Here is a 144,179-nt window from a genome sequence, read left to right on the forward strand (position 1 = left end):
CACTGTCTCCTGTTCTTCTGTCCAGCATCTCCATGGGGATCCTGGCACTTCCTGCTCAGTAACCTCCTCATAGGTGTGGAAAGGAACTGTTTGGTCTCCTCTAAATCCTCTCCTGCAGGGTGAACAAGCCCAACTTCTTCACAGGACTAGTGCTCCAGCCCCCAAACATTGTGGTTCTCCAATTGTCTTGCTCTGATTTGGGGAGACAATATTCCATTATTGTTATTATTATTTCAGATGACATTTTGAAAAACTAATGAATTAAGTGTGTTTTAAGAATTTAAAGAAGGTAAAAAATTACTTAGAAATAAAAAGTTTGAAGCTGGATTTTATATAGATATATTTCTTTTTGAAGATTAGATATAAAGCTTGTCAGATTCGTTCATTTCTTTCACTGAAAATAAAGATATGTCTTTTCTACTGCAATGTAAGGCTGCTAAGACTTACATGTTATTGCTGAGATTCTGGTCTTAGGAAAGATCATGACTTTCACATAGCAATGAGTTGCCCAGATATAAGAATATGGAGAAATTTCTTCTAAAGTAAACCTTAGTGTTGCTCATTTTGAGATGATGAAGTTAGAATACTTACAGATCAAATCTTAGGAAGCCAAATAAAGAATGGAAAGATTCAATTACAATTACTTTATATCGCAAAAGCAGCAGTGCTTTGGCTTTAATACAGCTGAAATGTAGAAGGTAAGATCTTTTACAGTCAGTGAAAACTCTGTGGAGCCAACACATAAAAATTAAAAATTTTCTATTAACTGAAATTTAGTTCTAGAAAATAATATGATTTCTGAACAGTGTGTAATGAATCATCTCAGCACTATTCAAATGCATTAATTTGGCTGCTTAGAGTTTTGACTGATCTGCGTAAAATACACCTATTCTTAGCTATCCCCATTGCTAAAGCTGTTGCCCAGACTGTCATCATCTGATATTTCAATCATTGCCACATCATCCACTTGGGCCTTGACTGAAGCATTCTTTCTATGACTGTTAATTGAACATGCTCAGATAATTCTCCCAGTTCCTGCCTGTGACAAAGCTGGCCTCAGAGTGAGTGCAGTGTTCACTAGAGCTGCAGTACACAAGGTGCCATTGACCTACACTCAATCCTCTCTGGTAACTGGCGTGAAGCTGCAGAGGCAGAGGTCTACCATGTCCTACAGAACTCATCCCAGCACTCTTCCTTCCTCTGATTTTTAATCTCTTGGAGCCCCTGACTTTTTTCCCCTCTGACTGTGAAAGTGTTCTGGGCTCTGCAGACTCTGGTTTGGCTTCCAGGCCACTGACACCACACTTTGACAGACATCAGTCACCTTCAGTGCCAGCAGGACACCTGTCATAAAGTCCTTTCATGCTTTTATTTCAGACTCTTCCAGAAGTGGAGCTGTGTTAGTGAGGAGATCCTGATATCACTGTTTGCAAAAAGGACTCCAAAACTCTAGAAAGCTGTTGTAGAGTCAAAGACACATAATTACGGGTTTGTAGACATGAAACAGTAAAGGAGATTAGTTCCTGGAGTCCTCACAAAAGTGTAGTTAACACATATGTTTGGTTTCCCCCTCTTGTACTTTGAAATCTCTCTCCTTGGCATTAAAACTTGGGAGATCTCTTGGGTGCTGGTACAATTCTTATTTCTGCATCAGAAAATTGCAAGCACATACTCTAAAGATAGTACTAGAACAAAAAGGCTCACTTTTAGCTGTCTAGGGTACACAACATGTCACATGAAACACGAGTGGATACAGGGACATCTTGGAGAGCTCCAGTTGACACTGAACACACTTGACTGAAATAAATTATGACATCAGTTGTGAAAGGTTTTACAGAAAAGTTTCTTTGTGTAAGTAGATTGGGGAAAATAAAGACCATAAACCACATATACACATGCCTTTTTTTGGCATTCTTTTCCTTAGCATCCACTCCAAACCTGCTTGGATACCACTGACACTGAGCTAGACTGACCTTCACTGACAGTTCTTAGATCTGTGTTAATTAGTTGACAGGTCACATCTTTGTAATTCTTACACTATGACAACACTGAAAGATGCTGGTGTTCTGCATAGCACAATGGAATCTCACACACTGTAACCCCATCATGACATTATAATAAATAAATATTTTGCATCAGAAAATACTCATATCATAGAATGAAAAAATAGCTTGGATTGGAAGGGACCTTAAAGAACATTTAGTTCCAACCTTTCTGCCATGAGCAAGGACACTAGACCAGGTTGCTCAGAGTTCCATCCAACCTTGAGCATTTCCAGGGATGGGGCAGCCACAGTTTCTCTGGGCAATCTGTGTCAGTATCTCACCACCCTCATAGTAAAAAATTTCTTCCTAATAACTAATATAGAACTACTATCTTTCAGTTTGAAGACATCCCTCCTTGTGTCACTATAGCCCCTTGTAAAAATTCTCTCTTTTCTTGTAGGCTCCCTTCAGGTATTGGAAGGCTGCAATTAGGTCACCCCAAAGCCTTCTCTCTTCTAGACTGAATAATTCCAATTCTCTTGGGGTTTCCTGAAAAAGTGCTCCATCCCTCTAATCATCTTGGTGGCCTCCTCTGGACTCACTCCAACAGGTCCATGTCTTTCCTGTGCTGGGGACCCCACAGCATTCCAGGTGGTTCTCCTGAGAGCAGAGCAGAGGGATAAAATTGCCTCTGTTGCCCTGCTGCCCATGCTGCTTTTGATGCAGCCCAGGACATGTTTCTGGGCTACAAGTGCACATTGCTGTTGGATGTCCAGCCTCTCATCTGCCAGCACCCCCAAGCCCTTCTTGGCAGGACTGCTCTCATATTGGTACTGCCAATCCAGGAGGCACATTGCACTTGGTCTTGTTAAATCCCACGAGATTCCCATGTGCCCGCTTATTGAGCTTGTTCAAGTCCCTTTGGATGGATCCCATCCTTTAGGTGTGTCAGCTGCATCACTCAGCTTGGTATCTTCCGCAAAATTGCTGAGGATTAACTCAATTCCCACTGGAATGTGATTTTAAAAAATCTTTGTAATTTATACTAGTGATTAAACTAATGTAGTGCTACTATTCTACACTAGAAAAATATAAAAAGTGTAGCACAGGGATTACAGAAATATCTGAGAACTTGGGAAATTCAGGACACAGTGTCATATGACCCTTTTGATTTCAGGCAAGTCATTTATCCCCTTTGTAAGCCAGTCTTCAGTATGGAAACTGATGATACTGATCCTTCTCTGCTCCAGAGGAATATTATACAATAAATGCAGTAAAAAATTCTGAGGTCTCAGGATGGTATGGCAAACACCGTATAGTCAGACTTCACTTGTCTATGCTTAGACAGTTCAGGCCATGGATGAAAAAACCAGCTTGGATCTAACACGGCATATTAGCTCAGGCACAGTGCCACATGAATGCAGCTCTGCTCTTCCTAAGGCCAGCTCTGCTGTGGAAAGAGTACATCTGCTTTTGTGAGAACCTAGCTGGCTCCATCCCGAGGCAGCTCAGGTATTTCAGCACCAGAACTATCGGCGTGGGGTTTGGGGGGAGGGGACAAGAAGGAGGAGCAGAAACACCCAGCACAGACCCAGCCTCGATCCTGGATCTAGCTAGGTTTATTAGACCTGGCTTTGCACCAGCCGTACCAGATCCACGCTGCCTCCCAGCTTTTGCACCTGCTCCACAGAGCCCCAGGTCCTACGGGGCTCATTAGGTCAGGCACAACGGGATGGGAACCACGAGCAAAGAGTCACGGTCTGTCCACACCTGGCTGGGGAACCGGCTGTGAGTGAGGAGCAGAGAAATAAATGGTACAGTGTAGTGGATGTTATGAGGAATTAACAGATCTTCTTGTATCAAAACTAAATTAACTTGGAAAATCTTGGTTTCCCTCATTTCAGCCTTCCTTATCTGTACTATTGGGATTCCCATTTTACTAACTTTACAATACCTTTGCCTAGTAGAGATTTGGCTAGAAACAAGTACAAATCACTTACTGAAGTCATACTTTAGGACTTCCAGAGCTGTCTTGGCAAGACAATGAAAGTGGTGTTTCAAGGAAGAGACTTCGAAATGTGTGAGATCAGACTTAACGAAGTCAGAAACAAGGAGGGGTGGGCAGAATAAATCAATCAAGGTCTTAAATCCGGGTTTGAAACACATAGTTAGCAAGAAGTAAAGAAAAGGGAAAGGAAAAATAAAAAAAAAGAGAGAAAGAGCAGTGCGAGAAGTGAGGAGGACTAGGTTTCCCCAGGCTGTGAGCAGGGCAGAGAAAGAGAAAGGACGAGGAGGCTTTGCGGGCAGAGGAGAAGCCCGCCGAGGAAGAGCCTGCAGGCGAAAGCATCAGCGGCTCTGGGGCCGGCCGGCGTTAGGGCCCGGCGGAGGCGGGGGCGCGGGCCGGGCGGCGCCAGGGCCGTGCGGCGGGAGGGCCGGGCCGGCACCACCCACGTACCGGGCCCCGCGCCGCCGCCGCGCATCCCCGCGGAGCCCGCACGGCCCCGCCGCGCCGCATAAAGGGAGCGGGCGGCGGGGGGGGGCCCGGCGCGGACACCGCCTGCATGTGCCCGGGAGCCCCCGCCGCCCGCCCCGCCGAGCCCGCCCGGGGCTGCCCCGCGGCGCGGAGCCGCGCTCGGGAGCCGGCGGCGGGACGGGGCGGCCGCGGGAGGCAGGGGGGGACGGCTTCGCCCCGCCGTGCCGCGACCCGAGCGCGTGTGGGCGGGGAGCGCCCCGCGCCGGGATAAATAGCGCTGTGCCCCGGCTGACAGCCCGTCCCGGGGAGCGCGGGGCCGACGGCAGCGCTCGCCCTCCGCCGTGGGACGGGCTTGGGGCTCTCGGTGACTCCGCTCCGCGGTCCCGCTCCTGCCCCGACGCTGGCTGTGATTTTTCTCTGTCTGTCTGTTTGTTTTTGGGGCGAGCCAGAGCAGTGGAGGACCAAGAGAGCCCGGGTCCAGGCTTTTCACCTCTCTCTCCCCGCAGCACAGGGGAGATGCTGGAAGCGGTGGTGAGTTCGCAGCGCCCGAGAAGGGCGGCGAGAAGCGTGTAAACTCCTGCGGTCCCCAGCGGCAGCCGCTGCCCCGCGACCCTCCGCCGGCCCCTCCTCGCCCCGCACGCCGCCGGCCTCGCCGCCCCTCGCTGCCGCCGGAGGAGGCTGCCCACCCAGCGGCCCAGGATGCAGTTTCGCCTCTTCTCCTTTGCCTTGGTCATCCTGAACTGCATGGATTACGGCCACTGCCAGCCCGGCCGCTGGAGACGCAGCAAAAGAGGTGAGCGAGTGGCGCCGGCGGCTCAGCCGGGACGCCGGCCGGGGCAGCCGCGGGGCAGGGCCGCTCCCCGGCAGGTGAGCCGCGCTCCGGCTCCGCGGCTCCGGGCGGGCACGTGGGGCGGTGGCGGGGCCGAGCCGGGGCGCGGGGCCGCGCCCGCCCGGCCACCGCTCCGCGGGGCTGCTCGCCGCCGTCCTGTGCGGAGGGCGAGCCGGGAGCGGGAGGAGCGGCGTGGACGCGAGCTCCGATGGGAGGGACCGGCCGGAGCCCGGGGCAGCCGGGGACGGGAGTGCCGAGCGGTAGGCGCGCTGCCCCCGGCCCCCGCGGCGTGTCCTCCCCCGGGGCCGGTGGAGCCGGGGTCTCGCTGGGAGCTGCCCGAGGCGGGCAGGGCACATCGCTCATGTCGCCGTCGCTCCTGGTCCAGCGGCTCGCGGCTGCCGGGGATCGCTGTTAGCCCGCGCAGTTAGAGTGGCGTGTCCACGGGACGGACTTGGAAGCTGCTTTCCGTGGACGTTTCCGAGGCAGAGAGGCGGCTTCTCCCCTCCATCCTCCGGTACCGCCGTGCCCTTCCCGCGGGGCTTGGGGAGCGCTGCGCCGTGCCCAGCGCCCGGGGCAGTGCTGTGCCGCCAGCTCTGCTGAAAACGTGCGGATCCCTTTGAGGAAAAGACATAAACGGTGCGTTGGGGCTCCATCGGTTTCCCTAAACGCTGATGTCGGGATGCCGGAGCTCCGAGCCGGAGCGGTGCAATATGCCAGTACAGCTCCCGTGTGGACGGAGAGGTTACTGCAGCGCCTTCCGGCTGGCAGCCTGGCCGAGGGGCTTCGGCTGTTGCTTTTTTACTTTTTTTTTTTTTTTTTTTTTTTTTTTTTTTTTTTTTTTTTTGAGTGGTGGGGAGGTTCACCTTTTATAAAATGTTTCATTATCCACATATTATGAATTAATATTTTCTGTCCCTTTTGCTGTTATTTTCTTGGCCATGCATCCTCTTCACATTTCTAAAGTTCGCTGAAAATCAGGTAGCTCAAGCTGCTGAGAAATTTCTGAAAGAATTGCACTTTTAGTGGTATTATTTGGAAGGGGAGGGACTTAACATCTCCAGTGTTAAGCTGCTACAAATTGTAATAAAACTGTGTGAAGAAAATAGTTTGCGCTTTTGTGTGTATGTCTCTTTCAGAGTAGGTGCAAATAAAATTGTAAGGCATTTTGGTTTTGATGATTTCCAGAGTTTAATTTATGTGTGTGTGTGGCTAAAACGATAGCAGTCCTTTAAAGTGACCAGACTATCTGTGCTAACAAAGGGTATACTGTGTCTTTAATTAAATGTGGAACTACTTAGAGTGCTGGCTAGACAGCGGAGGGTGATAGTGGTATTTCTGCTTTACAACAGAGCTTAAGGGCTGCATTGTGGGAGTACTGAAATGAATAGACATCTAACTCAAGTTGTGTGAATTGTCTTCTTACAAAAACTTAAGCTGGTTTTAATTGATCTCATGTTCACTGATTGATCCTAGACCAATTGTTGTGCTTGTTGAACAGTTGGCTTTTTCAAAGGAGATTGATTTAAATTAGTTTTTAGTTTAATTATTGGATAAATACGATCAGTATTGACAGTTGACTTACTGGCTCTATTTTGTGCCATCACCTATGGGTTTTGTTTTGGGCTTTGAAGAATGCAGTCTTTTTCAGTTAATAAGTATAAAGAAGTAAGCATAGCTAGTTCTAAGCACTGAAAGCACAATCTAAGAATGTATTCAAATTATAATAGGTATTTGTCATGACACATCCAGTCTGAAGTAATGCTTTCGTACATGACTCAAAATTCCAATAATTTCACAATTTTTCCGTATCCCATCTGCAAATAATCAGGCAGTCACTGTGGGGTACTGGCAGTTAAAAGTTCTCTGGCATTCTGTTTTGTCTGTTACATGATCTCAGATGCTCCATAATATCGTTTTCTTAATGAAATACAATTTTTGGCATAGATTAAGTCTTGTGTGTGGTAGGAATCAATTACATTCCGTCTGGAATTATGGGCAAATATCATGTGTAGCTGATTTTTTTAAAGCAGCTAAATGTACAATAAAGTTTAAGTGTATCTGCCTGTATTGGCGTTTGCTTGGATTTGTTGCTGGTGTAGAATACTCTAGTAAAGAAGACTTAAGTAAAATTGGGGAGATGTTCCCAGAATTCCTCATTTTCCATCTGCAACCCTTTCCCAAATCAAGGCTTGCAACATTGCAGTAGAAGCAGAACGATAAAATAAGGTTTAGAAAGTGGTTCCTACCTTGCACTGATTTGCGTTTTGCTAGTTAATGTCACTTCACTAATTTTTTTCTGATAAATACGTAATAATCAACATTCTTTACTTATTCCACTGCTGCTCTTAGTTACTTTTTCAGCTCATTAGAATATTGCTTTGCATAGTTGGTCAGAACAGAACCTTACTTTCCTTAAAACACCTCACCAAATTCTCCCTCTGGAAGTTGCTGCCCTGAGCAGAATTGAGGCCTTTTTGCCTTTCCTGCAGGAGATATTTGAAAAGCCATTTAAGAGTTGCCTAGCTGAAAGCTGGGTGGTGTAATATCACAGCTGGTTTAGCCTAATCTTTCCTTTTCTTCTTGAATTGTATAACTTGGCTTTTTGTTTCTCTTGTAAGCCTTCTTCAATGAAAATTTATATTTATTTTTCAGATTTCTCTTTAGCAATCATTATAAGATGGGCAGCTTCATGTCTTAGCATTTCACTGAATATCACAGGGTACATGAAAGACCAGTGTGTTTTCCCCTTTGAGATGTAATGAAAACAACTTTTCCAAAGAGTACCACAGGGTAAAATGGGGGTGCATGGGAATGGAGACTCTCAGGGAGGCATGATGGTATTCTGCAAAAGTTTCGACAGAAGAGAATATAGGGATCATTATAAACAGCCGCCAAGCACCAGATCCTAACAAAATTCCCCAGGGGGAAAAAAGTCAATATGATAGTAGTCAGTGCCTGCATTGATGGGGAAACTCAGGAGTCCACAGAGAGGCTCTCTACAGTTCATAAGACCAATGTTGGAGTAATAAAAAATGCGAATGGGACACATTCACACAGTTAAACCAGAAGTTGTTTATATCCAAGTACTCAAAACCCGTGGCTGTAAAACCACAGTATCCAAGTACTCAAAACCTGTGTCTTTCCCTTCAGGTCCTATTCATGGAGTGTCATGAGGGCTAAGGTGAATACTTATCTCCTACGTGCTTACACTCTGTGTTAGAGGTACATAAAAGAGGTACACCTGTGGCCATGAGTAACTAAGGAGTGACAGTGATGATGGCAAAATATACACAGGTGGAAACAGGATGAGTGCCTGGGGCAGGAAATTTCCTAAGTGTTTCTCAGACCTCAATACAGCTTTGTGCACAGCATTTATTGAAGAATATGAATATATGGAGGGGCACATTCACTGGGTTGAAAATATGTCAATTAAATTTTTATCATCTTAATAGAAGATGGGAATCCTGACTACAAACCTGTTATTATTATAGGAAATTGTTACATGGATTTTCAACTAGAAGAAAAACCTGCTTGGATATTGGGGATTGTGATTTAGCTTTCCTATCAAGGTATTTACCTGGGATAATCTTGGAACCTGTCTCAGCTGGATTGTATGGTCAAGCTTTGGGAAAGATAGATGATTTAAGCATTAGAGAAAAAGAAAACTCTGTTGGATAAACTTGACTGAAATAAATACCATATCTACTTTTACAAGCACTGTACTAGCTCCTAAAGAGAAATTTATCTCAAAAATGTCATACTACATGACTTTTAGTGTCTAGCATTATCCAGATATCCTAGCTGTTATTAGCTATCTCCTCTCTTTGAGGTTGAAACATGTTTTATGTTTGAAGGACAGTTAATGTTTTTATCTCCAGGTTAAGACTTAAAATTCTATGTGGAAGCAGTACTTTGAGATACTTTTTTTCCTCAGGTGTGACATTAAGCAGTTGTAACAGAACCTGTGAAAGAACTGAGTTGTGCTAACACAAGTGGTAATTTACCAGGCTCTCATGGTCTGGAGAAATGCTTTGGAACATAGCTTCTGTTCCTCAGGCCTGTACTTAGGATAGTTACTGATCATTCTTTATACATACATTGTTACTACAGCAATAGAATATCCAAACCCTGTAACCATTGAAAAGTTACAACTTTCAAACCTTTGGCTATTTACACTTATTACTGTCTTAAACTGACGGAAATCAAAATTTCTGTGTGAATGACTGAATACTAAACTAGCTAATGATGCAGTCAGTGTTACTGAGGATAAGCAATGCTCAAACAGATTGTGAAGATTTGCAGGAGAATGCTCAAAGCACCAAGAGCAGGATTCACTGTCAAAATAGACATCTAAGGTTAGGGTGTTTGATTCAGCTTCCCAAAGTTGGTTTTTAGTGCTGCTTATAATATTTAAAACATCTCCTTCTGGGCTTGGTATGTACGTGACTCTCTTTAGCCAGCAGAGGCTGGGCAGAATATCTTGGGGCAGGTCCTGTGCATTTGGCACCTTTAGGTGTCCCAAGACCTGTTACTGGGGGAGCTAGAATTGGGGAACATGTTCTGGCACAGTGTTGGGCTGTGTGTGCTTTTCCTTGCCTGCATCCACCCCTTTAGGTCCCATTATGGGTCACTTGGGTTTAGGATGCTGGGCTAGATGGGTGTGCCTGATCAGACCTTGAGGTCTGTGTCCATGCTTTTGTGCTAAAACCTGCTGTAAGATTTACACTATGATAAAGAACTTAGATTTGTATGCTTGATAAACTTGTCTTAACTGTATATTTTCCCCTTTTAGGGGATGGAGGGGATTTTATAAGGCTTGGATGAAAACTCTCACTAAAGCAGCTCAAAATGCATGACAGATACTGAAAGGGAGTTTTTACACTAATATGGGGACATTATGATGATAAAAGCAAGAATGCAGTTTCTCAATTCAATGTGTCATTTACAATATACAGGCCAGCATAATTACTATGTTAAAGTATGTTAGCATTGTGTTGTTTACATAAGCTGCCTTTAAAATATGGAAGATATGAAATTATTTAAAAGGTAGAAAGTGGAAGAGGTGTTTGTGATTAAAATTCAAAGAATAAAGATATAAAGGGCTGTTTTCTTTGTTGGGTTTTGTCTTTCTCTTGCTCTTTCTGCCAAGACTCTGACTACCCCATGGAGGCCTGCATTTAATTTCTGATAATCTAGCTGTTTTTTAATACCAAAACCTTAAGCTAACTAGAGGGACTCTCTAGTCAAACCTGCAAATCATCACAGGCTGAAAACATTGCCCAACTTACCATATCTCCAACTTGAAAGCTTATAACTTACCATAACATCCTTTCCAAAAATGCATCCTTGATTTTGAATTCTGGGGAGGGATTCGTGTGACTACAGGTAACTATCTGGAACATGAAGGTCTATGTGTTCTTTTATGATTGATCTACTTGGTGCAGTCCATCAAACCATTGGTACAATTTAACTTATCCCATGGTAGATGCCTGCCTTTGATCAGATAAAGCATACCCCTAACTAAATAAATATAAAGTTACCTAATTACCTTTATCTGTAATTGAAGTGTGGTTCAGCTGTATATGTCTTTAGTGTTAGCCCCTGTACTAAATTGAAATCAGCCTTTAATGAGAAAGGATCCACTACCTATATTAAAATTAAATGTTGGTGCAGCTCTTAACTTTAACAGATACAGTCCCTGAAAGTTCTTGTCTCTCCTGTGTTAGAGATTGATTTAGTTTCAGGTATTTTTTAATAAATTCAGTTCCTCAAGCATGCCTTTTCTTTTCACCTCAAAGTTTTGTTCAGGCACAGTTGGAGAACCTTCTGTATTTGTCTAGGCTCCAAGTGTTTGCTAATCCTTTTCTTAGTGAAGAGCATGACTTCGTAAGTATTGGCTGTTGGTAAGGCACAAATGTAACAGCTTGATCCTTTCATCATGGACTGCTTTAGAAACTGAAATTAGGTGCTGCCATGGTTTGTATACTCGTTGTATTTGTAGTAATGCAGATGTAATGCTTTGGTGTCAGTGTGGTGCTGCAAAGCAATTTTGTGCAAGAGGAGTAAATCTATCACTTTTTGGGACAGCAGTGGTGGGTTTAAACCTGTTCCCAAGTTATTTTTGGCGTAGAAGATGGAATAGACTTGGTATCACATTTTGATACTTGGATTCTAACAAATACATCTTAGGAAGGGAGGTGTTGAAGTGTCACTTGGATCCTGCTGCTGGTGAGCACCACAGGGCAGATGCAGAGCTCTCTTTCCTGCCTACTCGATGGCTTTGTCCAGGCAGCTCCACCCATGATGACCACTTACTGGTCAGACTTCAGTGTTACACTTGTTGAGTTTTGCATATCTGTGGGCAGTGAGGTCCCTTGTAAGTATGACTTGAATTCCAGCTGTGCCACTTTACTCTCTCTGTGTGGGGTTCCTGTCAATTTCTGCTAATACTTTTCGAAACTCTGAGGAGAAATGAAGTTGAAATGGATCAGGGTGGTGGTCTCTGCTCTGTTTGCCCCAAAAAGGCAGATGGTGATACAGCACAGTGTAAAGCACAGGAAAGGCAAGAGTGAAAGCATAAGTTTGCCAATTCTCTAATGTCACTTTTCTGATGAAGTTGCTGCAGTGGAGGGGGTGGGTGGGAGGGAGGAATTAAAATAAATTGGTATGTATACATAATACTATTTCAAAATATCTAATTGGTGTGAAACCTCTGCTCTGAACATGGAATGGAGATGACAAGTGTAACTCCTGTGAAATGATGGAATATGATATTTCCCTCTGTAGATTTTCCTCTGAGCCTAAAAGGATTTGAGACTTTAGTTGTATGTCCTTACTTTGGGATTTCTATGCCTTAGCACTTTGATTTCAAAGAGCTGCACACATCTCTGACCTTTGTCTGTCAAATTGTGGTCCATGGAGAAGCTGCTAGCATCTTCTCGATGTGTAGAGATGACACTGTCTCATCCTTGTGTTTCCACCTAAATACCCTTGAATGAAACACTCCAGTGAACTTGTATAGCTCTGCTTTAATCTTATCCTATCTTGATGCAAGTGCTTGTTACTTAAATTCGAATTTAAGCTGAAAGTTTTTTTTAGTGGACAGCATATGAAAGATTGGCAGTTAAATTTTCTGAAATTTCCTCTTGTTTGTGGACTTGAATGTGCAAAAGGATATAAAAGAAGGAATGGAACTATAGTGTGGGGAAGAGATTAATTTTTATGGGAAAGCAGAGAAGCAATTAGTATTTAAGGTACCTTGATTATCTGATCAATGGGTGGTTTTTAAGATCTGGTGAGAAGTACAAAAACCCTTCATGCTCTTTGTTTCAGTAATTAATCTGTTATGTATTTCTTTTTGAAATACAGATTTCAGTAGAGCCAAGTACTTGATGTATCTCTAAGATTTTGTCCTTCTTTGAGGAAATGTTGTCTCCATTCCTTCCTTTTTTGTTGATATTATGGGATGGCTATAAGACTGTAACTAGGGAAATGTAAGGAATTGCAAGTTACAGAATATTTAGAAGAGTTGTGCAGTTCTGTAATTTTGTTTCAAACACCACCCTCCCCGCCCCTCACACTTTCAGGGGAGTTGTGTGTGATTTGATAAGGATAATGGCAAATCTCATGTACAATTAGCATATATCCAAAAATGAAAGTACTTTTACTGTGATTTTCTGCTTGTAAAAATATTTTTTCTCTGTGGGATTTACATCTAAAAAGAATCAAAAGCACATGGTTTAAGGACTGAGTATGAAATTTACCTTGCAAAAAATTTTATCTATTTTTTTTTGTGAGTATGGTCAAGATTTTCTCCATTGTGATGAAAACTGAACCCAAACATGGATGTAATGAGGTGGAGGAAGGGATTTGAAGATAAATAATGTTTGTGATGTTGGCTTTTAAGGTTTTTTTTTTGATCACTGGACAGTTGCATGAGCACTAACTGCAAAGCAGACCATGTGCAGCAATGAAGACAGTGTTTGTGCCTTTTTATCTTGGAAGACTTGCACTGCTTTTACACTGCAAAGGGACAAATGTATTTGCGCAGTGCTGCCATAAAATAAAAACTTCCTGATCCAAGCACATTATTTTCTTTTTTGAGTTGAAATGCTGGCTGAAATATGTTGCACCCAAACATACGCTCTGCAGTAATGTATGGTCTTCTCAGCGTATGGTTGCCACCTTTGGAATACCAAAAAAACCCCAAACTGGCCACATCAGACAAATGGCTGTTGTGCATGCACAGATTCATCTGCACGTGTATAGCAGCACTGACAACACCCATCACATCCATACCAAAACATTATGGGCAAGATGGAAACAACTGAAACAGCAGCTGTGCTTATTAAAGATAGATGTTACTGATTTGCCCTTCTTTCTGGAATTACTCAAAAATTTTGGTAGATACCATATGTTTTTATTATAAACCTTCCAACTTAGACAGTGTTTCCACTGCCAAGCATGTGGCTGTGACTCTTTTGAATGGGCACTGAAGTTCCATCATCTTTTGCTTTATCTATATTGAGGTGGTACTTGATCATCCCAGCTGAGCTGAGGCCCTGCAGTGCTGACATGACAGACTCTGAACTAAGGTCACCAGAGCAGAAATCAGAAATCTGCCTGGATTCCCTTCCCATAGCAGGCATGTTCTTGGTCCCTTCATGTGAGCTAGTTCAGACTTGGTTCACATCTCATTTTACACAATGCACACTAATAATGTGATGGGCACGGGTTCAGTTTTGACTCAGCAAGAGTAACTGTAAGCTGGCACAATCACTTTGCACATGAGGTTCTGTTCACAGCACAACACCGCAGCTGCTGGTTTCAGTTTTAATAAAGCTTTTAGCAATTATTGTACAGTACTTACAACCAGCCTCTGATCTGAGATGTTTCAGTCTTGCAAGAAACCTAAACCTAAAGAGCGTTTCAGAGAGCATTTGCTTATTTATTAGTTAGCATCAGGTTATGTGTTTTATTTTCACTGGGGACATTCTCAGGAGGGGATTCTACCTCTAAATTTGCTCTCCTATCTCCTCCAAAATGGTCAGCGTTCTCTCCCCTACTTTGTTGAGTGCAGGGAAAGCTGACTCTCTGAGGGACATCTGAGGGAAGGCACCTTTTGGAGTAGGGTAGCTGTGTGCCTTTGCTGTTGTGATGTACTCCTGTGGCAGCAGGACAGTTCTTCAGCTTAAGTTTCTTTCCTGGGCCATGCAAAATATGCCTGGCCTGCATGCATCTGTCTTGGTCTTTTTTAAGTTGTTCAGCAAATAATGATTGTACGTGCATACAGTCATTATTATACATTATATGTTTGGTTTTACCTGACATGGTTCAGTGTTGGGAATTCTGCCTCCCTGCTAAGAGGGTACCTTGAGAATGTCAGAATCAACTCTATCTGTTTTGTTTGTCTTCCTACCTGTAAAGCTTGTGGCTCATATGTTCATATGTATGTTCATATGCATACTCATCATATATATATACATCCATGAAAATGGTAACAGAAGATAAATTCTTCCTTTCTGTAAATGCTAAGCAGCTTTCCAGTGTGAAATCTTATGGCAGTAGGGATGTAAATAATGTCAGTATCTAATTGAAGTGGTGCTTCTAGACAGGTGCTTTAGTTTCCAGCTCTATTTCTTACAGAACTATTGCAATATGCTGGAATGCAGCATCTTTGCTGATGCTGAGCTGACGCTGGGTCATGATTTCTCTTTTTAGCTATAATGGAACTGCAGAATTCCAAGTAGTTATCATAATTCTTTTATTAGTTGCAGAGTTTGCTGAATTTTGTCTGTGGCCTTCAAAGTTGTTTTGGAATTTAGTTTTAGGAAATGCTTATGGCTGTAGTTAGGAATTAAAATGAGAGGGATCTCCAATATTTTTTGTAGTGTTTAAAGTTACTTTTTTTGGTTTTCTGTAAAGCTTACTTTGATTCCACTTTACTCTGTTTTTTTTTTTTTTTTTTTTTTTTTTGTTGGTTTGGGTTTTTTAATGGAGATTCTTATAGAAGTAGCAACTATGATTTTCTTTGATGCAAAATGTGTGGTGTGAAACTGAGAAGAAAATCTGCAAAATCTTATGTTTAGGTGAACAGAACTTGTAGACCACCTAGTCTAGTGTTGTACAGATGTGAAGTAGTAAAAATATATATACTCCTTTTGAAGGATTCAGGTAAATAAAACTGACACATGGAGAAGAAGAAGAGGCATACAATAACCTTTTTTATTAGTGGACAAAGCTGGGCATCTGATCTGTAGTTTTGATTCTCAGATTCATCCATATCCCCTGGATTATTTAGCCCCTCTGTGCTGAGGGCATGTACTTGCACAAAAAATAAGTATTTTCTCTATTTCAGATTAGTGTTCATCCTCATCCATATCTCTTTGAGCAAGAAAGACCATTTTTTCTGTTATTGTTCTGCATTTGTGCTGTGTATGCTCTATCCATCTCTTGCAACCCAAGACAAAGACTTGTGTATTATATCAGAGGGAATCTAGTTTTGCTCAGCTTTGAGTACAAGAAGAGGATTATACTGTCTGTTCTTCTGCTAAAAATGTCTTGTTAATTGCATCTTGTGCCAGCAGTATTCTGGAAAATACCCCCAGCCCAGGGGATATCAACAAGCTGGAGAAATCAAAAGAAACCTCCCGAAGTTCTACAAGACATTCAAAGCCCTGCACCTGGGAAAGAGCAGCCCCAGACATGACTGGAGGCTGGGGGGCAATCGGCAGGAAGGGCTCTGGGGGACATGGTGGGTGCTGTGCTGAGCGTGAGCCAGCAATGTTCCCCTGCTGCAAGGAAGGCTCCTGGAGTTCTGGATTGCCAGCAGGGCATCATTCCCCCTTAGTCAGCTATGGTGACTATTTTGTAACCCCAGGACTCCATTTCCACACCTATGAGACGCCCATCACTTCAAAGGGAAAACACTCTGAGCACTCTAAAACACTATCACAAAACAGAAGAACACATGATTTTCGAAGTCAGCCCTTCTCTGGGCTCCTCAGCACTAGAGAGAGTTCAACAAAAGAACACGAAGATGATCATTGGACTGGAGCATCTCTCCTGTGAAGAAAGGTTGAGAGAGCTGGGACTGTTCAAAGGGGTTCTGGTTCTCATCAATGTAGCTGAATGGGAGGGTGCAATTAGGTCTGGGCCAGGCTCTTGCCTGGTGCTCAGTGACAGAACAAGAAACAATGAGCACAAACTGAAACACAGAAGGTACCCTCTGAACATCAGGAAAGACTTTTTTACAGTGAGGGTCACTGAGGACTGATATGTGTTGTCCAGAGAGGTTGTGGAGTCTCTGTCCTTGGAGATACTCAAAAGTCATCCACATGTGGTCCTGGGCAGCTGCATTGGTCTGGCCCTACTTGAATAGGACAATTGGACCAAATGGTTCTTTTCACCTCCAGAAGTTCCTTCCAACGTCAGCCATTCTGTGAAAGATAGTTTGGAAATATATTGGGTACCTGGCTTGAGCCTGCTTTTTTCTTTTTAGTAATAGCCAGCTGTGGAGAGGAAACAGACAATTCATTCCTTTTAGAAATCCTTAGGATAAGTGACAGAATCATACACAGTTGCAATCCCCTTAATGTTGTTGGAATACTAAAATCAACCCAAAGAAGATTCTTAGTATTTAGCAGTAGCACTGGTTGTCATAAAAATGGGATTCTATGTCCTGGTGGTTTTCTATCCCATCAGTTCCTTGCTCCCCCATTTTTCTTCTCTGTTATCTGTAATATTTACAGATAACAAAGAGTGTATTGTGAATGTAATAATTAAGATACTAGACCTAACTCTGGTCTCCCTCATTTTGTTGTAAATCTGGGGATGATGTCAATCTCTCTCAGGCACAGTGGCTATTCCTGAAATGGTGTTTGCTCTGGGATATTGTTGTCAATTTGCTGATGCTATATTTGAGAACTCTTTAATTTAGCTCTTTCATCAGACTCCTGGAAAAAGTGTTGCTGCTTTCAACTTTTATTTCAGTTATTGTAATTAGCAGTGGCATCAATATGTAGGAGTTTATTTCAGCTTTGGAAGAGGCTTTTCTCTAACTGCTTTCCAAGCAGTAACTAAGTGAAACTGCTGCATATTGAGCCTTATGTAACATGAGGCTCATTGGGTAAAATAACATTAGTCTGTGCTACTTAAACACACTCTGGAAGGCTTAAGGAGGAGAGGAAGGAAAATATTTGAAGAGATCAACTGGATGTGGTTGAATACATGTAATGTCACCTGAGAAGGATTAGAATTTGCCAAAGCTTGACCTGAACGAAGACCTCCATTTAGGGCTTGTGTTCCTACCAGATCAACTACAGTGGTTTTTCTATGCACAGTTCTCTACCAGCAGAGTAGAGCGAAAGAGTCCAGTGATTTACTTGGCTTCTGTGTCTCAGATGTAGTAAGTTAAAAAAAAAAATTAAAAGGTCTCAGTTTAACATTCCTTCTCCTTATTAGCTGCAGCTGGCTTTTTCTAATTACTAAAGTCAACATTTTTTTCATCTGCATTCTGTTGCTTTTATCTTTGCTGGGAGCTCAGTGTATGCACTCTGGCTGATAAGCAGCTACATGTGTAGTTCATATCCATAGATGTGGACAGCTTCAAAAAATACATGCACTGACACTTCCAATTCCAAGAGAAGACCCAGTGGAGTAGTTGGTAGCAATGGTACCTCATCCACCACGGTATTTGCTTTCTGATTATGTGGTGTTAGCAAACCCAATGACCTTATTCTTAATAACATGATTACTGTGATTGTGTTTTTGAAAAATCATGTGTTCTTCTGTTTTGTGATAGTGTTTTAGAGTGCTCAGAGTGCTTTCCCATGCACCTCTTTGAAGTGATGGGTGTCTCATAGGTGTGGAAATGGAGTCCTGGGGTTACAATATGAAATAAATGAGAATGACAACTGGAGATGCTTAGTAACTCTGAAAAAACAAGTCACAAGTGATATTCTTGTTTTATTCAAGTCTGCTACAGAATTGAGATAGGGGTTGAAAAAATTAAATGACTGTTGTGCCAACATTATGCAGCTAGACAGATGTTCACCACAGCAGGCCCCTACAGCCATTCCTGCTAAATCTGAAGTCTGACTATTGAAAGGTAAAGTAGGTAATACTTCTACATAGCAGTAAAAAATTACAAATTTTAAAATTAAGATTATAGGGTTTTTAGAGGAATTACTTAATCTCATGCTTCTAGATATAGACTTGAGCATCACAGATTGGGAATACTCTTAGTTGGGCGATAAATTTGCCTTTACCAACAGGAGGTTTCTGATACCTTCCTCTAAAGCACTGACTGCTGCTGGAGTGAGCAATGCTTTTGGTCAGTATAAAGATTTCCATGTAAAATTTTTGTTGAAAAGTTTCTTTTTCTATACAAAATGTTAATTGAGTTTATATTTTTGGGGTTCAGCATAGCATGGGCTTGATCTTAAAAATACTTTGAGTCACAGTTGAGTTTGGTCGATATGTACTGAGAAAAAGCACACAATGAAATGCAGTGCTGTGGAGGAATAGCATGTCTCTCAAGAGACTTAGATTGCAATGATTAAATGTCAGAACTATTTAGAGTTAACCTTCTTTTGCATTTGCATCTCATACCACTAAAATATGAAATTGTAACTAAGATTTGACCATTTTGTTTAGCCACAAACAAGGTTATCACTGCTTTTTATATATTTGTTTCCTTTTTTTCATTCATTCTTCATTTGTAACAGAAACACTGTCCTTGTAGTAATCATGTAGAGATCCCCATCATACTCTACTGTGTGGAATAATTTTTCTTTTGTTTATGTATTTTTAGCTAAGATGAAATCTGATTAGTTGAATGCTCTTGATAATATTCAAGTACATCCTAGAGCTTTGTATTTGCTGTTTGATGTTCCATTTTACAGCTTTACTTAAATGCTCTGCAGGGATTGTGGTTTAGTGGTGAGAGCATGAAATTTGAATCCAAGGTGCCTGGTTCTCTTACCAACAGAGCTGGTCAGTGTGTTTAAAACCAGATTCTTCTACCCCACCACCCCATAACAGATTTGCATGTGTGGGTAGAAGTTTTTTTCCTCTCTCTGTTTTTTTTTTTTAAATAAATGTTGATCAGCTCAAGCAGGCGCTGCAGGTCTGTCTTTCCCTTCAGTGCCTCAGTACCTCTGGTGTAGAGGGTAGTGTTTTATCACAATGCAGTTTAAATTATATCAGTGATATGCATGGCTAACAGGTCCTAGAGTGTTAATCTCTAGGCATTTATATGGTTATTATGAAGGATAATAAGCACATAAATAAGTTTCCTGCCTCCAAGTTTATTGACTGAACACACTCCAGCATGTAGAACATTGCATTCATGGCAATGATTTGGGCGCTTTAGAAAGTGCTTGCTCTATCTGATATGAAGTCTTTTGTGCTGTCATGTCTATCAGAACTGAGATAGCAAAACCTGTTTGACTCTGCATCAGCGCTCTGCAGGGTGCAGAAACTACTACTGCCTCTCTTCATTACTAGGTAAGTGTCTGAAAGTATTTAATGGGGTTTTATCCTGACATTTAAACTTTCAGATACAAAGGATGGAGCTCTTCAATTGAAGGCAGGTATTTCCAGCAGTCTGATTTAATTGCTATATGAAGAATCTATGCATTCTCAAAAAATCCCCCAAATTATATTTTATTTCCTTCCAAACTGAGGTAACTATGTTATCAGATACCTCAGAACTGGGCTGTGAAATGAAGATATCTCAAAGAGGTCCACAGTTAGAGTTACTATGCTGAACACTTAAATTTACCTTATCTTAAAGTGGAAACATAGCTTTAAAAATTTAAGGTACTCCCAAAATTAAGAAATGTATATTTCTTGTATTAAGAATATAAGGAGATACCATTTTTGTCTTTGCCTCCTCAGGGCTTCCACTCTCTTTTCTTTAATTCTCCAGTCTCTCATTATTCACTTTGCAAATGTAAGCTGTGTAATGTCAGCCAAGTAACTTTTAGTTTTTTAGAAACATACGACATGTCTGGTTTTAAGACAGTATTTGCATTTCCATGGAATCATGGGGAAAAAAAATCAATAGGCCCTTGCCAAATACTAATTCGAATTTCTGCTTGAAATGTACTGAATGGTAAACACTTGGAGTACATAGGTAAATATAATACATTTTTATCTTCTTTATGAGGGAATTCTCATTTCAATTTTAAAAAGCCCAGTAGTCATTAAGTGCCATTTTTCAGGATGACACCCAGCCTGCTGTGATTTAAGTGGATCTGAAATACAGCAGCTAGTACATTTAATTTCATTTTTAATAGTATTCCTGCAAGATGTGGAGATAGCAATATGAATATATCTGAAAAGCAAATATGCTCCATCTGTTCTAGTTCAAGATTTCTAAGTCTGGTCCATCATCTTTGAAGTTTCAGACTCTGGTGCCTGGGGTTGACAACAGGGAGGATGACAGAAGGTTTGGTGGATGTTTTGAATGTGGAGAGTACAAGCAGGGTATAAAGCTCAGGGATGTTGGATTGAATTAAAGTGATGTCCTGCAGCTAAGTGTAGGTTTGTGAGTGTGGAAACATTCAGTTTGAGTTGTATTTTTCATATATCTTTTTCTAAATCAGATACGTTCATATTTTCAGAGTTCTAATTTTTCAATCTAGTGTTTCTCTCCTATGTTTAAAGACACCTATTCTGCTCTTCTACCTTCCCCTTTCTAGTTAAATTGTTTTCTGCTCCTCTTCTCAGCCATGTGTGGCTATGGCAGCATAAATAACATTTATTCTTCCTTCTCTGTTTGTCCAAGTGTCTATGAACTCTTTTGTTTGCCTGCAAATCCAGAATTTTCTCAGAGCATATCACTAAAATTTCCATATTTGTTTGAAATATCACCTTCTTCTCTCCCAACATCTAAAAAGCCTGTCCTTTTTGAGAGTGGTTGCATTGGTTCATTTTTGTCTTGGAATATAACTTCGTAGGAATTTTTGAAGTTTTTAAACTAATAATTTGAGTTTTTTAAGGAGTTCTATGAATTATGGTTTTGCAATGATTGTTTGGTTTTGCTAAATATTCAGAGCAGGATGACTGCAGTGATAAGGAACTCTCTCAGGTGCACAGAAAGTATATTTTAATTTCCTGATTCTCAGCATATGTGACCTTGGTGAAGTTGTTCAGAAAATGTCCTGTATCCACATTTCTTTTTCTGTAAAATGGGACATTTACTCCTTGCATAGTCTTGCAGCAGCTCTACAGTGGTGAAGACTCTGCACATCTGAGAAATAAATTAAATTCTGTTGTCTAGTATTTTGGTTTTGCTTGTATTCTGCTACATGCTTTTTTTTGTTCGCATATTTATGACTTGGAAGATCTTTTCCTCAGCACTCCGTGTTTTCTTCTTTTAGTGCTTTTGTCTGGCATGTTCTTTGGAAGCTTTCTTCCTAGAAGCACCACAATGGTCAGAATCTCACGCTCAGACTTTAGTGCATAGTATTTCAATTTGCTTAAATTAAACAAAGTAAGTTTCTTAGGGCAAAGATATAGGGAGAATTCCGGCCCTGTGAGATGAATTGCTCGTCTTATGCTGACCTGGGTGGAATGAGAATATCACCATTGGTTTACAAGTGTCGGATGAAATGTTACAACCATTGGATGTGTTTGCTTATCCAGTGCTTTTCCTGGGTTCTGGTAGGACTGTTCTCCTTTGCTAATTTGCCCAGTAGTTTTCACATTTTTCATAGATTATAGATTACCTTAGGCTTAGGTGCCTTAGGTGTAGCTGAAGTGAGCTGGAAAACAGGCTATTTCCAGTGCAGAGGCAAGCTTGTTACTAATGCTCAATAAAAATAAGAGAATGGGATTTCCTTCAAGTTTCTGAATTTTATTTATTCAGTTTAGACTTAGCATGTAAAATCTTATGGGCATGAATGAGATTAGGTAACACACGCTCTAGTTAGCATTGTTTCAGACTTGGCAATAAACAAACTTTGCTCTTTTCAGCCTTTCAGTAGATAAATGCTTCATATTTTATTAGACCAATTTGGCTCCTGACATGAACTGTAAGCCTGTTAAGCCTGTAATATAGTGATTAAAACTGGAAAAATACAGGATGCAAATATGTTCTTCATTATGCACTTTAATGCCAACCAGATATGTAGTGTGCAGCCTAGAACATGATATTTGGAGTGTACTAAGCAACTAGCAAATTGTTGACAAGGCTCATCTGCTGTTGGTTTGTGTTGGGGTTAAGAGCAAAAGACCTTAAGAAATTTCAACTGTTTGATGTTAGATGTTGATGCCTGTTGCATCTGGCTGGATGCAGCTTAAGCAGGCAAGGCCAGTACCTTTATTAACTTCAGCTCAGTGTTCTTCATTGAAGCAAGTAACAGGGCAAACTAAAGAATATGAGAAGAATTATTCAATAAATCTTACAGAAAAAGAAGACTCCTCGGTTGTGAGAATGGCTACTTTTTGTACATTGGGAGTAATAATAAAAAGTAATTCTAGTCTATGAAGCAGTAAGTCCAAGCTGCTCTATTTTGCCATGATCTTTTAATATGGGATTGATTTTCCTTCCCAAATTTAATCTGGGAGTTGCTCAGATCACTTAAAAAGTGAGAAAGAATGAATTCTTAATGATACCATAGCATCTGCCATGAGGATTTTGGAAGTGATGGTAGTGGTCTCAGTTGCCAATGAATGAGCTGCTCAGCAGGGAAAATCAGCCTCCAAACCCTGGTCTCCACAGTGGAATGTATCTTATCTGTGGGGAGCATGCACGTGGAAAGCAAGATTGGAAGTCTTTGAATACAGTTTTAATTTTCCCATGCACTGTTTTCCTCTTGGATTGTCAAGATATTAGACTTCTGCTTGAAATTTGTGAAAGAGAGAATATTGATCAAGAGTCCTCATTATATAATGGAGTCATAAAGTCATTCACCTTGGGAAAGACCTCTAAGATCAGTGAGTCAAGCTGTTAATCCAACACTGCCGTGTCCACCAATAAACCACACCCCTAAACACACCATATGCATGTTTTCTAAATACCTGCAAGGATGGGGACTCAGATGCTTCCTTGGGCAGCCAGTACCAATTCTTCCTTACCATGGCTATGAGAAATATACAAGTTTTCACTGGTCTTGATGATTCTTCCATTCCTGTTGCTAAACTCAGCAATACATTTCTGCACTTGCTTGGATTTTCCTGCCATTGTCCAGAAGCTCCCCAGCCTTTTTCCATCTCATCTGGCACAGCCTCACCATGGGGAGCTTGGAAACACGGCCAACATGGATCAACCCTTAACAAACATTTCACTGGGTGCCAAGGACAGCTTAGACCCCTTTTTAGATCCTCTTTTCCAGATTAAATCAATTCAAGCTCCCACATGGTGCACAAAATGTGTGGGCTGGACTCACAGCTCACTGCTGCTTTCAGGAGATGTTCACTCCTCCAGAAATCCCACTCTGTTAACCTGGACTTGCCCCAGGAGACAACAACCTGTCCCTCAGCACTTGCTCCTGGACAGGCCCTTCCTCTGGCACAGGCCAGGATGCAGAGAGGGCTCAGCTCAGCCACTGTCCCACTACAACCCTGCAGAAACCTGGAGCTCCTTGCTGGGCCCCACCAGGGTCTCTGCACCAGGTGCCCCAGGACCAGACCCCCTGCTCACGCAACTGCTTACAGTGGTGATTTGTGGTGTTTCAAAAGTTTTTGAAGTCCATAAATGGACCTGTTGTCCTGAAATAAGTTTTTTCACCCAGAGTACATCAAGCCCATTGTGTGCTGTAGAGGTTTGTATTGTTTATACTGAAAGTCATCATGGTTTTTTTATAAAGTTTCCCTTTCTAGTCCATGGAGTTTGTCCTGAAGATATTTCTGTGTGTTGGCTTCCAAGCCAGACATACTTTTAATACATTTGCATAAGTGAAAGAACAGTCCTTTTATAAATGGAGGAGACATTCTTTTGAAATCACCAAATTAATGAGAAATTAATTATTGATTTAATAATGCAGCAAAATTAGTGTATTGCATTAGTGTGCTGCCATATGATTTTCTTTTAAGAGACAGCATAGCAGAAATTTCACTTCTTCATGGCTTTTGTAAGAATCAGACAAGCTCCATAGCACTGTCAATTGAGCAGTAAGAGATACAGTGAATCTGTATTTCTTAATTTGTGCCTTTCTTAATCCTCAGACCTCTCTCTTTTAGGACCAAGAACACTATGCTTCCACAGGACAGAATGTGGAAAAAGAGTGAAGGAACCAGCGTACTTGGTGAAGAAAAACAAAAAGGTGCTTTCTATTGGAGGTCGAGGTTTGGCAAAGAAATAGGGGAAAAAAAAAAGCAAACCTCTTTCATGAAAAGCAGACAACTATCATAGAAAGTATCATTCAGTGAAAAGAAAAATAATTGCCAAACAAGATGTCACTCTAGAAACTTACAAGCAGCCCCAGAAAACAGTACCCAATTCACTGGTGTGGGATTTTGGGGGGCAGTTTTTATTGCATCTTGACAAAGTGTGCTGTGATCTCTTTGGAATGAGACTTCATAGAACCATATTAACAGCCTGCACACAGATTCAGAAAACATTCCTCTATTTGAAGTGGTTTAGCAAAATTCATTTATCCATTAAATCAAGAACTGTGTTTAGGCTGCAGGACCTGATGGTCCACATAATGTGCGCTGGGCTCCTACCAGTCATATGTAAACTGTCTAATTTCTCTCAGCTGTGTTGTAACAAATAATTGGAAACCGAATATCCACCAGCAGCCCTACCTGTAGCTGTGACAGTAGCAGATTCCTCTTACAGTTCCTTAAAAAAAAAGACGAGAACCCTCAGAAAAACGTTTAGGGTTCTTTTTTTTTTCCCTGCTACTTTTAAAAGCTGCTGTTGCAGCATGACTTGCCTGCCTATTGTCTGTGTTGCATTGCTTTCCTTGAACAAAAGCCAGTTGCCTTTTTAGCAAGTACTCTTGCCAAATGCACCATTTGAACAACTGTCAGTGGGGAGAGATACATTTCTGTGCTGATACAATGATGATTTTAACAGCTTGCTGATGCAGTGGAGGACACTTCAGAAAGTTTCCTGGGTATGGAGATCTTGGCTATGAATCCCAGGCTGCTGTATGGTGGCCAGCTCTGTCCTGTCCACCAGGTAGACTTTCATGTCTAAAAGACCAGTAAACAGACATGGTAGCATCTGATGTTATTCCTTGATTGATTTATGTGTGTGGGATGCAAAAGCAATGAAAAATGTCATACCAAATAATCTGTAGAAGGGTTTTTTCTGTTTTTGTAATGTTACCTGATCTATTGGAATTTTCCAGATATTGAACTGGGGAACCCAAAGCTGCTCAAATGTATTACAAGTCCTGGGAGAGTACCCTGGAGGTAGGGTTATGGCACTACTTAATAGAGCTGTGAAGTCCTCTCAAAAACATAAAGGACATACTTGGGTCAAAAATTGAGAATAGCTGAAACAAAGTTGTAATGAGATCTCTTGAAAGCTATCATTACATACACTTTCATTTAACTCAAGTATGAAATGAGAAATCTTTTCTTTCCTTCGTGGCTGTGTCTGAGCAGATGTAACTATTTTGGTGTTCTATAGTTAGCCCAGTAATTAGCTGATGATTGCTCAGCAAAGAAACCAACAAATCAAGAATGTAGAGAGTACAATGACTCATCTGAGAATATTTGCTCTGTGTTATGTTTGATTGTTAATTCTTGGTTATATGATTGCTGTATGAAGTATCCCATGTTTCATAACTGGAGAAAGGAGATAAAGTGTAAGAACTGGTTTTCAAAGGAAAGTATTCTCTTGGATTCATTCTCATGGGTGGAGAGAATCTTTCTCCTTCATATTCAGGATAAGCCAATGAGGCCAAACAGGAATGAAAAAGCTGCAAAAGTGTCACTATGAAGTTGCAGTTGATAGTATGATTTAAACACTTAATTTGGAGCCTTACATTCATCTAAGTTTAGCTGTGTTTGTAATGTTTATTGCTGATGTGTATTAACCACCAACATCTTCTGGGATATGATCACCTGCTCTTGGTCTCCTCCTGATGTGAACTGAGCAGATGATGGGCTCAGTGGGACGTGGATCTGCCCAGTAAAGACCCTTGCACGTCCTCACCTTTGTGGCCTTGGAACACTTCACAGGCTGCAGGCTGGCATGTGAGGAAAAGAGTCAGTCTTGAATCATAGAAAGGCTTGGGTTGGAAGGACCTCAAAGATCATCTAGTTTAACCCTCCTGCCATGGGCAGGGACACCTTTCAGAAGGTGCTCAGATCTCTCACCCTGGCCTTGAACACTTTTAGGGATGGTCCATCTGTAACTTCTCTGGGCAGCCTCTCTGTTCCAGTGCCAGGAATGTGTGGTCTTCTCTTCTCTCCCATTTTCTTCGATCTATCTGCCAGCATCTGTGTGAGATTATTTTTATTTGGGGACTTTCAGATTCTCTTGGAGCTGCTAGCAAAAGCTCAAAGTTCTTGGTATTCAATGTATGTTAAGTTGAATTTGGTGGTTGTATGGACTTGAAAATTTGTAGTTGTCTGTAACAGAGTTAGTTCCTTTACTTCCATTTATAACTTTGAAAAGATTCTTTCTTAACTGCTTGAGCAATTTACTAAATCTTAGCATTTTAACTACATTTCATAGCAGTAAAAGGATGAATAAAATTAAGGAAGTTTTCCTGTGCTTATCTCTTTTAGTTACCCTCTGCTGTAATTTTGGTTGACATACATTTTGATTGATACAGATAGTCCATATCTATATATATGTATGCATACAGATGCAGTGCAGCTATATTTTTCTAAATATTTCTTAAGCTTTACTTCCATGCTGTTCCTTGTTGGGGTAGGATGCTTTACGAGAGCAGAGTCCCTTGAGTCTTGAGCATGCCCTTTCTTCCCTGCCTCTTGGGTTTGTTTATTATAACCCTTATCTTGAAGTAAGATATAGTGGAAGGTATTTTGTAGGTCTGTGATGAACTCCACTGAATTCAGGAACCACATGTAAGATCAAGGCCTAAATACTTGAATCAGGACCCTAAAGAGTATAAATAAGGAAATGAAGGTGGTAAAAGATAATGCTAAAGTAAGGGAGGAGAATGTGGCAGCAAGTGGAAGGAACAGTGAAGAAGGGAGTTTTTATTGTGGAAGGGAAATCAGTTGAGTTGATTAGTTTCATATGTGAGATTCTTTTTTTTTTAAATATTTGTTTAAGAGCTAAATGGAAATTCTTTACTTGGGAATATTGTGGTTGAGAATGATTATGCGTGTGTGACAGAGGATAACAATGTATGCACTTGAAAAAAAAAACAAACCTAAAACTACTCAAAATATCAGGGGATTTACAGGAGAAGCACCTATTCATTGAATTTAACAGCAACAAAATTGTGTGTCTCGGACTTAATCAGTGTCAAAGTTACTTGGCTCTCATCATGTTAACCTTCTATTTGTAACAGTTAACTGAAATGCAGTTTAAATTTTAGGTGCTGATAGACAAAGTTTGTGCATCTTATAAATTGCATGCACTGTGTAGAACTCTTATTAATTGGTGGTGGAAGTTACAATCCATATTTTAAATAAGTAGTATAATACAGCCATTCAGAATTACACCACAAAAAAGAGAGGGGTTTAATGGACTCCATATGTCTGCTTTTAGAACTGGTTAAGTAAAACTTTGTTATACCACATAATGGTAAACCATCAGTGCTATAATGTCCTTAGGGTCTTTTAAGAACCTCCTTTATAGACACTCTTCTGACAAAGATTAATTCATTAATGGATTCAAACTAACAGGAATATAGTTTATATTGCTACAATGAACAGGCATCAGTGTTGGATGCATTGTCCCATTAAATTCCTGGAAACTGAAATGCAATATCCTTGCTCAGGAGGAAGAGCTAATTTTGAACAAGCAGCAGCTTTTCAAGTACGTCACTTGCATCTTAAAACAATAGCTTCAATGCATACCTTAGTTTATGCTCTTTCATAATAAAGATTAGAATAGTAGATGCATCCAGGAACACAGGAACATAGAATGCAATCTTCCTGTATCAGTGATAATTTGTGTTATGGAAATATTAATGACTGTTTCTTAAAAGTTGTTTCATGTTTAAGCATTTTAATAAAACAGCTCTGTTTATAACTTCTAAGTTATAAATAGCTAATACTAATGGGTAGCTAGCCCAGGGCCACATTATTTAAATGGTTTGATGGCCTGCATCTCCTTCCCCCAACTGTTTCCCCTCCCTCTCCCCTTGCACCAAAATTGGACTTCTGCTTGGGTATTTCCAAATACTGTACATGTGTGCTGCCTGGCCTAGCCTATGGTCTTCTTGCATATTGAAAATCAGATCACTGGACTCTTGATCAAAATTGACAATGGGAGCATGTTAAAAAGCGCAGCAGTTTGCCCTCCTTCATTTGCACTCCTGGGCACAGGCTGGTGAGAAATGTGCACACCCAGATCACACCAGGATATTCTGCTTCTCCATTCACACCTGACTGGGTCTGCTGCTCTGTGGATCAAAACTGCCCAGTGGCACCAGCACATCTTCTAGGGGGCAGGCAGAAACCATTGATGGAAGTTGATTGCAGGAATTCTGGTTGTTCACATAGGTGAACACTAATGAGACAAGCGTGTTTTGGTAGAAAAAAAGAGGCCATGGCTCTATTATAAGGGCCTAGACAGGAAGCTAATAATCTGTTTTTGAGTTAAAATGATTTGTGCTTTTCAGAATAGTGTATGTAAATGTGTAAGTTTGTAAGTATGTGACCACATATAAGGGAGTTGCTGCATACTTTTGAAGTTCTTACTATGTTCTGTTGAGCTGTCAAAATTAAAAATTTTAGAAAACAATCACGTAAAAATTGTCTTTTCCAAGATTCTTTTAAAAAACTAACAAATATCAATCTTTTTGTTATTTTCATTCAAAATCTCTTTAATATTGAATTATTAATTCCATGAAATGCTAAGCTTTTTTTTTTTTTAAAAAAAAAAAGGTAGACTGACTTTGAAAGGAACTGTTTTACTACACGTAGTTGACCCTCTCAAAGTCATAGTCAGAGCATTTAGTTCTTCTTTTCAAAGCAACTGCCCCATGTTGAGATGCATCTCCCACTTCCACAGTCCACGTGGGTATTCACACTGCATCCCAGGATGGCTGCGTGTGTCTGAGCACCGTGCGCTGACCTTGGCTGGAGGTCAGATGCCTGCCCAGCCGCTCTCTGCTCCTCGTCAGCGAAACAGCGTGGGGGAAATGGGATGATAAAGCTCACAGGCAGAGATCAAGACAGGGAGATCACTTACCAAACTAAATGTTCTTGTGCTACATGGGAGTAGCAGCAGCGGGGGTCTATTTTTAAATCCTGGAGAGACAGAGATCCTGCCACTTCTTGAGAGATGTCACAGTGTTGCCTTGTGATAATTAAGTAAAACAGTTTCCTCAAAACTTACTGGAATTGATGATATTTTTATAAAGCAAGGGAAATAAAGCAAAATATTCAAAAAGTTCTTGCTCTGTGAAGTCGCCCATGCATTTCAAGGCTGTTATACAAACTTAGACCTTGCTTCATCTATTTTTCCTTCATAGTTTTTTGTTTTTTTTAAAGAAAGAAATGCTGTTGCTGCTTTTTTTATTTATCACTGGAACACAGGACCTGTATATTTAGGGTCCCATTCTCCCATATCTTAAGTGTTGGCAATACCTTTGGAGGTTCTGCATTTTACCAAAAAACCAGTTTGATGCTGGAAGGGAACGATATAGCTATCAGAGAAGGACAGGAGAGATCTCCTCTCATGAAAGCTTATTTATAAGTCATCATTTCTCCTTTCAAAAAGGGCTGAGTATTAATTAGTTTAGTTATTTGTAAATTCACTTTTTTCATCAAGCAGTAGTTACTGTAGTATCAAACATAATACATTAGTTATTTCAGATGTTGGGATTGAATACATGCTCACAATTACCTTCTGCACATATGTAATACATTCTAGCTTTTTATAAGGCTGTTGGTTACAAATGGCTTTGAAATAACTACCATGCCTTCCAGCTATAAAATCCCATTATAATTATTCATTATATCATCATCATTTTTATTATGTTAAAAGGGATTCTTCCACACCCCCTCCCACAGCAGAATGTTGTAGAAGAGATTTCTTTTGCCCACATTAATTCAGGATTGTTCAGCACTGCAATACAGCCGTATCATCTTTGTTTCAGGGAAAACTGAATGGAGTGAGACAGCTGCTCCATGAAACTTCAGTAATTGGATTCATGTTTAAATAACTTGGGCAAAAAAGCCCTTCAGCTTCCTAGCTTAATTCTTTTTATTATCTGCATGTAATCTGAGTAGGTTCTAACTAGAAGTTCTCTAACAACTAGGCTAGCTGGCTTTATAGCTATAATTTAGGCATAGTTGAACATACCTCTGACAATTCCCACTTCCTGTTACATATTCAGAACATAAAAGACAAGGATGTTGAAATGGTAATTTGTCTCTGAAAATGAAGTCTGATTATTTTAACCCCTCTTCCTTAAATTTTAAAGTGATTTCTGGAGCTTAAGGTCATTTATTTGTTTTTAGTTTTGTTTTCTTCTCTTTTATATTTAAGACTACAGAAAAAATCTGATTTTAACTTAATTTTAATGTGGTATATGCTGTTATAACATGCAAGCATATTTTAGGCTATAAAATACATTCATTTAAACTGTTTTGCTTCCAGAGCATCTGATTTAGATACTTGTGCATTCACTTCTTAAATAAAGTGAAAGCATATTGTGTCATACAAGATTATTTTTTTCTTCATTATCTGATCCTTATGCATTTGAACTTGGGCTTCTGTGACAAAGGCACAGTTGTTTGTCTGCTGATTGAATTTAACAAGAAGCTGGTGTTCTCTAAGTACAAGTCCCTCATTTCCTATAGCATAACAGTACAGCAATGCTAAGGGCACATATGTACAAAAAAGCATTAAACTCCAGAAAATCCCCTTAAATCTCAAAGCTGGAAATTCAACCACTGAAAGGTAATTGTACTGAAATTTAAGCCCAAAGTAATTTTCTTACATGGTTAAGGAGTTTTAAATGTGATTAATAAACTGCAATAAAAGGGGTATTTAGAGGTAACTTCAGGGAGATGTCATGAACTCATGTGCTGATCAGTGGTCATAGTTCCCAGCCAAATGTACAGAAAAAAGATATTTTAAAACCTCTAGGGATATAATAATAGTAATAATCCACATTTTACTGCAGATTCTCAATTTCTTCAGTTAGATATTTATGTAGATGAGGTATTTTTGGAGCTGCTGCCTAATCTGCACCTACCCCTGAAGTGTAGCCCCCTTTGTACAGCAAGGTACAACACTGGCTTAGATTGAAATTTAGAGAGGAGCACATTTCATTTAACTGTAGCCATCTGAAGGTTAGGCTCTGTCTGATGTAGCCACTAGTCAGTGGAGCAAAGCTCGTCAGGGATGCTCATCTCCTTTAGCTTTTAGGTTCCTCTCCAGTCAGTGGAATGCGATGAGTGTCTCCAAGTGTAGTTTGGTTTATTCCAAAGGGCCAACCTAAGAAGGAATCCTTGAGGTTTTAGCTGCTTAAGTTAGGTGAAGCGGAATTTCATCCCCAGCTCACTAAATATTGTTACTAGGGTGTACTTGTTTATGACTTGAAAATGACCCAGGATGTCTGTGCTGGAAATTAAATCACCTTACAAACTTTAGTAAAGCAGAATATTGTTTTAATATCATAGAGCAATAAAAAATTTAGAATTGTGAATTTCTGAAAAGAAATACCTTTGTCAAGGCTTGGGATCCCAATGGATGGGCTCTTGTCTGGGAAGTTTTGATAGAGTCTAAAGACTGAAATTTCAGTGATTTTCTTTTCTTGAAGTATCATTCCATTATGATAAAGGGCTATGGTAGAAAACCACTTTTAAGATGAAACCTAAGCATGTATTTTTACATCGTACAACATGCATAGGTCTTGTCCTGTTCTTCATTCCTCTATTTTCTAAACCTGACCTTCACAAAAGTTGCAATCAATATATCCTGCAAGCCTTCAAGTGCACAAAGCTAACACACTTCTGTGAGTGGCATCCTTTTTCTCACAACTATCAATGAGCTGACAAAAATACCTAAACAAATGAAGAAAACTGCTTGTCTCCAATTCTGTCAAAGCAACTTGAAAGTTTCAAATTATTCAGCAGTATTGTTTGTGGAGCATCTTGTCATAGTATGTTAAATTTCTGGATTGCTTAGAAAGATCTTCTGCTAAGCTTCTCATCTTAGTATGTTCACTTGCACAGCAGTATTAACCTCTCCACAGTATTATGTATGTGTAAATATGTTATTGTTTTTCTCTGATTCCTGTCTGGCTCTATATAGTTACCACCCTGGGGTTTTTTTGGTAGATGGGTGGGGCAATGGATTGGCTCTTAAATTATTTTGCTTTTGGGACTGGTGCCTGATAGGCTTCTGCCTTCTGTTAAACTCATATTTTTTTATTTTGATTGTAGTCACCGCTCTTTATCTATAGTACTTACATTGTGATGTGTTTGTTTTAGAGTTTCCACAGTGTGTGATAATTTGTTCTTTGCATAGTCCCATATGTTCACCTACTGACTTGGACAGCAAAGAGGAAAAAGGAAAAAAATAAAAAGGAAAGAGCATATGTACTTTTTTCCAGCATTTGTAGTCAACACAAAATACACTATGGAAAACACAGTTATTTCAACAGACTCAAAGCTGAGGCCTGGGTAAAGTTTATAGTTGCAATGAGACTCAAGGGAACATGTATTTTTCTGCCAACTCTAAAAAGACTTGAAAATGTGTTGAAATCTTATATGTGTTGTATTTGTTTTGTCTGTGGAGGCAAGTGCTTCTGTGTGGCCCCTGTATTTCTTGATGTTCCCTACAGCTGACCTTGTAGGTGGGTTTTATGTCTCCAGTGTTGATCAAAGGGAGTTTGTAAAGTGCTTTTTAAAAGTTCTTTGACAGTTGGTGTGACTTGTGTTTCATGGGTTTGAAGGATTTATTGAAAATATATTCAGCAAATAATTTTTATTTCTATGAGGATTCTTAATTTAGTTTCTCGAGGGTTAGGATTTTTCCCCCCTCTACTACAAAAAATAGGGATTTTCAATGGTGTTTGAGTGGAAAACTGAGAATTTCCATTTTATGATCTGATTCCATATAATTGAGTGTGTAATTTTGCTCATGACAAAGTTACTGGTCACATGCAGGTGAACATATTAGACTTGTATGCACCTGTACGTTAAGGTAAGATTTTTAGAGTTGGCATGTGTTGTAACTTTTTACACATCCTTAAAATAATTAGTTCTCTTTCAAACACCTACGATTCCTGTTAGCAATTGTTAATAAATATTACTCAGTGCAGCTAGGGAAGGGTTGGGGTGTTCTGCTGTGCCACTTCAATTGTTGAGGAGGGAACAGGTACCTGCTGTTTGAGGTCAAATGAAAGAACAGATCTCTGGGACGTGGCTTAATTGATTGATTTATTGTCCCAAGCATGCTTGTTAGGTACCATCTATTGCCTAAACTCTGCTATAACTTTGAAAGCTACTTTCCATACTCATGTTTCCAAACAAATTCTAATGTGTACAGACATAACTGATTTTAAATACCCAGTCAAACAAGGCTGGTTTCAAGACCACTGGAAGTAAGGAATGTTGGTACACTTTCCATTTTGGCCATGTTGGAACTGTTTTCATGAAATTGCTTGGTTAGGTGGATTAAGTTGGTAGTGAATTCCTCCAACTACCATTGGAGCTGAGCAGAATTTAGCCGTGACTCTCCATCATGGTGCTTTCTTCAGAAAATTGCTGTTCTTAATGTGTGGAAAAGCTCTGCACAATAAGTATGTAAAGATGGGAGCTCTCACAGGAACATATTCGAAACTGCACCACATATGTAAGCAGATGTTATTTTGTGGTTTAGAAACATTAAGTTCTTTTTTTTTTTTTTCTCCAGCTGTATGCCAGGATCTTCCATTTGTGCACTTTCTGGATACAGTCAGAAGTTTATGTATCAGTTTATCAAAAACAAGTCTGTTCTCTCTTGAATTTGTGCCTGATATTTCTGAAGACACTTAGATACATTTGGATGTGCTTTTTCACTTTTGGATGCATTTTTATTTGTTTATGTTGATACATGATATTTTGAGATTGCTGCTCTGCAAAAGCAGCGGCCAAAAGGAGATGAGACTAATCCTTTGTTTAAACAGTTCAAAGACTAAACTGATACAGTAATTGCTTTTAGACTCTCCAAACTACTTTGTAACAAAAATAATACATTTAAATCTGTCCCTGTTTTACTAAATACAGTTTTATTTAATTATCTTCTCTATTTGAGAATGAAGTGATTTGGGGTATTGCAGTAGGGACCCATGTCAGTCTGGGTTTTTGTCTGCCCTTTTTTCCTCCTTAGTCCCACTGAGTCGTGGTCTCCCCTTTTCTTAGAAGAGCGGGTCTCTGCTGCCAATAGTGGACCTGCTCAGCCACAGAGATTGAGTGTGTGTGTGTATAGCTTTCCTTTCTGGGCATTGTTTTCTGAAATTTGTATTAATTTCCGTTTCCAAGGTGAGGTACTTTTCATTGCATTATCTTGTATTGCAGTGTTGAAACATACCTACTGCCAGCAGGTGGAGATTGGTTAAAAAAAGGAATCAGTTGATTGATCAATCCTCTTTATCAAAAGTGACATTTTCAGACGTGTTCAGGATATCTAACTTCTTTTTTCCTGTTAAAAATCCCACTTCACCATAACCTGTTAATTTCTGCTGGTGAAACAGTTTAAGCCCAAAGGGTATTTGGAGGGAGATCTGAGCTGCAGAGGCCTTTGAATGCAGAGGCTGATGAATGGGCAGAAATATTGCAGCTGCCTGGGAGGACTCCAGTAAAACTTTCTGTGCCTCAGAGAACACTGGCATCTCCCTGCCTTTCCAGCTGAGTGTCACTGTGAGACTCCTCTCCAAAGGGATGAAAAACATTCAAGATATCTCTAAGCTGTGTGAAGTGCCATCTATCCATTTGCTACTGTAACACGATAGGGAAGGCTTGAGGATTTGCATTAGGAGTTAATTTCAGCCTTTTTGGTCTGATTTCAATAAGCTTTTTTCTTGATCTTCCATTTTGAGGACTTCACAGGTAACATACTACCACAGATCTCATGGTCAAGTTTCTTTTTAGCCTAAGATGGTCTGGTCTTAACCACTGGGCATATGAAATAGGTTTCAGTTCCTTCTTGGGAGACAGCAGCATCAGAAGCTCAGGGCAACCCTGAGCTATGTTGGAGGCCAAGCTCTGCTGCTTCTCTCCTCATTGCCCCTCTGATAAACAGCAGCTTGTAGCTCTGCTGACTCCCTTCCTATACTTAGAAAACAGCAGTGCTCAGGTTTCTCCCAGGCTGTGATGTTGTGGGGTGGCAGATGCTCCCAGCCCAGCTGTGCGAGAGGCAGCTGGCTGGTTTGCCTCCTCCGGGGAAAAGGCACTGAGCCAGATTCAGCTTGTTAACTTCCAGCTGGATCCTACTAGCTAGTCTGCCCCAACATCATGCACAAATGGCAGCTGACATTTGGGAAGTAAGCACAGAACTACAGACTGTCAGAGAACATACTTTGACAAAATTTGAAGCATCTCTAAAAGCATTGAGGGCTTTTGTAGTAGAAGAATTCATCCAATAATCCAATTGTCAGTTGTGAATCTGAGCTGGGATAAGTCAGACCTGGACTCAACAAGCGCTGTGAAACAGACTGTTAACAAATTCCTTTACTGGCTTTGCCTTAGCATTTATTTTATCTCCCTTTTTGCATGGGAATTTTGGTCTACATCCACTCCTCTGCACACCACTTTCTTCAAGAACCTTTCCTTGAAGCCTGAGGAAGTGGTTTAGCATTGGATACAGACGCAGGCACACAGACACACACAAGCACAAAATCCCACTGATAGAAAAGGAGTGTGACTTCCTGTACACAGCGGGATTGATGGGGGTGGGAATGGCACAGTTTCTAAAATGCAAGCAGTGGAAAGGCAATCCCCAAAGTATATAAAATTCCTATGATTTAAATGACTAAATCAGCTGAATGCTGGTAAATGCTCTACTGGTTCAGTACAGAGTTTTAACACGTAACCCACAGCCTCTCCATCAAACAAACTTGGACTGTGGAGCCAAGCCAAGACCATGGGGGTGGGTTATAAAAGAAGGTAGTAGGAATGGTTTTTGCTACACATTTTATTGTCAAGTAGAACTAAAGGAAAATATCTGCAGCATACAAAAATTCTTTGCTAAACTGTAACCTCGCCTTCCCTGTTACTGAATTTCTGCTTCTCATTTGTTAATATGCATCTCATACAGTAAAGAACTGAAGTAAAGATCTCAAGTCAAATGCATCCTGGCCTGGAGTAAGATTGCTTGCGATATGTTCAAGGTGGAATAGCAGGAAAATGGTGGATGTGATGGAGTAATTTTTATTTTTGAAATTTTTGTCTATTTCCCCCATATGTGTTCTCCTCCGGTAAAATTGTTGCACATCCATCTCCCTACAAACTTGTTGAAACTCCTTCTGAATGCCCTTGATGTTTCCATGAGCCCTCAGAGCAGCCAAGCTTATGGCCCAGTGGGGTAAAAAGTTGAAGTGACCTACTTCTCTGCTACAGAACCCATTTATCTGGGCACTTGGAAATGTAAATGCCTGAGTGTCTTGCTTCCTAACTTACATATTCCTAATTCTCTGGGCACCTAATTAGAGAATGCAGGCTGTTCCACAGACATCCATACTTTGCTAGGTGGTTGTACAGGGGCTGCAGGAGGACCTGGTAAGGCAGCATTTGTCTGGGACTTTCCTTTATGAGGAAAAGAGAAGTATAAGCGGATGCTGATACAACAAAGAGGTTTGTGATTGACCAGTTGAAGGCTTTAGGGGTGCTTGTGTCTGCAGCAGACTCTAGCAGTACCTGTGCCATCAGGAGGAACAAAGCTATGAGGAAGATCATACTCATTTTTAAGTAGAAATGAAAAGCAATCAGAATAAAGTCAGAAAAACTCTTCAGCTTGCACATTACCAGCCAAGGCTTTTCTTGCTTTTTAACCATCTATTGTGGGGAAGAAATCCATTCTTGAAGAGAAGTGATGTTGAAGAGATCATCTCTTTAGCTGAGACTCCTTCTAAGACTCGTGGTGGTACAGATTTCTAAGGGCACAGCTTGGACTGAGAGTGTCATGACAAGCTTTTCTTTCTCTCCTAATCACCAGATTCTTCAAAAAGACTGTCCCAGTATCACTTATTGTTCTCTATTCCTTTTTTCTCGTGTTTTTGGATATGATAAACTAAGTTTCACCCTTAGATAACCTTGTGTCCCTACAAAATTTTATTTAGATGTCTACATTCCTAAAAATAATACATGAATTATGCGTTCCAAGCAGCAAACCACAGCTTCCTGAGGTATCAGTGGCTGTAATGCAGCTTCTAGTTCAAGGATTTTGTTTTATAAGTGATATGACATTGCAGAGTCTACATCCATTATTGCTTTCCTGTATGCTGTTTGTGGTTTCTTTTAACCATTTTTGGGTGCAAAGCATATGTCATTTAGTTGATTAACATAAACAGAAGACTGCTAAGGTATGTTTTCTGTGATATGTGTGCCCACTCCTCTACTTAACAAGGTTTTTAACTATATAATGCTTCTAGGCTGCAATCAAAACACTGCCCACAAGTTTTAGTCATATATTTTATCACATATTAATGAAAATCCATTTACTTTTGCAGAGGATTTCAGTATATTACTCTGATTCTTGGTATAAATTGTTTTCCTGGTGTCTAAAGCCATGTTTGCTCAAGCAAACTCTTGTGGAAGGGAATCTGACTGGGATTCAGTAGCCAAATGTTTTTTGAAAAAGCATCATAAATGGTAAATTATGATTTCAAGTTGATTTGTCTGGGACAAAGCCAAGCACGATAGGTATTATGTTCCAAAATTAGTTCAGCGACATAGAGTGGGGAGAGTTGAAGGGGAGGGGGAAATGATAATTTGGCAATAGCAAAGCTCTTAATTTTCTTGACAAAGTTCTTGTATTTTTACACAATTCCATAGTTTGGAGACTAACCATACACTTTTTAATTACTGGCACTAAAACTATAGATTTAAGAGCTAAGAGTGTTACAGTTGGAGGAAGCTATAAGTAAGGCTCTGTTTTCTTAAGAAAAACAGAGAGTTCAGGCAACTTTTCAAAGAAGATGGTAGTTATATGTGAACATCTGTGTAGACTATGTATTGATAAATACATGTTCTCTAGTCTTACTCCAATAAGTTCAGCAGTAAAGCATATCCTGAGTAACTTCTTAATTTGTGTCTCCCAATGTGCTTTTTCAGGTCTAAGGTGATTTATCCAGTAATAATTTCCTCCGATTGTAAGTCAGAATTCCTTAATTCTATATCTTTTATTGTGGACTGAGAAAGAGAGGTGTAGAATGAAGTGAAATTTAATGGATATGGTTAAGAAGTAAGGTTCTAAATATGCACTATGTTTGTATTTGCACTCTATTGCAGCCTGTCTTCTTCCAGAGAGTCAGGGAGACACAGCTACTAATGAGCACAATGGCTGGAAGACTGTCAGTCGACAAATAAATGTGGGTGTGCTTAAGTATTGTCAGTCAGCAGGTCATTACATTCAACTCAGTCTAGACCATCTTGGAATCACTGCAGAAACCACTGCCATATAAATCCCTCCTAGTCTGATGGGCTTCCCTGGGGCAGTATTTTTTAGTCGGGAAAGATGCTGTGGAGGCCGGAGCTTGGAGTGGTGATTGCGGCAGCTCCTGTGCGCTGCCGCTCTCGCTTTACCACAGCGTTCCACGGCTGTCAGGATTTTGGCTGCCCTTTCCACTGGCTTCCCAGGCACTGTGGGGAGAGCAGACTGGTGTGTCCTGGTGCTGAGCCATGTGGGCTTTCCCTTAGCCTTAAATATATGCTGGAAGGGCATGAGTACCTGGGAAGCGCTGTGATACCAGTTCCCAAGTGCCTGCGTTCCTGCTCTTGGTGCAATGAAATACTCTTGTCAGATGGGCAGCACCAGAACTTGGCTTATCTTTGAATATTTATTCCTATGTTATTCTACACTGGAATGAAGACTGATTTTGAAACAGGAAGATCTGTAAAGTGGAATAATATTTTCTGAACATTCCTGCAAGTGAGAATGACTGTTTTTGTATCACAGGATTTTGAAGTATTAGGTAGATTCAGGTAAAAAGTTATGTAGTTAGGGAACAGAATACCTTAGATAACTTTGTTTAGAAAGTCACCACACTAGTGGTGTAGAAGGATAGCGTGACATAAAAAATTCTCTTCTACTTTATAATTTTTTTCCAATCAATTCTCCATTTAACAATCATTGTTGAATTGGCAGATTAGTTGTTGCTTTCAGAGTCAAGCATTTCTGGTGATTTTATTTGAATTTTAGTGGGGCAGAGTTCATGTCTCTAGCAATAAGGTTTATTTTATGAGTGAGTTAGAGTAACCAGACATTTTGTGTGATTTTGTGTAAACAGATAACTTTGCATGTGAGATAGTTTGGTTTTGAGGCAAATTCTTCTGACTCTAGTTAGAGCTGTCTATAGATAAACCGCAGCACTGCTGTGAAGAGGATGTGTGGTCCACAAATTAATGTCCTGATAGACAGTGGTGGCAAGTGGTGACCCTCAGGGGCCCACACTGGGCCCAGTACTGTTCAATATCTTCAATATTGACACAGTGATGGGGTCAAGTACAGTTTCAACAAGTTTGTGGAAGACACCACCACACACTGAGTGGTGTGGATGATGTGCCTGAGGGAAGGGGTGCCTTCCATACGGACCTGGACAAGCTTGAGACATGGACCCATGGGGACCTCATGAAGCTCAGTAAGGCCAAGTGCTGGTGCTGCACCTGGTTTCGGGCCACCCCAAGCATCAATCCAGGCTGAGGGATGAGCAGATTGAGAGCAGGCCTGCCCAATAGGACTTGGGGGTACTGGTGAACGAGAGTCTGGACATGGCCCAGCAATGAGCACTTGCAGCCAGAAAGACAAACAAATCCTGGGCTGCATCAAAAGCAGCATGAGCAGCAAGGAAGGGATTTCTGCTCCTCTGCTCTGCTGAGATCCCAGCTGGAGTGTTACATGCAGCTCTGGGGCCACCGACATAAGAATAGTGTTTGTAATAGGACAAGGGATAATGGTTTTAAACTAAAAGAGGGTAGATTCAGGCTAGATATAAGGAAGAAGTTTTTTACAATGAGGGTGGTGAAATACTAGAACCTGTTGCCCAGAGAAGTTGTGGATGCCCCATCCCATCCCTGGAAACACTCAGATCTAAGAGGCTCTGAGGAACCTGCTCTAGTTGAAGATGTCCCCCCTTATTGCAGGGGGTTGGAATTACAAGGCCTTTGAACGTCTCTTCCAACTCAAATTGTTCTGTGAAATTGTTCATGTACCCTTCTTTTTCATATATGAATAATTTTGAAAACCTAAAGTAAAATGAATATGTTTTACAGTGCTTGCAGCAAAGCAGAGCTAAGCATAGCACCATGTTTTTGTGCAGGTAAATGCTGCAATTATGTTTTTCTCTCCTGCTTTGGAGAGGAAGGAGGCAGCTGTTCAATGAGGACCATAGTGGAGAGTGAGGGAAAACTGTTCTTTTGGCACCTGGGATTCTTTTTCAGTTTCTAATTTTTACATTTAACCAACCCTGAAAACGCACACAAAATGTTGAAACACAAAGTGTTAAGAATGATTTTCTAGGTCACAGGTTATGTTTTAAAGCAGACTCATGTTTTTATGGCTCCTGATAATATTTTTGGAATTAGAAACCTGTCAGTGTTTCCATTTGGAGATAGGGAGCTATAACTGGCTATAAAAATACGTTCCCAGCCAAGGCATGCCATATGAGGTTGTTGCTGAAAAGCAATTAAAGTCTGGCAGCTTTGAAATAAGAGGCACATCAACAAGATTGGGAAATCTGCTGTTTTGTGTTGGTGCTGCATTTCTAGAAGTCAGGAAATGTGTGATGATAGGTGTGACTGTTCGGGGTCTGCTTTTATGGGCCACTGTGCAGAATCAGGTCTGGGCGGATGATTTTGGTTTGTCTTAATGTTAGGTTTTCTTGTGCTCTGGATGTCATTTCACAAATTAAGTTCTTGATAGATATTTTAACACCTTCTATCCATTTCCTAAATCTTTTGTGAAATTGGTCCTTTTCCTTTGGTTCACCACAACTTAAAGTAGCTCCAGCACATTCTTCCAATTTACAATGTGTCCCTGACTCGCCAGCTGGACTCCACACATAGCCTTGGTGCTCCAGGAAGGAAGACTTGGCATCAAGTGAGTCTGGGGTTAATGAAAGCCTGGAGTGGGAAGTTATAAAAATCAGATGGTTATAGTAATTTTAAGGGGCTGTACTGAGTTTTATAGCTCCATGGGGAATGCTGTATATATGAGGAGTGGAGAAGGAGAAAATGGGCATAGCAAGGTGCCATTATTTATATATATTAATGTGTGTATACATAAATCCCTCATCCCTCTCCCCTTTCATTCCCTCTTTTCAGGGGATTTGATATGTTTTGGCCAGAATCCTAGTCTGACCTGACTGCACTGCATCATCAAACAATCCCTACAGAAAGCTTGCAGAGAGGGGAAGCTGTTTTCAGTTTTCTCCTTTGGTTGCAATGAAATATTTGACTCTGATAATCACACATGAGTATCTCCCCTGCATTTGCCATGGTAATTCTAAATCATCTACTTTATCTTTTATTGTGATCAGATTAAACTTATCTGTTTCATTTTTTGTTCAGGCAAATGTAAGATAAGTCTCTTCAAAAGGAAAACAGCCCCAAAGTTAACTTGGATCTTGGTTTGCCCCAAATTCAGGGTCAGAATCACATGGGCCAATGCTCCTGCTGAGGTGGAAGGAGATAGCAGCTGGAGGCAGGTGAAGGGTTGGCTGTAATCACAAACTTCCCATGGCTGCCTGTAATGCCCAGTGTGGAGGCAGAGGGGCAGGCTCGGGAGCTCACAGCTCCGAGCGGAGGCACCGGGAGCTGCTGTTTGCACAGGGCTTGGTGCTCCATCCTTGTCCCTTTGTGGAGCAGATGCCAGGTGCTTGATCTCAGTGAGCTGGACCATTGAGTCTTGTCCCATGACCCAGAGATAGTGATGTTACTTATTAAGCATAAGAGGACATGAAAATTAGGTGTTGCCCCATGTTTAATTAGGGTTATGCTAGGGATTGCAATCATTGTATCTTAATGATTGCAATCTGCAGAAAATGTTTAGGTAACAGTGAAGAGTACTATGTTGAGGCATGATGATTTCAAAATAAAAAATAGATAATATAACCTTGTAAATGTCAAAAAATCTTTTATAGGATAAGATATTCTGTGGGATTGTCTTGCATTCATTCTCTGTCATTCTAATTCCACAGTGTTAAAAGGTGATTGTTTGTCTTGTTAGCTTTGCAAAACCAGCGTTGTGACAAAAAATTCTTGTATATTCAAGAACAATGAAATAAAATTGCAACATATATTCTGCTTTTACTTACATCTTTTAATTATGAAGGCCACGTTTTTTAATGTAGTTTGAAAGAAGGCATAGGGAGTACAAAACCTTTGAGGGAAATACAAGCCCCTTTTATGACATTGTTTAATTAGTTGTTTTGTAGGGATGGTTTTGGCAGGGAGTGTAAATGCATCTGTATATGTGGGCATGTACATAGATGCACACACATGCTCATAACTTGAGCAAATTATTCTGGCAAGTGCTTGAGACTCAGCTGTGGAACACCACTTTGTTGGTTTAGCAGTCATGTTTTGGAGAGGAACTGTACTTTGAAGAATATTCTCACAGCACCATTTATTCCATTTTTAAAAAATATAGTTGAGGATAGGATAGCTTGTTTTCTGTATGCTTCGCAATGTCAGAAAAATAATAAAAGCAAGCAAACAAAACCCCAATACTATAGAGATTATGTATCTTGAGGTTTCATTTTAAGTAAAGTGTTCAAATAGACATTTGAATACAAATGTGTTTTATGATGTTTTTGCAGAGGGAAGAAATGTGTTGACTTCATAAAAATATACCTCTGGTGGTAGAAATGAAAATGTTCTTATGATTCTCAGCTGCAGCTTTATATATTACAAATACCCTCTAAAAATCTTAGAAACTAAAAACTCAACTAAGTCTGAGCTAAAAAGTGAGAAATGAATTTAAATATACTGCTTTCTTCCTATGAAATAACTCTGAAGAAAACAGGTTTATTAGGAGTCATTTGAATGCACTCTCCTTCCCAGGACACGAGCTTTCATTCCACATGCAATGAAGTAAATTTGTTGTCAGTCATTTTGACTTCTCATTTTAGAGCCCAGACTTACACACACTAAGGCTTTTTTTATTACACATAGCTTTGTGAATGAAGAACATTAATTTTTTTTTTTTGTTTTAGGTCTTAATGTGTGACTTTGGATAAATAAATAGGAGAGCATGTTTATTGCTATTAATTTTTAGGTTTCTTTTGTTCAGTAACAGTAGGGCCAGGATTTTCTTTTCAGGTGTTGTTACTTGGGCTCTCCACAGGCTTTCTTGAGAGAGAGTTTTTGCCTGTCTTTACAGAAAACTCTGCTCATCTTCTTTCACTGGAAAGAGAATTTTTCTTTCTTCCAGTTAATTACTTTGAGTCAAAATATCTCAGAATGGAGTTGTACTCATGAGCAGGTTGAGTTAAAGACCATAGCTGCACCAAGGCTGTACTGCACCATCCTTTATTTCTGGAAAACTACCAGCAAACAGTTGTCATTCAGAAAACTGCGCCAGGGACTTCTTACAGCTGGAGCATTTCTGACTGCTGCTGTCTTGGTTGAAATGATTGAAGTCTGTTCACGTACAGCAATCATGAAGAAACTGTTGGAATATCTATTTAGCTACCAAGTTTTCAGTGCCTCTTTGGAAAATTTTTCTGCATTTTTCAATAGCTGTTTATTTCAGTGGCTTATGTAATTTTTATATCTGGTGGTCTCTACAATGAAATATTTTGAGAACTCATAGGAGAACTTTGGCAGATTAGTTTCTCTTTTATCAAGTGCTCCAGAAATTATATTGTTCCATTTTTAATAGATTGAACTCTTCTCTCTCTCTCCTTTTAAAAGAAAATACAAGCCAATGTATCTTCTTACTTTAAGTTACTGACCTTCTTTCCATCCAGAGATAGTGAAGTTCTATTATCTCTCTTTTAAGAAAGAGGGAAGAGTAAGAAAGGCTAAAGTTCTTCACCCAAGTCATAAAACAGCTATGCCCAAATTATTACTTGAACTTAGGTGTGTCCTATCTTAAACTGAGGGCTCACTGAGCTAGTTCAGTCTTCCTTTCACAGGTACAGCCTTTTTAATAAAACGGAATAAAAAATAAAGTTATTTATTTAGCATATTTTGTTTTGTTACAACCAGGAAGAACTGTTTCTAAAATACAGTGACAAGTATTATTACCTTTTACTCAGATGTATGCAGACTAAAGATTCAAACTGACATAAAGCACTTCAATTCTAAGGTTACATAAATATGTGTCACAGACTACAACAGTGACCAAGCAGCCAAAAACCACTTCTGGTCCTTGGAAATGTGAGAATTAACTAAAATGAAAATTGCCCAGATAGTCCCAGCTCGTAAACCATGCCACATGCTGCAAGTCTGAGATGATTTGATGGAAGAAAATTCCTTTCTGTATGTAATCTGTATGTAATCTGATAACTAGTTTGACTCTGAGTATGTTGGAGATATATATGAATTAGACACAAGTTTTGATCTAGCACATTATTTCCCCTTCATTATGGTCAGTCTCTGATCATTCAGAGGAAGAAAAATAATTTTCCTTTGTTCTTGGGAAGCTGAATCTTCTGGTTGCATGTTAAAGTTGGTAACCTTTCAACGTTATTGGCTGAGCCCTGAAGTATGAGACTATGTGTAATTTATAAACTAATTTGTCTCTGTTGTTTTCAAGAGTTATCTCTGTGGGGAATTGTTAGCAGGTTATTGGCCAGTACTGGATATTGTCTTGTTCTTTCCTGAATTTTATGTCACTTGAACTGAGCTGCATTGCTCCCTATAGGTCTTTTGCTCTGGTAAGCAATTTTTGTCTCTTAAGACTCACTTTGTGTGGGAAAGGGTACCTCCAGCTGTGAAGATACCATTTTTGTTACCTTATTTGCAGTTACAAGACATTTCTAAAATGCTTTGTTTCTATTTCATTCACTGATACTTGTTGCCTCCCTCCATGGGAACCCCTGTGTAAAGGAAAATACCTGGACATCCAGAAAACTTTGCATATCCTCATGTGCTTTGTTATCTTTTCCTCTTCCATCATGTAGCTCAAGCAGCCTCCTTCTTCAGGCAAGAAGGGAAATCTGATACTTCACATGCAGTTTGTAGGATGACAGGGTGAGTCCTGTGGAACTGACTTCTCTGGCAGGATTTTGGATTTCCTTCAGCAATTTCCTGCTCTAAGCAGGGTCAGGTGTGATGGCAGACCATGTTAATTGAGATTTATCTGTTTGGGGCTTGAAATGGCTGTGCCTTTGTTAAACTGCTGTGACACCACTTGGAGTCCTGGACTTACTCAAACTGAGTAACTCTTGGAGTAACCACAGCATCCATGTTACTTTGAATTTCCTACCTGGGCAAGGATAAGACAGTATTTCCTCTCTGCCTAGTGCTTCAGGTAAATTTTGACAAAAATTCAACTTTAATTGTAATGGATTCAGCCCAAGAAGACAACATGGAACCTTAAGCGCTCTCAGTTTTCTAGTGCAAACGTAATCATTATCTACTCTCTGCCAGCTGCCATACTGAGGAAATGCAGTGCTCATCTACACAGTACCCAGCTCAGTTTCTCTTCAGACAAATCTACCAGGAAACGACCAGCTTAGTCCTCCACAATATTCTGAGGAGCAATTTCCTTCTGTGTGGTCAGAGCATCATTCTCAACCTATGATGCCTAGCCTGGAACCCTGGTGCCCCCCATCAGACTTGGACATCTGTCAAATCTGCTTGTACAGGCCCTCACTGAAGCCTAGGTCAGAGCTCTGCTCAATGTAAAGAGCTGTGCAACATTCCTTCTGCAAAACTTCTGATACTGTGAATATAACCTTGCATAAAGTTTCCTACTTAGCTACTTATATCTGAGGACATTGAATCTTCCAGACTATTCACAGCTATCTAGACCTTGATTTTCTTCATTCCTAGAGTGCTCACTGCTGTATAATCTGCAGAACTAAGGCGAGTTCTTCACTGTTACATATTTACAGTTGCAATCAAGCTTTTTTTTTTTTTGTTTCCTTTGTGTGCCAGTTCTGTTGAACAACGGTATCAATAGTTAAGGTGTGATCATTAGTTTACTGGTACCTAATATAACTGCAAATAACTACTTAGTTTTTGCTTCTGTTTATTTCTGCTGGAATTTCTGTATGAGTCCAGATTTGGTATCTATGACTTTTAAAATATGTTTCATTTCATCTTCTGGGAAGTGAAAAGAAAGACTTTGTTTAAACTCCTTCTCTAACTGCATTTTTTTTCTGTTCATCAGTCTTTTTTACCTTTTTAGGAATTTTTTTGGTAGAAGTATGAAAAAGAAAAGTGAAATATCACCCATCATGCATAAAGTCTTGTATGTCGTTTTACTTTGTGTCTTAAACAGAGTGTTCTGGATCTTCACATCTATAGCTTCAGTGCTGCCAATAATGTTTTGTCTTCTGTGGTTTGGGTGGATCTGGATTTGGAACTGTGTTTTTGTTGGAATGCCTCTATGTTGGATCCCTGCAGTTTTCAGTGCTTGCAAAAGTTATAACTTACAATGGAAGACAAAGTAAACCCACCATCAAAGGAGAAAAATTAAATCTCTGTTTATTCACCTGCATGCTAAGATGAATCTTATTGACAGCAGCTAGCTGAAATATTCTAGATATTAAAAGACTTGGAAAAAAGTGAATTTTTAAAAATGCCTGGGACTTTGTTTCAATAGGATTTGTGTCCCAGATGTTGATTTGCACCAGCAATATGCTGGATGATAGTTGTGTTGTATGTGCTATCAGATAGTGGCACAAAATATGTACATGGGAAAAATGCATTTCTGTGCAATTTTGTAATCACGGAATAGACTGTGACAGCCTCTGCATTTCTGAGTGACTATAGCATGGGAATCTGAAATGAAAAATCTGAGAATGGTGTCCAAGTGACTTTTAACCATCTGAGAGGTGAAAAAACACTGCTTTGTGGACTCCATTGGCCAGGCCTCTCCACTGGCGTGGTGTTATGAGGAAAGAGTAAAGGAGGGTTTGTTGGTTTAAGTTTTGTTTCCCTTTGCAGCTTTCACAGCAGCACTATCTACAAAGAGTTGGTCCAAGGTATAGTAACTCTAGCTTCTAGACTTCTTCTAGCTTCCAGAAGAAGCATGACTATTTTTCTGTATTAGAAATGTAACTATCAGCCTTGTTTTGAGCATCTGCTCATGCTTCCCAATGAAATTTATTACCAATGGAAGGCAAATAAAACACCCACTTGAAATAAGCTGGAGAACATAGTGGTTTTCATTTACTGTCTTCCCTGCATATCTCTTCCCACACACAAAGCCTAGGAGTTCCTGTACCTCATATATGAGTAAGACATAGTAGATTAGATGTAAGTGAAGAAGAGATAAAGCCTCAGCTGAGGAATGTGATTTTTCCAAAACCTGTTTGGGAGAACCCAGCAATTGGTTTGGAAACCCCACAACTTCTGCTGTAGATGGTTTAAGGTCAGCTCTGTGCAGGCTCCCTGTCTGAGCAGGCTCTTCAGCAGACATGCTGGTGGCCTGATGGAAGGCAGCTCTAGCTGTCCCTTCACTCAAACCAGCCTGCTGGCCCACTGCCCTGAGAGAAGAGGAGATTTCCTCAACCCTTGGTATTTAATTTGTCTGGCAGTGTTCCAGGAAAGCTGAGACCCTTGTGCCCAGCCAGTTTGTCAGTATCCCATTTCAGGGACCCTTCACTGAGCACTCCTGGGTCAGAGGATGGTTTGACTGGCTGAGGCAGGGACACCCACCAACAGCATAAAGGAGACCCCTCAGTGGATCTTCCCACTCTGTGTTACCTGCTGCCAGTGACTGCTTGTGCCTGTGAACGATTCAACACTAACAGTTTACAGAATAACACTCTTTATTAGTATAAAATTGCCACAGATTAAGGTTCAAGAATTGCCAGGGATAGTATCTGACTGCAAAAATGTATTGAAATACAATATTGCTAATCCCCAATAAAAGTATTCAGTGTGCATTGAGTATGGTTCTTACCCCTGTGGGGAAGGGAAAACAGGTTCAGCCCATTGGCTGCTCCCAGCAGTTACAATGGAGTCTTCCCTAGCATTTCCCCATTCTTGCTTACTTACTCTTTCTTTCTGTTTAGGTGGAGCTTGAGTGGCTCTAGTCATATGTACTTTTGTTACTGAGTGGCGTAAAATTATCTTGCTTTGCTCTTAAAAATATTGTCAAAAATGTAGAGCACATGTGTCAAAATATAGAGCGATGGATGATCATGTCTTGGAGTCAGGAAACTTTGGATGGAGATTAACATTATAATTAAGTTACAATGAACTGAGTTCGTCTGAGGAGAGCAATTTTACCACACTTGCTGACTCAGCAGCTGGACACCTTCTCCTATCTGCCCTGGCTGACAGGTGCTGTGTAGCTTATCAGCTGCAAAGTACCATTGAGTTCCCCTCCCTCCAAGGATTTCTACAGAGCCTGGCTGTGCTGTCTCCATCCTCTCCACCATCCATTCCATCCCTCTTGGTTGCAGATCGTGCATAAGTAGAGCCATTGTGGAGCATTCCAGCCAGGGAGCAGCAGCTGTATTTTACCCTGTAATTTCCACAGCGTTACAATTTATGTTAGGGTATGAATGTAACTTCCAGTTTCCACTTATTTTACCCCTAACCCTTTTTCTACTAAGACAGTACAGCCCTGTCATTGCTTGAAGTGCATTTCAGAGAGAGGTAAACATTGGGGTAGATCTGAGGGGTAGAGCAGACTGGCTGTCTGCCTCTGTCGCATCACTTGATTTGTGCACTCTTCATCAGATATGAATAATCTGTGCTGTGGCCAAAGTCAATGATTGTGGTGCTCTTCCTCCCTGTCTGAATTGCTGGGGTTTGAGGAAGAACAGCAGCTTCTCTTTAAGGAGCTGTTTTGGGGGATTTCTACATTTTACTCTACAGACATGGAAAAAGGAGGAAGTGTAATTAATGCAAAATCTAAATAAGAGCATTTGAGAGACAAGTTATCTTTCAAAAGTACTGCATGTTAAAAGTCCTCTTGAGTTTTGTGACTGGAATTTCTTAAGGTTACTATACGTGAAACCACTGACATTTGATCACATTATCTGGGGCTTATAAAGTATCCTAAAACCCAATGGAAGTTTATGCAAAGCTTATATCATGAATATTTTTACAGAGACTGAAGATGCCGTAAAAGAAAATGTCTTTTGAGATTTGGAGTAGACAAAACTGCCCAGAGCTGTGCAAATAGTATGCAACTGGCAGATATTGTCTGTGCTTCAGTACTGTTAGACTTAGAGGGTTTCTAAAAAAGCATCAATCTATCAACTCATAAGGAGATGAAACAGAAGTCATCTTGGAAAGACTCTTCTCACTGTGATGAAAACTGAAGCAGCCACTTTACAAATCAGCAACTTCGGTTGATTAAAAGAAGTGGCTAGTTCATCTGTTGGAGTAATGTAATTTCTTACTGTATGTGAAATGGATTGGCCTATAAACTAAAACTCAGAAATGGGATTGGCAACATACACATGAATGTGCGTCATGTAAAACTTTTGAGTACCAAAATGAGTACTTGGTGGGGAATGGGTGGGAAACTAGGCTTTGAAAGAAATGACCTGTGAGTGGTGTTTGTGAATCAGTTGGTTGGTAAGGCTTGGTTGTTGTGTCGCTCTTTTTTTTCTGGACAGGCACTTTAGCTGTCCTGTTTGCACAAACACAATGGAGCAGGGCTTTTTTACTTTATCTTTTTTTTTTTTTTTTTTTTTTTTTTGTCTCTGAGTATACTCTGTGATTGTGATACTTGGACCTTTTATCACCAGTGTTTCCAGTGTGTATGTTGAATTACTCTCAGTTGTAACAGGAAGACCTAGAATAAAACTGGTGAATCTGTGAACAGAAAATATCAGTAAAAGCTAGCATTTCCTAGGACATTGCAACAGGGAGTATGCCACTTTCCTCTCTCTGTCTATTTCTGTACTTGTTTTTAGGAAGGCAGACGATGGGGTGGTGTTTGTGACCTGCAACAGATGTTCTGTATTTTTTTTTTCCATCCTGTAGACAGAATGAACTTTCCATGGATAAAATGTAAATTGGTGACAGCTCCAGATTTCCATACTGGAAAGACAACTACTATTAGTGAAACACTGGGGAAATGCAAGAGGCCTGATCAACCAGACGGTTCCATTTTCAGGGCAAGAGGAAATGTCTAGGAACTAAGCAGAGAAATTGTGGAGGAAAATTCACATGCCAAGTAGAAGAAGGAAGCAGTATTCAGTAGAGCTAAGGCAAGTGAGGATTGGTAGGCTGAACAGTGAACAGAGGAGGACAAGAAGAGTTAAATGTTTCCAGATGACAATAGGTATCCAGAAAGTGAACTATGAGAGATACCTTTAAAAGCTCCAGATGTTCAAATGAAGAAAAACGGCTGAGATACCTCTGTTAGTAGCAGTTTATCCCAGCTGGAAAGAAAATTAGTAATGTTCTCAAAACATCTTAGTAACCAACCATCCTGAAACCAACATACATGTAGTTTTATTGGAAGACTTCTGAACTTGGTAGTCAGTATGCAATGAGTCACTAAATATTGCAAAATACCTCAATATGTTGGTAATTTCTTGCGACTTGCCAGGGTACTGCAGGAGAATAATATCAAACTGATCCTCATGTCATGGTGGTGGGGAAAACCATACAGAAAATCCTCTAAGTATTCAGCTGGATAGATGTGTAGCAACAGTAAAATGTTTTGATTTGGAAGTGGAATAAAATGGCACTGTCTTTTGAGTATGGATGGAATTAAGACAAGTCTCTTGGAAGCTTACACTAGAATAATCAGAAAGATATTATATCAAAAATGGGATAATGAAATGAGCTGATAAGTGAGAGTAGTTTAAGCATAAAATTGTGATATTGAAAATATAATGAAGATCTCCAAAGGAAGTGAAGGAATAAAAACCAGGTAAAATTGCTCACTTACAAGCAACATTTGATGAGATTTATACCAATCTCATTGAAGTGAAGTTCTTCTCTACAGTTAATCTGTCTTCAAGGGAAGAGTGGGGAATGTGCATTTTCTCAGCTGTGAAAAACTTTAGAGAAGATAATCCTGAGACGTGAAGGCCTGGTGGCCTGAGAAGGAACACTGGGTGATCTCCTGTATAACAAAAAAAATGGCTGTATCCTACCCAGAGCAACATGGTACTTGGGAAATGCTATCTTCTTAGTAAAAAAAAAAATACATAACACATGAATGTTTCAGGAGAGTAAAATCTAGGAAAAGTTGAGAAGTTATATCACTTCTTTAATTGTCATTGGTACGGTTGCTTTTCCAATGCTGAACTTTTTTTGAGTATCCATAAGCCTGCTGATAAAATTGTAAGAGATTGATCAAAGGACTGGATACTTTGCCTTGTGGTGAGACATTCTAGAATCTTGCTCTGTTTATCTTACCCATGATGAAGATTGGACTTGACCTGATCAGAGGATCTGCATTTGGAAAAAAATAATTGAAAAACTGTTAACAAACTGGCAGGCAAAGATATAAAAAGGTCCAGTGGTTGGTCCTTGAAGTTCAAAATTCCACTGCACATTTTCAACAGTGTGAGTAATTAGCCCCTATGCTATCTTAACAAAGGTTGTGGTGGTTTCCTTACCACTAACAATTTAAAAATTAAGATTGAATGGTTTCTTAAATGATATGTTTCAGTAAAGCAAAAGTTCTCTGGCTTCTTTGTACAGGGCATTGGCCTAATTGTTCATAAAAATCCTCTCTGACCTTGAATTTTTAAATTCTCTTAAAGATAATTACTAGAAACAAATTAGTATTTTTTTAAGCTGAAGTTTTCTGCCTACAACTTACTTTTGTTTTTACAAAGTTCTAATGAAAAATAGGTATTTTTCATGGCCAGCTTCTGTTCATACCCAGTCAGATGTTTTTCAGCTGTAGTGGACTTGCAGTGTTACAGTCTCAGTGTCTTGATATACTATGTAGTATTGGTTTATCTGTAAGGCTGTATTTTTTGTTCAGTTCCTTGGCACTTCTGAAGACATAAGCCAAGCACAAATGTACTTTACTGAGATATGTATGGGATGTCTTCAAAGCATTAATTGAATTCAGGATTATGAAATCTACTATTTTGCAATAAATGCAGCTTTCAGTGGTCTTTTAGTTCCTCATCTCCTCTGAGTCCCATCTGCACATCTTGTGTTTACGGTGATAAGTGTCTTGGAGACATTTCTGCTAGATCTGTACTAAAATCCAGTGACCAGCATTCCTGTGGCTGCAGTCCCAGTAAGAGTGAGAGTGTCATTAAGCTGGCCATTGTATCAGCAAGCTCAGTTTCTGACTTCAGAGAGCTCAAAGAACCAAAGATTGCCAAAGAGAGACACAGTGACCAGATACAGAGTGATATTAGGGACACAGGGAGCATTTTAGTCTGGCTCTCTAAAGAAATGTTTAGGGAATGACTTTAGTGCTTGTTTCTCTGCCAGGATCTCCTCTTTCTCCAACTGGTTTTGGATTCATTTGTCCATTTCAGCCTGGTTTTTCAGAAGCATAAAAATACCAGATCCTTGTGGTGAGCTGAAACACCAGGTTCAAAAGAGCTTTGTGACACCCAACAAATGGGTATACAAGAAAGACACAAATTAGAAGCAGTTGTAGTATGGGCTGCAGGACAGTAAGTTCACAGAAATCAAATACTCTTAAGTTCTCTTGCTTACAGAACAACTTGTATTCTTGTGGGGAACAGGCTAGACTCATTTTGATTCTCTTGTGATTTCAAATAGTCATAACAACTCACTTAAAACTGCTTCAGCAATGTGGCTTAAATACATTTGATCTAGACAAGAGTTAAAGTAATTAGCTGATATTTGATTTTACTTGATATGGATCCAAACCATGAAACTTTGAACACCCTTAGGGTTCAGAAGTGTTTCATTCAGTGTGCTTGGGTATTAGTCTGTGTTCTCAAGTAACCTTTTGAAACTTGGCAAATTTAATACCAGATTTAAAATAAAGGCACTACATGGGGAATCAAGTCTGTAAATGTTTTTTCTTTAATTATGGAGGTGCTCTGGACTATAGTTGTAGAAGCAGAAGGAATAGAAAATGCATAACCTTGCATTAAGGTGTGTGCTTGTGTTTATATGCAGTGTTCACACCTGTGTACACACTTACGTGCTTGTACAAAACATTACTCCTGCTGCAGGGAGCTTACAGTCTTAACAGAGAATGAGGCAATCATGTGCTTTGAGAGCCAGAGGATGGTGCTAACTTACAGCATGTGTGCATTTCCAGATTTGTGATGTGATGACAGCAGCACTCTGACACTGGTTAACATTTGTGGGCCGTGTGGAAGGAGCAGGTTTCCATGAGGGATGTGGCTGGAGGAGACCTGCCTGCCTGGCACACACAGATGAGGAGGGTGCTCCTGGCAGGGTTGAAATAAGGATGAGTAGCATGAAGTTTTGCATTGCATGTGATGCAGTCAGTAATCTGGGATGTGATAGACCATGTTTTATGAACTTTTTATTTTTTTATTGAAGACAAATATAGAGGGGGGAAAAACGAAGTTATGAAGAAATTAAAAAGGAAGTGTATAGATGTTTCTGTTAAAGGCAGAGGCGTTCACTTCCTCCTCAAAGAACAATTATATGTGAACTGGAGAAGCTATATGTGATAACAATACATCCAATCTTCTGTGTTAAGAAACCGAGATGGGAAGGGAAGAATTTGAGGCAAGGAGGACTTAATAGGATTTAATTATGACCTATGTATATGGGGCCAAAAGAGGCACAGTTAAGTGAGTATCTTCAAGATAGCATCCATACATGACCCTAAAACCAGTGCTATGATATTTGGTTTGTGAATGTGTATTGTGAATGTGTATGTTCATTGTCAAAGTAATTTGTTGGTAGATCATGTCACAGTTTTCCCTGGCTCTGGGAGAAATCGAAATAATGAAAAGGTTGCAGAATTCTGACCTTCTTATGAAACTCTGAAAAGAAAACAAGCAACAATAATGTGGAAGAAGATCAATTCAGTGGTACACACTTTAGAGTAATTTACTATATGCAAATTACACAGAAATTATTCAGTCTAATGCCTAAGAAGCCCAGTGGGAAGTTTTCAGATTCCTTCACAAAATTTGCTCTTTGTAATGCAACATACAAATCATATTATCTTCCCTTTACCATTATAATTCTTCAGTGATTTTTAATGTCTTAATGTGCTAAAGAAAGAAAAAAGCTAGGAGACCTACAGGAAAATTCATCAATATGTGACCATTAATTAAGTGATGATTTTGAACACTGTCCAAATTCAATGTGTGAATTAAATAATTGTTCATTTAAGTAACTATAAATACAATATATCTGAGGATTTCAGAGCAGTTTACAAGTTTTGAATATCAGCCCATTTCTATAAGAAGTTAAAAACATTTGGCTATAGAAATTAAAAAAATAAATTTTTAAGTCTGCTTAGCAGATGAAGAAGGAGGAAGGTCCAGATTTCATGGTTTGAGAAACATATACAATTTACAGAATTAATATATTGCTGAAGTCTTTAATATATTTTGAATTGACCTTAAGCTGTGAAAGATGTGCCATGCATTTCCTGAACAAATATTAGCATAGGATAATGGAAGATCATTTTATACTGTTAGCTCCTTTTCTATGGAGGTGAAGCCAAAAGGAGTCAGCATAGTTAAATTTGCCTGAAGAAAGAAAGGATTATCAATAAAGACATCTTACCACAAGCACAGAAAGGGTGCTTGGGAAGAGTAACATGTGGCAGTAATAAAGGAAAGTTGGACAGTAGAGTCAAACTCAGACATATTTTGTGGCAAAGAAGTCAGAATTTTCATGGAGATCCATGAGAGAAGATGGCAAACAAACCTACATGGAGCCCTGATATGTGTCTGCTCCAGAGCTTAATTCTTGCTCCACAAGATCATAGAATTGTTTAAGTTGGAAAAGACCTTTAAGATCATTGACTGCAGCCATTAACCCAGCACTGCCAAGTCTACCACTAAACCATGTCCCTAATCACCACATCTACACATTTTTTTAATAACTCCAGGGATGGTGATTCAACTACTTCCCTGGGGAGCCCTTTCCAAGGCTTGATAAGCCTTTCCATGGAAAAATATTTTCCTAATATCCAATCTAAACCTCCCTGGCACAACTTGAGGCCATTTTCCCTCATCCTATTGCTTCTTACTTGGGAGAAAAGACTGAACTCCACCTTGCTAGACCTTTATTTCAGGTATTTGTAGAGAATTTTGTGCTCCCTGACCCTCCTTTTCTCCAGGCTAAACAACACCAGCTCCCTCAGCAGCTCCTCATAGAACTTGTGCTCCAGATCCTTCCCCAGCAACACAGCCCTTCTGTGGACATGGTCCAGCTCCTCAGTGTCTTTCTTGAAATAAGGGGCCAAAAACCCAGCACAGGTTTTGAGGTGTGGCCTCACCAGTGCTCACTACTGAGGTACAATCACTGTCCTGGTCCTGCTGGTCACACTATTTGTGACACAGGCCACGATGCCATTGGCCTTCTTGGCCACCTGGGCGCATGCTGGCTCCTGTTCAGCCACTGGGCAGCTTTCCAGCCACTCTTCCCCCATTGCATGGGGTTGTACTTGTGGCCCAAGTGCAGGACTCAGCACCTGACCTCACTGAAATTTATACTCAGCCTTGGTCCATAAGTCCCTCTGCAGAGCCCTCCTGCTCTCCAGCAGATCAACGCTCCTGCCCAGCTTATGTCATCTCCAAGCTGACAGAGGGCACCCTTCATCCCCTGGTCCAGATCATTGATAAAGACATTAGACAGGACTGGCCCCAGTGCTCAGCCCTGGGGAGCACCACTGGTGACCAGTTGCCAGCTCTGCTGACACCACTCTCTAAGCCTGGTTATCCAGCCTGGCTTTTTCTTGAATGAAGACTACAGCCATCCCAGCCATGAGCAGCCAGGTTTCCCAGGACAGTGCTGTGGGAAACGGTGTCTATGGCTTTACTAAAGTCCATTTAGAAATATCCACAGCCTTTCCTTCATCTATAACGTTGTTCATCTTGTCCCAGAGGAAGGTGAGGTCAGTCAGGCAGGACCTGCCTTTCCTATCATGCTGGCTGGATCTGATAACATTCTTGTCTTGTGTGTGCTGCATGATGGCACTTAAGATGATTTGCTCCATGACCTTCCCCAGCACTGAGGTCAGACTGATGGGCCTGTAGTTACCTCATCCGTTTTCTGACTCATCTTCTACACGGTGTCACCCAACTTCCAGTCTGCTGGGACCTCCCTGGCTGACTAGTAAATGATCCTCCACCAGCTCCCCCAGTGTCCTTGTGTGGATTTCATCCACATAAATTTGGATGGGTCTAAGTGGTATTGCTGACCATTCCCCATGGATTATGAAGGCTTTATTCTGCTCTCTGTCCCTGTCATTCAGCTCAGGGGTATGGATACCAGAAAAAGACTGGTCTTATTACTGTTATAGACTGAAGAAAGAAGACATTATGTAGCTCAGCCTTTTCCTTATCCTTTGTCACTTTATTCGCCTCCATGTTCAATAAGAATGGAGATTCTCCTTAGCTCTACTGCTGTTGCTAATGTATTTATAGAAATGTTACTCTTTATGGAAGTGGCAGATGCAGTTCTTATTGGACTTTGGCCCTTGTAATTTTTTCCCTGCATAACCTCATGATATCCATGGAGTCCTCCTGAATTGTCTGCCTCTTCTTCCAAAGGTTCTAAACTCTGCTTTTTTTCCTGAGTTCCTGCCAAAACTCTCTGTTCAGCTAGTCTTCTTTCCCCTGGATCCTCTTTCGGCATGTGGCACCTGCCTGCTCCTGTGTCTGTAGGATTTCCTTCTTGAAGGCCTTCTTGGACTCTGTTGCCCCAAGGTAGAGGTTTTGGTGACCCTCTTCCTTACTTCACCAATAATCAATAACTTAGCATTTGGTGATCACTACGCCCAGGATGGGCACAGTGACCTCCAGCCATCACATCCTCCACAAGTCTTTCTCCATTCCCAAAAAATAGGTCCAGCAGTTACCTTTCCTAGTTTGCTCCCTCACCAGCCTTGTCAGGAAGTTATGTGCCCCCATGTTCCAGAAATGTCCTAGGCTCTTTCCTCTTGGCTGTGCTATGTTTCAAACAGACATCTGGTAAGTTGAAGCTCCCCATGAAAACAAGGGTGAGTGATTGTTAGAGTTCTCCCAGATACTTAGAGAGTATTTTATCTGCCTCTTTCTCCTGGTTTGGAGTCTGTTGCAAACTTCTACTGTGATACCTGCCTTGCTGGCCTTCCCCCAATTCTTACTCAAAACCATTCAACCCTATCCTCACCATCACTAAGCTCTAGAGAGCCAAAACACCCCTACCTCCACTGAGACAGCAGACTGACAGACCCTGCTAGTACCCTGTCTCTCAGGCACTGGCACACTGCTCTCAGACTTCAGTGAGCCTTGTTTTATCCCTTTCTCCCTTCAAATCTCTTTAAAGCTCTTTCAGTGATCCCTGCTAACTCCTGTGGAAAGATCTTTTTCTCCCTTTGAGACACTTGCACTGTCTGTTGCCAGCAGGCCTGCTGTTTTGTTCCCTTTAGCTATATCCATATGTATAACATTTATTTGTATGTGTGTATATGTATATGTATATGTATATGTATATGTATATGTATATGTATATGTATATGTATATGTATATGTATATGTATATGTATATGTATGGTAGCCTTTATCTATATTGATGCTGTTCAGGAATTGGCCTGGCCCTAAGTCAAAAATCATATACATTATATCAGCTATTCTGAACTCCAAAAAACACTCTGAGTAGTGAGTAAGTTCAGGCATCTTGCATCCTTGTTTTTGCTTTATTCCTTTTAACTCTTTTGTTATAATACAGGTTTCTCTGGGGAACCTTGAATAAGCTGGAGGTAAAGATTTACTGGGAGTGACATCCAAGGAGACTAAAAGAGAAGTCACAAGTCTACAGGATTGCCCACTATGTGTTGAGCAACAATTGCTTTTGTGTACATGGTCACATATTATTTGATGTGGTTACAGTAAGGCAATCCCTGCCCACAGCGAGAGGGGGGATGCAGCCATGCCTAATTCATAATATGTTTGTCTTGCATGGCTTTGAAGAAGTTGGTTGGGAATGAAAATAGTTACAAGATGAAGTGTAGGAAAAGTTATATCTCAAGTCTTTTAGGCAACAGGAGGTGGGAACTGTTTTAGGAGTGTAGGACAGTTGGTCTGTTGGGGTGTCTCATTACAGAAGGGTTAACAGAGTGCTGAAGAATCATACATATCCCATGATGGGAAGGGTTCTTTTCCCTTCAAGAGGATCTCACCTGGTGAGACTGGTACCAGGGGATTCCAACACTCACAAAGTGTCCCACTGACTGAGCTGTTTCACACCAGATTGCTTCACTTCTTGTCCTGCCTGCCACCCACTAGGATTATTTGTCCAAGATCGGAGTTGAATGCTGTCATGCTGAACTTAGTGAGTCCTGTGTGGGGGATGGGAGCAGAGAGGGAATTGGAATGTGGTGTGCAGATGTGTGAAGGTGAGAGTAAAGCTTATCAGCTACTGATTCCAGAGGGTGGTGGGCTTTTCCTTGGTTTTTTTTCCTGACTCTGCTGGTGAATTCATCAGTTGAACAACCTCAAATATCCAGCCACACGAGGTAAAAGTACCAGATTACTACATAAGGGTGTGAATAATTTTAAATATTTAAAAATATGACAATTAAACATAGGCCTTTTTTGTGAGCTGCTGTCTGGGTGGCCTCTATTAAAAACCTCTTGAGACCCCAAAGACACTTTCCTTTGTTGCATAATATTTTTCTTTTGTTTTTGGTAAAACAGGTTTGAACTGACAAATTTCTGTGAAGTCCTGTAGGCAATTTATTATTTAAAACAGACCTGTGAAGCTGTGCTGGTTTCAGGAATGTCTTGAGTAATCCTCCCTCTGCTGACCTACTGTGCTGACCCAGCACCTGAGAAGGACTTGACAGCCCATGGGGACAAAGGAGTGTTCTGCAACTCTGCAGAAAGGCAGGATAATAAAAGCTCATAAGAACAAAGAGTGATGTGACCGAAGTTCGTGTTGCAGTTATCAGCCAAGCAATTTAAAAGAAAAAAAGAAAATAATCCAACAAAATCAGACCATAGACTTGAATGCACAGCAGCTGGTGACCTAAAATGGTAACCTGCACTAATTGTGTTCCTTTGGTAATGGCATATGGTGTTCAGCCCAGAGAAGAAGGCTCCTAAAACTGCTTCTCTTTTTTTGAAAAATTTGTCTTGATACTCAGGTGAAGAAGAGCCTGTAAGAAGACAGCTGTTCTAGGACCCTGAGAGTGAGGGGCAGCACACATTGCTAGTGCTGTACCTGCTCTGCAGAGTCTTCTGTACTCTGAATATTGCTTCCTTCACAAATCAGAAATTGCATTAGTGGTGTTGATCAGTTTCCATGGGCATATCATTCCATATGCATATGTCAGGGTGCTGAAGTTCTTATATTTTATTGCTGTTGTGTGCTGTGTCCCCAGCTTGACAGAATGCAGCATTGCATTTTTAGCCAACTTTATACTGTGAGCTTTATAGGGCTTGGTCTCTGCTTGCCTCTGCCTGTATTTTAAATCTGTGTAAAATCCTTAAACTTCCCTACATACAATTGAAAATGTAGAGATTGCAGTTCTTTTTATTCGGTGCCCGTGCAGATGTCTGAAAGTGAGTGCACTCTCAGAACCTTCCTTTCAAAACTGTTTGTAGTCATGCAAAAGATGAGTAACGCTTTAGAGGATAGAGGACCTCCAGCCAAAAAACTTTCCAAATGACCGTAATTTATCTTATTTTGCAGCTAACTATGGACCAAATCCAATTTGCAAAGGTTGCTTATCTTGTTCAAAGGATAATGGGTGCATCAGATGCCAGCACAAGTTATTCTTCTTCCTGCGAAGAGAAGGGATGAGGCAGTACGGGGAATGCCTGCACTCCTGCCCGTCAGGGTACTACGGACTGAGAACGCCAGACATGAACAGATGCTCAAGTGAGTTATTTCTTCAACCCTTAAACTCACTTTTGTTGAGTGTAACAATAATAATTCATGGTCAGTTTTTAAGATGGTATGTTGTGAAACACATTTGTATTTTCACTGATATCTTAAGATCATCTTAAACTTCTTTGCTAAAGAAGGTCCCAGCTCATTTTGAGATATTTAACATTCAGCAGATTAACTAGTTGATGAATTGACCTACTTTTTATTGTTATTATTATTAGTTTAATTAGAGAGGTAATTTAGGGGAAAAATATACGATTCACACAGATACTCCTAGTTTTAAGAAACAGATTCGCACTATATGAAAATATAAAGGATTCAGAATAAATTTAACATGTAGGTACAGGTCAGCATAAACACTAATATATGGGTGGGCTTTTTTGTCATATTTTTTGTTCCCACATGAATTTCAGGTGACCAGACACCTCACACCAGACATGCTTTAATATGTAAGTGTTGCTAATTTAATAAAACAGATGTACTATTAAAAACAAACAAACAACCTTTCACTTTTAGTGAAACATTTTATTTGGAAATTTACAACCTGCTAATGTGCAACAAGATTCCCTGTTTGCATGTTTGTGCCTAGAAGCACAACTGTTAATATCCACGAGTGCTCTGGTATCTCACATTATTTCACCTCTGTCTGGCAGTTGTGCTGATTTGTATCGATTTTTCCATATGCTCATGTGGGGAGTATTACCCATATGGATTATTAATCACTGCTGTTACCTCTTATTCCTATTTAGGGGGAGAACGTTTTTGTCATAGTCTAACCAGAATCAGGTCGCCTGACATAAGAACCTGAAGTGAGAAGTAGCTTTTCTGGTTTTCCTGCAGTAATCAAGTGTGTGTTAAACGTGTGGCACCTTTCCCCCGGTGCTGTGCTGTGTCACTGGGAGCACAGAGCTGTGGGAAAGCGTGTGCTGGTTTTCACATCACACATCATCTCGAGACTCACATGAGGTCACTCAGTGGCAGTCTGGCTGGATGAGGAGCACTTATGGCCATGCTTGGACCTGTCCCAAGCTATCCCACCTCTTTCTCCCCATTCCCTGCGTGGACTCCATGGATATAGTGTTCCCAGCTGCTGTGTAGTATTGCAGAGTGCTGCCTAATCTGTACCAGGTGGTTAGGTTTTGATCAAAAATTAAATGAGACAGTATATGGTTTATGCATTCATTCTGTAAAGTAATTTAGAATCTTGGCCTTAGTTTTCCTAACACATTTTTGAATTCAACTTCTGCACTTGAAATCTTTCAAAACTTGGCTGTAAATACTTCCCCATGTAAAAAATGTTTTTGAATATATTTGTAGGTTTAGGAAATAGATTGATTTATTTCTATTAGCCTGTACTGTGCTTGTAGGCAAAGTAGTCTTATTGGCAGTATTCTTTAGTTTCTTGAAAAGAAAAAAATAAAGAAGTTAATTGCAGAAGGTTGAGGGCGAATTCAAAATAATATTTATTTTGGTTTTACCACTTATGGAACGTGGCTTTTCCCCCTGAATTACAGGACTGATTTTGAATAGCATAAATGCAAGTTCTGTCTAACCCATACTGGCATGTGTTGAGCACTTGATGTTTATCTCATCCTCATGCCTTTCACAGTCTCCCCCTGTGAGAATAATGATGCACTTGCATTTATGGCCCAGTCCTGGTTCCCCTCTGATGATTTTTGTATTGCATATTTTTATGTTAGTGTAACTGCTAACTATTTACACATCACTTCTCTTTTTTTCCTTGGTTTGGTGATCTTGGTTTGCACATATGAAGCATTGTGGACATACAGGCATTTTGTTGATTGAAGTTGAGTTGAAATAAACATCCTTAAAAATTGAATAGGTTTCCTCCTACTTGCTCTTCTTAGGTATGCTTACAGATTCCATTGCTCAGATAGCATTGTCTCAGCTAAAAATAAAATCCTTATGGGAGTTACAGGGCTTGAATTACATAAGCTGAAATAATTTCTGCCCTAATAATGTCTTCATAGACACAAAAGCTTTTAAGCATTTTTTTACTGGAACACTCCCATTTTTGTTAGAGAAGCTATAGAAAATATTTTTTATGGAAAATGTTGTCTTGATTTTAAAAGCCAAACATTGTCAGTGCCAAATGTAACACAATAAATACAACAGCCAAGTGTAGCAGCTCGAAAATGATGGAAATTTTGGATTTCAAGACAAATTTTCTTTTCTACATGTAAGCAGTGTGTTCCTAGAATTTGCTAAATGGTTCTAGGCAATTTTTCTAGTAACAATGAATCATGAAATTTGAGACTGCTTGTCTCTAGAAATCAATGTAGTTTCCTGCTGGATATGATTTCCACCTTGAACACTGCAGTGTGACAATGCAGTCCTTTTGGACATGAACTTGGAAAGTGTTGAATCTCTCCTGTAGAAGAATGCCCAAGAGATGAGTAACACTTTGTTAATTTTCCAGTAATTTTTTAATAATTAATGACTTTGAACTGAACTGCTCTAACAAGACATAACCTCATGAGAAAAAAACAACTGAATTTAAAGAGTAAGATGAAACCTGTCAGTTTGGTGGTTGCACTGATTAATGGATCAAGCCTGTCTTGAACCTTTCAACTTAGTCCATGCCATAGTAACCTATATAATTTTAGGAGGAGAAACCACTCAGAGATTAGAAATTACAGCTCCCTTCAGTTTTGGTTGACTGTTTGTTTAGGTTCTCCCTCTTTCTCCTAGGTGGACCCAACATTGTAATTTTCCCTTCCATTCACCTTCAATAAAAACAAGATAAACTTTTAAACAAATTGAGAATCTATTAAACACATGTAGTTAATTCAATGCATTAAGAAAGGTAATGAATTTTTTAACAGTGTTACAAAATAACAGGACTTCATGAATATGCTGTTACTTGAACTATACTTATGTAGTATAGTAGAGCATATGACCCTTTGAGACTGTTGTAATTGCAACTGTAGCAGTCAGGGGGTTCAATTACCAGAAAAAATAGCACAGAAGATGTTGCTGGTCAATGACAGATCAGTGCAGTGCCAGTGGACACTTCAGGATGGCGGTGTGAAATTGGATCTGTGGCACCAAAGCTGCTCTAGTGAGCAGCAGAGGGATGGGAGCTGGAGTTGAAAGGAGTGAGTGTGAGAATGGAGATGGGGACAGTCTGGGCATTGGTGAAATTGTAAAGAGTCAGGTTGTTGTCACTCCTAGTTTGTCTTCAGCTACAGTTAAATTATCATTATGATTAGCACTCATTAACCCTAAGAATTATGATGAATATCACTCTGATGAATTAATATATTTATTTCATATTTATTACAGTATTCCTAATACTCTTTCAGTATTTTCCCCTAAATTGCATCTGATACAGATTAAATAATATGTCTTTCATGTTTGGAGTAGTTTATTTTCACAGAAAAAAAAGAAAATAAACTGTCTAAACTGTCTTGGTGGAAATGTCCACCCAACCTTCATCCATCCTTCATTCCTCCCAACATTCACCTGCTAAAGCTTCTGAAAGATAGTTATCTCAAGGACTCTGCTGTGACACAAAAGGAAACTGGCATTGAAGGTAAAGCAGAAAATACAAACAAGATGGGAGTTTTGAAGTATGATCAAAACTGAAAGAGGATTTATTCATTCATTGAATGAATGATAATTTTATGGAGGGAATCCCCAGTGCAAAGTGAGTCTGGCTTCCACCCGGCAAGCGTGTCTGTATCATGTCAAATATTAACTTCTGTTGAAAGTTTTTCCTTTAGTCCCTCTTGACACACACAGAGGAAATTTCAGTATGTTACTCCCAACATGTTTTTTGAAAGCAATGGTTAAAAAGTTGTTTAAAAATTGTTGTGTCAATTGGATGTGAGGGAGGGTTGCAAGATGCTGATTTTTCTTTCAGTGTTCTGGTCTGCATCTTATATTGGGACTACACAATTTGTAAAAACCCTGTTTCTTTTCAAGTGTCTCAGGTGAGTGGGCAAGAGGCAAATGTTTTTTCTGAAGACTTAAATACACAGGATGTTTGACTCAAGCATTACATTTAATAAAATACTTGCAGTATATCTTGAGTGTAACAAACCAGATTAGCAATTAAGCATTGTGGTACATCTCCAGAGCAGATCACCTGGTTGGTTTTGCCTTGCAATTCATTAATCTGGGAAAGTGATTTTGCAGAATCACTGTGTAGACATTGACCATGATCCTGTTCTTTAGGGATTGGTTCAACCCTTGTGAAAAGAAATTATGATTCTAAGGAATTTCCTATGACCCTAAGTGTGGACAAGAAGCCCAAGTTGTTCTGCTTATATGAACTCGAGTTCTAAAACCCCTTTGGATAATGCTAGATGTAGGAGTTGGTACATTCAGGTTATGTGTGGTTGTGTCTAAATACAGCCAGCAGAGCTTATCTTTGTCAGGGCAAGGCTTCAAACTGATGCTCACATTCCTTTTAACACCCCTAGAAATATAAATTTTTCTTTTCATTCAGTCTGCCTAATTTTTTGCCCAGTGCCACAAGAAATCTGATTTAAAAGCCTCATATTTCCCTAATTGCTAACAAAGGATTTTACATAACCACACTCACACACACACTATTTAAGTATTGTGGGATGCCCTGTTTTAGTCTGCTGAAGTTCAAGAATAAATATTAAAATCTGTTTCATAAATATTGGCTAAATTTGAAGTGTTGATTGGCAATATTTACTAATTGCTATTTCAGAGGAGTGACCTTATGGTTTGTACTTTTTTTTCCATTATAAAAGAATGAAGAATAAATGAGTGACAGAATTACCAAAATTATTATTATATTGTTGCATAACATGAATAAAAAATGCTTCTTGCTGTGGCTTCAGATAGCTGAAGAGAGGATACAGCTATTGTAGCTTATTTAATTTTGTTAGCTGAAGGATTAGGTTTTTAAGAAATTAATTATAAAATGATAATTACTGCTCCAAATATAATGGCTTATCCTTCTTAATCTTTGGAATATTTTTCCCTGGTGTTTTTTGTAGGTATGTATGGTATACATATGATCATTAATAACTAGCTAATTTCCAAGTTGACATGTTTTAAATATGGAATAGGATATTTCTAAAAAGCCTACACCTGAGTCTGTCATCTATTGCAGGTCATATTCCTCTTAAATTTTCTGAGAAATACAATATTTCATAAAGATAATAGTTGTTTGGTTTGGTTTGTTTGGTTTGGTTTTTTTTAATTTTTAATCTATGCATTATGGTGTATGTCTCCTAGTCATTTGAGAATGGTTATTTTTTGTGGAATAAGTGTCTCAATAATAGAGAGGAATTAAATCTAGCAAAATTGAGGCTTCTTGCACATACATATATGTAGACACAGACATCAGATACACTACATGAAAGCACCCGCTCAGCTATTCATAGGGTCACCTCATAGAAAGAAAAAGTATCCTGCTTTCAGTGATAAATTATAAACTGAAGACAATACATATAAAACGTGCATATTTCCCAAAATAATTTGTTGCATCTCAGTTTCATCGAAATTACTTACACGTGAAAATAATTTATACTGAACATTTTTCCTCCTAAGAGGTATCATTAACTCAAATATAATTAAACTAGGGGTTTTATCTACAGTTTGATTTAGAAAAATAGGATTAGAAGGGCATAGAGGAAAATGTGGGAAACACAGTTACCTCTAATTTTGTCTATATTCCAGGTGGATTTCAGGATAACAGTATTACAGCATTTCTGGCTTTGCTATTTTATTGCTTTTTAAGTCCCTTCATTTTCAGTCTTACCCTAACTTTGCTGTCTCATTGTTCCTTATGATCCTTTTGATTTAGGATGCAGAATAGAAAACTGTGACTCCTGCTTTAGCAGAGACTTTTGTACCAAATGCAAAAGTGGCTTTTACTCGCACAGAGGCCGCTGCTTTCGAGGATGTCCGGCTGGATTTGCAGCCTTGGAAGAGCTTATGGAATGTGTGGGTGAGTCAAGTGGCTCTTTGGCCAGGTGGCCATATTTAAATATGGCACTACTTTATGATGATGCTTAGTATTTCTTATCAGGAAATATTCAGTAAGGAGTTATTATTGATTTCTTTACTGGTAATACTAGTAAATTTTTCCAAACTTTAAAATACGCTTCACTGGGAATGTCACTCTCTCTCCTGTGCATTACAAAGTTCTGTCCTCTTGACTGTAAAATCACCTTTATGAAGATTTTCTGCTCAGAATTTGTAAGATTTTAGGACTTGTGTCAGAACAAACTCTTTCTTTCAAGTGTATTTCTTGCATTTCATGATGGAGAGGACTTGAAAATGTGAACTTCTGAAGTTTTCAAACCCAGGTGACAACCAAATAGGATCTATGTATTAGATAGAAAAAAAAGTCAATCTCATTAGCTTAGGAGAGTTTTTGAATATTTGGGACTGTCATATCAAACATACAGCTTTATATTCTGGGTTTTTTTTGGTTGCGTTGGTGCTGGCTAAAAAGATTCAGATTCTGTAAGAGATGTTAATTTTGTTTCTAGCTTTTTACCCGCTAATGGCAAAACTGTCAGGTGTTGCTTTCTACCAATATACATTGTATTCTAATAAAAAAAAAAAGAAAAAAGGAAAACGAAAAAAAAAACAACCCAGAAGGATTGCTCACTTGAGTTTTCTTTTGCTTTATCAGAAGGCTGTGAAGTGGGTCAATGGAGTGAGTGGGGAACTTGCAGCAGAAATAACAAAACATGTGGATTTAAGTGGGGCCTGGAAACGAGAACAAGACAAATTGTGAAGAAGCCAGCAAAAGACACAATACCATGTCCAACCATTGCAGAATCCAGACGGTGTAAAATGGCCATGAGGCATTGTCCAGGAGGTAAGTGGAAATGCCAGAAAAATATTTATGAGCTGAAGGCCAAATTCTGTCCCTGTTCTGTCAGCCAAGGCTGAAAAGCAGCGATAGTACATCAGTCCTAGTCTGTATAGAGAGCCACCAGGGAAACACTCAGCAAGGGAGCAATCAGTCCTTCAGCAGACTGTGAAACTGTTTTTTCTGGTGTAGTCCTGAGGGTTTTTCAGAGAAGTGCCTCATGGAAGAATGGTTGCAGTTTTGAGCTTCAGCATGGAAATGATGCTGATGGTGGAAGAACTACTTACTCTGCATGTGGCAGGAAAGATTATTATAAACCACTCTGCAGGTGGCACACACAGTGTTGGTATGCTGGGTATTTAAATTAAAAGAAGTTAGTTACACATGGCATTGCTAGCTGGAACATATTATTTGTTTTGAATATTCTGGAGCAAGGCCAAACTCTGATAGATGTGATACAAGCAGAACAGTGATAGATATCAAGATTTTCAGCTTGAGACCAGCCTATGGCAACTGCCCCAAGTAAATAAAATCCAATTTCTTTATCATGGTGTTGCAAGACTTAAGTAGTGATGCTGATGTAAGAAAGGAAATCAAGTTTCAAATCTGGGCTTGGTTTTTGTAAAACCCAAACTGAAGACACATCACTGCTGGAGAGATTTTGTTATCTTTTAAGTTGAAAAGTTTAACTTCCCAGGTATGAATTCTGACAACTTAAAGAAGTTTCAAAATTTGTAGGAGTGGTGGGTGATCAGCAGGTGATAAAGATGCCATTCCTTTCAAAGTCACAGGGTTAAATAAAGAATGGACTTCAAGAGATCAAGAGATCTCAAGTCAAACTGCTGGTAGCTGGGTCAACTGTGAAATCAGACAAATAGAAAGGGAAATCAAGGGTTGAAGAATCCTGAGGAAAGACATAACATGATTAATAAGATAAACCTGAAACAGTCTTAGAAAATGTACATAAATGAGTTGCTTTGTATTCTGGGATTGTTGGAGGTGTCTATCTTGGCTTGAACATTCTGCCTACCACTGTGTATGTATGTTATACATAGAGTTTTATCTTATGGATTCAGATTAAATATCTGTAAGCTTCATTTTTTGTCTCTAGGACTGCAAGTCAGTCTGGAAGGGTACATAAAGCTGATTCTCTGTTATCCAGGTTGACAGACTGTGATGTACTTTCCTTCCCTATCCCACTCCCTGCATTCATACACACATGGGCACAAGTTGGGCATAGTCACAGTGTACAGCACAGTTAATCGATGATCTAAATAGAATTCTCAAAGGTACTGAAAAATGAACCTACAAAATTGACACCTCTGTAGGAAAGAAGAAGAAAAGGTAAAAATGAAGGCTGATTTGGGCTGCCATGGTATGTATGTCATGGTATCTTTGAATATTAGCCAGCTGCCTCTGCATCAAGGTAGAGGCACTTACCAGTGCTTGCAGCCTGCTGAGGGATCCAGTTCCTTGTAACAGACTCTCGATCCCAAATTGGGTTAGTAATCAGATCAGCTGAGGAAATATTTTACTGCTGAAATGAAAGGAAATAAAAAGGGCCCATAACAAGTTCTACTAAATCTCCAATCAGTGTTTTCTTTCTTCTCATTTGCCTTCAAATGCAGGCAGTTTAGCTTGCAGTGGAAAATTTGAGAAAATTGCAGAATTTTTTCAATTCAACAGCATGTGGTACAGATTTAGTCATTTATGTACTCAGTGTGTACAAAGGCAGGTATTTTATGGATGAAGCATCCAACTTTGATAAAAACTCCTAGCAAGTAGAAATATGGATTTAGTCTTGATAATTTAGTTAGGATACAAATGATTCAAATTGTTGTAAAAAGTTTGAGAAGCGTGCTTAAGTGAACCATAATATTCAAGAAGGCTGTAGCATGCTCATGTAACTATGTTAATTTGGACATTCATACCTTTTTATGTCATATTCTCTTAAGTTGTTCCAAATTTTCTTGTTTAGCAATTTAGGTCACTACTTAAAGATTTACATCTCAAATTTATCTTTTCAAAGGCACAGCGGCTTTCCTAAATGCGAGGATATTTATTGGTGTCCAGTGCCTAGTGTCCATATGTATTAATGGGTGTTCATTGCCTAGTGTCCATATTGTCTCTGTATTAAGATCCATGATCAAAACTTTGGTTTTTTTCCACCACATATCAGGAAAGCTGTTGCTGCAAATACAATTTCAGTGTAGTACTTGTAGTGCTCTTTCATGGGCTTCAGTAAATCCTAAAGATTACAGTCCTGTCCTCCCATGGTGTGGAATTCTTTGCATCTGTTTCCAGAGATAAAAATGTGTACAAAACTGCAGGTTTGAACTTTCCACACTGACTACAGTATTTAATACTGCTTCTGTGCCATCATAGAAAACACCTCCCAAAGTATGAGCTCCTTTCTCTCTCCTAAGAAACTCCTGGGAGAGTGTTAGTAGTGTTTTAAGTGCCTAGGGTAAGTCTTCCCCAGACCTGGTTATCTCTGCAGGTGAGGAAGCCACAGGGGCTACCCTGTATAGAACTCCTGCTTTGTAGTATGTTTTAATTTATAGTATATACAGGGCTAGACTAAGACCCCGTTCCTTTATCATATTTTAGTATGGTTGCCACATTAGACACTCAAAATGTTTTATTGCCTATTTGATCACTGTGACATAGTGGGAGGCTCAGACACAGCTTACAGTTCTGGCTGCTGAGGAAGAGATCCTGAGTCTTTAAAAATATGGTGCTTTCCTAATGTTAGGAATTTTGTGACTGAACTTTTAAACTGAAGAAATAATAGAAAAAAAATTGTAAGGTTAGCACTTCTGGGAGACTGAAGAACCATAATCCCCTGTAAATGTCAGTTGAGAAGCTCTTAATAAATCCTTTCATCCTAATGTTCTCAGTACATAAACTCACACAAATGTGGAGAATAAGTATTGGATTATACAGCTGAAATGATTGAAGATTGTGATGGATTAAGCTGAGCACAGGAAGTAAGGATATTTTTGGTAGAATAGGGTCAAATAAAGTGCTTTTGTCATGTGCTTTCTACTTCTGTACATTTTAAAGTTACTATTTATGGTCCACACTACAGGGAAACATCCAAAACAGATTTTTATGCATTTGCAATAGAAGGAAAGTTAAAGAAGGAGAGTTAAATTCTATTTTCTTACTAACTATTTCAGTTTCATATTTTTAAAGTGGTACCCAGCTGGCCATATGGCAGTGGTACAACTTCAATTTTTGATGAATGATTTATCACTTTCTCCAGTGTCTGCAGAGCTGTAGAGATACCAACTTGAATGCAAGTGAAAGATCATCTAGCTTTTTTTCCTACTGAAGCTAGCAACATAAGAATAACACTGATTTAATATTTGTTACTTAGAGATATTTCCTTAGTGTCTGTAGTTACTGATTTAACTATTACTGTATGGAAATGTCACATTTGTATATCTCTTAATGTTTTGTAAGTTACCCTGTGGCTTTGACTGTAATGTGAATTCTACTTTGAGAGGCTGGACTTAGACAAAGGAGACTTGGCTTGTTCAGGCTGCCTTCTACCTGTGCTGGTCTCTTCCTGATAAGGAATTTTCTTCTCTTTAGTTCAAAAAGAGAGAAAGCCAGAATTAAAATTAAAACAAAAAAAAAAAAAAAAAAAAGTGGAATTCAGCAGTCAGAAATGTAAAATAGACTGATAAGTCTTGCTCTCTTCATGTTTTCCCATATATTTACTATAAATATAATATTTATATTATATTTAAATTTTATGTAAATATAATATTGTACCTCTTATTGGTATGTTGCTCATGTTTACCTCAACAATTGCTCCTCTTTTGTTTGTACACTCCAGGAACCTGCAGACTGGTTTAATTACTCATATTAAGTGTTGCATAAGCAAGCAAAGCAGCTCTCTGCTAGTTTAGTGCTCATCAGACTTCAGTTCTTCAAGCTGTCTGAAACTTGAATATTACTCTGTGCCGAAGTAATGCTTCTGCAAGAGCACATTGCTGGCCCGTGTCCAGCCTCTCACCCACCAGCACCCCCATGTCCTTCTAGGTCACCAAAGCCTTCTGCGTTCCAGGCTCAACAAACCCAGTTCCTTCAGTCTCTCTTCACAGGGTAAACGCTTCAGCTCCTCACCGTGTTGGTGATGCTGTGCCAAACTCCATCAATATTTTTCTTTTCTTGAGCTGAGGGACCCAAAGCTGCATATGGTGGTCTAGATGTGGTCTGATGAGTGTCAAATAAAGGGAGATGATCACTTCCCCTAATCTGCTGTCATGCTGTACTAACAGATCAGCACATTGAAGGGAGTGATTGCTGCTGCTGTGGCTCAAAGCTGGCTCACATTTAGCTCAAGTTTGATCAGGACCTTCCCAGGAGAGCTGTTTCCCAGACAGTCCATAGCCAGCCCATATTTTTTCAGGGAGTACTTCCTTCCCAGGAAAGGAAGGAAGTGCAGGGCTTTGCACTTTGTTGAATTTCATGAGATTCCTTTCAGCTACAATGAATCTTTTCCTCATGAGTGAAATAAAAACCATTCAAAATAAATATAACACCAGAACTCAGTGAATGATCAGTCAGTTGATCACATTCTTTTGAGCTTTTTTATACATCTACATTGTAGTATCCAATGTTGAAAAGTTTTTAAGCTAGGACTCTTTTGAGACCTTAATTGATATATTGCACTTATAGATTGTCTCAGTGCCAAACACCTACAAGCACCATCTGCCCTTTGAGTCAAGGGTAGGGCATTCTTTAGCTGCGTCTCAGGAAACATAACCACCATATTCTTTGTCTGCTATTGGTTGTGCTATGTTGCCACAAGAACAGAGAGCAAAGTGGCAAAGGCTGGTCCAGGAGCAGCAAGAACTGTTGCCTCCTCCATGAGGACTGTCAAGCATTTGGCTGGATTGGTCCAGTAGACTGTGTAGGCACCATCCTTGGAAGTTTCCAAGACCTGATTTGACAAACTCTTGAACAATCTAGTCTGAAAGGTCTCAGTCTTACTGAGGGTGTTGGACTGGGGATCTAGTCCTGCTGATGTTTGGACTGGGGACCAGTCTGAGTGATTCTGTCTGAATGGCAGCACCTCCTGTGGGTATGTGCTGAAAGGACACTCTTCTTCCTGTTTGAGTTTTGCAAAATTTCTGATAACTTCTGCTTTGAATTAGAGACAAGCTGGAATGACTGGTTGTAGGGAATAGGAGCAAACCAAATCTTTATTGTGGCTGCTATAGTGCTGAAATATCTTCATTTGGCCTATTTTATTCTGGTTGAAATTATATACAAATTATGTGTCATGTTTTGAATATAATGTTAACCATTGTTTCATGCATTTCCAAGTTTAGCCTAACCAGGATAAAAGCTTAGTTCAAAGTGCTGATTTCTTGATTTATTTGTTATTATTTGTCTGTCTTTGGCTGAATACTGCACACTTCTAAATTCAAAATCATGCATAGTATCTAAAAGATCCATTGTGCAATGTACTTCTATTTTAAGTTAATGCACTATGGAAGTCTAAGAAAACATTGGAAGACCAGCAGAACTATAGGAATGCAGCTATAAGACTCTGTTTTGGAGTTGCTGTGCCTTTTCATATCTTAAAAAAAAGTTTGATTTTTGGGACATTTTTAGTAAATTGATGATTTCATTCCATTGCTAGTTAAGTAATGACATAAATGTCTGTGTCAAGTTAGACATACAAAAAAATGATCCCACTTAGAAAAGATTATCTTATAGGTTGAGGTGTGATCTGACCAGAGATGGTGGCAACCAGAAACCATTGTAGTTTAGGGAGAGATGACGACATTTACAAACAGATTGTTCTACTTTGTTAGTATTGCATGGTTCTTTAAGACTTTGGAATATTATTTATCACTTTAAGACTAAAATCAGGATTGATGAGACTTACCAGTATTTTAAACAAGACTGTAGTACATAGAATATACCACAATTATACTGTCACTGCCTGCTGCAGCTCTCTATTAATTTTGCTGTTCCACTGGACCAAATCTGCCCTCGTTTGCACTCACCAGACAGGAAGAAGCTGCATTAAGTGTAGCTCCACTGAGTGCTGGCTCTGCTATAATCCTGGTGTCACCAAGCAGGTTGCCCTCCTTGATGTGTTTTTTGCATGTCATCCTGGACAAGAAGACTTGTCCTTAGCTTGTCTGAAAATATAACCCATCATTTTCGTTTACAAATCATGACTCAAAGCTTTTGAAGGAGAGAAGGAAAACCTGCTTCAGCATCAGCTTACAAGATGCAAACTCCACCAAAAAAACCTAATTGCACAGTGCAGGGTGGGAAAGCAACAGTAATAAGGAAATATTTTTGTGATTATTTTAGTTGATGGCCATTCTGTGAAGGACCAAATAAGTGGGAGCAAGAAAGGTCTGTTGTTTTTTGGAGGCTTTTCAGGAAACAAGAACTGTTTTACAGTGTGGCTTAACCCTCAGAGCCTGGTGTGCTTGTTAGTACATTTGTTCAGGAAGCAGACCTTTGCCAGCTGCACATTCTGCTTGTCTGGATTGTCAGCATCTACTTTGTAAAGAGAATGCTGTTCTGCAAGTATTAAAATGTGGGTCTTTTTCTACCCTTTAGCTGCTCACATTCAGAAGGGGCCACAGCCAGTGAAAACTAATTGTAAAGCAAATATAGATCCTGAAGAACATGAAACACATATTACTGCTCATTTCAGTGGGAGTGCCTGCAACTAGACTATGTATTTTAATTAAGACACATAGGCAGGAGCTATAGTTATATCATAAATAGTCATTTAAGTTTATACAAGCTTCTAAGAAGAGCAGAAATTTTTAATCTGTTTGGTAAGAATAAAAAAAGGAAAATCAAATCATAAGTAGTTTCAGGTTGGAAAGGAACATAGAAGGTACTTTAGTCCAGCCTCCTGCTTAAATCAGGTCAGTTGTGAGGAAACCAGGATTAGCTATTACTCTCACAACCCTCAGATATTAAATTGTCTCCATTTTTTGGTCTTAGTTATGTTCCTCTTCATATGCTTATTTCAGAGATGATGATTTACAACTTGCTGCTTTTATTTTTTTCAAAGTGGAAAATATGGAAATGCACAGCAAATTTGTGGGTTTATTTTCAAGATATTTGCATTCATTGATAGATGTACATGCATGCATGTGCTTGTGTTGGAGCACTTCTATACCTGATGTTTCTTAGATTTGCAGGTAAAAGTTAGGCAGTGTACCTCTCAGGTGATAGCATACTATAAAGTCATTCAAATGAAGCAAGAAACTGATTTTTTTCCTGCATTAAAATATCATGTTTTCTATAACCTTTCTTCTTAGAAACAAAAAATTACATGGATATTTTTGTGGGGTTTTTTTGGGGGGGCTGAGAGAGCAAATAACTCTCTCTGTACTATACATGCATTTGATTCATATCCATTAAGATGAGTTCACAAATAAACTTACTGTGATTTTTAAACAATTGCTGTTATTTTTCTTTTGTACTGTTAGGAGCAGTCCATTCCTGAGTTATTTTCCAAAGAGAAAATGCAATCCAATTGGACTCATATTTGAAAAGTAGTTAGAAATAGTTTTTATAATCCACATGAACTTGAACGTCAGTTTGAGTATCAGTCATGTTCAATTCTGAAACCAAGTACTATTCACCAAGGACCAGCAGGCAGATTTTGCAGGAATGGCTCCTCTTTGCTGCTACTAGATTACATCACATTGCTTGAAGGTTGAGGTACCTCTTAAAGCTCTGTGAACAAGATATGGGTGTTGACTGATCCTCCTTTTTCTATGTGTTTGGAGTCAGGTCAGTTAAAGTAAGCAGTTAATTAAGTGCTCTGAAACAATACCAACACCTATTAAAAATAACCCTTCTGAGATTTAGGTCATTTAGGTAACTGCTCAGTGTTTGGGTTTGCATTTTCCTTGAAAATGGGATGGTTCTTGCATGGGAGTTGAGACAGCTTGTGACTGTGTCATTGTGCTCCTACAAAACTTTTTTGCTGTTTTTGTCTGGATAAATACTACTATGGGTTGCAATTACAATTATTAAAATTTGTGGATTTGTGTGAATGTGGTGGAATAATGCATTACTTAAATTGAAACCTGTAACTTAGATAGACATAGCTAACCTAAACTTCCTTGAAGTGCTGTTTTTGGTGAAGTGTGGTTTTGGTTTTCTTTTTTAACTGATGGATTGCATTTTAAAGCTTTTAAGTGACTTCAGTCTGTTTGAATGAAGCAGAATTTAAAAATGCATAAACCAGAGGTTAAATCTGTCTAAAGTGATCTGTAGAGGGTACGTTTCACGACAGTAGCAAAACAGCTGTGTAGACAAGCATTGTCGTAGTTTGATTTCTGTTTTAGTTTTCCTCTTCAGTACCACTGCCCAAAGCATATCTTGTAATGGACTATATATACTGAGCACAAGGTTTTAACTCTCCATACTTTATCAGGATGATATAGGCTGTGGAAATTTATGTGTTGTTTTATCATATTGGCAGACTACATTTTCAGCTTATTTTTAAAGGCTTTCGAGGGAATTACTGGCAGTTCAGAAAAGTACATTTTCCCCTTTCTTCTGAATATAAATTATCCTTTAATCCTCCTTTTTAATTTAAGTAATAGGAACTATTTTCTTGGGAAGACATTAACATAGTTTTCCCAATCATTAAAAGGTAATATGCACAATTTATTTATTTATTGCCATTATTATATCTTAGACCAGATAAGTACTTTTAACATGTGTGTTTCCTTAAGTACACCATATTTCAGAAGTAGCATGAGTATTGAGTGATGCAGTGCCTCCTGTGGGAGTTATCTGTTTTTAATGAATAACTGAGTGTACCAGAGTGTAAATCCTCGTAAATGACCAGAGTATGAGTTAGAATAGTCCCATGGCAATTATACAATTCAGGGTTATTTAAAAATACTGAAGGAGAGCCAGCTGCTAATCCACATGGAAATACAAATTCTGAAAAGCGCTGTGGCTGATCCAAGTGCACAGATTGAATTTGTCCATAAAAGGCACTTGATGGATTTTATTGTGCATACCCTTGTGAAGTAACTCCTGTTGGTTTTTGTCTCTTGATCGTTCTGAAACCACAATCCACTTGTAGGAGGAAAAGTCATATACATACTCATTTCTAATTCTTGACCAAAGAGCTATTTTTGTACATTATGGTGTCAGCCATTTCAGTCACAGCAGAGAAACCAGCAAATGCTCACCTGCCTGAGATTACATGTTTCTCCCTTAGGATCAATCAGTTATGCACATTTTTATGCATATCCTCTGCCAAACCACAAGCCTGGGTATGGCAGGTCTGGAGAGCCATCTGCCTCAGATGTGGCATGACTAGAGAGCAATCAGCCTTTCTCAGTTTTAAAAGGTTCCGTAAGGCTTTCTTTGCACAGAAGTCTCTTCTTAAGTAATAAACCTATTGGGTTTATTTACAGAGTGTATTTGTATTCACAGGATTGGTACAAGGGCCACATCCTGACTTTGCTATCCTGAGGCACAAAGGTAAAGCTGACAGGTCTGTATTTCCCAGGATTCTGCCTCCTGCACTTTTGAAAAGTGGGTATAGTGTTTCCCTTTCTTCAGTCGCCTGGTATTTCACCTGATTGCCATGATTTTTCAAACATCACAGAGAGAGACTTGGTGATTACATCAGCCAGTTCCCTCAGGACTCTGGGATGCATCTCATGAGGCTCCATAGGCTTATGTACATTCAGGTTCTTCAGGCAGTCATGAACCTGAACTTCTCTTGCAGGATGGATTTTGCTCCCCCATCTTCCAGTCTGTTCTCTCAAGTGGTGTGGGAAGAGAGTTGGCTGGTGAAGACTGAGGCAAAAAAGGTGTTGAGTTCCTCACTGTTTTTCTCATCTGTTGTTACCAGTGTTGTCAGTTTTGCTCATCGGGGGGTACACTTTCTTTAACCTTCTCTTTCTGGCTGACACTCCTATAGGTGCCCTTCCTGTTATTCTTTGCGTCCCTTGCCAAGTTTAAGTCCAGCTGTACCTTGGCCTTCCTGACTGCACCTCCACACAGCCAGACAGAGAGCCCACGTTGTTCCCAGAATACCTGGCCCCTTCCATTGCTTGTGGATTTCCTTCTTGTCCTTTAGATTGACCAGTAAGTCTTGACTCAGCCATGCTGCTCTCTTGCCTTACTTTCCTGATTTCTTACATCTGGGAATAGAGAGCTTTTGTGCTCTATGGAAAGCATCCTTCAAGTTCTACCAGTTCTTGTCCCTGAGGGCAGTTTCCTGGGGGGAAACCAGGGGTTTCTATTTACTAACAGAAATAGGACCAGGGGGTCCTATTGACCAGTTCCTTCACTAGCTGGAATTTTACTTTCCTAAAATTCAAGGTCCCAACTTTTCTCTTTGCCTGACCTATATCCATTAGGACTACAAACTCCACGAGGGCATGATCACAGCATCTCAGGTTTCCTCCAGTCTTGGTGTCACTGACATCAATGATCATTTGCGTTAGTGATCATCATGTGCAGGACTCCTTGTGCAGTGCCAATGCAAATTACCTAGATCACCCTCCCATGTGCAGTAGACAGCAGTGTATACAAGGTAAGTGCAGGTGCTTCACTGCTAAGATAGAAACTCATTACACTGCTGTAATTGTGATTGTGATGTCTCATCTCTACCCTTTCTAATACCTTTGTTATTCTGGAGTATCGTTTTGAATGCTCTGTGGCCTGCTTGCTTGACAGCTTGTGGCAGGCTAAGGTAGCCTAAGACAGGAGCCTCACAGCTTCAGGATAAATTCAGAGAAGTGGTTTACTTCTTATCCTGCAGCGCAAATGTGGAGGGCAAGGAATCCAGGAAAGAGAAGGAGGGGGAAAGAATCTGAGAAATAGATTTCTAAAGAACCAAAGAATCTTCCTCTTCTTTGGTTCTTTAGAATAAAATCATGAAAGAACAGACATATGGTTCCTAATTAATGGCTTTGTTAGCCAACAGGAAAAGGTAAACCCTGTTCACGCATGATGATTTGCTGAATGGTTTCCAATGCCTTTCAAAATGAGACAAAGAGTGCAATTCTACAGTGATGTGTAGTTCAGAGACTCCTAAGCCAATGCTGCATACAGTAGCTCAAGAAATGGAGAGTTTAGAAGTGTCAGCAGAGTGCTGTGCAGGAGTTAATGGTCCCTGCTGAGACACACGATTTATTGGATCTGGCATGGTGCTGTGCAGATATAATGTTTTCAGGTCGTGAGGTACTATGTTTGGGATGAAGAATTGTGATTTGCTCTACGGGTGCATAGATCACTTGGGGGACTCATTCTCTTGTGGGAGTTATTCCTGCCTAATTATTACAGAGAGTCTCACAATAACTCTGGAAGGGCACACTGCTCAATGCATAAATGCAGCAGCTTCCAGTACTCTGCTGCAGGCCAGATTTAATTTAATTAACTTGCAGCAGACAGCTAGAGGAGTGAAGGGAGAGTGTCAAGAGGGAATATGTGAAGGAACAATCTCCCCAGCTGCTCTCATTTGTGTGACCACCGGCGCTAGAACTAGGCTGGAGTCAACGGCGCTGATTTTTAAGGCTGTGCAATGCAAGTTCTTCACAGAAAACTTCTAGATATGTTTTCAACTTTACCTCTTGTGCACAGCAGAAAAAGGGCAATAGAAGAAGGGAAAAGGAAGAACAGATCTGCTACTCATTTTTTTTAAATTGTAGCTTGGTTTTGCCTTTGTTGTTGTTGTCTTTCTAGAGCTTTTTGAGATAATTTTATTTCAGATTGGAAAGTTTGGGCATCACTGATTCCTGTAGTACATTTTGCTTTACACTTCAAAGGTGAATGCAAAGAACTTCTTCTCGAACACTTTGAATTTCTGGTTGATTCTGAAGAACTACAAAAATTAATGCAGACAGTGTTTGGTAAAGGAATGGGAACCTGAGCATAGGAAAAGAGTAAGAGAAAACAAGAATTTCTCACAATGGACAGGGCATCCCCACTCTGCATTGATGTTACGTGCTATTGTACCCATTAAAAATGAGTAGTTTAAATAATTTTCTGAGCACAGTCTTAAGAATAAATTAGTCTAAATTTATTAGTAGCATGTAAAGATGCAGTACCATGGAGATGTCTCAATACTTTCCCTTTGTCAGTATAAACATTCTGCACGAAATGATCAAACACAGAAGCAGTATTAGTTATGATGGACACAATGCAGGGTCCTTTTGTGCAATAAATCCTCTATCATAAACATATTTATTTTGTGTGTCACTGTTTAGATTTTGAAGGGGCTCCAAAAGTAGGTTTTAATAAGCCCCCCACCCCAAGTTAGTATCTTAGATCATCTTTGCCATTTAATGTGAGAGTTTATCTGTTTGTGTATCTTTATAAAGTGTGTATCAGGTAGAAGGCTACTGAGGTTCAAATAATGCTGAGCTTATACAGTCTTACTAGAACCTTCAAGTTTGACACTTCAGTCATATGTTGTGCGCATCTATTTACTGTGTAGCAATACTGCAGACACGATAGCAAGCTTTTAGATCACGTTTTAGGACTATTCTGCTTACACACCTGCATTAGCTTGGCTGTTCCTATATTTGTTTATTTTAAGCCTTTTATTAGTTTCCTGTGAGCATTCCTTGGTGTTCTTACCTGCATACATATAAGTGTGATGACTTTTGAAAACCTGGTGCCAAGTCAGAGACATCTAGCTGCAAAGAGCAGCAACAGCAGCAGCAGCAGGACACCAAAGCAGGTGCTTTACATCATGTCAGATTTATGAAAAACTACAAGAAGTTCAAACAAGGGACATGACTTGCAACTCTAACATAGCTGCTTGAGCTATCATGGAGCATAAAGATCACAGGTATTTCCAATGATGTCAATATCCCATGTTAACACCATGGCACTTGCTAGAGTAACTCCTGATGAAAATGGCAGCCGGCTCTTAAATTATTCTGCTTTTCTGTCAGATACAAACGTGAACATTTTGAATGGGTTTCCAGCTGTACTTATACAGAAAGTTCAGCACAGTAGAAAGAGTGCTATAAAAACTGTCACACTCTTTTAATTCATTGCTTTTAATGTTGCACAATGAAACCTTAGCTGTTGACTAGAGGCAAGTGCCAAGCAGCTTTGATCAGATCTAGCATAGCTGCCCTGAAGCTAGATTGCATCTATACTATAGTTTCTTCAATACTGACAAAGTTTCTACATCTATCTGCTACTTGACATGACAAATGTTTAAAGGGTTTCTAAAGCAAAGCCAGTTATAAGCTACCAAAAAGATGGTTAAATTCTGGCTTTTTATTTTTACTCTGAATTTATGGACCAGATTATTTTGTTACCTCCTCATTTACCATCTGGTCCTTGCAACTTCTAAACAAGAAGAAAAAATTTCTGTTAGGGTTTGCAGAGAAAAACCACAATTTGGTCAAATATAGAGGGTAATCTTAAGCATTGCAAAACATTGTGCAGGGGATATGCACTAAAAATCAGTTTGCAACTCTGCGATATAGCACCAAGAGTGATATATGAGTAGGACTCTGAGTGTATTTGCAACAGGAAAAAAAGACTTTGCATTTGATAACTGATGGCTGAAGAAATTTCTGGGCCATAAAATCTTGACAGATGAAAAATATCTACGAAGCAAGTCCTGTGTCAGGCTTCAGGTCATTGCTCTGGTTAGGCAATGGGAGTAAGTGGTGGGAGGTTTCTAGCTAAAAGAAAGTACTGTGGCAGAATAAAGGGAGGCTAGTCTGAAGAAAACGGAAGTAGTTTTAAGATCATTACAGATTGTGTCAGTGCAATAATACAAATTACTGACATTCTGATGTAAGGTCAGAATCAGGTTTTCGTAGTCACTGAAGGTGATTCCATGTATGTTCTCTGTGGGATGAATAGATGCTATCAGTTCTAATTCCCAGCACTCAGCACATGATTCTTCTGCCACCAGACTTTGTTAATCGTGTCTGCAGTCCAGTGCCAGCTTGAACATAGGCTGCAATAATTCCTCTTTTGAGAACAGGGGACGCCAGTGGATGACGAGCCTTAGACATATAAATGGAAAAATCCTGGGAGATAAAGTTCATTTTTTTTCCTTGCAGCTGTGGCAAGGAAAAGGAGAAGAGTATTTATTATTTCTGCAGGACTCAGAAATAGAGATGACCCAAAAAACAGCACAGTGTTTTGAGAGAAGTTTTATAACATGTTGAACAGTTCTTTCAAGTGGAGTTTTTTAATTATATAAGTAATTGTTCTTCAAATTTCAAGCTCTAAAAAAAAAGAGTTGATTCATATGTCTTTTCCAGAACAATGTTTTTTTGGGTGGAGTATGTTGTGAAATAATAATATTTTACTTTTCTCTTAGTTTTCTTCCAAACAGCTCAATTATTTTTTTAGAGAGATAAAAGAAATTGAATTTCTTTGGAGGGGAACTTTCCCCCTCTTTCATTACAGTATCACAGTTTTACAGTATCTCAAACTGTAACAGAAGCTTATAAAGCATTCACCTCCCAGTTCTTTGGGTGAGATGCTTATCTGGAATAGGTTGGCGATGTTTTACAAAGGAGTTGCTATTAATCTCTCATAGCATCGATAAATGTGAACTTCTTGATGATTATTGCCAAGAATCAGAAGTCCCATCAAAGCTAGCAAAGCTAACAAAGTTTAATTGCTTGGTTGGTTTAAATGAGAAGCAAATCTATCTGTTTTGTAATTATTACTTGTTCCATGAAGTAATAGGACCTCAGAACTTAAAAGTGAATGTAAAATAGGAGCAAAACTATAACTGGAGTCCTTCTCACTTCATTGAGCAATTTCAGAACCTCTCTCTATTTCAGTGTAGGTTGTCCTAGAAGAAATAATAAAAAAAAACCCCAAAAAGTGATACAATTTCCTCAGCTGAGTATAGAATAAGAGTTTAAACAGCATTGCTGGACTTGGAGTTATAACTGTCTGCACCAGTGAGTGCACTTCAAAGCTGGAAGCAGCATGCTTCAAAACAACCACTTAAAAATTATTATTCCTTTTTAGACAGTTGTTCAAGCCAGCATCTCTGTATCATCTTTCAGGGCTATTAAAGAAGGATGTGGATCTATTGATAGGAGTTTCATTTTTCTATGTGAACCAAAATTTTATCTAGTTGGACAATTATCTGTGTAACTTCACTAGAATTGGCAGAGGCTTCATGTCAGCTCAATAGCAATTGAATTGGTGTGTTTACCTTTTGTACCACTTACAATAATTTTTCTAATTGTCTTGCAATAGCAGACAACAGAGTAGTGGATGCCTTCAGAGAACAGTGTCATGTGCAAAATTTTTCTTCTCCCTCAACGAAAAATGAGTGATTTTGGAAAGACACCTGTTTTAGGGAGTGAAACTCCAATGCTGTCAGTGTGGCAATGCTTCAGGTACAAAGGAAAGGTACAAATGCCCTGGAATCTGTGAGTATTAATTCCTTGTGGACACTTTGAGGAATCTCAGGTACTTCCTTCAGCAGAACTCATTGAACTGTGAAGGTTACCATGTATCACTTGCAGGAGTTATAAAAAGGTTTTACCTTATTACTTCCTAAAGCGATTTAGAGACTAAAGCAGTAGTGAGGACATTAATGTAGTAGTGAGGACATTAATTCCCTGTATTGCTTTCTTGTGTAATTTTTGTCACCAGTTTCCTAATTTCTTAAAGCTCAGCTGCTGGAACCACCACATAATACTTTTAATGTTTTAGCTGTTTTTCCAGTCTTTATAGCTGCAGGCAAAAGTTGGAGAAAAGGGACACTTTGAATGTTTCAACACCAGAAATTAAATGAAAAGCACTGGAAATTAATTATTCCACTAAAAGCCAGTGGTTTTAAATTTTACTTGGAACTGGCTTATGATTTTTGACTCCATATGGTTTCAACTTTAACCTGACATCCACCCCAAAGGGAGCGTGTTTAGAGGTGATGGTTTTCAATGTTTGTTAAAACACTGTCTCACTTAGGTACTCGTGAAAACTGATGTATTTCTGTGTGAAAACATTTGGTTTTCATTTACGTATTTCATTTTACGTATTTACATAAAACCTAGTCAGCAGCAAAAAATCAAGTGTTATTAGTGAAGGAACACTTCAATGCACTATCTGGCATGCTAATTTGAGAAGATTAGAAATTCATATTCTCTACTAAGCTCTAAAAAATGAGCTAATGCAATGCATTGTGACTGAGCAAAATAATAGCTGGTAATTTACTTCCTTGGTTCCTGTCAGCAGTTTCATTTGTCTTGAATAGGTATAATTGTGTGTCCAAAAAGAGATTGCTCTAAACCCAGTTGTGATATAGTCAGACTTTCCAAATCCTGTATTAAGCACAGCAATTTCCTGCTTCAGATAAAAATACTTCAGTTATATTTATGTTCTGCTAGTAAAACATGGCTTTCTTTTAAAATGTGAAAAAGAAACATTTCTTCAAAGCTGAGTTGATTGAAGTTGTCCTATTACAGCAGTGTTCACGTGAATATGGTGTTCAGCTGAGCATAAGTTAAAATCAAAAAACTCATTTTAAAGGGCTGTTGAAGGGTAGAGATGTCACCATGCTACCTCAGGTATGAGATTTGGAAAGCAAGCACTTGCTCATTGTTTAACAGTTATGAGTTATCACAAAGGTCAAATATGGGAGGTTTCAAGACTAAGTCATTTTACAGAAAATGAAGTGATAATAGTTACTGCCATTAGCCATATGAGTCAATAGTAACTCAGAGAAACATTGCTTATGCTTGGCAGAAGTTAATACTAAACAAGCTCCATAATCTCATTTTAGCTAGCCAACATATTTTCCCATTAAAAAGGAGCTGAATTGTACTTAAGGTGATCTTACACTTATGAAGATAAATGCAAGAGGTACTTTGCCTAGTTTGGAAGTTTTGGTGTGTTTTTCTACCAAATTTACAAAGATAATAATAATAAAAATCAGATCTGGATCTTCCTTGCTTCAAACAGTGCTTATTACAGTCTAGCTTTATTTTGATGGAAAATACCAGGAAATCGAGTATCTAATTATGTATATAATAATAAAATGTAGAAACATTTTTGACTGAGTGACTGTGCCTCAAGACCCAACATTTATTATTCTGCCTGTATTTTTCTACCACTCAATACATTTAGCCATGATATGGGAATTTAGATTTTGTGTGTGCTTGATTAATTTTGCTATATATGTCATAGTTTTCATTTATACCTAAAGCTTACTGGCTTATCGCAAAAAGGTAACACCTTCACATTAGAGAGAATGGGACATAGTCATCTGTTTAGATATAATATTAATACTAAAATATATGTGTACAAGCACAGAACTAAAAGTATTTGTGTGCTCCCAGGCTTCCTGGTATTTCCTAACTCCAGAAGATGCTTGCAAGCTACAATAATTTTAATCTTTCACTATTGGTGCTTCTTTTAATACACAGCTGCTGTTGTTCAGGCTTTCAAAAATTTGTTCCATAACAATTTTGTTATTATCATGCCCTAAGGAGTGCTGAGCACTTTTGAACATTTGCTGCTGAAGAGTATTCTTTCTGAGGGATGAGTGTGTTCAAAGTTTCCTTCAGCTTTTATAAAAATGCTTTGCTGACTTCTAGATGGACTTGCTGCTCTAAATCCCTCAGGGGCTCGTGAAAATGTTCATCATAAAGTTGGTCTTTTCTGCCCAGAGTAATCGTATTGCAGAGCGTGCTGGGAGATTTTTGTAGTCTTATACTTGTTCACACTAAACTTCAAGATTATAAAATGCTAGATTGGAAATAGTGCCATAAAATCATATTCTCTTGTTTTCCTCAGAAACAGTGTCCTGATTTATGAATATTTCTGACTATGTTACAATTACACATATCAGCCCAAACGAGACAAATAACTGAGTGATCAGATCTGCTGAACACTTCACAAGGAGCCCTCCCTGACTGGTTTAGAAATGGGAATTTTAAGCAGTTTATCAATAAATATGTTGTTGCACTTTTCTTGGAATTGCTTGATATCAGTGAAAATATACATAATTTATTTTCAACTATTTAAGACCCTATTTTTACAAAGCTTAAATCAAGGGATGGAATGGAAGAATACAGATTTTTGTGTTGTATCTACCTGTGAATTACATATTAGTTTGGAAAATTAGTTTCAAAGTATGTCTTTGAATATAATCTGGATATTAACCCACCGCCCTAGAATCCTAACCATGACCTCAAGAATATTTAGCTTTCTATATCACTGCAAAAAGTCTTGGTCATGATTTGATTTATCTTACCATTATAAAGGAATGAAAAATTCTCAAAATCATGCCATAAGAACAAACTTTCTTCCAAGGTTTGGAGCTTCCAGAACTGGCTAAAATAGGAATTGCAGAAGTATATGAAAATATTCAAATTGTGGTTAATGGATGGTGTTTTGTTTTGTACAATTATATTGCTATTGTACTGTGTATAATTGTGATACTTGATATACAGCTATTTTTCTGAATGCCAAGATGTGGCTACTGAATAACCCCAGAACTCCGATTCTTGGTTACTAAAATAAATTATTTTCAATGGAATAATGCAGTTTGGAGAGGAGACATAGCTGTTGCTCACACTGTGCATTTTTGTTGGGACATTTCTACTTCTGGGTATTTTTTTATTTAGCTCTCTAACATAACCACAAAAAAATTTGATATGTTTTCTTAAGTCCCTTGAAGAAAAAAGAAAATTCATAGTATTTCATAATATTCCATTCAAATAATGTGTATTTTTTCAGTCCTATACTGAGATGAGATTTGATATTCCTGTTTGATGGAGTGGCTCTCCACTCAGGATGCTTGTGGATAGATCCACTCTTACACAGTGCATATTGAAAATCACAATTTCAAGTATTCATGAAATTGTTCACCAAAACCTCCATCTTTGAAGCTGCTGAGCTTATCAAACATGCATAGTGATGTGAGTTTTCTACCCTCCATAAAATGACTGCAATATTTAATTTTAAAAGCATTAAATTAAATTATTAATTACTTTATTAATTGGTGGATAATTACAAAAAGCATCACTAAACATAAATTCACAAAAATGTCAATATTTCAGCGTTTCTTCTGTCATGGTGTTGTTTGTGTCTAGTGACTGCCAGCCTTCTAGCACTTTTGCACCTTCCAAAACTGTTTCTGGGCCCCTGCGTGTTTTCTTCTTCAGTTTTTGATACATTTCTCCCTGTTGAACCATATTCCCCCCCACTTTCCTGCTTTACTTCTGCTTCCTGTGCATGTACTTTATTTTTCTTCAATAAACAAGGGTTTCTACTCTGTATGTCTTTTCTATTTACTCATTAATGCTATAATTCCCTCATTCCATTTTGCAAGCTCTTCCAATCTGTGTAAAATAAATTAATTTGTGTAACTAATCTAGAATGATAATTTTTATCAGCCTGCCCAATAATTGTGATACCACTTTGTATTTAGTGGGCAATCTAAGTGAGTGGGATATATTTATCTAACCTTTAAATAAGAAATCTCAATTTAATTATGTATTTGAGCCAGCAAAGTGGCATTACAGCCCTTACAGCCTAGAAGGTTACAAAGGTGTCCTTTGCTGCACTAGGAGAAGTGCTGCCCACGGGATGAGAGAGATCCTTCCCCTCTACTCAGCAGTGGTGAGGCCACAGCTGGAGTGGTGTCCCCACCTCTGGGCTCCCCAGTGCAAGAAAGACATGGACATACTGGAGAGAGCTCAGTGAAGGGTTCAGTGAGGATGATTGAAAGGACTGACTGGTGTGAGGAAAAACTGAGAGAGGCAAAGCTGTTCAACCCAGAGAGAAGGCTTGGGGGATCTTACTAATGTGTTTAAATACCTGAAGAGAGGGTGGAAACAAGATAATGGGCATGAACTCAGACCCAGCAGGTTCCTTCTGAATATCAGAAAACACTTTTTCATTGTGAAGAAACCAAGTGCTGGCACAGGTTGCTTGAAAAAGTTGAGGAGTCTTTCACCTTGGAGGTGTTCCAAAGCCATTTGAACGTAGTCTGAGGCAAACGGCTCCTGCTTGAGCAGGAGATGTTGGACCAGATGACATCTCTTTCTAAGCTTGAGGTCCTTCCCAACTTCAACCATTTTCTGCTCTGCATAGTTCAATTTCAAATTTGAAGTGGTGGTATATATATCAAAACTGTTATACTAGCTATTTTAAATGCAAGCATATTGCCAGAGGTAAAAAGTTCGTGGCTTTTTTATTAATTACATGGTTCTCCATTATTCATAAAAAAACCCCAAAATGTGATGTAACATGTGCTTTCATTCTATGTAATTTAGAGAACCTGACATTTTAGTCCACTTGACATTCTCAGTCTGTTGCTTTACCAGGGAAGGGCAATTTATGTGACTGATGACTGATGGGAAGCTGTGCACCTCGCTGGAACACTGAGCGTGATTGTAGGGAAAATTTCTGAAACTAGCAAAACACAATGGAAAAAATAGTGAGAACTTATGTGAGATATGTAATGCCAGCAAGATGTCTGCAGTTTACTTACTGTAGCTGAAAGTAGAAGGTAGTTTACTATACTGTGGATGCTTTTTTCTTACAACTGAGACATTAGCACCATTTGTGTCTCTTTCTTACTATCCTAAAATAATTTCCCTATTTTAGACTCTATCTCTCTCTGCTACAATAATAATTAAAATTAAATAATAAGTGACTAGAACCTAAAAAGATTCTGTCTGCCTTGAAATGTCAACACAGAAGCCTGAAATCCCTTAGCCACTTGGACTTTGATTTCTGAATCGACTTACATTTTCATTTCCTCAAAATAACATTTACAACTGAACATTTGCAGTGTTGGTGGTTGAAGCAAAGGGCACTGTGCTTAAAATTCTCTTTTATAATGGTTATTAAACACACCAATGTCTTCTGTATATAGTTTCTTACTTCAAAAAGCCCAGAGGATCTGGCTGTATTATGTTCCACTGCACATCTGCAACAAACTGTTACCATTTGCATTAGCACAATAGTTGGCTGAATAGGCTTGCCTCACAACAGAATATTAACAGATGCCTTTCTCTTTTCTGACCCCATTTAATCACAGTGAAAATAATTTTCTGTTTTCTTTCCCAAAGGTGATAGAAGTCTTACTTCAGTGTGTTGTCTGATGTAGTCAGCTTATAACAGAAGTCTTAACCATTTATTTTATCAGAAATTAGTTTCCACATGCTTTCATGTTTTGTAACTACCATCTTGGGCCAGTCTTTCCAAAGTGTGGTACTTGAAATCCATATGCAAAAAATGCAATTAGTTTTTATAGTAGGAAACTTCAGATAACTGAAATGCAGGCACTGTGTGTCTGATTTGTAAGGAGTTTAAATTAGAGACGGAGTCATGCACATATTTATGCATGACACTGTGGATCTGCAAGTTTTAAGTGGCAGCATCTTGATGGCTACATGATGCTATAGGTTGGCATTGCAAAAGAAGTAGATTCATGACCTATCATATCACGAATGGACCTGGTGTTCAGGGCATAAGGTAATAAATATCCTGATTTTAGCATGAGAACACTGTTCTGGTGAGCTGTACCTCCACTCTTTCTTTTACTCTCTCTTAGTGGGATCTCATACAGCAGTTCACATTTTCCCTTATTGTTTCTGACCTCTCATGTCTCAGGCAGTACATATGAGACTTGCAGGTTCAATCCATGTCTTGTGCTTTTTTATTAAGCCTAGATTTCATACATTTTCAGTTTCATGCAAAGTCAGCTGTCCCTTCTGTGCAAAAAAGTTTGTCCTGATCTATTATCAGCTGAAAAACTGAAAGTCAGAGTGTCATGGTTACCTGGTCTCAACCAGATATGCAGGACTAGCATAATGAAGTGGCAGATTAGCATAATGAAAGGTCAGGCTGAGGCTTTCAGGACGGGACAAATGTTGTCCAGCAGAAACCAGTTTCCAAGCCCTTCTGCAGTGAGAGCCTCCATATGGCCATGGACATGCCAGGCCTCATGTGTGCTAGGGAAGCTTCTTGTGAGAGGGACTACATGCCTTTGTCTACTTTTATACTGTTACTGACAAATTAGTTTTGGGCTACTGCTGCAATAATGGTTTTGGTGGATCCTTGGTTCACCCAGAGCTGCCACTTTCATGTTTTTATATTCTGATGCCACCAGCTGAATCTTGCAGACCATAACATTATGCACATAGGCTTTTAAGGATTTGTGAAATTTGAGTTTCAGTGATTGTTCAAGACTTATGGCCAGTATGGAATGAGCAAAGTTTTGCTAGTAATAGTAACTTATATCTGGTCTGTTGTTTGAAAGCTCAATTATGTTTCCAAGTAGTAATTCTTGCGTATAAGAAGAGAATAAATCAGTTCTTCAAAGATGACCAAAATTTCATTGCCAGATGAAATTTCAGAAGAGACTCATTTATCAAAACAACGTTTTTGAGAAATTATGAGATCAGGCTAGTTAAGTTGTTCATTATGTAAATTATGGATGAAATCAATCCCATCTATTATAACTTTAAAAAAGAGAAAACCCTATCTTCCCATTTAGTAACATATTGTATTGTTCAGTGTTAGTTTTAGCTTCTGTACTTGGCCTATTCATAGATCTGCAGCCCATTACAGTGGCGCCTGTTAGGGCAAATACTATGAAAGTTTTGCCAATTTTTCTATGATAAACCATGTTTTCCAGGAATTCATGCTTAATCATAAAAAATCCCCCACAACTGAGACTTGGCTTGGAAAGTCTTGATTCACAAAAATTTTACTTGTATGTTTATCCAGATATTAAAAAATAAATCAGTCATCTAATTTATAAAATCAGAGGTATTTAAAAATAATAAATTGTTTAAAGATTAGAGAATTGTATTTGTTGGAAACAAATAATATTATGATCACTTAATCCAAATAGACACATTTCCTGACAATGAATAATTGATTTCTTGCTCTTACCTTACTAAGCACTTTTAAATGTTTCTGTGTGTTTTGTCTGTTGTGCAGATCCATAGTTTAAAATAGTATATTTTTTTTCCAGTATTCTAGAAATATTCAAATGCCTAAGACATTTTCCTTTGAAAAACTCACTGTGTATCAATGAAAATCTAAATATATAAATAACTCTAACTTGTGGTATGATGTTGGTATTATATCCTAATGTGCATTTTACAACTTCTTTTTCTAGATGTCATGCTTATAGTGCTGGTGGCAGGATTTTTTTGTTAAGTTAATTACATATGAATAATGATTGAAGCAAATTGTGAATGTTCATCATGGAGACATGAGAGTTAATCTGCCTTGTTATTCTTACCTGCGATGTTTCCATAGTTCTGATAGAGACAGGCTTTAACACTGTCAATTTCTAACTAATAATCCAAATGATTGTTCAGATTTAAATTGCCTGTAATTGACAGACAAACTAGTGAGAAATGCTTGTTCTGTAGTACAAACATTTCTTTTCAACTGTGTGTTAGTGCTTTACGTTTCCTGTTGAAATCAGGTTTGAGGAAAGACCTATTACCTAAAGTTTATTTACACAGAATGAGCAGCAACAGAAATCACATGTTCAAAGCCTGTGTATGTGGAAAGAAGTTTAAAGAAGAACGACTAGTTAGCATTAGGGACTAAGTAATTATTTGGCTACACAGAAGGAAACTGGAAGATATTACCCATAACTGGAAAGATAATAAATTCAGACAGGATTTTGAAAGGATTTTTGTGAAGTCTGTAAACGAGGAGAAGAAAATGCTTCCAGTCTCAGAGAGAAGGAAACTGGCTGTAATAGTGGTTTAATTGTCTCAGTAGGGAAAATAAACAATTGAGAGGATGCTTGTAACTAATTTGATAAGTATGTCACACCCTAAATGATCCAGTTGTCATCCACGATTAATCTTACAGGACAGTTTAAATCAACATATGGAATAGATTGTGATGAATGTTTGGCCAAGAAATGAGTATTTGCTGACATGATGAAATAATTAGCATTTGGTAGAGATCAGTCATACCTCAATGTGAGGAGCTGATAATCACTTAGCTGAGCTTGGTCCAAATTAATAGTTCCTTCCAGCACATAAAACAATATTAGCCAGTCCAAGTATGCAGCCGGAGTCATAAATTTTTATTAATTTTCTTCCTAGTAGCTGGTACAGTGCTTGGATTTAGGATGAGAATAATGTTGATAACACACTCATGTGCTGGCTGTTGCTGAACACTAAGGCAAGGACTTCTCAGCTTCTCCTGCTGCCCTGCCAGCAAGGAGTTGGAGGGGGCCCAAAAAGCTGGGAGGGGACACAGCCAGGACAGCTGAGCCCACCTGAACATAGGGATACTCCGGACCATATGGCATCGTGCTGAACAACACAACCGGGATGAATTGGCTGGTGGCTAGCAGCTATGTCTCAGGGACTGGCTGGGAAATTGCACTGTGCATCACTTGTTTTCCGTATTCTGTCATCATCATGGGTGTTGGTGTTGTTATTGTTATTTTCCCTTCCTTTTCTGTCCCATGAAATTGTCTTTATCACCATGAATGTCTTTAACCCATGAATGTCAGCTCTTTCCCAATTCTCCTCCCCCATCCTGTTGAAGAGGAGCGAGCAAATGGCTGCACAGTGTTTCGCTGCCTGTTGGGTCAAACCACAACTTGCATGTCTGGTTTTTAGGACCATGTATTCCAGTCCAGGCATTTATCACTCATGCATCTAATCTGTAAAAATTGTTCAGCCTGAAAAACTGTTGTAAATTTGAAGTTAGTGAGGTCTCAAGGGTTCGGGTAAATTTTTCTTCATGTCTTAATCTTTTGCAAAGAACAGACAAACAGGAAGGTAGCATTCTTGGAAGACAGTTGGCACAAGAAACATGCCAGGAAACCTGCTAGTGTTTCAGGACGGTGTTCAGACTTGTGCTCTTGCTCTGTTTGTTTTCATATAAACATAGAATTGTTTGAATTGGCAAGGACCTTAATGACCCTCTAGTTCCAACCCTCCTGCCATGGCCAGGGATGCCAGCCACCACATCAGGTTACTGATTTTGTTCATAAAGTGTAGCACTTGCAGCTGGCCACCAGTTTATCAAGGATTGAGATTTGTGCTGCTGTACTGTATTCCAGTCTCTGACTGCCAGCCTCAATATCTACTGGTGGAAATACCTTTGGTGCACAAAGAATTATTAGCACCAGGCATTTCTAAGCAAAAAAAAAAAAAAAAAAAAAATCTTGAACAGTTTCAGTATTTCAGCTAATACTGTCACAAAATAATAACGGCAAGATCTCACATACATTAGAAGCTCACCAAAGTAGCCATAAGAATCTGATGATGTGGAGCTGGAATAGCACATGCATTTATATTTTTCATATGGTTAATTAAACCCATAGAATCATTCTGTACATACTAGGGTTTTATTGGTATTAGAATAAAGAATTTCTTTTTTTAAAAAAATGAAACTGATAATTACTTCTCTCTGTGCTTCTAATCAACAGTCTTTGATGTACATCTGTTTTTTAAGCACATCTGTACTGTAACTTCCAGTCAGGAAAAGCCTTTTATGGCAAGTAGCCTTTAAGCTACATGCTGTGTTTATTTCATGTATTCTTTTTCCTTTTCTTCTTAAGAAAGTATCCATGCGTTTTCCTTCAATTCAATTTCAGTTGAATTTTCAGTGAATATATACCTTAAAATGTTTTATACAAGAAAAACTTCTGTTTTTCAATTTAGTTTTGACGTGTTGTTGAAACTGATGGTAGAGGTTATAGTACTATCTTGCAGATATATCTCAGAATAAGAAGAGAACCTATTTGTCCACTCCACATGTATATGGACACCATATTATATTGCTTCGTATATGATGTGATGCCAAGAGTGTCTCCAGCTGCTGAGTATATGAGGGGGATCTGAGGGGAAAGACAGCCTGCTGTGGTGCTGAGAGCATCTACAGTGCTAGGCTGCTGCAGCAGGGATGCTGCAGACCATTTATTGATTCCCATTCTCTTAGCTCTGCAAGGGGAAAAAAGGCATTTTTTAGTTGTGTTCCTTTGGGCAGTGCTGAATGTAAAAAGTACATGCTTTTAAGTACAACGTGCTTAAACACTGATGCACTTGAGTTGAAATACACAGTCATTATGTAGCATATTTAAACATGTGAATAAATGTGGATAAATTTATTGACGGACTTAGTTTAGTGAAAAAATGTTCAGATAAGCCTTTGTTCAATTCGGGGTGGTTGCTGTACATGAGGCCAGCACTGCCTTGCTGAAGGTGTTCCTGCAGCTGTCCAGAGGAAGGGAATGGGAGTGCACAGCTGTCTGGAAAAGGGACACACACGTGCACAGCTGTCTGGAAATGGGACACACATGTGCACAGCTGTTTGGAGAAGACACACACACATGCACAGCTGTCCATCCAGTCTCCAGCAGTATGGGTGGAGCTGAGCCTTCCTGCAGGCACAGTTTGCTTCCATGGGCTGACAATTTTAGTGCATCCTCTTCTGCCTGCAAAGCTGTGAGTAGTAGTTGCTGGGTTGGTGGGCACTGAGGAAGAGCTCGGACAAAAATGTCCCCAGCAGCTGCAGCTGGGTTCAGAAAAAGGGCATTCCCTGTAATTGTAATTGTAATTGTAATACTGATTTCATTCCAAAAATACTCAAGTTATGTTTCTGATGGCTTTTCCTAGACATACACTTCAAAAGTGAAGATAAATAACAGACCTGTGCTCTGTAGCACCACTCTGACAGATCACATTTTCTTATTGCAGCTTCTGATGTGAAAGGTGTTAAAGGCATTCTGTTAAGTCCAGCCCAGGTTGTTTTGGTTTTCTTTGTTTGGTGTCATGCCATCAGAGGAGTTTAACCAAGCATAATTACTTTAAAAGTAGAATTTCTTGTTGTGAGACTAAGCCTGTACAATTATATACGGAAAGCTCCTGCAAAGTTTGTTCCTTTTGGATTAATATTTGCAGCTGTAGAAATGAAGCTAACAGAGGCATGACAGGAATCCTGTCCAGGTGTACCTACCATGCTTGAATGTGTTCAGACTTAGGAAATTAATAGATCTATTTAATTTTTTTTTATCTTTACCACAAAATAAAATTAAAACATTTGCTGACTGGATGTCTAGGAAAAAGTGGTGATGGCCTCTAGATGTATCTGTAAGCATTACTTACTGTTTTAGTCAGTTACATAAACATCTTTAAAAAAAGAAATAATCTGAGGATAATGGTAAACTATAGTATAGGGTAGACCCAAAGAAAAATCTAGGTTACTTCATAAAGCAATCACAGTTGCTTTTCATATAGTTAAATGTAAAGCTATTCTGAAGAATCAAGGAGTTATAGAACTAGGAAAACATAGCTGCAGGATGAGGAATGGCATCCAAAAAATGGTGTTTCTCAAAAGAGATCATTTGAGTCCACTACGATATATAGAGAAAAATTTCAAATGCAATTTCTTTCTGTATAACTTTAGTAAAAAGGAAGAAGCAAAATAAATAAATTTCAGAATTTTGACATCCAGACTGAGACCTGTATTTTATAGAAAAGATTGGAAAAACTGTTTAGTTGGAAAATGTAGTTACAAATAAAAAATAATTATATCAAGGCTACAAAATAAACTTAAAAGAAATGTGCACAGAATCTGCCATATGTTTAACTTCTCAGGTGATGAACAAATATTAATTTAAAGTCTGATCTAGGACAGAAAGGAATAATGAGAAATAACATCTGCATAATAAAGTTCAAGTTAGGAATTGGACAGGAATTCTGGTGGTAGAATGATTAATTACTGGAACAATTATCAAAGTATTGGACCCTCCATCTCTCTGGTCTTTGGATTTAGATTGGACAAATTTCTTCAGCAATTTAGTAGCCTCAACAGCGTATGAAACTAATGTTTCATTTCTCATGTTTATGTAAGAAATCCTACTAAAGGTTCTCTTGACCCCAATTCTCATTTGTAATCACTGCATCATCTTAATTTTTAAGCAATAAAACATGTTTTCAATTAAATTAAGTGTAGGCATTCTGAAAGAGACAAATATCTAATTGGCCTATGTATTTATTATTTAATCTACAGACTTTGAAAAAGTGTGCAGGCGTGAATTATTGGGTCCTCATAGTCTTGGGAAAGTGCTTCTCATTGAGCAAGCAGGAAAGGTATTGTAGCCCATTTGGGGATAAAGCCATGTAACTCAGAACATCCTGTAACTCCTGCCTGGCCGCAGTTGAAGGACAGTCCCTGTCTCCACTGGCGCTGCACTGGGGGCACGGCTGGGACACGTCCATCCAGCCCAGAGCTCCCAAGGCAGGGAGGTGGGGAGGACACCTTCCTCTGGGAAGGACAGCGCTGCCCCACACCAAAGGTCAGACCATGGAGGTGGGGTCTGGAGATGTTCTCTAGCTCTGCTGGATTTAATAATGCAGGCCTAGCACTATTAGGGAGAAGTCTGTGGCCGCAGTGCGTGGGATGTACGGGTAAGGGGAATCCTCAAAGCTAAATTTGGATCATTGGTCTGATCAGATGTCTGGGGAGAAGGGAAAGGTGTGCACTGCATTCAGTGGGTATGGATAAACAGAGACTGCCTGGCCAAATTCAGGCTGGCACAGGAACATCCTGAGCACCCTGACAACAGAAATCCAGTGAGTGCAGGGAGCAGGGCAGGTGCACAGCTCACCTGGTACCCTCTGCACTACATGAGAAGAATGAGGCGATAATTTTACACCATATTAGAAATAATACATTCATATTCACTTTCAGTTATTATTCAGAAGGAGTCTTTCTACTGGACTATACTTTAGTTTGTTGTCAGATGTTTAATTTAGCCTCCTCCTGAACATCTATAAGATTTACTGTGCAATATTAAGGAGGGGCATGAGGGATAATAAAAATAATTACTGAGCTGTGTCAGTTATAAAAAAGTAATAAAAAGTAATAAAAAGGAATAAAATAAAATAAAATAAAATAATCCTGAAACAAATTTATTCCTCAGTTCTTGACCTGAATCCTTGAAGGATATTTAAAAAGGACTAACTCTTCATACCTAAACAGTATTCCACAGAAGAAAATATATCTCTAAAAAAAATTAGCTTCTCAGTATAATCTTCCTCTCTGTAAGAAACCCTTAATTGAATAAAATTCAATTTTCAGTATGAAATTAAACCTTGGGGGTGCCAAAAATAAATGCTGTTTCAATAAAATTAATTTTTTATCCCAAATATGATGAGATAAAAATACAATTAATTAAATTTACTGGAAACGGGAAGAAAAATAAAGAATACATTTTGAAATAGTGAACAGAAGTTTAAAGTCATATTAGTATCCAGTCAAGCCTAGAGAAGTTCAAGTCAATTAGTTTTTAGCTGTAAATGTTGCCTGTAGGTTTAGAATGTATTTACATGTGTTTGCATACTCTTGATGGTGTATAATTTTTTTTATTATTTTGAAATTTGCTTTATATTTCTCTGTAAAAAGAGGGAAAATAAAAAATCTCAAACTTTCCATTGTAAATATTTTGCTTGGCTGTGCTTGCAAAGTATCTGACCTGACATAGTGTTGAGATAAGGATAGTGAGTACCATGCATGCAACTGATATTCGTATTGTTTGAATTCTGAGCTAAATTTACATTAGACAAACAGTTTGGCTGCAGTGGAGACTTGCCTGTTTTCATGGAACTGTGACTGAGGGGACAGTGGCACCCAGCATTTCAACATCTGTGTATTCAGTTAAACGTGGGGTTTTCTATGAGAGTTTTATAGTTTACATGTCCCCTTGAGGTTACTGGTTTTCCTCTACCCCAAGAGTGCTTACTCTTGTTTTCTTCTCTGAAAATGTTTGTGAAGTTTTTAGTCTTTCACTTTCCATATTCTTTCGTGAACATGTACTTCTACAAATAACAAATAATATTCCTGGAAATGCTGTGAGAGCAAGCCAGTTTTCAGTTCATATCTGACTGCCATCTACTGTATATGTTGGAAAACTGCACTGTGGGAAGTGCATTGCATTTCAGCTGTGTAAGATGGCTCTTTTCCCAGTTAATTTGCCCTAAAGTTGAGGAAAAAGACTACTGAACTTTCAATAGGCTATGACATGTGAATTCATTCTTTATGTAGGAATCAGTATTTCTTTAATAGATGACAATGTCTGATTACACCATATTGTCCAGCAGGAAAGAACATCAGATTATATAGTACTGCTGAGTTAGTTTGTATTCAGGCCAGATGAAAAATAGATGGGGAATTTGGGAGAAAAAGAATACCTCACTCAGTTTATTCTTGTCCTAAGTAGTAATTTGTTTAATTTCTTAATGGAAATGACAAAGCAAAAACCTAACAGGATTTAGATGCAGGAACTTGAGATATTTTAATATTCCTTTTAGTTGAAGAATTAGTCTTTGAATCTTTTAAATTTGCTTTCATCTCAGTAGCTGATGTCTAATGTATGCAAGCATCAAGTACATACAACACTAAGTGCTGGTTGGGATAGATACAATAATTTACCTAAAGCTGTGACATTATTAAGTTGTAAATAAACTATCAGGGTTCTGAATGTAAGGAACTGAGTAAGATATCACTCAGATCAGCTTTGCACTGAGTGCTTTTGTAATGGTTTGTGTAGAAATTGCAAAGTTTACTCAAGAGAGAAATTTTTCTGATTTCATCAGGAAAGCTGGCATCAAATAGACAAGAATGCATGCAAAACATCAAACTCTGTGTTTGCATAAGAGAATTCCAATTCTTAGCCTATTATTAATTTCATTAGACTTGGAATATATATTTATACAATTAGCTACCAGTATCACACCAAAAAGAATAAAAGAAGACCAGTAAGCTTGCAAACTCAGGCATTGCAAAGCTGAAGAAGTGCCTTCATTTGCTTCTTATTTTTATCTGTTTTGATGATGGCTATAATTATTTTATGGGTTTTTTGTATTCCTATTCGGTAATTGTTGTAAGACCTAACTTGCTGAACATTATTTAATCCTTGCAAATGAAGAAAGAATGATTAAAGAATTCCTTACTTTTTGTGATGCACATTGTTACCATGTTTCATTGCTTTGCAAATGTTTGTTAACCCACTTTTACTCATTCTGGTCCTTGGGGATTTGAAATGGTATTGTGGGCAGCTGATGTACTCTGTGTGATCATTCCATCCCTTCTGCTGTCTTCAGAGGCAAATACATGTTCACAAGACTTTGTCAAATGACATCAGAAATTTGCCCAGGCAAATGAGGAAGTGGTTTCTGACACTTGACCCTTTCTGTTTCATCTCCTAAACCTTCGTTCTTTTCCTGTGTCACCATCCAAGACAAAATGTCTTTCACTCCTTGTCCAAAAAGATATTTTATTTTGGCTGATTTCTTCCAAATCATATTCCTCCTAAAGCACATATTGAGCACAATTTCAGCAGCCTAAATGTTATGGCATTAAAAAAATCATGAATTCAGTAGCAGGTGAGGTTGGTAGAGATGCCCATGGGTTGTGGTTTGCAGAGGTACTAAAGCTCTGTATGTCCCCTTCTTCTGGGCCACTTGTCAGTGTTGGTTTGGAAATCATGCTTTAGGAAGAGGATGACTCTGTAGCAGTGAGGATTTTTTTTTTCCCATTGAGTGTGTGTTTATAAGATTTCTTAACAATTTGTGCATTTCTCTGCCAGTTTCAGTATCCAGAATTTTTAACTGAAAGCCTTTGGAAAGAAATTATTTCTGGGAATAATTTCTGGACTCAATTCTTTGTTTGCTTGGGTTTTGGATTTTTGCAGTCAGTGTTTATGTGTTGCTTGATGTGTGGGGCAAATGCAAAGTAAGTGATGAGGCATTTGTGTGTCTGTGCATGACCAGCATTCTACCAGAGGGGGCTCCTCCAGAGGCTGACATGAGGAATGGCTGAGGCGGCTGGGAGTGTTTCCCCTGGAGAAGGGGAGGATCAGGGCAGACCTTATTGCTCTCTGCAACTACCTGGAAGGAGGCTGGAGCCAGGTGGAGGTCGAGTTCTTCTCCCCGGCAGCAAGAGACAGGATTAGATGGCATCGCCTCAAGCTGTGCCAGGGGAGGTTCAGGCTGGACATCAGAAAGAATTTTTCACAGAAAAGGTTGTTAAACCAGGGAGGTGGTGGAGTCACCATTCCTGCAAGTGTCCAGGAAAAGACTGGACATGGCACTTAGAGCCGTGATCTAGCTGGCAAGCTGGTGATTGATTATACTCAATCTTAGAGGTCTTTTCCAGTGCCTCAATGGTTCTGTGATTCTGTGACTGGGACATATTTTAGTGGCAAACATGGTGGTGGTGCTTTACTGGTGATTGGGCTTGATGATCTTAGATGACCTTTCCAACCTTAATTATTCTATTCTATGATTGCATGACCTGCCATCTTTCTCTTAGGATTACATCGACTGGTTAATCATTGAGTATCCATCATCTTTCCTCTGCTGTCATTAGTTCCCTAATGTTGCCATCCTTCAGTGATATGTCTTGCTAATAACTTTTCTGGCTTTCCACATGGATGAAATGCTGCCACACACAAGGTCTGTGGTAGAGCTGTGTCTGTAGGAGCATGATGTACAAACATGCAGCATTTATTTCCTTAAAGGACAAGTGAAAGGGGAGGAAAGACTAAAAGGTGTATTTAGCAGGGTCTGCTCTTACCTTAGGATACCTCTGTGCCTTGGTACTAGTAGTGAAAGTTCTGTGCATGAAAATCCAGAAGGGAATAAGGCCCGCGCATGTAAATCCCATCATTCAGTAATCATCAATAGAAGAGAAAAATGTTTTAAATAAGGAAGGGAATATTAAGGGAATATAAATTTATTTGTACATAAGACTGCTGAAATTACACAGTGAAGTAAAACTGCAGATGGTTGTTTTGTTCTTGCCTTTTGTTAAATGTTTTAAATTTGCTGCCCTCATGTGGCTGCACACTATACTTTCTCTGCTGAAACTCCCAATGGACGGGATTCCTTAGGACAGCAGTACGTGCAGCAGTGTTTACACACCAGATGGACAGTTCAGGCACTGAAATGGTGCTCTCTGGCTGAGTCAAGAATCTCAAGAAATGTGGCTGGGAGTCCCTGTGAATACATTTGCTGCCTTTTAACTCTGGAGGGCCAGGACTGCCCTGGGTGTTAGGAATCTGCTGCTCAAATTCCGTCTGGAGAAAACTGCCTTTGCAGCTGTCAGAAGGTGATAAAGGCTCCTTCTGAACCAGGTAATGTGTATCCCCAGTTGGCCAGGTGGGTCCATGCAGAAGGGATACCCAGTATTTCCAAGCATCTTTCAGCTTGGGGTATGAGACAAACCAGAAAACTGAGCACAAGTGCATGAGTTGTAGGAGGAATGCTGACAAAATGGTACAAAAGCAACATAAAATGAAGAAAAATAATCCAGCAAGATCCAGTTTAAGGTTGTTTTGGTTTTGTTTTTTTTTGTAGCTGTTACTCTTTGGTGTGTGGACAGTTGCTGGGTATATGAGTATAAATAATGTTTTTTCAAGGAGTGCATGTTCTAATTGCATGATAACCTATATTCGACCATTACCATTTAATGTTGCCATTAAAATACGTTATAATATTTCATTGCATAGCATATTAGTTGCCTGGATACCTACCAGAACTAAGTGGTCAAAACAAAAGTTTAATGAATAACACTGTAAAGACACCACCCATTGGGATAAGTTACTTAAAAGATAAAGACTTACTCATTGTTAATTTATAAAGCAAATTGCAAAACTGAATTTTAAAAAATTGGAATAAATAGTTTAAATTACAGTATTGCTTCTACAGAAATAACCTGTGCAGAAATGCACGATATAGAATGATACATTGGACTTTCAAGGCTTCTTTTTAGTAGAAAGTTGAACACTGAATTCAGCTACATTTCACATCTTTCTTGGGCCCTATAGATTTCAGTCTAAACATATGACTTTACAGAGAATTAAACAAATGATGTAAATCATGTTCAGAACTGACTTTGATACAGAAATTGAGGAGCCTGTTTTTGGACAGTCAGAGATAAAAAAATGCCTTCCAACAAAAAGCTAGTTAGCTAGTTTGTATGCAAGGGAAAACACAGTCAAAATAAATATAAGAATACAGCATGCTGTATATCTGGACAGTGTTCAGATATCCTGCTCTTAGCATTAATTATTTGTATTTGCTCCCTTTGCTGCTAGCATTAAAGTCTTAAAAATAAAAGACAGCAGTCATAAAAGAAAGATTGAGGATGAAACCTGGGGACCTATAACTCAGGAAGCAGAAGCAAGGTGCACTGCCATCTGCCAGACAACAAGCAGATGAGCATCCTTCCACCAGGAAAGATGTAATGTCACTTAAAGATCAGTGCTGACTGTGGATTCTAGGCAGTTGCAGTGGATCGTTTGCTTGCTTGGATACTGCTTCTGATCAGGAGAGGTTTATAGGGTAATTGGATCAGACTTAATATCTCAGATATTCATATAACCATAGCATGGTTTGGGTTGGACCTTACACATCATTTACTTCCAAACTCCCTGCCATGGGCAGGGACACCTTCCACTAGACTGGGTTGTTCAAAGCCTTATCCATCCTTGGCCATGAACACTTCCAGGGGTGGGGCAGGCACAACTCTGGGCAACCTGCTCCCCACTACCCTCACAATAAAGAACAGTGCCTCACTACCCTCACAGTAAAGAATTCCTTCCTGATATCTAATCTTAACCAACCTTCCTTCAGTTTGCAGCTATTTTTTCCTGCCCTATCACCACATGCCCCTCCTTGTAAGAAATCCCTCTCCAGTTCTCTTGTATTGTCACTTTCTCTTCTGTACAATAATATTGTAGCCTGGTTTTGGTGGTGATAAACCCCCTCTGTTTTGATGGTGATAAAACCCCTCTGAAGAGGCAGAGTCCCTTTGCTCACTCTCCTCATTTGCTTCAATCAGGAATTACCTTTTCTGTGCCACAGCAGGTTCTGGACTGTAAAACAGTGCTGCTAAAAAATTCTACTCCTTTTCAACTGCACAACAGAGCCAAGCATGGCAGCGCCCTGCTGCTTCCTATGGACAGACAAACCTGGGATCAGGCTCTTGCTCTAAGGAGCAGGAAGTGAGCATGGCAAGGTGTGGGGAGGGTTCTGCACCCAACCTGCACACAGCCTGACCCATGGCACAGAGCAGAGGTGGCTGCTGCCATCCTGGCCCCAGGGGACAGTCTCTTCCATTGCCTGAACTCGTCCCACTGCCCTCCAGTTGGGGAAATGGGATTGCTTGGCTCACAGATCCTCTCAGAGGATAAACATCATGTTCTTCAAAAGATGTCTGTAGCGAGATATTCAGGAGATACTTCTGTTCACTGTGCTTCTGCTGATAAAATAAACACTGTAATTGGAATCTTCATTTAATAAAAGTTGTTATGCATGGGGACTTCAGAAGCATACTTTGTTTGAACTCTAGTCCTCATAATCAGTTTTTTCTTACTAATCTTTAATCTCCGTAATGTTCTACTAACAGTATGGGAACTGATGGTTACCCAAGAAATAGCTTTTATATTCAGTTTTCTGGTTAAAATGACACTTGGAATTTGGGACTCTCAGCATCACCAAATCGTCTAGATTTTCTCTTTGTGGTTTAATATTGTCCTGAAAATAATGAAACTTAATCTGTATAACAGGACAATTTGAGATATGGTGAGCAGCCAAAGAGCTCCTAACAGAAGAACAAGCAATCATTTATCTGTGGCTCAGGGATGCTGCCTCTGCATGGGTAGCTAGTCCACAGCACAGGTAGAAGCTAATTAGCCTTTGTTGTTCCTTGGAATCAAAAAGCAGGGAGGGAGACAATTACTGCAGAGCAGCAGAAGCATTGCAATGTGCTTGTTGCAGTGCTGTCAAATCACTGAGCTCTAGACCGATCCATTTCTATTTTAAAGATTTCATATGGGGAGTGTGCTGGCAATTTGGTTTGATGATTGTATTGCAGGAGCTACTTTCTAAGGTTTAGATAGAGATACTAACTGTGTTTTATCAGCTCAACTCACAGTTTTTAGAGGAAAAATAATAGGATCTTTCACTACCTTTAACTTATAGTAAGCAATTAATCTAGCTCTCTGGAGGAGGTCATAGAGAAACTAGATGAGACACTGAAGTTTATATTTCTTTTACTGATTAGTCTATTTAGTGAAAAGCCCCAGAAGGTAAGATCACTGAGCAAACTGGGTAGGAAATTTCCAGTAAAGCTCCTGTAGATTCTGCTTGTCTTGTGAGAATCAATTGACCAGCAGAATTGGTCATTTCTCTCATATTATTTCCCCTCATCTACTCCTCCTTAATAAGCACTTCAAAGATTTGGGTAAAAATATTTATCATATTGAAAGTGCAAGTGAGAATACAGGGTTGAGAAATACATTAATCCAAGGTGTGATGTCTTAAAGTATACCAACCAGTAGAGTTCCATAAAAAAATATTATATTGAAATTTCTGTAATTCAAACCACCTTATTGTAATGCCACTTTGTGTCAAGTGTTCCTTCCCTCTGACCTCATTAGGTGCCCCTTGTCATTAGATACACTGTTACTAAAGAGTTTTAACTTAAAAGCCGCTTTGATTAATGCTTGGTTGGACTGAGGATTTATTGTGTAGGATTAACTAGATTTAAAAATGGCAAAATGCCATAGTAACTTTAATTCCAGACTTTAATGAGAAGCAGAAGTAAACCCCAAGGACACTTATGATTTTTAATATGGACTAAACTCATGTGCTCGTTACCTTAATGTCCTGTCCTGTTTTATACACAAGTACTCCAATAATTCCTAGAGAACAGTAGCCTAGAATGTGTATTACGAATGTGTAATCTGAAGTATGTACATATTTTTAATGAATCATAAATTTTGATAATTTTATAATCAGATTTATTCAGTATTATTATCAAATAGAGAAAAACTCTTTGCACAGGTTTGGGCCTTTTAAATTAAGAAACAATATGGAAATAAGACAAAACCAGACTGGCAAACATTTTTTTCCAATAAATAAAGTACTGACAATGTAGATTAAAAATGCATTTTCACATTTTTGTGTAATCTGCTATTTGAATTTCTTTTTACTGTCTTCTTAAGTTCATTAAGTGCTCCTGAAAGTTTATAAAGTTGGCGCTTCTAGAGTTTAATAACCTTATTTTTTTACCATTGATCACATATTTTAGTATATGATACTGCCAAGAAAATCCAGACCATTCTCACATCCGACAACATTTGGTCGTCTCCTTAAATCCTACTAGACTTGATAGGATTTAAGCATATACTTAAAAGGTAATGCACTGCTCAATGAGGGCCTTTGTATCTGACATTTTTTCTGTCCATGCTATCTTTGCTGAGATAACCAAAGGGCACTGATTTATTATTAGAGCTAAATAGGAAAAACTTTCTTATTCAAAAAGCTTTTAAACATTTTTTTTTTCTGAATTGATGGTGATTTCCCAATTTTGTTTATTTTTCAATGAACTTTCAATAGTAGAAGCATGTAATTAATTTTTTTTTCTGTACAGTTATATACTGTGAGAATTAGGCACAATGTACTAATAAGCAATATCAAGAGTTCTGGTACTGTCTCTGCCAAAGCAGGTAGGATGGCATCCAACCAGGTTCTTGGGCTGTAATGCCAAATTTCTCATTGAAATCGCAGATGTGTTGGACATGACTTAAATAGGATTACTCACTCAAACAAATTTACACAAGGGTCTAAGGCGTATATCCAGCTTCCAGTGGGTAAGGAGCCTGCATTCTCATTTGGCTCTGGGCCTTGGGCACTTGCATAACATTGCTTGTGCAACTTACCTTGCCAAAAATGAAACCTGCATCAACATGGTTACTCATACCAGAAAAATTGTGCCTGTGGACAAGTGATGACAGTCAGGGATCCTGCTTCCTTTTGTAACACACTGAAAACTTGTGTTTTCACTGATGATTGAAGCTCTTTAGCCAGCATTACCATTGCAGTCCCTACTGATAATTTCTCTTCCACTGAGTTGTTTTTGTTGGGTTTTTTGTCACTTCTGGACTCTTTACTTGACTCATTGCTATTATTTGTTTTTCCTTTTTTTTTTTTTTTTTTTTTTTTAGGGAGAAGGCCAGCAAAAACGAAGGACAAAAAAAAGAAGAAAAAGAATTTGATGGAAAGGGCTCAGAAGCAGCACAGCATCTTTTTAGCAACAGATAAAACAAGCCAGTAAAGACTTGAATTTCCTTAATGTATTTTTATTTGCAAAGTGCACAAAAGCTGCTATATGCTCCTGCCCGTGGATGCACTACAATTCAGCTGCTTTGACAGTATTGGTGGCAAATAACTTGTGAAAATAAAGCCCACAAGCTTGTTTGCTTTATTTATATATTTTTTATTTTATATTTTCCTCTCATTTTTGACCTGAAGACTTCAAGGTCAGGAGTGCACTGAGTTGGATCAGTGGAAGTTTTCCTGAACTGCATCAGCAACATTGTTCTGAGTGCCTGGTCAACATGTTGGCAAGGAAAGAAACCTACACAGCACCAGTAGGTGGACTTGTGCATATTTAAATAAATCGGGGGAAAAGGAAGTCTTGGAGATACAATTGGATTTATGGCCTTTGTTTCATATATTTGTACATTTCAAGAGTAAATGGATATGACTCACCTGCTGAGTGGTAATGTACATTGTTCTCACATCTGCTACATTGACACAGTTGTGAAATAAAACTGCTTTGAGACAGCGTGCTGCAGGATTCACTGCTCAGACTCACCCAAGCACAACAGACTGTGTGTACATATTACTCTGTCTACATATAAATGAACATATTTACTGTACATCTATGCATTTTTATGTATAATACTTTATACATGTTTAAAGGTATGTCCTGTTGGTTCTAGTAATGTACTTTAAATAATCCAGTAAATGTTTACTTTTTGCTATGTTTTAACTATCTTATCATGTTTCTCAATAGTTACAAACTGGATTTTTTTTCTCACTTGCAAGGCACACATTTGCAGAGCTACCTTGCACTGACCCTCACAATGGAGTGTCAACTCTGAAGTATAATTGCCAGACTAGTAATCCACAAATTCTTTCTGAAATTCAGTACTTCTGTCTCTGCCCCCATGTATTTTGTCTCAGAAAAAGAAGTTTAATGTTTTTTAAGAAGAGGCATGATGATGATAGAAGTTTTGAGTGTCAGGAGAGAAATTACTTGTAAAGTTCTTGGTATCTAAGACTGTATATGGAGTTTGGGATATGTTTTTTTTCCCCCAATGTAATGCAGTGTTTTATTTCAGTTAGCCCTGATGCAGTCAGATAAGAAAACAAATAATTTTTCTCCCTGAATAAGAGAGAAACAAAATAAAGGTCATGTAAGGTCAACCATTCAAAAGTACAGAAAACACCAATTCCCCAGTATTGCCGATTATTTGTAGAAGCTTAACAAATTCATTCTGCAGCTGTTGTTTGCTTTGGGATATTTTTGGTGGGGAGAGGTAGAGACAATTTTCTGTGTAGGACATTAAAATGGCACAGGATATGTAATTTGGTAATCTAGCATCATTGGGCTAGCATTCAAGGTGATTTTTGGAAACCTGACAGGGAAAGCCTACACTAAAATGATTGTCACTTAGAAATTATTTCACTTGTAGACCTAAAACTTGCATACGACCTACACAAAAAAATGGAGCAGCAGAACAGACCCCAGACCTTCACAAACCTCTTTTTGACACATACTTTAGAAAAATCCCACAAATTCCGGTTTTAGTTTTGTGGGGCATATGTTTTTCAAATAAACTAAGAAAATAAAGCATCTGTAAGCACAAATATATCTGCATTTAGCTATGACAAGTGTTACTACCAAAATGTACATATGTTAGACACATATGAATGTTCCATCAAACTGCTTGTGGACTTCCGCTCAGCCGTGAGGTTTTCACTGTATGTTCATATTTACCTAGAACATAATAAAGTTACAGACAGTAAGATTGCTCTAATCCTGGGATGCTATTTTGGACATAAAATGCTCACTTAAAAAAAAAAAAAAAAAAAGAAAATGAGAACTGTAACTGTCTGTTTGCTCATTGGTTATCAAATTTGGCTGTAAGTTCAGTTAATGCCCTCATACAAGCCTTTCAGTAGTGGTTACAAATATTGTATTAGGCATGTCATGGAAAGAATGCTACAAAATACAATAAAATGGTGTCACAAGCTCCTGAGTAAAATATTTTTGGTCCTTTTTAATTCATATAGCATATTCTTTCAGAATTTCATACATGTAGAAAAATTGCAGAAGGTGGGGAGATGCAGGTTTCCTTCCACAGAAGTAAAAAATGTGAGGATTTTCCATACAACTGTTTTGTTTGAAAAGACCCTGAGCATTAGATGTACACTGATTCCTCCTGTCCCAGTCACCTTCACACCAAGAGTTTTCTTGGGAGTGTAGAATGAAAAACAAATTATCCCTAAGTATCCCTCTGTAGCTCCTCCTTTGTCCTGGACATCCTGCCTTTGCTTGGTGGACCCTGTGAGTGAGTTCACAGCCCTGGGGTTTTGTAGGATCACACTTTGGAGGTTGGAAAGGACGGTTCCTTGGACATTAGGAAAATGCTTTGCACTGAGAAGGTGTTTGGTCACAGGCTCCTCAGGGAAGTGGTCATGGCACCCAGCCTGTCAGAGTTCCAGGAGTGTCTGGACAGTGCTCTTAGCAATATGGTTTAGTTTCAGGTACTCCTGTGGGGAGCAGGGGTTGGACTCAGTGATCCATATGGGTCTTTTCCATCTTGAGATATTCTATGATTTGATGAATCTATGGCCTTGAGAGATCAGCTAGTCAAAATATTTGCTTGAAACAGGGCTACCTTGAAGTTATCTTCAGATACTGTTTCTTGATAAAGTGCAGAAGATCAGGTTTTCAAAGCTGGATAGCGTAAAAACTGACTGTGCCCACTGTGGCTTATTTCATTTAAATTTGATCAGAAGTGGACTCACAAAGATCATATTTCTTTTCCAGTATGCAACAGACCAAGTACAAATGCCACCTTTTCCCTCATTTCATAACTGTTACTGCTTTTTGAATCTGTTTCTCTCAAACAGCAGAAGGTTTCAGAGCAGTGTCACTTTTGTGTTCGCAAGGCTTTAATGCCCTAGTTTAACAATTCACTGTTAGGAAATTATTTTAGACTACAAAACATTCAAATTAGGAGGACAAAGAACTTCATATACTATAGTCATTGGTTTTAAAATGCTGTTACGTTGCTATGATGAGTAGAAAGTGCTTTTTCAAAACCATACCATTTATATCTTATTCACATGTCCCAGAAAAGACAATTGCCTAGTGCGCTGTGTATTTAGGAACTCTCTATTCTCAGTTTGCCTAAGCTTATCCTGGCCTCCTAATGTCTGTCTCTAAATTAAAAAAAACAAAACAACAAAACAAAAACAAAGCAAAACAGGCAAAGAAAAAGAATAAATAAAAAAATACCCAGGTGTGTCTTTAAAGCAATTATTTTGTGGCTGACTTGTCTTTATTGCACCTCAGCTACTCTTGTTAGTGAGAAATTATTGTTATATGTCTCTTTCTTTATTCCTGGAGGAAAAAACAATGTTGCATTCCACATTATGGTAATGCAAACCTTCCATATTCCTAACATTAGTGTAAGGAAATTGTTCTCTTACACCTGTATGCTCAATATAAAGATGTCAGCAAAGGAATAATGAATAGTTATAGAGCTTACATGATATGTCTTCATTTATCAGAATGAGTTACAGAAAACTGCAGAGCAGAAAAAAAAAGTAGATTTTCATCCATGTTAGCTAAAAACAAACCAAAGATCAATTAAGTGCCATGTTAATTTTTTTAAACAAAAATGTTGCTAAAATCCGGATTGAAACCTCATAAAATGAGAAGACAGATCTTTTCCAGACAGATTAAAATCAAATTCAGTGCTTCAGCTTCTTTATGCTGATGAAATAGAATATAGAATAAAAATAGCCAGATATTTCTGGCACAAGTGCCAGGCTTTTTTAAGTGGGTGATGCTACTGAAGGCTGATGCTACTCCTTAGCAGAGGATATGAGAGTTTTGAATTCAAAGTTTGTATCTTCACCAACAAAATGTATTTGTCTTTGGACACCAGTCCGCTTTCACGTCCAATGGTGTAAGCCAGCATGAATTCCAGTAAGCTCTAGACTGAAGTTATTTTGGACTGACACCAAGAAGAACAAAATGTACCCTTCTGAAAGTGTAACCCAGAAACCACTGTCAGCTTGTTGTTTAGTCCTTTACCGAAAGCTCTGTGCTGAACCTGGCGTCGTTTCTTTTATGAGAAGCCTCAGCCTCAGGACTGAGGAAAGGACTTTAACTTTAGGAAGTATTAGAGCAGCCTGACCTGCAGGACATCTGGGAGAAGAGCAGCCCAGTATTTGAAGTGCAGTTCCTCTCAGAAGAGAAAAGCTTTAAGAAAAGTGTGACAAGAGAGAGCGTCCAAAGTGAGCCCAGCCTTTAGTCCATTGCCAAACTCTTTCAGACTTCAACTGATTTTTTAAAATGCAAACTAGTTCTGTTTATGTCTAATAAACATATGTCTTCAACCTCAGTGAAGCTGTATACTTTCTTAAAGGGCCAGTAATATATTCCTGGTTGTGCCAGCTGCAAAAATGCTCCCAGCCTCCTTGTTTTCAAATTGTGTCTTCAGTGACACTTGTGTCACACTTGATTTTGATTGGGCAATACTGATGAAGCTAACTAACAGTTCATAGACCAAAAATGAATAAACACTAAAAATGAGGCTGCTTTGTTCTACCCCTGTGGATTTCTATTTTCAAAATAGAAATTCAGCTCAAGAAAGCAAACATGTCTTGGCTTGCAACTGTTTCTTAACTTCCCTTCAGACTGTAGGGGGTTTATGAGAAAGATAAGAGTTTTGGGGGTTTAGTTGGGGCTGTTCGGTTTTATTTTTTTTCCCCTGATATCCTCTTTTTTTAAAAGATTTATTTATTTTATTTTTTTTTCCTCAGAAACTGCAGTGAGACTTTCTCTTTGCTTTCTGTTTCTGAGTGGACTTGGTTGCCATCTACAGAAGCTGAGGGCCACAACTGCAAGGGGGCTCCTGATATTTGCTCCAGAGTTGTTTCAGTCTTTAATTGTCTTGTGGTAGGTACATGAAAAGTCTCAGGCACATGGAGTGCAGCCACAGGATTTCTCTGTCACGGCCTGGTGCTCTCCTTTTGGCCTCGTGTTCCTTGTTATGCTGCAGTCTGGCTTCAGTAGGAGCAGTGAGCAGTTTTCTACCATAAATGTCTTCTAGTCTGCATATTCTCTTGGCCAGGGCATGTGATTTCTAACTCTAAGGCTGATCCTAGTAATTTATTTCATGGTCAGATATTTCTCTCTAGAGAGAGTTAAAGAGAAATTCAAGGACTAAAGGTCCATAAACAGATGAGAGGCATGTAACCTCTCACATCTGTAATCTAATACATAAATAGGTAAGTGTAGAGGTAAAGATCATGACCATCCCTGATCCAGTGGTTGCAGATGCTGAGGGAAAATGAAATCAATGGACAGCAGATAATGGCTCAGGTATTACACAGTATTGCCCATTGCCACTGTTGGTTTGACTTGGCAGACCTCCTCTTTTAGGCTTTTATGGAAAATATATTGTGTTTGCTGCTCTACTAAGACAGTTTAGATAATGGGTTTTCTGACTTATTTTTATGGTTCACAATGAATTTATAAATTCCAATCAGTTTGATCCCAGGTCAATGGGATTGTTTAAAATCCAAGTCTTCAATCAGTTCCCTTGGGATTGTTGATGAAGGCAGTCAGTGATCTCAGCAGGGAAGGTAAAAGGTCTTTATGCCCTAAAGGTGTATTTGACTTTGAACTAAAACTGTGACAATTAATGGCAAGGTAGCTTGTAGAAACGTGGCAACAGGAAGAAAGATGTGGAAGAAAGACTTTTCAATCTTAATTTTATATGTAGTAATGATAGATATGTGTGAATGCTGAATGATAGCATTTTAAAGATCTGTAATGAGATTAACAAAACTGTGTTTCTTCTGTATGTAACTGCAGTTCTGATTATTTGAATGAGGCAATATATCTTCATTTTTACTCTAATTTTGGGTTTATTTTTTTCTTTCATGCTAACAGTGCAGCACAAGGATTTGGGGGTTTTGCCTACTCTTTCTTCCCCTCCTGCTCCCTGGTGCTCCATCTGCCATAATTCAAGGGATTCCCACAAGCCCAGAGCTGCAGATGCTTTGCAATGAACAGCTGACTTGAATATTTTTTTGGCATGTATTTTCAAGTGACACAGCCAGGCACTCTGAAGAAAATCCAGATGTTATTCTGAGAGAGAAAATAGGTAGCATGTGCATTCTAGATAAGTATATTTATTTTTATTCTTTCCCTGGTCAGTTTCATTCTTTTAGGTGTGATGCAAGAAGAAAGAGCAGATATATTTTCTGGGAAGCCTTCAAATCCACTTAGAAAAGTAAAGATTTTTTACCATACTAAAATTGAAAAATATTGATATTGGTGTAGTATTAAGCAGAATGCTACTATTGTTGTGCTGTATAGACAGAGGAGATGGAGAACTCAGCCCCACAACAGAACTTCATGCCACAAATAATCTGATCATAAAATTACCTTTGCCCTATTAAAATGGCAAATAACTGATAAAAATATAGATAAAGGCTTCTTGAGCAAATAAAAATCATTTAACACTCATGGGCTCTTTGCTAACAATGAAGAAAATGTGTGCATTTTAGCCTGGACTACTGTACTACCAAGGCATTACTCAAGACCACTCTTGAATCCTAGGATCAATTTTTTTAAGATCTGGAATAGGACTTGAAACATAGAGCAGGCCAATTTTAATTTCTTTAGCGCAATATCATGGAATCATAAAATGGTTTGGGTCAGAAGGAACCTTAAAGATTATCTAGCTTTTTAGAAATAAACTCTCCAACCAGTTTGATAGGTTAGAAAGTCAGCATTATTTTATTCAACATTGTGAGTGCATGGGGATAACTCCACCTAACATACCCAAGAACTTTCAAAAGTTTTCATTATTTATACATTTTACCAAACAAGTTAATGATAATTTGCTCATTAATGGTCATAAATTATGTAATTTTCTTCATTAATTAGCATTCTGTCTCCTATTGGGTATTGATTTCTCACTTCTTATGCTAATTAGTGCACCCAGACTGGATTTCAGGACTATTGCTGAATTGTCCTAGTTAGTTTCCTTTTTATCTCAGGGCTCTGAAAAATATCCTTGTGGTCCATGAATTCTGCATTTCTTGTGCCCCATTTTAGCAATATAGATCTCTCCCAGGGCTTTGTTAACCTCCTTCCAGGTCCAGAAGCATATCAAGTTGATTACAACTGCTTTAGTAAAGCTTAAAGTTTCATTTATTTTCCCAAACTGCATTCCCAAAATAGCAGCTTATCACAAACCTTGCTAAATGCTGGCTACAATGGTATGTGAGAGAGTGGATAATTGCACTGCTTACTATTATTTAAAGCAATTAATTAGAAAATTAATCAAAAAATTAATTATAAAAGTTATTAGGAATGTTATATCATTTACTGTGCACGTATGGTACAAAACAAAGCATTAATCATGGCAAGAGATGAAACACTATTGTGTTAAGATTAAAAGGATTTTCCAAGGTCTTCCCCTACTGCTGCATAGATGCCTTTGTAAAGAAATACAGCTTGTTCTGTAACATCCTGAAGGACTAGGTGAGCATATGCCAGAAAGAAGGGCAGTGCACAGCTGGAAATTTTTAATTCTTGTGTCTATATGCGTCTTTAAAGTTGAGAAAGTATGGCTGAGGACTGAGTCACAAGCCTTCTTTGGCGTAACTGTGGTAACCACATGCTTGGGAGCTCTCACCCATCTTCTCCACAGATTCCAGGGATCATCACTATTAAGGAAACTTCCCCCTCTAACCATCCAGAACCCACCCTGGCAGTCACTGCCACACCAAACCAGCTGAGCTGGGACTGAGGTCCCTTCATGGTTACACACCCCACACTCCCACAGTCAGAACAGGTTTCCTGACCAGCTGGACCCTGTGTTCCTCAGAACAGAACAAATGATGTGGGGATCCTTCAAATAATTTAATCTTGGTGGAACAATTAAATAATAAATTAACAATTAAAATGACAAATTAACAGCCTGAGCTGGTGCCTCCCAGAAGGGACCTTGAATAAAGGCACGCCTGGGCTTTTATACCCTCTCAGTCCAAGTCCACAGAAGCCGGGGGGTCACTGGTGCCTGCTGGGTGTCTGAGTGTCTGGTGCCCTGGCCAGGCTGCAGTCCCCATGGCATTTGTTGTGCGTGTGCTCCTCAGCAATTGTCACCAGCCCTTGTCCCCAGCTGTGCCCGCTGAGATCCATGTGTAGCCACTGAAATGAAATGGATGGAAATGCATCTGTGTTCAGCAGTTTACAAATGGCAGCACCTCAGAAACAAATGCATACCATGTAGAGTACTGCTACACTGTATTAATCTCCAGAGTGGAACTGAGACTGACCCCTAAGTGCAGGCACTTTGTTGGATTTTGCAGCTGAATTTGTAGATCTTGCTGAGCTGAAGCTATAATACGTCACAGTCTTCACCTTGTTGGTGAGGTCCCAGAAGTCACACAGAAACTTTAGTGAATTACCATGGGTCTGAGGAGGCACAAATCTGCAAAAATGCAGTCTTGTCTGGTGTCTTAAAATATTATCCCATTTTTTGAGAAAATTCATACTGGATGCAGGTAAAGATAAAACCAAACATATTCCAAAGTTGTCATCCCAAGGTGAAGAACAGTAAGATCTTAAAGTAGCAGGAATCCTTCTCTTAACCCTCTTGGAAGTTATCAGATGAAATCAGAAGCACAAGCTCACAAGCACTGTTAGTGAAGTCTCTCCATGGGTAGATACCACTTAACTTCAGACCCTCAGACAGAAGCACATCTAAAATTATATAGATATAAGTGTTATAAGTCTAAAATTATATAGATATAAGTGTTTTACTTATGTCTTTAACAACTGTTTAACAGCAGCAGTAAGACATGGTACGGTGCACGCATTGGACTAAAAAGTGGCAGTTGCACAGGACACAGATCCTGAGAGGAAAGGAGGATGTGTCACAGGCTGTGCCCAGCTGTGTTTGTAGACTTGCTCAGTTATACACCATACAGGGAAGCATATGACACATTCAGATAATTAGTTGAAGGTTAGACACTTGGATGAATCTGGGCAGTATTTTCTTTGTAAATGTGGTCACAAATATACTATTTTATTTTTAAAACCAGGCCTTATAGGTGAACTCTCCTTTACTTCTCATTTGGTGTGTGTAGATAAACCTGCTGCCTTCTTGGGGAATGAGTCCTTTCTCCTGACTTAATGAAAAAGAATAATTGGAAGGGCAGCTTTTCATTAGTGGGTGACAACAACAACTCAAAAACTAGTATAAGCTTAATAAGCCCTTGACTTTCTGAAAATCTCCACATTTTTTTTTCCAAGAGTATTATTTGAACCAATCCTGGATTTCAGGATCATGGAAGAGATAGAAAGCATATGTACAAACATGAACTTCTCAGCAGCATTGGAAAACATCAGCTTGGACTCAATGTTTTACAGATTCAAAGCCATTTCAATGCCAATTATGCACATTGCTGCTTAGAAGCCTGAGAGCTTCATAATTGTTACTTAGCTTTTTAAAGAAAATGCCAGGTTTTTAATTTTTGTGCTTTTTTTTTTAATTTGAAAAAAATAATATTTCTACTGTGAGTTCTTTATTTCAGTTAATGATTCAAAGATACATTATTGCAAATTTCTGACCAGAATTGAGGTAAGATTGATATCTGTTAATTGGCAAAAGACATTTTAAATAAACTCTCCAAATGTACATGCCCAATTTATATAAATAACAAGTTAAAAGGATTCTTTTGATGGAAAATATTTGGCAGTGTGAAGCATAAAAGTATGACGTAAATATCAGAGCTGGTAACAATTCAGTGCTGTTTTCACAATATTTTGTCAAAAGTTACCATTTTATTTTTCAGCACATACTAATTTAATCTGAATTGATTGTTGGCATGTTAATGGACACAAGTTGCAGGTTTTAGCTTTCAGAGGGATGTAGTGACCTGTGTGAGGAGACCATGGACTACACCGTGTTGTGCACAGCTGTGATGTTCACAGCTTCTTCCAGCTGACTCTAAAGCCCTCAGGTGCTTCTGGGTTAAACCAAAGCTTTAGAAGGACAGCTGCAGCTCCTGGGGATCAGAAATGCACTCTTGGAGCAGGAGATCTCTGTGCTGAAGGGAGTGCAGACACTGCAGATCCTGTGAGCAGCTCAGACCGGTGCAGGTACCTGTGAGGAGCTGTGGCTCATCATCTCACTGGATGGATCTTGATGGATTTAATAGAATCCAGGGCAGAAGGAAGGAAAATGCAGACTGAGAACAGAGTGGCGTAGGGGTTTTTTATGGAGGATTTTTTTTTGTGTGTGTGTGTCCTTTTTCTCAACACCAGACTTGGTAAGCAGAGATTTGTGTTCATTGGCACTCTGGCAAAAGTTCCCAAGTCTGTACTTTGCCCACAACCATGCAGGTTGAAGTAGACTGGTAGAATTGATAGGCCTGAGGTCCCAGTTTTGCAAGCAAAATTATTTTTTCAGTGTGGGTTTGTTTTGCAATATTCCTGAAAATTATTTTTCAAATTTGTTGGGAAATGTTGAAGGCATCCTACGGAGAAAAATTAGCACCCATCAGATGAAAAGTGATTCATAAACCTCTGGCTTGTGGAATTGTGCCCGCCTGAGAGAGTTTTCAGGATTGGTGCTGATGTTCATGGTCTCTTAGGATCAAAGAAACAGAAATATATAGCAAAAAGTTTGTAGCAGTAGAAAAAAAGGCATGTTGAGCTAACATATGATGCTATAGAGAATAGTGGCAGCCTGTTTTAGTCATATTTCAAATGAGCACAGCTGCAGTTCTAATTTCAAAACTCTCCATATCCTCAGATGGTTGACATGACAAATAGTGCCAAGATGAGGGAACTGCTGACAGCACTCAGATTAGAGAAGTAATCAAAAGGTCCTGAGCAGATTAGGACTTCGGACAAGAATTTTTTTTTTCCTACAATCTGAAAAAAACCATAAAGCTACCTTATAAGGAGGCAGTAAAGGAAATGAACTGTGTTTGTTTTGTTGGCAGCTTAACATTTATTTTGGTTCTTTACTTCCTTGAAATTTTTCTGAGGTGTGCAAATATTTCCAGGTCATTTATTGTCTAAAAGGATGCATTTGGCAAGAGTGTTGCAGAAACTAGTGAGTTCCAATCTTTGATTAAAATTGGAAAAACAGCATTTAAAAAGAAAATCATGAAACTACTTCTAATAAGGAACTTATTTGGTGTTTCCTTTTCTCTATCTCAAAATTTGTGTCAACTGGTAGCTAGTAATATTTTTTGCAGAGTTGGATGGCAACCTAGAACAGAAACAGATGTTTCATTTCACAAAAAATCGAAGCTTTTAAATGTTCCTGTGTTACAGGATCTCTGATGATACCCTTCTGTCTCTTTGGTAAGATTCAATTCAAATCCATTTAACTCTAAGCCTGTTTTTAAGGGTGCCTTGGCTGAACACGTTGTCCTTGAGGCACATCCCTTAGCAGAGCCAGGGCAAACCATGGCTCCCACTGTCCACAAGGCAGTGCTTGAAGACATGAGGGGGTGCTGCAGGTTTGCTGGCTCAGCAAGTTGGAATTGCTGTAACTTGTCCCAGCTGTGGGGTATTGCAGTGCTAATCCTCTTCTCCAGAATCTTCTCGGGTGAGTGCTGAGCCCAGTGTTCTGCAAGGAAAAGTGTTTGCACAGAGCTGGAGTTCAACCCATCAGTCTGTGTTGGAAAGCAGTCAGAGAGATGTGTGTTGGTAGAGGGAAATGTATGAGGGAACGTGGTTTTCCCATCAAGAAGATTTTCATGTTTTGGTTTCTTCCTCAGATTTGTGGGTCAGATTTTGCAAAAAGACCAAAAAAAAAAAAAAAAAAGGGGCCAAAAGATTCATGTGTCTGTGTCCCAAACACTGTTCTCTAGCACTCTTCTTGCTCACTCGACATCTGTGTATAGATCACTTTGACTAGATGAGATAGATAAGATTATTCTTATAAAAAATAGTGATAAGAGAGGAATTTCTCTTCTTGATGTTGAGAAATAGTAACATCACACAACTAGTGGTGGAGCCATTCTGCTGCTTTCTGCTGCTTCTTTTAGGAGCCCTCTGGAGATCCTAAGCCTTTGAGGGAGAGACACATGTTCAGCTCCAGCTGGAGAATTGTCAGAGAATGCCTTAACAAGTTTTTGTCATTGTCATGACCTTAAAAAGAGAAAGGAATTTGTCCCCAAAGCAAAAACAAATTACATGGTCAGTGGCAGAAATACCTTCATGAGAAGAAGCCAAAAGCTCTGGTCATGCTGCTGTCTGCCCAGACTACAACAAATGGGAGTTCATCCGTCCATGTCTGTGAGGAGGATGTGGGTGGTCATTGAAGTGTCACAGACTGCACACTTTTCATAACTGAATCTCTAACTCTCTCATCCATGAGATCTGGAGATCTGGGAAGGTCAAGACATCCCAAAACAACCAGGCCTGTTTAAGCAGACTGCAGTTTGCTGTGCACGCTGTGAAGGAGGAGTTTGGCCACCCTGAAAGTGCCCTGCTCAATTCACTTTTGCATGAGACATAAAACTGTGCTCATCTGGATATCGACTGCAATTGATTGTCTACCGCAACACTTAGAATAGCTGTGATCTTTGCTTAAAATTAATGCTACATGTTCAAGCAGCTGTCAAATTTGAAGAATTTAACATTTTCAAAATCTTCAGTTCCTGCATGAAATCCTCAGTCGTGGTTCATGGTACTTGCTCTCCTGCATTTTTCCTGACTTGCTATCTGGTCATAAATTGTCCTACCTCTGTCCTTTAATTCAGGCTCTCTGCACAAAGTAAGTATTTAGACATTGCACAACAAAAATGTTTATAATAGTGGAAGATACCAAGACTTATCTAAAACAATAGGAAAGATGTATTAGCTCAAAGATGCATTAATAAATGCAATATTAAATAAAGCTGAACCTTCAAGAGGTAAATATTTAAATCAAGCCAGAGATGGCTCAAATTGTGTAAAGCTTTGAGGGAGTATGGAGTGTTTTGTTGAACAGAGTTCTGCAATATGAATGGTAAAATTTGCATTAAACTTTATGTAGATTTCTCTGTATCTTAAAGCTGAATAGAAATAAAAAAAAAGATGTTTTGCTTTGTTATGTAAACTGGAGGACAGCAGAGCACTCAGGGAGTTTGACTCTTGTTTGCCCTCCATGCCTGTAACAAGTGTTGCCAAGAGAATAGCAGCACTTCATTTCTTCCTAGTCTGTCCAGACCCTTCTGGATAAGACACTTGTGAAAAAAAAAAGCCACCCCAGAGGAGAAGGAGGGCAACAACATTCCAAAACTCTGAGCAGAAACATTTTCATCCTTGTTAACATGAAAACTATGCCCAGCATGTTCTTCAGCTTATTATCATCATTTCCCTTAGAAACTACAGAACTACAGCCCGTGTGAAGAAGAGGCCTCTTACCCAGAGAAGGACTGGCAAGTCCTCAAAGAAAACTGGGAAGGGAACACAGGCTTCATCTCCATCCCTGCAGAAGGCCATGGACTCTTTAGGGACTCCTGTGGAGCATTTCATTGGAGAGGGGCACGATGCAGATAGAGCAGCAGCAAAGAGCTGTGTTGGATCCCCTTCTGTTACAGATGTCAAATATTGCCTTTAAAAGTGTGAAAATTATTCCTTTTAAATAACAGTCTTTCCCACAACATTCTCTCTCATTGCCTTCAAGAGACAGGGGCTATTTCAAGCATGTCACCTCCTAAGACTTCCCGAATAGCCCTTTGTCTGTTCTCCTGATTTTAATTTTTAGCATTTGTTTAATTGTCACTCTTTTGTTTCAAGAGTAATATCCCAGGTTGTTATTAATGCAATAGATCTCTGAAAGAGTTGTTTGGAAAGATCAATATTTTATTATTATTTTTCACTTTGAACAAGCAGATTCCCATTCAGCATGTTCTTACTTACAGCCACTTTTGTTCAGGTAGGAATAGAAATCCTTAGAACTTTTTTTGGTTGTCTGGGATTTCTCCTTCCTTAGTCTCAAGTCTTGTGAAAAAATACTGCTGCATTCATTTGTCATGCAGTGCTCTTAACTAGAAATGTATTAAATATTAATAATGCTATCATCTACACATTAATGAAGATACAGTGACTAACTCTCTTCTGCACACTGTGATTCATGCACTTGTGGGAGCTTGCTGAGGGACGTAGCTTACCTAACTTTCTTATCCTGGAATATCATCCAGGTTGCCTAAGGCTTCTGGTCTGTGGTTTGTGAGGCCTTTGGGCTCTAATGCCAGCTCTGAGTTGCTCTTGAGCTGTCCCACCATTAGATCTAGTCCTGTCCAGTTAATTTTCAGCTACCAGACCTGCTTTTCTAACCATCATACACTTTTCTGGATGAGCTGCTCTCCAGCTTCACTACACTGATTTGCTGTTATTTTCCACAGGAAGACATCAGGATTCTCAGCACTCCAGAGGAAGATTACTGCTAGTCTTTCATGCTTAGTCTAAAGGAGTCTTCATCTTCATCCCATCTGTAATCTCTAAACAGCCTGTCGCTCTTCAGCAGGCTATAATAGAACATTATTATCTAACAGGTACTATGTTCAGGTATGACTTTTTGCTAACAGCTTAACAGTTTTACATTAGAAGTTTAACTGATTAATTGTCACTAAGAACCCACATCACCCAAACCTTCAAAAGATCTTCTCAAAGGAACAAGATCAAGATAAACACTTTTCAAAATTGAGGCTGTTCATCAAAATTGATCACTGCTCCTTTTGAGAGTAATCAAATAAAAATTTGTGGATAAAAGGCATCTTTTGGAGGCAGCAAGGTTGCTTGATATTTTAAATGAAAATCTATCTATCAATAAAGAATTTTAATTCCTTCTGCCTAAATTTGTATTATAAAAGAGCCCTTCCTGTGCAAGTAATAATGGGGAAGGAACACTTTATTCCCTGTCCATCACATTATAAAAATATAATGAAGACAGCAGTTGCACGTGCCAAAGTTGGTTTGGACTTCAGAATTTTTGTGAATTTAGATTCAGTTTATGCATGAAATAAAACACAATTTCTACTTCCCTCATATTAAACATTACCTGGCAGATCAAGTATTATTTGACTGAAGAAAAATTTTCTGCATCTTATATAGAGATGAGTGATTTTTCTGTCATAGCTGTTAGTAAAAAAACAGTGTCTTATTTACAAAACCACTCTGACACAGAAGAATCAGATCCATTAAATCCAGAAAAAATCTCAAATAAATCTTACCAGATTGGGAGGGGATTGTATTAATAGAATACATACATACCTACATAGATATATAAACATAAAATGCAAAAAAAAAAATTAAAAAAAAAAAATCTAGGAAACCTTCTCTGAGGAATTTTTTCCAAGAAACTAAAATGCTTAATAATGTTCCCCCCCTGCCATCCCCACCCTGTGGATTAGAGTAAGAACATTTTTAAGAAGAAGGAGATTGGCCCTTCAGATTTACCTCTGAAAAAAATCATAACAGTAATATGTGTGTATGCCTGTATGTTTATTTTAATATTCTTATGCAAAATTAGAAATTCTGAGTTACTATGGGAGGCTGTTCTCTTGGCACTTCCATCTCGGCCAGAGCCAAGCATAAGAGTTGCTGCACAGACATTGCGCAGCTCTTTTGTTTTCCATTAATTTTCCGGGGACAGTTCTAAGAAACATTCTGATTTGAAAACAGGATTAGAGTCTGATGGGAAATGGCCCTGCAGGGTGGGAATATCAGAGCCGCAAATCTCGGGAGCGCCCGGCGGCGGAGCGCGAGTGCCGCCCCGAGGCTGCGGGAGAGCGGAGTGATGCTGCTGCTGCTGCTGCTGGTTCCGCTTGCTGCTGCTGCTGCTGCTGCTGCTGCTGCTGCTGCTCTTCCTGATGCTGCAGCTAGTTCTGCTCCTGCTCCTAGTTCTGCTGCTTCTGCTGCTGCTTTGGTTCTGCTGCTGCTGGTTCTGCTGGTTCTGCTGCTGCTGCTCCTAGTTCAGCTGCTCCTGCTTCTGCTGCTGCTGCTGCTGTTGCTGCTGCTGGTTCTGCTTGCTGCTGCTTCTGCTGCTTCTGCTGGTTCTGCTGCTGCTCCTGGTTCTGCTGCTGCTGCTCCTGGCCCTGCTCTGGCTTCTGCAGTTGCTCCTGCTCCTGGTTCTAAAGCTGCTGCTGGTTCTGCTGCTGCTGCTGGTGGCTCCGGTCCTGCCACCCCACTGCAGGAGCACTCCCACATATACTGGGCTATGCTGTTGTGCTATTCTGCTCATCTCCCAAGAGGAGCACAGATTTATGGAGGCCTTCCACCCTTTAGGACCCTTGTGTTTGCTTTGTGTTGGTGATGCAAAAAGGTTGTGGCTTTTAAACTTTTCATGTTTCTCCAACTTATCAGGCACAGAGGAAAAGGGTCCTGCAACTTTGTGCTTCTGCAGGCTGGCGAAAAGGGTCTTTAAAGCAGTTGAAGGCAACATATGTAGGCACATAATTTTTTAATGAAGTATGAAATACTTCATGTCAGAAGAAAAATAGTTATTTTCCAGAAACTCTGGCTCACAGAATCACAGAATTTCTAGGTTGGAAGAGACCTTTAAGATCATTGAGTCCAACCCACGTTCTAACACCTCAACTAGATCATGGCACCAAGTGCCACATCCAGTCTTTTTTTAAACACATCGAGGGATGGTGACTCCACCACCTCCCTTGGTAGATGATTCCAGTATTTGACCACTCTTTCTGTAAAATACTTCCTCCTTAATTCTAGCCTGTATCTCCCTTGGCGCAGCTTGAGACTGTGTCCCCTTGTTCTGTCTGTTGTTGCCCGGAGAAAGAGACCGACCCCCAGCTCACCACAGCCACCCTTCAGGGAGTTGTAGAGAGCGATGAGGTCACCCCTGAGTCTCCTTTTCTCCAGGCTGAACAACCCCAGCTCCCTCAGTCGTTCTTCATATGGCTCCCGATTTTCAAACTCTTGTTTCTAATCTTAGCAGCACAACAGAAATATCAAAGTGACAAAGCATCTGCTGCAAGTTCCTCACAACCTAATTTACAAGTGTATCTCTGCACCCCACCTAAGTTAACCAAAATTTAATATGCTAGATGTTGAACCTGGTTTTTAAATTATATTTCCTTTCTTAGTTGAAGAATGTAAAATATGTGTGCAAATACTTCTACAAAACTGATTATAAATAGCTGAGAATACACAGCTATAAGAAAATCTAAATTATAAAACTATTTAAGCTGGAAAATACCTTTAAAACCATTGAGTCCAACTATATACCTAACACTGCTAAGTTCACCATTAAACCGTGTCCCTAAGGGCCTCATCTACACTAAGCCATGTCCCTAAAAGTTGCATCCACATGTGGTTTTTACAAAGGAAAAATGTATTCCTTAAAGGATGTTATATTTCACATGAGGAAATTTTTCATATTCTGTGTCATTAAAATTTTTATACCCCTGGAGAAAAACCTAGGAAATCTTCCTTGAGCAGTATTTCTCTATTGAAGCATTTTTTTTTCTCTATGTCTGAATATCCTTCTACATTATAATACCTGTTTTGTAGAGACTGTGTATTCTTTTAATTGAAAAAGTCCTCAGATCAGTACATAGATTTAATTATTTTTCAAAAAATACAGAAATTTAGACTTGAAGATTGGTGTAGGTCTCTTCCAGCTGAAATAGTCTATTCTATTCTACTCTATTCTATTCTATTCTATTCTGTTCTGACTGAACTGAGCTGAATGTTGTTTGCAAGATAAACAGGTTTAGTGTTAAGGAATATGGTAGTTAATACAGTATTTTAAAATTCAGTAAGATTAGATTTAAGGAGACCCTGAATCAATTTTGACTTGGATTTTTTTTGCCACTTTAATATTTTATTACCTGGTCTACATTGTGGGCAAGAAAGCCCTACAGCTAAAAAATATTTGCAAAAATCAAATATAAATTAAATTTAGCATATTTTCCTTTCTTTAGCTGCTTTTAGTTCAGCTATGAGCGTTTAACATAAGTTGCCATCATGTGTTCCTAAAGAAAAATTGTTTATACTGCATCCAGGGTATCTGGGAGCTCACATTTGCCAGATATGTATTTAAAGAAGAGAAGCATAATATCCCAGTTAGAAGTGCTGGTGAGAACATTTACTTTACAGTCCTACCTTTTTTATCACTAGTTACTCTCAGTTGGCCATGAATTTTTAGTTTTGTGAAAGTGTTAGAAATCTTTTACATTTCCAAGATTAAAATGGACTGAAAGATTTAAAATTTTCATTTGCAAAAGCAGGGACATAGAGCAGAATCAAAGAACCAAGGAGTAGTTGAGGTTGGAAGGGATCTCTCGAGATCTTCTAATAGAACCACCTGCTTAAAGCACGGTCAGCTGGACCAGAGTGCCCAAGACTGTCCAGCCAGGTTCTGAGTATTTCCAAACATTAGGAATCTACAATATCTCTATTGGAACAGGTTCTTAAAAATGTTCAAGAACATTTACAATAAAAAAAGCAAAAAAAACTCAACCCTTTTTCTAAGTCTAAATGAAATTTCTTTATTTCTGTTTTTTCCTGCTGCTTCTTGTCCTTTCACTACACACCACTCAAGATTCTGGCTATGTCATTTTTATTCCCTCTCACTGGATATTTACTTATATTTACAAGATCCTTTTGAGCCTTCTCTTCTACAGACTAAACAGCACAAGCTCTCTCAGCCTCTCCTTGTACAACAGATGCTCCAATCCCATACTCATGGGATCACAGAATGTCCTGAGCTGGAAGGGACACAAAAGGATATCCAGTCCAACCCCTGGCCTACATGGAACAACCCCCCAGATCACATGAATTTATTTCTATAAATGTCCTTTCACTGGACTCACACCTTGATGCTCATTTGCACCTTTGCAGGGAAGGCCAGTGCCAGGACACGCCTCATGTGCTGGGTAGAGGGGCAGAATCACCTCTGGCAATCAGTTGTTGATTCTTTTCCTGAGGTAGACCATGATGCCGTTGACATCCTTCGGTGCAAAGGCACATTACTGAACTCATGCTCTGTCGATTTTCATGTTTCTCTTTGCTGATTTATGTCCGGAGATGGCTCAGGGATGCCACTTGCTCGGTTTCTCGGCTGTTTAGGCTTGTAAGTTTTCTGTTGCTGTTTAGGCTGTTTAGGTGTTCTGGAAAGGCCCAGGGATGGCCTTGAAGAGCCCAGCGCTTCAAAGGACGAGGAGAGACTTCTGATCTTGTCTCGGTCTCGGTGTTTATTAATTGTTTATCTAAAAGATTTTCTTTCAGCCCGACAGAGGTCTGCACAGCAAGTCAGCTATGGGCACACTGCACAAGCCCCCGGGCGGTCACTTATCTTTATACCCGAAGTTACATGTACAATATTTATCATTTTTCCCCAATACCTTCTACCCTTATTAACCAGTGCACTTCTAGTAATAACCAATCCCAAAGTGCCACCATCACCACAGAAGATGGAGGCCAAGAAGAAGAAGAAGAAGAACAGGACACACCCCAATTCCTCCATCTTACTTCTTTAGACCCCCCTGTACCAAAATCCTAAACCCTGTGTTTTACACTTTAACTAACTTATCCCTTCACCATTCACCCAGTGGAATCCTCCCATCCTCATACAGGTGTCGTCTCCTGTGTAGGATCAAAGCCCTGCCACCAGACACTTCTGGCAACATTCCAGGACTCCCGAGCCCCCCAAGGGTGTTCTCGGCCACTCTGCACCTCCGTCCTGGGGTGCTGAGATCCCACAATGCTCAACAAGTTTACCACCCTAACTGAAGTCAAAACAAAAAACATCCATTGCTATCCTCTTGTCCATAGCACCACTCATTGTGGAAAGGTGTCAGGTTGGTCAAGCATGATTTTCACTTCATAAACCCAAGTTAACTTCTTCCCTTTCTGTTCTTAAAATGTTAGGCAGCAGTTATAGGGTTTATTTGCTCCATCACCTTCTCAGTAACTGAGGTAAGTCTGAACAAGCTGTAAGTCCCCTGATAGACCTTGTCACAGTTCTTTAAGAGAGGAGTGACATTTACTTTCTTCAGAGCTGACATGTACTTTCTTTTGATCCTCAGGAGCCTCCCCCAGTTTCATCTATTAGTGAATCCCAGGGACTTGCAAATACCATTTGATCAAATGTTGTTTAACCTGGTCCTCCTCCATGGGTAAGTTTTTTCGCTCCAGACTTTCCCATATGCCTCAGGGGCTTGAACTCCTGAAGGCTGGGCTTACCAGTGTAGTCCAAGGCAAATAAGGTATTAGGCACCTTGATCCCATGCCCTTTATCACCAGGACCCCTATGCCATTTAGAAGTGGGTCTATGTTTCTCCTAATCATAGCTTCATTTTGCTACCAATAAATTGGTAGAAGCCTTTCTCCCTGCTCTTTACACAGCTCACCAGATTTAACTCTAGAAGTGTTTGTCTTGCCCATCTCTGCATGCTCAGACTGTGTTTATATTCCTCCTGTTTCATCTGTTCTTGCTTCCACCTCCTCTGATTTCCTTTAATACTTGCATTTTGTCAGGAAGTTCTTGTCCATCCATGTAGGACTCCTGCCTTTGGCTGATTTTCTGCACATGAGGATGATCCACCCTTGAGCTTGGAAGAGGTGATCCTCAAAAATCAACCAGCTCTCCTGGACTGCTCTCTTCTCCAGGACAGTATCAGATGCTATTTCTCCAAGCAGATGCCTGAAGAGGCCAAAGTCTTCTCTCCTGAAACTGAGGGCTGTGATCATACTATATTACATTGTGTGATCATGCTCTCTACCTTCATCTTACTCCTATGGAAACAAATATACTTGGACCAGAGAGTAGATGTATCTCATGCTGGTTACTGCATACATATATTGTGTCAAAATAATAATATTTCCTTTTTTTCCTGTTCTAGATTTGTCTATTTTGAAACTTTTGATTAATCTACGATCCAACTACCTTTGCACTAGCTAATGAGACTTAGATACTGCTCTAATTAAGAAAAAAAAATACATCCATGGTAAATGATGGATGAAAGAAAAGTCTTTTATATAATTTTATGTTCCTCTTACTTAAATCTCAATTTCATTTCAAAACTCATAACCTAAACACAGGTATAAATCAATAAAAGATTGCCTTTCTCCTTAAAGTGCTGAGTGCGTTTTTGGCAGCCTGACACTGAGAACTGCCTACAGAAAGCTGAAGCTGATGCTTTTTCCTTGCTTTCTGTCCTCTTAACTTTTGCCACAACTTTGTTCATTCTGGTAACACAGAGTGAGTGCACAAGTGACACAGATATATGTCAGAAAAGCTTGTCTTCAGAGCAGGGATATTGGCTGCTCTAAGAATTTTATAATAATTGTGCCATTAAGGATACAGCAGAAAGTAACTGGGAAAATGAAATTTTCATGTAGAAATTTACTTGAGGAAATAGAAAAGAGCCTGAGGAAAGTTAAATCTCTTTTTTTCCTCTCCCTTTTTCAATGTCAAGGACATATGAAAGTCAAGAGAGGGGAAAAGTCTAGTATAAAACAATGAAAAAAGCTTTGTTTAAGGCTGCTTCTTTTGTATTTTCCCTTTCAAAAATACTAGGCAAAACTGAGGAGAGAATGTTATTCCTCCCATCCCATGCCAGAAATAATCAAAAGCCAGAGCCCAGGGAGATCAGGAGTTTCAGAGCAGCTTGCCAAGGAAATTGTTAAGAGAGTCACAGAAAGTCAAGAAGTTTTCCAGAGCTATAGAACTTTCCTACAGAGGTGTGAAAGAGCAAAAGAGATGGGAAGCAGCATGCCAGTAACAATGAGAGAAGAAACAGAAAACCTGGTTCTAAGTAGGAGAAAAGCTTTGGCAGGCTTCAAGAGAAGGAGGGCAAACTTAAATGTTATGACTCAAGCCAAGACAAATCAAATATTCAAACTACTCTGTCTGATTCAGGGACAAGTTAGATATAATCTAGTGAGAGGATACTGTTCAAATTTGGAAATCCTTACAGATATGCAGTTCATGGATAGTAATGTTTCCAGAGAGAAACAATTGGTGGATGGATAGCACCAAGATGTAAAATCAAAGGATGTTTGTTATTCCTCTTTTTGTCACAAGAGAAAGCATTCTGCAAGATGGAAGGTCTCTTTTCTGCATATTTTGCTCCACATCTCATATCAAGCAAAAATCTGTAGATATACTGGCTACCATCATCTCAAGGTACTGGACTAAGTCAGAAGAGAGTCCTTAATCCATCTCCCCATTAAAAAGTACAGCTATGACCATCTCTTGACAATTTTTATTATTTCCTGTAGATTGATTGATAAGAGAAATGTTTCCTATCTCAGCTGGAAGTGTGGCTGGGCAGAGGAGGGGTAGGTTGGACTCTGAAGTGACAGCTTTCCATTAGTTAGTGACAGGTGAGAGTCTCAGAGTCCTGAGCCTGCAGGAGGACATGCATTGCAGGAATCAGACAGGGTCTTTTCATCCTATGACACTGTTTGGAATACAAGGGACAAACTTCATGGAATAGCCATGGGAAATACAATCTCACTGTAACTGGTAGAGGTGGACAGAAAGTGTCCTGCAAACTCTTTGTATGAAAGGCTCAACTTTTGTCCCAAGTCATCAGAGAAAGGAATCAAAAATCCAAAGCCCCTGTTACTGACCAGAATTATGGTATGAGCCTCACAGTTTGGGAAGCGAGCCAACTGTCTCTTGCAAAGTGGTCATAAACCACAGACAGGTTCATTGGGGATCGTGTTTCACCCTCCCTTCCCCGGACACGCCTGCAGGGATCACTCCGTCCCAGTGTGATGGGAGCAGGTGCCGGGGGCAGCGGAGCCTTTTCCCCTTTTCCCGCTGCAGGGAGCAGCCCAGCCACATTCCTGTGCCAGAGACCCCCATGGAGCTGTGCAGGGGACAAACACCTGCCAGGGACAAAGGACACGCTGCTGGAAGGCCCCGGGAGAAAGACAAGTCCTGTGGTGAGAGTAGGATTATTTAAGGTGATTGAAAGAGGAACATGAGAAAACTCCGGAACACAGATGGCTAGAGAGCCTTCACAGAGCCAGGGAAGGAAGGCACAGCCTCGGTGACAGCTTGAATATCAGTGCTTTGGAGAAATTACCTCATTGCTAGAACACAGCCAGTGCTGGTGTGTACTCGGCTGCTATTACCACATTATACCAGCAAATATTTTCTCAATGAGGCAGCTACATGCAGAGGTGACAACATCCCAGCTGAATCCATCTGCACTTGTTTTGTTTAATTTTGTCTTCAATGATTTCATTCAGCTTTGCAAATCATTGTTTTGATGTTAAAAGTGCATCTGGTCTCACAAAACATTACCAAGCAGGGATTTTCTTAAGAGAAAAATCAAGATAAGAAAGAAAAATCTCAGAATAATTTGTAAGAATAGTAGAATTGTATTTTAAACACAAGGTAAGGAAAACGGTGTTGTACCTACTAATAATAATGAAATATATTTAAAATGTTTGAGTTTAATTACTGGCAATCATATCAGCTTTAGAGACAAAGAGATAATTAAAGACACTTGTCGGTTTGGGGTGGATAATTTGTATCTGCCAAAACTAGCTGTATGAGAACTGAAACAATATATACTGCATCTTAGCTGTGGTTGCATTGAATGAATTTGGTTTGTGCATTTGCAATAAATCTTCCATAAAGTCCTCAAGGAATAACTTGCCACTGCTTTTTTTTCTTTAAAAAATAATCTGGTTTCATTTGTAACATAAAAGTGATATGCATCCTTTCAATTTCAACTAATCTGGCAGCTAACTCTAATTTTTTTATTTTATAGGAGTAAATGAAAAACACAAAGTATGCTCTTCAATAGCCGTTCATGATATTAAGTGCTACTCTAGTTAATCCTGAGATTATCTCAGTTGTTTAGAGCATGGTGCTAATAACACCAAGGCTGTGGGTTTGTTCCCTGCATGAGTCATTCATTTAAGAGTTGGATTTGATTATTCTTGTGGGTCCCTTCCAACTCAGACTGTTCTACGATCTACAGCAGAATACTTGTTAGAGAAACTGATTCCTGCATAAACAATATTGTACTTACAATATAACTGGAGAATTGGTGATATTGGAGTGGACACCAAATGAACAAAATAATAAAGTGACACTTCTAGTGCTCCAGCCTCAGTGCAAATGCTGTTGATTTATTACAACTCTTGCATGAGTGATGTAAGATTCATTTCCAACAGTGAACTGTGACTGCTCCACGTGAGAATATTTGTGAGCCCTTGTTGGTGTGATGACCTTCAGAAATCAAATCTCATGCTGGTCTGCTGGAGTCTGGCTCTTTTGATTTGGTATTTTCTTCAGCTCTGGTAATTTTCTCATTCTTTTTTTTTTTTAGTGTTTTTTTTTTTGTTTTTTTTTTTTTAATTTTGTTTTGTTTTTTCATTTGTAAAAGCCAGAAGAACTTTTCAAGGACATCTCATTTTAATGAGATGTTACTCATAGGAAACCTTTTTTTTCTTAGGTAATTTGTTCAACAGTGGAAAAAGCTGGAAATGTCACATGTTAAATGAAAAGCATTTTAATTTCTGCACATTGGTTAAAGGAACAGTTACACAATTTTCCCTCCTACTCCTTCTTGTAAGTTTTAAGAGAAAGTATAAAAATATGCTATTATTTTACTACAAAGGGTTCTTTGCTGAGTTCTGTGAATGACTTAATGCCCAAATGGGAAAAGGCACATGGTTCAAGCTCTACAAACATTGGCAGTTATAGCATTTGAAACACGAATCTGATGTGAAAATGCAATGATCTTCCCCATTACATGAGTAAATTTTTTTTTTTTTAAAGCAAAACCATTGTTCTTCTCAAGCATAATATGGAACACTAGAAAGGAGTCCACAGTTCCAAAGCTTGTTATCCTACAATTCAAAGTCATTGTCAGAATTTCATACCAGACAATAGAGGAAATTAAATAAAGCTGTTGTCACTTCTCAACTTGCCATGGAGTTAGAGCTTAAATAGATTTTTGATATTTCTATCAGAGATTTCTGTTGGGAAAAAAAAAATCAATCTATTCATCCATCCACTCATTCATTTATCCTTTCATCCATCCCAGGATGGGATTTAACCTGGAAGTCTGCTGGTGAATGCTGGCTGAAATTTCTGTTAATTCCCTTTTGCCCTTAAACTGACACTGAGAGAAAAAATGCTGAAGTTTCTGTTAAGCTCTGGTCTGTCTTCATACATGTCCCTCTATCTTCCCCTTTCCTGTTGGGTCTTTGGAAATAGAGTGGTGATGCTGATGTTCAGGGTTAGGAAACAGCAAAACTTTTACCAGATTGGAGCATATTTTGAAGCTACAGTTGTTGGAGTTGTTTGGGCAGTTTCCTCACTCCCTAAGCAACAACTAATTGTTGTTGTTCCAGGCTCCAATTTACTATTGAAGTGAATGGAAATTTTTAATTAGGAAATGAAAACTTTCTCCTTTTCTTACATTACAGTTTTACCCTTCTTAGGGAAAATATAAAAACAAATTTTTATGCAAATGAAGAATTAAAGAGATCAGAATATCCAGTGCCTTTTAAAACTTCTTTGATCATAGATAGTTGATTACCAGCTGTGTCTTATAAAATCCTTTAAAAAGTATTAATCTTACAAAAGGTACAAAGAGTTGGGAAACAATGGGGAATATAACACTTACATGCAACACTGACAGCTGTGAATAGCAAGAATTGTTGAACTTCAAGTAACCAGACCATGCAGTCAACTGCAGCATCCCTCGGCTCTTTTAATTCCTCTCATGAAGCAACCATACACATTCTTTCTAATGCAGTGTTGTGTGAACATGACTATCGTTTCTCCTCATGGTCTCATAAAAAAAGACTGATTAAAGGGATTCCAGATGTACAGAAGAAACTGGAGCATGCAAATACTAATTTAAAACACCAAATTTTTTAAAAAGTGTATTTTAGAAGGAAATGAGTCCTCCTCAAAAAAGAATAAAATTTAGAATACATTTTACATTGACATAGGGGAAGATATTTATTAGTGGCGCTTTTCATCCATTTATATTCTTTAAATATTCTTTATGGAATAATAATAAAAATAAATGTAAAATTAAAGAAGCAAAACACAGCAAAAGTTTTATCATTACTCATAAAATGACCTAAATGGTTTCATTGTTTAAGCATCTCAGTTTCCAGGGTGTAATCTGTCAGCAGTTGGCTTGGGATCCTGGTGTAGGTACTTTAGAATAGGCACTTGAAAGAGTAAAGTCAACCCTTTTTATGCCTGTATAGGGGCACCCTTAAAACTTAGACTGGGTGCTGAACAATATAGCACCTAAGCACATTCTGGGTCTTCTTATGTTCCTCCATAACACCAGTGAACTTTTGCAGAGAGGCAGACACACATGAATGTAGCCACTCCTTTTGGACATGTTTTCCCGATAAGTGTATTCTGAATTCATAACTGTGCATGAGCACAGTGCATGACATGCACATGGAGACTTTTTTGCTCTCACAACTTTCCAAATTTGGAATAATTAATAGTTTCATAAGTACCTGCCTAAATAAATTAGATTTGTACAGCTATATGAATATTTCTGGAAATAAAGATTTTCAGGCTTTTCTGTGTTCCTGCATTAGCCCCTCATGTGTTAACTATTTTGTTAACAATTATGGTGACCTCAACTGACTTACCAGTAGGTCATTAAAAGTGTTGTTCTCTTTCTTCTGTTTGCAGAACAGCAGACAGAGATTTTGATTTACTATAACTTTTCAGGACCCAGGACTTCTGCTGACAAAAAGGATGCAAATGCAAAATACTTTGGCTATTTTTCAGCCTGACTTGCTGCTCCACTCTCACCTTTCAATAGACCTTTCAATAGAAGAGTCAGCATGCTCTTCAGACACTTTAGGGAAAGTATTGTAAAGGGGACTCACAAAAGGATAAGAAAATTCTCAAGCAATTATGTCAAGATATGGCTAAGCTTTTTTATATAACTGATGATGATAAATATTTGCACTTTTACAAATTAAAGGAACTGGAGATGGAAAAGTCACTAGATTTACGGTAGGTTTTAGTAATACTGGTAGTGTAATTGATATATATAATTAATTGTATCTGTTCAACTCCTTGTTAGCTAGAACTCTGGGAATAAATGTCATGCTTATGTAATGTTTGGAGACAATATATAAAAATTTTGTGACATACTGAGTTCAACTGCAAATTGATATAAAAGTTTAATTTGAAAACTCAGTATTTTGGGCAAAAAGAGTGGTGTTTTTTAACAGTTAGAGCCATCTTGGATGGTTAAAAAAAAAAGAAAGCGAAAATCAAGACATTCATTAAAAAAAGTAACGATAAATTAATTTTTTGAAGCACTTTCCCTTCAGTTCCACTTTCATTCAGTTCCTATATGAGACAAATAACTTTTTTTACTGGCATCAGGAAATCCATGAAATAAAAGCTCACCTAGTTCTAGTGCTAATGGCTATTTCATATTGGTGCTCACCAACAGGGGAAATGATCAAGAGGAAGGAATTTCTTTCAGGAATTATAAACATGTCCAGAGTGGATGGTGCAGCAAGACACCAGCAGATGGCTGGTTCAGAAAACTCCTACTGCCTCTGAACTCAGACATGCCAGGAGGACTGGCTCCCAAAATTAATAAACCACTGAAAATTGGTTAATTGCTCAGGAAGTGCCTGTGGCCAACACAGGACAAGGCGGTGATGAATTCACAATGTACTGTACATGCATCACTTTCAGTTAGATATGTCCAGCATAATCCCATTGCAATATTTAAAATATAGGCATTGTGTAAACTGGGAGTAAGATCCTTACTTCCAATGAAGTAATACAATTCCAGTGATCAGGCCTTGGAATAGAAAGCAAATGTGAAATCACCGACAGTTTTTTTCTGATGTGCATCATGCCAACATATCCTTTGTGATTTACAAGTCCAAAGAGAGTTCTCTATTTTTATGCATTTTTTTTTTCAGTTTGTTCTGACATAAAAGAGGAGTTAAGCTGTCACATTACAGGAACAGAAAAAAGCCCCACATGATTTACAAAACAATCCAAATAAAACAGTATCCCTATTAATCACAGCTCTTAAAAAATGTTGCTCTGTACTTCAAAGACTGTTGAAAAAAATAAATGAACCTAATGAAATATTTTAAATTTTTGTGACAAATTGTTGGGGAACATCTGTTTTAACATCTTCTAATAGTAATACTTTGCATATTTTGCCAATAGTTCCTCCAAAGATTTAAACACGCTTTGCAAATAGCTGCTGAAGTAGTTAATGAGTGTATATTGCCTAGATTTTCTTTCTGTCTTTGTAATTTTTTAAAGTTCCATGGTATTTTAAAAAAATTCAGCTTTGTTTTGCTCAGCATGGGATGATTTCAGAGCCTCAGCTTTCATTTGTTAAAAACCAAGAAATTTTGGGAGTTTTTTTGTTAAGTAGTAGAGCACATGCAATTTAAGTCTATAAATTTTACTGCTTTCATTATTTGTGTCTCAATACCTATGCACTTACTGAATACTTTTTAAATAGCATTTTTCTAGGTTGAATTAACATGTGTGTTCTTCTCTTAGTCTCACAACTTGTTCCTGAACAGGAAATAAAACATTTTTGATGCTTGTTCTCCATGCATTTCTTATGACATTAATATAAAATTCCAAAATAACTTTATTGTCTCTCAACAGAATGAGCAAGTCTGTTCAGTTAGTAGCAAAGAAAGAGAGATCCCTTTCACATGAACTTCTTTATCTTACAAATTATCCTTAAGTACGAGATTTTTGTCCTACTAATTGCAGGAATACATTTCCCTGAAGTGGGGTGCTGTTATGGCTCTCTCAGCTAAATGGGCTTTCTTTTATTATGAAGGGAAAAAATAATAAAACCATAAATATAACTCTAAACTTAGGCTTGGATTTTAATCCTATGTGCAAAAGGCCTTCAATGCAGAGGTTCCTGTAAGTAGTATTCAACATAGGCTGAGTTTGTCACTGTCCCTCTCTGGGTTTAAATTTAGTCATTAGAGATGTAATCTAGACAAGTTCTCAGATGGTTCACAAGGTAGGGAGATAGATAAGCTGCATTGGAATATTGTCTTATTTTTTTTCTTTTTTTTTTCCTGTGTATCTATCTGAAGACTTTCTTATATTCCTCCACAGTATGAGAATGAGTTGAAAAATACGAAACGAAAAGTAGCATTAAATATTTGACATACAATAAGATTTCATAGAATTGGTGAGCAGAATATTGGAAGTCTTTCGCTCTTTCACCCTTTTTTTGTAGTTCAGTATTCAAATATGCCAGAAGAAAGATACTAGTTGAATATTCCTTTTTAGATTGCCTCTTTACCTTGTATATCTGTACTTTTGATATCAAAATCTTTGGTGAGTGTTTGTAGATAGAGGTTGTTGGAAGACGGAGCTGAGTGGAAATTGTAAAATAAGTCATGCTTTGTGGCAATATTGCATAAAAACAGAACTAATATAAATTAAAAAATTTCTTATGAGTTTATAGCACTAAAGCTTACCTCAATGTGAAATTAGTTTAATTTGAAGTTTAAGAATAATCTGAATTTAAAGCAAAAGGAATGATTCTCACAATAAAAATGATAGTGCTTAAGTTGTCTTTTACCATCCCATTTTAATAAACCAGTATAATTTGTCTGGAAGAACTAAATCTTTATTAAGTCCATGTACTCCCTGGTAGTTTTAGTTTAGAGGGTTCTTTAATAATTGTAATTCCTTATAACTTCTTATGTACTTTTAAATCTCTAGAACATTTCCAGATACAGTTTCATTTTTATCTGCAAAATGAAAGCCAAAGTTCTTGTTGACAAGTAGAACTCTTTCCTATTCCCATCAAAATATTGATTTTTCTGTCTCTTTGTCCAAATGTCCCATAGCAGGCCCTGTTTTGGAGGGCCAGATGGAATGCTGAGGCCATCCAGCAGTTTATAAATGAACATTTAGTGTATAATATGCTTACTTTTATCTTGAATTCCTGGAATTTCCTATGCCTCCAATTCAAACACTTCAGTCCCCTAGTGAACTTAACTAATACAGTTTGTGAATACAGAAAGATTGTCAGCAGCTGTATACAGTGAGGAAGATGATGTTGAGTGTTAAGTCATGTTGAAAATAAACTTGTGCAGTGGGAACTACTTGTATCTATTTGTAGCATTCCCCTCTTTCAGAGGGAAGGAACTGATAAAGTACACAGCAATAATGTGCTCAGGGATTCTCAGCTGTTTTTCAACATAGACATTTTTATTATCAGCTCTAAAACAGAAAAAGCCTTTCATTATCTTACTAAAAGAAACATCTTTTGTATGCATCTGACCAGTTGCACATCATTTCATTGCAGCAGTGATTGTTCTGTCTGTAATAACTCTGAGCTCTGAATGATTCTCTCCTGCAAGAGCAGCTTCCACACTCTTCAGATGAAATGCACAGCCAGTGTCAGTTCATCTTTCAGCACTCATTTTTGTGTAGGTGCCTTGAACTTGTCATCATGAGTGAAATAAATACACATTCTTTGGCTCTTAAATAAAGTTTGAATTTCAACTGCTATGCCTTTGACAACTTCCCTAGCTATCTGCATGGTTTTGGTATTATCGCTCTTTTCTGTACTCCTGCATTTTATTTCTTGACTTTCATTTACAGGTTTAGTTAGTTTGTACCCTCTGCTTTTTTTTAAAAGTTATTTCAGTGTGTCTGGCAATGTCAGTATGAATCTTTCTGTTGGCTGCAGTGGGCACTGCACTGGCACCTTTCTAACGTCCATATGGTGTAACTAGTCTGCCATGGCATTTTCCATCGGTGTGGTATCCTCAGAGTGCTTGACTAGTTTCTTCTAAGTCCTGAGGACAGTCATGGATGAAGTATAAGCAGAGCTTAAAGGTGCTCAATCAGGTTTTCCTCCTTTTTGTAGGGGTAAACAGTTTGTATGATGAAAAATTATATCCATGAAAGGAACTGAGAATCTAAGAGTCAATTCAAAAGGGATATTAGGGAACATGTCAGGCCACAATTTATTGCCAAATAACTAAATGTTCCTTTTTCTATACCCTATGCTATTCTCAAATCATTCTCAGATGTTTGAGAGAGTACTTTTTTGCAAAAAACTGCCAGAGAATTTCCAGTAAATAAACAATGTGAAGAGTTGTATGTTTGGTCCATAATAGCTCTCAAACAGAGAAGGTAAATTCATTCATGGAATATCCTGAGTTGGAAGGGACACAAAAGAGTCATCGAGTCCAAATCCAGGCTCTGTGTAGGTCAGTCCCAAGAATGGTAAATGAAATCCAGAACAACTGTATTGGTTTAGGGCAACATACATCCTCATGTAAGGCACTGGAGAATTTAAAAGATCTAAAGGATAGTCAAGAAATCTTGAGTAACCATTGATTTTTAGAACTTACACAGACTTTTATAAAAACTGTGGACAGATATTTTGCCCATTTAGTACACCAAAAAAGCAAAGGTGTCTCCTGGAACTGTACATCAGAATAAACTAATCCTTTATTATCTAGAGCAGTAGAGGCTGTGTTTCCTGACTGTAATACTAAAGCAGTTGGAGCTCTTGCTGGAATGTGGGATTCTTAAAATTAATATACTTTTCCAACCTGCTGGGATTCAAATCCACAGAAATATACCCAGGTTCTCAGACTATGGTAACAATAGTGGGTGAAGAACATCACTCACTGAATCACACAATTTATGGTGTTAGGGACCTCCAGAGGTCGTCCAGTCTGATCCCTCGCTCAAAGCATTTCTTTTTTAGACCAAATTTCTGTGGGCTGTATTTAGAACATCTCCAAGTTGGAGATTCTACAATCTTTCTGGTCGATCTTTCCCAATATTTAATAGAAAAAACAAGTTTTCTAATATCTAAGTGGATCTTTCTATGTTCCTCACTTGTGTCTCTTGACTAACTTTCACTGTGCATTTGCAAGAGCTTGTCTTCATGGTGGTCCTATCCTCTACTCAGGAACTTGCAGACAACAATAAGGTCTTCCCTTAAGCTTCTTTAAACGCTGAGCAGGCCCAGTTTCTCAGCCTCTGCTCATGGCCCTGTTGTCTGCCCTAATGGCTCAGTGCCCTCACTGGACTTGTTCCCACTGTCCTTGTGCTGAGGAGCCTCCCAGCAGACACAGCGCTCCAGATGTGGCCTCACAACTCTTGGACTTCGTAAGGACATCCACTTTAGTCTGTGGTTAGGTGTAAATGTCCCATGTCAGAAGTTACAATATTTTGGAACTTCATAAATCAATGTACTTTCTCTTCCATGAAGCATAATTTCCCACAAAATTATATCTGAGAGCTATCATTATTATTATATCTGGTGTATTCTGAGAGTCAGAATACACCAACAATGTTTAACAATGTTAAATGGCTCTAATCAATTTTATAATATCTCCAAGGTATGCTTAGAAGTTGCCTGATTGACTCTGTCCTCATCTTGGAGGATGGAAAAGTGGCGGTCTTCTCATTTGTAAAATAATTGAAAATGTAGAACATCTGTTGAAATAATTACTCTAACATTTCAAGGATGCTGGTGTGGCAGAAACAAATACACTTTAAAGTATCCATGAAGGAGTCTCTGAACTAACCTTACAGTGTAAGACTATGACCATATCCACTTTGAACTGTTATAAAAAAATACATGGAGTGGTTGTGAAGGGTCAGGTCCTAAATCATATTCTAGACTTGCTATGGATTTCTACTCTTTCAGTTTTGCAGAAATTGTCTAAAGTAATTGTCTTCTAATTTTCTTAATAGACTAAAGGAATATTTGCAGTGTTGTTTAAGAGGTCTGTATCAGCTAGTCTATGAGTAATACTAAAGAAGTCAATTACTTACACTTTTTCCCTCAGATTTTCAAATAGCCTGAATAAAATCTGGAGATATTGCCACTTCCAATAAACAAGAACTTCTCTATATTCCAAGTTCCTTCTGTATTTCCTGTTTTTTGCAGGTGACAAGGACAATTCAGGCAAGATTTAACCAGGTTGGAATTTTATTGTGTTCAATTACTAGTGTGTAAATGAAAAAAAACAAAAACAAAAACAAACTTTCACTTTTGCACTGAACTCTCTCAAATAATTTTTGTGTATAGCTGTAGCTATTTACTCCTCTGAGTTTGCCATGAGACAGAACTGAGCTGTTGTTGGAGAGTCTTGGGTCTCAGTGTTACATGTCAGACCCTTTGCCTTTTCTTTTTAAATAATCACACAATAAAATAAGAAGAGCTTCCATGTGCCCTTCCTGTTCAGTCTGTCAGCAAATAAGGATGGGTGAACTTCTCCTTTCAGAAAGGCAGCCTTTTGAAGATATTTAGAAAAGAAAGGGGGAGGCTAAGATCAAAGGACCCCAGAACCTGTTCTGTGCAGTCAGTCAGTATTGTTCTTGCACATCTGGGTCAGTTCAGAATGTTTTTTTAGAGGCAATGAGAGCTTTTTACATACTACATTCTCTTGAATTTATGATGTGAATTCAGTGTTATATTGAAGTTAATTGGTAGTGACCTTAAACATACACAGTCTTAGACAAAAACTATGCTAAGCTCAAGCTAAGGTCACAAGATGTAGCTATAATTTGAAGTAATAAAGATTTCCAAAGGGCACACAGAACAAATACAAGAAAAAGAGCTGTGTAAGAAACCTAAATGAGTTTGATGAAGAAAATGCACAAGAGAGACATTCAAGCCTCCTCCTGTCCCCCTATTTTTTGTAGCGATGCCATGTGGCAATAATTTGATTTTTTCATAGCAGCCCAAATATAATTAAACACTTTTAAAGAAATATGTTTCTTTTAGTTATTTCATCCAGTAGACCTGAATCACCCAAAATCATCCAAAGTTTTTTCCCACTAGTGCTCCATTGCCAATGAGAACTAAGCCTTTTCTTGTTACTTTCTCCCTGAGTAAAAAACAACCTTTGACAGGTTTATATTTTCACTGAAGAAGGAAACAAACAATACAATCAGAAAATCAGCATGTCCATATAAAGCACTCGAAAAAAAACCAGCATCGCATTCTCCTGTGAGCATTGTTGAATACAAAAACTCCCTCATTTGGGACCTTCTTCTCCCCAGAAGGAAGATGCTGTAGCATGCATCCAGTGTCCATAGTCACTGTGCTGGGCCAGCAAATGGGTCTATCCCACAGCTGGAAGCCACTGCCAACCAGTGAACCTCCCTAACCTTCTCTTCCAGTTCAACAGGGCACATCCAGCCTCTCTGCTTCATTCTGGACCAAATAAATTTGATTTCCCCTTGGTTGCCATGTTAAAGATCAGTTGATTCTTTGGGCAAGTGTAAAACCTCCCTGAATATATCACTGAATTTGCTGAGGCTCAAGAAGATCCTGAGTTCACTTTAGTTCAGTTATTTGGGTAAAGCAGCCCTTGGATTTTACAAATTGATACATATTGTACTGAATTATAGTACACCTATAAAGTAGATGTAAAGAAGAGAAGTCAGTGTTTCTTGCCACATTCTCAGGTCAAATACTTCAAGCCAGGAATTTCATCTGAGTGTTCAAACTGCTAATAATTAAATTTGTGGCATTGACTTTGATGGGAAATTGTTTTACCACTGCAGGATTTGTTCCTATAGCTGATGGTTCTCCAGGGAAAGTAAAAAGTTTTCAATCACAGAAGTAAACTTACAGTTCTTAACTTTCTACATTTTCTCCTTTATTTTCTCTGAAAGGTGTTCAGAACTCCTTTCATAATGGATGGAATTTATATAAAAGATACAAATTCCCTGTGCAAGTTTAATTTTTTTTCCTGTTCTAGTCCCAGGTCTACCTCCCTCCACTAAACTGCTTTTTACAGCTCTGTAAAACATGCCTTGTATTTTTAACCTTAAACAGCAGAGGGCAACCTGAGAATGACTATTCCAAGGTTGTTACCACTTAATGGTATGTTAAATACATGTCAAATAACTACAGGATCCAGCATATTATTGAGAATAGGCCAAATTTGTTGCATTTTTCAGAGCAGACTGACATTTCATTCTACATCAACTGACTATGAGGTCTCATGATCATGCTCAGAATAGTCTCTCATTTGCAGAATAAATTTTTAAGTAGGTGGAAGAACTGTGTAAAAGAGATGGGGAAATGCCACCATGAAAACAAAAAAAAAAATCTCACTGAAATATTCTCAAGTTAAAAAAGAATAAACAAGTGTAACTTATAAAGATATTACAGATTTTAGTAAACATTTACTGACTTATAATACTATGTTTACTTCTACAGACTTGAGTAAAAATTCTGTATTTCTTTCTAATTAAAGCTCCTGAAATACCATATTTGGTTTAAGGGACTTGTACAACCTTTGTCTAAACTTATTTGAAAGTGTTATTAGACTAGATTAAATCAAGTGGAAGAAGTAAGAACATGATTTAGAAACAGTGACACACAGAAGAATTGAAAAAAGAGCCCAAGAGAAAAGCACCGATGTAATGTTAAATATTATGATTGCTTGACAGCAGTGGTTGCCTTGTTGCTCATACCCTGATCCAAATACTGCAGCAAATTTATTTAAAAGCCATGTTTTAGGTCTTGGAAATCATCTTCTTACCACTATATTATAGCTTATTTATAGTCAGCTGTGTTTCAGTGCTTTTCCTTAAGGAAAGATTTGAATTTTCAAGCATGTTACAACAACATGTGCAAAGAGCATTTGCTGGTATTGTTTCCCTTGGGCCCCTGCGTGCCTTCCTCCCAAGTTCCTCACAGGACTCCTCCCTTAATCCTACTTTCCCCTCCTGTGGATCTTCTTTGCAAACAAACGCCAGTGAGGAGATGATGCCAATGTCTCACAAATATAGTTCTTCACTCAAAGTTAAATTCAAATTATTTTCCAGCATTCTCAGTGCTACTCAATACCAGAGCAAGCTCAGACTGCCTGAAACAATTGTTAACCATTCCCCTTTGGTTTACTTTGTTACATTTGTATGTCATCACTGTCCTTCCTGGGCCTGATGCCAGCAAGATGGACATTGTGTTAACCTCAACCCTCTTTCTAGAGCTTCCGGTTCCATTTCGGTGAAGAATCTTCTGTTTTCATCCATGTGAAAGCAAATCTTGAGTTTTAACTCTAACAGCTTTCAAACATTTGATTTATATCCATTTAAGATGGTGTTGATGTGCAGAACTCGTTCCCTAATACATTCCACACCTTCATATTGTAGAGTTTTCTTTTTTCCCAGCAACAAAAGACAAACTGTCTGTCTTCCATTGCAGGGAACATTTTCTAGCCCTTACTATCTCTTCAGCAATGCTGAGCTTGTGAACTCATGTCTTCTCTGCCAGCATCTCTCCTCAGCAACCCACTGCTAGATATTTTTAAGCCAAAGATATTTTATGCCATTTACTCTAAATTTTAGAAGTTAACTCTCCACTTAGAACCATTTGTGGTTGTTAATGCTCAGAAAAGTCTTGGAGGAGGTATTAAACCTTAAACTTCACATTTTAACCCTGTTTTTTCCCATTCTTTTTCAAAGCATGATCAATTTTCATCAGAATTGGCTTCATCATAAAAATAGTGTCATTATACCCAGGTACTCTGTCCTGAGTGAGGAGTCAGTAGAACATGGGCAAGAGTTGGATGAAGCTCTTCCATTCCTTTGCCTTGGTTTTGAGGCTGAACCTTTACAGTTTCAAGAATCTCTATCGCCCAAGCTATGCCATTTACCTTGGCTTGCAGACCATGCCCCTTTTCTTCTTCATGGAGAAATTGAAATTCAGGGATTCACTCTGCATCAGAATTGTCCTACATTTTACTTCTTTGCTGACTTACATTGCCTCTCTCATCATATTTCTGAGAACATCATAACCGTTTATGTGTAACAGTCTGTTTCTCTGGAAAAACATTCAGAACTACCACTTCTAAATCAGAACACAGTTGTGCAACAAACAAGAGAGTAAAGGAAGGAAAAAGTGATGAACTCACTAGATATGTTTACTGACCTGGGTAGTCTCACAGAATTTGGTATCATCACCCTTTTTTTTTTTCTTCCTTTACTTCTTTTCTGTATATAGTGTCTCTTTAGTGCTGTCTTGTAGACTGCCAGGGTTTCATGATAAGGACATCATGAAGAGATTATGTGAGAGTATTTAGGTGACTGAAAGCAAATAATGATATTTAGTATTCATTATTTCACAGGACAAAAAGTGAGCCACTTTGTCATATGAAATCTGAATGTACTCCAAAGGTCTAGTTCTTGGTTTGTTTTCTTTCTTTATCCAGTGGTATGAGATGTTGGATAGACATCACTTTTCATAAAATTCTACTAAATGTTTGCATTTCTTAGATGTCCTTCTTAATATAATATTGGCAAAGCCTATCAACATTTTGTGAAAATATTGGCAAGGTTTCCATTGGCACAAGTGTTAAAACAATATTACCTAGAAAGAAAGCAAAACTTAGTGAAGGATTAACGTGAGAGATTAAAATAACTTTTTGCTTTCATTTGTTGAAGGTGCATTCATTAAGACCACCAAGAATTTGTCTGCCCACCTTAAAGCTTTATTTAAAATGAGCTATTCCCAGTCTTTTTGGCATAGAGCTGCATCATGGATTTTGAATTACTGTAAGCCAGCAAAGCTGGTCTGACCATAACTAATCTGTTGTTGTGCCACTTTGTTTATTCTAGCTGAGACTCTGGCAGTCTTGCCTATATTGTGTATTACTGTCATCAATTTTCTGATGGGAAATACTAGCTGCTGTGTCTGGCTGACATGGCACAACTTATTTAAGTTCAGCTTGCCTTGTCTTCTGTCAGCTGTGGATGCAGGTCTTGTTTCTACATTTCTGAGAAATTGTTTCCCAATTTCTGAGCCGTATATCTTAGTGGTGACTGCCTTGAATTGTGAGGTAAAAAGGCACCATTCTATGTGATAACTTTTTACACAATCGGTTTCTGCTCCTTGCTCCTACCCAACCCCCAGTGCTGACAGGGATCTGACTGTCCTTTTCCCCAGTTGCTCCATCTCTCTTGCCTTGAATATCCGTGGGGGCTGCTCTGGCTGCGGCCCTGAGAGCTGTGACTGATGGTGACAGTGCTTCTCTAGTCTGGGATCCAGGCTGGAGCCTGGCGCTTCTCGTGCTGCACACCTTGGGCTGCACTGGAGTTATGCCCTTACCTGTAAAAACTTCTGCTTCAGGCTTAGTATTTGTAACCCTGCCATTATTAAAAGTCGATTTTGAAATTAAGTTTAATTAATCTTTAAGATCTGTTTTGAAAGAAACAAAATATTTTCAGTCCATTTTCAGTACAAGCAGTTAAGAGTGGAAATTTTCAAAAAGCAATGACTGTAGCCTTATGTCAGAGAGACAAAGGGTACTGTTAAATATAGACTTGGATGGATGATGCATTTTACTCTTATTCAGAATGATCAAATTCTGGTCAGTTGAAGAAAAGCTTATTTATTTTTATAAGACAGGAAAAACACAGAAAATTTTAATGAAAATCTGTGTGTAGTCTTAATTCACTGGCACCTTTTTGTAAATATTTAGTTTTCAAAGAATATTACAATATAAAAATTTAATAAAATACAATAATAGAAACAGACTAAT

General features: G+C 38.9%; 1 protein-coding gene across 1 annotated transcript; it reads left to right on the plus strand.

The window, feature by feature from the left end:
- The first annotated feature begins 4,997 nt into the window (after positions 1-4,997).
- On the plus strand, positions 4,998-67,686 carry RSPO2 (R-spondin 2). The gene is made up of 5 exons (XM_059477631.1): positions 4,998-5,251; positions 60,488-60,676; positions 66,495-66,638; positions 67,332-67,520; positions 67,559-67,686. The coding sequence occupies exons 1-5, from the start codon at positions 5,158-5,160 to the stop codon at positions 67,684-67,686; spliced, it is 744 nt and encodes a 247-aa protein (XP_059333614.1). The 5' UTR covers positions 4,998-5,157.
- The last annotated feature ends 76,493 nt before the right edge of the window (positions 67,687-144,179 follow it).

Source organism: Ammospiza nelsoni, chromosome 1, assembly GCF_027579445.1.
Source record: "Ammospiza nelsoni isolate bAmmNel1 chromosome 1, bAmmNel1.pri, whole genome shotgun sequence".
In the NCBI taxonomy this organism is placed as follows: domain Eukaryota; kingdom Metazoa; phylum Chordata; class Aves; order Passeriformes; family Passerellidae; genus Ammospiza; species Ammospiza nelsoni.

Bases quoted from the DNA above. Each gene is read 5' to 3' on its own strand.
- RSPO2 (XM_059477631.1), top strand. From the start codon at position 5,158: ATGCAGTTTCGCCTCTTCTCCTTTGCCTTGGTCATCCTGAACTGCATG. The intron at 5,252-60,487 runs GTGAGCGAGTGG...CTTATTTTGCAG, and splicing joins CTGGAGACGCAGCAAAAGAG to CTAACTATGGACCAAATCCA. The intron at 67,521-67,558 runs GTAAGTGGAAAT...TATGAGCTGAAG, and splicing joins CATGAGGCATTGTCCAGGAG to GCCAAATTCTGTCCCTGTTC.